This window comes from Hypanus sabinus, chromosome 3, assembly GCF_030144855.1.
Source record: "Hypanus sabinus isolate sHypSab1 chromosome 3, sHypSab1.hap1, whole genome shotgun sequence".
Lineage (NCBI taxonomy): Eukaryota > Metazoa > Chordata > Chondrichthyes > Myliobatiformes > Dasyatidae > Hypanus > Hypanus sabinus.
Window position 1 is genome coordinate 45,118,869 of NC_082708.1, and position 144,179 is coordinate 45,263,047.

Here is a 144,179-nt window from a genome sequence, read left to right on the forward strand (position 1 = left end):
ATCACGGAAACAGGCCGTCTCGGCCCTTCTGGTCCATGCTGAATGCTTACTCTCACCTAGTCCCACTGACCTGCACTCAGCCCATAACCCTCCATTCCTTTCCTGTCCATATACCTATCCAATTTTTTTTTAAATGACAATATTGATTGAGATTCCCTTGTAATCCATTTTAACCTTCCTCACTGGCGAGAACACCTCCTAATTTTCTGTCTTTAATTGTTCAAGGATGTCTCCTTCAAGATCAGCAGAAGCCATGAGGCAGCATGATCTTTAAAATGATGCTTGTATTTTTCAAGTTTAACCTTTCTATAATTGAAATTCTCAGACAAATGAAATGAGAAAGTATTTGAACAAAGGCCAGTGTTACCTGTCCCTTCTCTAATCAAATCAATAGCCTCTTTCATAGTATTTAGGATAGTTCTGAAAATCTGGCTCCTTTTCTACTTGATATGTAGTTAGAAGAGAATTGTAGGTCTGTCTGGTTTCTCCTCATTGTGTAACAACCCTGATCTTTCAGCCCTCACCCGAGGAAAGAGCTGTTCCGTAGACACACCCAAAAAATCTGGGAGGTGCTTCTGCAATGCGATGGATGATGAGGCAGAAGCATGTCTCACAATAAATTTTCAAGGCCATCTAACAGTTTGGGGCCTGTGTCTCCTTGTCTCCTGAAGCACTGGTGTCTTTTTCATAGCAGTCAGTGAAAGCCTTTCTGCAACTAGCCTACTCTGCCTTCTTAATCATTCTTCACTGTGGAAGACACTAACAGTATGGAGGAAGTTCCTGGTGTCAGGGGTAATGAAGTGCCTGAAGTCACCATAACTAGAGAGAAGGATCTTGGGAAACTGAAAGGTCTGAAGAGAGTTAGGTCACCTGGTGTACACCCCAGGGTTCTGAAAGGGCTGGCTGAAGAGATTATGGAGGCATTAGTAATGATCTTTCAAGAATCACTAAATTCTGGAATGGTTCTGGAAGACTGGAAAATTGCAAATGTCACGCCACTCTTCAAGAAGGGAATGAGTCCAAAGAAAGGAAATAATAGGCCAATTAGTCTGATTTCAGTGGTTAGGAAGATGTTGGAGTCAAATATTAAGGATGAGGTCTCAGGATACTTGGGGGCACATGATAAAATAGGATTCCTCAATGGAAAATCTTGCATGACAAATCTGTTGGAATTCTTTGAAGAAATAACAAGCAGGATAGACAGAATTGGTTGATGTTGTGTACTTGGATTTTCAGAAGGCCTTTGACAAGGTGTCACACATGTGGCTGCTTAACAAGCTCTGAGCCCATGGTATACAGGCAAAATTCTAGCTTGGATACAGTAGTGGCTGATTGACAAGGGGCAAAGAGAGGGAATAAATGGAGTCTTTTCTGACTGTCGGTTACTAGTGGTGGTCCTTAGCGGTCTGTGTTTTGGATCAATTCTTTTTTACCTTATATGTCAATGGTTTGGATAATGGATTTGATGGCTCTGTTGAAAAGTTGGCAGACAATATGAAGACAGGTGGGGGGGGCAGGAAGTTTTGAAGTAGGGAGGCTACAGAAGGATTTAAAACAGATTAAGAGAATAAGCAAAGAAATGGCAGATGGAATAAAGTGTCAGGAAATGTACGGTCATGCACTTTGGTAGAAGAAATGAAGGGGTTAACTATTTTCTAAATAGAGAGAAAATACAAGGAACTGAGGTGCAAAAGGACTTAGGAGTCCTTATGCAGGATTCCCTAAAAGTTAACTTGTGGGTTGAGTCTGTGGTAAGAAAGCCAAATGCAATGTTAGTCTTCATTTCAAGAGGACTAAAATATAAAAGCAAGGATGTAATGTTGAAACTTTATAAAGCACTGATGAGGCCTCACTTGGAGCATTGTGAGAAGGTTTGGGCCCCTTATCTTAGAAGGGAGGTTCATGAAAATGATTCCAGGATTGAATGGTTTGACAAATGAAGAATGTTTGATGGCTCTGGGCCTGCATTCACTACAATTCAGAAGCATGAGAGGTGACTTCCTATCAAATCGTGAAAGGCCTTGATATAAGGATGTGGAGAAGACATTTCCCATGGTGGGAGAGTCTAAGATCCAAAGATACATCCTTAGAATAGAGGGGTATCCTTTTAGAATGGAAATGAGGAAGAATTTCTTTCACCAGAAAGTGGCATCTGTGGAATTCTTTGCCACAGGCAACTGTGGAAACCAAGTCTCTATGTATATTGAAATCAGAAGTTGATAGATTCTTGGTTGGTCAGAGGATGAAGAGATAAAGAGAGAAGGCAGGAGATTGGGGCTGAGAGGAAAAAATGGATTAGTTAAATGTCGAAACAGATTTGATGGGCCAAATGGCCTAATTCTGCCCCTACATCTTGTGGTCTTATGGTCTTAAAATAAAGGCTGAAGTGAATTTGCATAATGTTTGCTGTATTAAGATGCATGTACATCAAAACCTTGAAGCATGCAATGAAATGTGTTGTTTGTATCAGCGACCAATATAGTCCAATGATGTGCAATGGGGCAGCCCGCAAGTATTGCCATGCTTCCAGCACCAAGGTAGCATGCCTACAACTTACTAACCCTAACTTGTACATCTTCGGAATGTGGGAGGAAACCCACATGGTCATAGAAAGAACATGCAAACTCCTTACAGACTGTCGTTTGAATTGAACCCCAGTAGCTGGCACTGCAAACCGTTATGCTACTCCAGTACTCATACATGTAGGCAGTAATCTTGATACCTTTAACAAAGGGGTCAGAAACCAGGAGGCATAGATTCAAAGTAGTTTTTTGAAGCTTAGCAGGGAGATGGGGGGAAAATGTTTCACCCAGCAGGTAGTGACAGGAATCGGAAACTCACTGCCCTTAAGACACCTCCAACAGTGGTTTACTCAGCTTTTTGTGTTGTAAGTTTTGATTGATTGTTTAGGGCCAGAACATGAAACTCTAGGACTGTATACATAGAATTTGAAACTTATGAATTCCTGTACACTTTACACCAGCAAAGGTCAAATACAATATGCTACCTCACTCTCATGACCAGTGAGTTAATTGCCACATTTGCTAAGCACTGAGCCTCAAAAGCCACTTAACTCAGTAAGTTCAGGTGGCTCCCACCACCACAGTCCACCACAGAAAATCAACAATAAGAATTTCTATAATACTGTATGTAATTTCCTTCTGTAAACGCCATGGATACATCAATAGTAACCCTCAATAAGTTATGGAAACTTCAATCCATGCCATTTTTGCTGAAGAACTGCTAATTTTCAGAAGTTATCTGAAGTTATTATCAATTTAATCTACAGTGAAATTCTAAATGAGTCTTCTTTTTCACTTTACCTCTTTAGTGATTGATTTCCCACCTGAAGCAGCAAGAGTTGACTGAGTTCATATTGCGTGTTCTTGCTCTCTTATTATTGCCGGGAAAAACCTGAATTACACAAAATTAATAAATTATGAACAATCCAAAGCAGTTCAACATCAACTTCTGAATTTGCTTGTCCTCAAAATTGCAATGCAAACACATCTTTAACTCTACTTGCATCTCAACAAACTTGGATCTTTGAGCAACACACAGTAAATGCTGCAGGAAATCAGTAGGTCAGACAGTATACATGGAAGTAAATAACGGCATCATATAAGGAAATAAATGCCATCTATAAATTTGCAGATGATGCAACCAATGTTGGCTGAATCTCAGATGGTGATGAGAGGGCGTACGGGAGTGGGATATACCAGCTAATTGAGTGGTGTTGCAGCAATAACTTTGTACTCAACATCAGTAAGACCAAAGAATTGATTATGAACTTCAGAAGAGCAAGTCAAGGGAACGTACACCAGTCCTCATAGAGGGATCAGAAGTGGAGAGAGTGGGCAATTTCAAATTCCTGGGTGTCAATACCTCGGAGGACCAAACCTAGAGCCAACATATTGAACAAGCTATGAAGAAGACAAGACAGCAGCTAAATTTCTTTAGAAGTTTGAGGAGATTTGGTATGTCAGAAAAAACACAAAGTTCTACAGATGTACCATGGAGAGCATTCTAACTGTCTGGTATTGGGGGGTTACAGCACAGGATCCAGGTAAGCTGCAGAGAATTGCAAAGTTAGCCAGCTCCATCATGGACACTAGCCTCCATAGTATCCAGGTCACTTTCAAGGAGTGGTGCATCAGAAAGGCGGCATCCATCATTAAGGACCCCCATCACACAGTACTTGCCTTCTTCTCATTGCTACAAATAGGAAAGAGATACAGATGTCTGAAAGGACACACTCAACGATTCAGGAACAGCTTCTTCCCTTCTACTATGATATTTCTGAAAGGATATTGAATCCATGAACATTACTGCACTTCTTTATTTCCTATTATTTTGCTATTATTACTATTTTTGCTATTATTGCTATTATATCCTATTATACTTATTTGATGTAACTATCATATTTACTTTAGTTCACAGTTTTCTTTTTTTCTCTCTTATCATATATTGCTGCTGCAAAGTTAACAAACCACAACATATGCTAGTGATATTAAACCTGATTCTAATAAACAGTCGACATTTCAGGGTGTGACCCTTCATCAGGACCTTTTGAAATCATTTGAGGTTTATACGAAATAGTCACAATTGTTTCCAGTGAAATGTGCAATATGTATCCAGTGAGTGCATTGCATGCAAAAATCCAGAAGATGGCACATGTTAATGATCTATTTTGACGTTCAGCTTCAGTTCCCACATCCCAATCAGTTACTTTAAACACATTACCCGAGCACTGTATATACTTCTAACAAACATGAGATTAAATATTGTTTATATTTTTCACTTTCACAGAGAAAATGTTCCTTAATCATAAGAACCTTCATATTAGGGCCACCCACTTTGTTGTGTTAAGTTATTCTAATTGACATTTGGCAAAGTAAAACAGACAGATGACCATTTCTAAATGACACAGGTGTTCTGGTAATATTCACATGGTCTGACAAAATCTGGTCAATTCTTTTGTGATTTTCTTAACAATGGTTGTACTTATGCAATCTTTTGCAGCTTCACTTCATTAATCTATGACAGTAAACTGGATGTTTGTGTGGTAAAGATTTTGCACTCAGTAGCCACTTTATTGGGTACCTCCTGTACCTAATAAGTGTACGTTTACGGTCTTCTGCTGCTATAGCCTAACCACTTCAAGGTTCAATGTGTTGTACATTCAGAGATGCTCTTCTGCACACCACTGTTAAATGTGTGGTTGTTTGAGTTACAGTTGCCTTCCTGTCAATTTGAATCAGTCTGGTCACTCTCTTCTGAACTCCCTCATTAACAGAATCCGTGGCAGTGCTTCCAGTTGCTGACTGTTCTGTTGATCTTAAATTGACCTCACCCAAAACTTGTCATTTCCATCACATTCCTCGATCCTTTCTCCCTCACAGAAGCCTTTCATGATCTCATCAAAGTGTCTCTCAGCTTTGGCACTCGCCACTTTATCATGCCTTCATTGTTAGTTTCACCTTGGAAATCCATGATGCTCTTTACTTGCACCCATTTGAGATTAGTGCCATATTTTTGATAGCAAAAGAAAATCTGGACAGTGTGTCTATTTTTTCCTTTTTGTGGTTTAAATTTATGTGTGGAGTTAGAGATCAGTATGTTCCCCATCTGATGACATAGATGTTCCTTTAAGATATTCCTTTAATACACCTCCAAGAATTGTATCTGTATCAGAAGCTGACATCTATAACAACACCAGACTCCTCTTAACTAACTGTCTACAATGTCTATATCTCGGTTCTATTCTAACACAGATACCACAGCTACTTTAGATTCAATAAGTGCAGAACCCTCAGATTTTAGGTCAACTCAAGTTAGCAATATTAGGATAGCAGACATCTTTGAAGGTTTGCCAGTGTTATCCAGTGAGAAAACTTCTTAAATAAGTGCCATCAACCACTCATTATAGTGTCTTTATCAAATTCTCCCTGGTTAATAGCATAATTTGAAATTTCTTCTCAAGCAACTTCTTTTCCTTCCTCACTCTTCCCAACCCAACAGTTTCAATGTAATTGCCTGATTCAAAGCATCTCACCATTTCCCATGGTGGCAGAAACTTGCCTGAGACTTTCTGTTCAGCTAATGCCTGCTGATCTTCAAGAAGTTCTGGGGCTGCCTTGTGGAACTTGCAATGTCTCCTGGTGATATGATTTAGCTTCTTTGAGATAATTTTCACATGGATACTTCTGTTCTTCCAAAGACCTTACTTTTGGCCGTATTTCCTGAATCTTCAGGACATTAGTCAGTGAGGTGCTGCTTTACAAATTCACAATCTCTTTTCTTTCCTCAGGTAGTTTTATTGTGGCCATCACTGAACATCTGCAATTGTTACTAAGAGTCCCACCTATGACCCCTGTCCACAAATGGCAATGAGCTGTAGACTACTTGGAGCCTCTCATCCCATTTGTTTAAGTGTGATTTGTGCCCCAGTGCATTATGGATTACCTCATCACCCCAAAACCATGGTCCTTGAAAGATCCAGCCCAGGACATTACCAATAACAATAATAGCTAACTGGACCCAACCATCCTGCCAGATGTTCAGTGTCCATCTCACCACACAATGATGTAGGTGCCCTACATCACCCATCATCTCCCCATCACCTGGTTCCACCTATCACCTGCCAGCCTTTGCTTCTTCATCCCTCCCTCTTGCCTCTTTAAACTGACTATCCTCCCACTGCACTCTCAGTCCTGATGCAAATTCTCAACTCAAAATGTCAGCAGATGCTGACTAATACCAAAGGCTTGTCTTTTGACTCCACGTTAAAGCATCCGCAGTCTCTTGTGTCACCAGATACATAACTTCCCCATGAGTTCCATTTGCATATTTGCATTTGCAGCTTCCACTTATATGGTGGAGTGCTGCATACCAATTATCTTCCTCTCGATACTCACACAAGCAACAGCATTCCCAGGGCAGTGTTGGAGCGTTTCTTTGGTACCACAAGTACCATCAAAGCTGAACATCATTTAGTCTGGGAATAGCTTCCTTAAAGTTCTGGCTCAATAAGGTAAGAAGCATGGTACTCAGCTCCTAAGGAGCACACGTACTCAAGTACGCACACAAATATAGATACCCTCAGATCATTGATATGTTCCTTTCTCATTTGTTTTATGATCATGAGTTAACAGCACGCTTCAGCTTAAGGTCATTAATACACTCTCCCAGTCGTTAAATGATGTGTCATGTTGCTCTTCGTCCTATTGTGTTCATCTGATAAACAGCGATGTATCATTACACAGTATCCATTACATAATTATTAAATATTAAAGCATTCCCTGATATAGCATTATAGTTTATCTATCTAATACTAGCTATATATTTATGAATCTTTTAAGGTTCCACCACTAATTTTCCCATGATTTGATTATACATCATTTATTTAATGGCTACAATACATTACGATTACAGAAAATTATAATCTCATTATATGTACAAGGAATTGATAGGTTTCTTCACTGTCTAGTTAGGGATCCAATGCAGAACCTCTCTATACATTGAATTAAAATGAACAAAAGAATTGAAGAAGCTAAAATTATAACAAAATAGATTTATTGTTTCAACAATAGAAAATACTGGAAATGCTGAGCAAGTCATGCAGCGTCCGTGGAGAGAGAATAGAGATATCGTTTCATGTCAATAATTTTGCATTAGATCAAGTATCATCTATGGAAAAGTATAAATAGTCAACTTCTTGGGCCAAGGCCCTTCATCAGAACTGGAGTCCAGATTCCTTTGCATAGATGCTGCCTAATCTGCTGAGTTCCTCCAGCATTTGTAAATGTTACTCTGGAGTTCCAGCATCTGCAAAACCTCCTCTGTATATGACCTTGCATTAGAATTAGAAAATCAGCTTGTTTTATATTGAAGGAATTGGCAGGGGCAGAGAGAACAGAGTGAATCAATATTTTTGTTAAAATTCACTTTACCTTAACTAAAATCAGCTGAAGTGTTTTCAATCATATCGGTAAATTATATTGCACGGTATCACCATTCATAACAATATCAAGAAATAATATTAGTGCTGTGTTAAAAAGCTACTTTTTAAACATTGCACCAGTGCAATTGTTCATGAAAGCTTTGATATTTGTGAATATGCAAATGAATTTCAGCAGAAGCTCAATCTATAAGTTCATTTTAGAATATTTATGCAGTTTAAGCACTGTTTACATACAGATTGCTGATCACCCAAAACCTCAGTTCAGTGCTGTGTATAGAATCCTACAGGAAGAGCAGATATACATTGGAGCTAAAGTAAAATAAGTTCATCTTATTATTTTGCACAGGAATCTAGTTACAATAAAGCACAGACAACACACACAAAATGCTGGTGGAACGCATCAGGCTAGGCAGCATCTATAGGAAGAAGCAATGTCGACGTTTCAGGCCAAGACCCTTCCTCAGGACTAACTGAAAGGAAAGATAGAAGAGATCTTGGCCTGAAATGTCAACATTGCTTCTCCCTATAGATGCTGCCTGGCCTGCTGCATTTTGTGTGTGTGTTGCTTGGATTTCCAGCATCTGCAGATTTCCTCGTGTTTGCTTTACAGTAACGCACAACTGATTCTATGTTATACACTTCTTTGTTATGAAAGACTTTTAAACTGGGTTGAGTAAGGGACCTGAACCATTGAGTTCAATGAAACAAACATCCAACAATTTTAATTTAATGTTCTGTCCTTGACATCCATTCAATTTTACCTTGAAAGCATTGAGCGCCTTTTATGTTTGCCTCCAAAATTTGAGTGTCCATTCAAAGAGCTAACATGAAGGAAATCTAAAGTGAAAAATCCTTGCAAGTATCTGTTGAGCACTTCTCTATTCCGAAACTGTTGGAAGAGTCTCTGATCCACCTCACCGAATTTCCTTTCACCTGTCTCTTTAACAATTCCTTCATTCACTCCAACTATCCTAACTTGAAATAGATCCTCAGTATTGATTGCAAGAGCTGTGAAGGTGAATGGGATCAGAATGAAGTGAACTTGGTTGGGGTTAGTTGTAAAGAAGAATGGTCATTGTGAGGCTGTGATATGGTCAGTAGACAGGAACAGTGTCAGAGTGGAGAGGTAATGGGGTCAGAGTCAGTGGTACAGGAACACTGTCATGATGAGAAGGTAACAGGATTCAGGCACAGTATTAGTAGAACCAGAACAGTGTCAGGATGGAAAGGTGACAGGGGTCAGAGTTAGTAGGACAGGAACAGTGTCAGGGCAGAAAGAGGCAAACAATTTAAAACATTAAAGATGGTTATTAGGAGTTCTATGGTTCAATGGTTCCATTTAATATCAGAGAATGCATTCAGTATACAACTGAAATTCTTACTCTTTGCAGACAACAATGAAACAGAAGGAAATTCCAAAGAATGAATGACAGAAAAACATTAGAACCCCAAAGTCCCCATCCCCCAATGCACAATCAGCAGCAAAGCAACAACTCTCCCACTCCCCCTGCTTGTTCCAGCATGAAGCATCAGATCCCACCACCCGCTAAGCAAGCAATAGCAAAGCCTCCAAAGAGCCCAGTCCAACAAAAAACTACAGTCCATAACCCAGAACTTTGACATGTCACAGGCTCTTTCTCTCACTAACAAATGACGGAAAGGTGGCACCCTTCCACAGTGAAAGGGAGATCAACAGATTGCTGTCTCGACATTACAATCCGAAGCGACACTTATTTAAGTTCACTTGACTTAAGAATTGGCAGGCGCTCCCCCTCACCCCCTTTGAAAGAGGGGGAGAGAGAGGGGGAGGTGGGAGTGGGACGAGAGAGAGAGAGAAAGGGGGGCTCCAAAACCACATGTCTCTCAGGCTACTTCTGGAGACACTAGACCATTTGGCAAACTCCAGAAGTGGGAAACCACCACAGTTTGAGTGCAGCTGTAGATCGTGGATTCTGACAGGACCCCAGGCACCTTGAAAAGGAAAATAAAGCATCAAAGAGAGGAATCTAAGCTGGTTTACAGATGAGCTCAAAGAAGTCACCCTCTGGCATCATCTTAGCTCCTCCTCAATCTGCAAATTGAGGGGACGCTAGTGAAGCAGGCGGGGAAATATTGAGATGCAAAAAGAGAAATTCCCTTTCATTTAATTATAAATCTCTTGTGTCCAATTGTTGATATGTACCTCATCGCATGATCATACATCAATGCTGCAACCCCTTACCTTTGAACACTGATGTCTCATCCTGACATAATAATGATTCTGAGAGCATTCCTATGGTATATAATTATTTATCATTGAAGAAGCCTCATATAATACAATTACATCTCATTGGCATAATCCTGCAGTAAATGTATACACTTAATAACAGGGAATACAGTCCGATTTATGGGAACAAATATTGAGACCAAACTAAGGCAAATATTTACAGCAAACAACAACATAAGCAGTTATACTTGCATGTCTACAAGAAAAAGAACCTCCATGAAGATTGTTGTCAAATAAGGATGTATCACTGCCCCAACAGTTTTCCTTGTCAGAGTACAGATTTGGCAGGGGGCTGAGAATGGGATAGTTGGTCTACAAACAGAGGCAGTGAACAGTGAGACTACTAGCAAGGAGAGGCTGATGATAGGGTAAAATTGCAGTCAATGAGATGAGCTGCAATGTAAAAGGGGGATAAAATTGAAAAGGTTGATCAATACAGAACTGAAGGTGTTATACAGAATAAGGTAGATGAGCTTGTAGCGCAGCTAGAGATTGGCATGAATAATCTTGTGGGCCCTCTGAATTATGGCTAAAAGAAGAAGGATACACATTGTATCAAAAGGACAAGTAGGTAGGCAAAGGAGGTGTGGTAGATTTGTTGGTAAAAAAAATTAAATCAAACCTTAGAAAGAGGTGACGTCGGATTGGAAGATGTAGAAATGTTGTGAGTAGAGTTAAAAAATTGCAAGGGTATAAAAAAAACCCTGATAGGAGTTACATACAGATCTCCAAATAGTAACAAAGATCTGGGCTCAAAATTACAATTGGAGATAGAAAATCTCAAAAGGGCAATGTTATGGTAGTCATGGGGATTTCAATATGTAGGTAGATTGGGAAAACTTAGTTGGTTCTGAATCCATGGAGGAGAAATTTGCAGATTCCAGTGAAATGGCTTTTTAGAGCAGCTTGTGTTTGAAACACATGGAGATCAGCTATTCTGCATTGTGTGTTGATTAAGGAATTTGAATTGATTAAGGAGGTTAAGGGAAAGGAGCCCTTAGGAGGCAGTGATCATAATATGATTGAAATAATCCTGAAATTTGATAGGAGAAGCTGAAGTAAGAGGCAACAGGATTACAGTGAAGTAAAGTGAATTACAGGGGCATGAGAGAGGAACTGGCCAGAAATGATTTATGGGAACCATAGCAAGGATGATGGTAAAGCAGCAATGGCTGGAGTTTCTGGGAGCAACTCAGAAGTCACAGGATAAGTACACCCCAAAGAAGAAGTATTCTAAAGGTAGGGTAATGCAACTGTGACTGATAAGAGAAGTCAAAGCCAAAATAAAAGCCAAAGAGAGGGCATATAATAGACCAAAAATTAGTGGGAAGTTAGAGGATTGGGAAGCTTTCAAAAACCGACAGAGGGTGACTAAAAAAGTCATAAAGAAGGAAAAGATGGAATCAAAAGGTACGCCAGCCAATAATACTAAAGAGGATACAAAAAGTTTCTTCAGATATATAAAGTGTAAAGGAGACGTGAGAGTAGATATCGGACCACCGGAAAGTGATGCTTGCGAGGCAGTAATGGAGGACAAGATAATATCAGATTAACTAAATAAGCATTTTGCATCAGTCTTCACTGTGGAAGACATTAGCAGTATGCCAGAAATTCGGGATTGTCATGCGGCAGAAATGAGTGTAATTTCCATTACTGGGAGAAGGTGCTTGGGAAAGTGAAAAGTTTAAAGCTACATAAATCACCTGGATCAGATTATCTCCACCCTAGGTTCTGAAAGAGATGGTTGTATAGATTGTGGAGGCATTAGAAATGATCTATCTAGAATCAATAGATTTTGACATGGTTCTGGAGGACTGGAAATTGCAAATATCTCTCCACTCTTCAAGAAGGGAGAGAGACAGAAGAAAAGAAATTATAGACCAGTTAGTCTGACCTGACTGGTTTGGAAGATGCTAGAGTTGATTGTTAAGGATGTGGTTTCAGGATACTTGGAGACACATGATAAAATACGCCGAAGTCAGCATGGTTTTGTAAGAGAAAATTTTGCCTGACAAATCTGTTGGAATTCTTTGAAGAAATAACATGCAGGATAAACACAAAGGAGATTCAGTTGATATTGTGTACTTGGATTTTCAGAAGGCCTCCGATAAGTGCCACACATGAGGCTGCTTAGCAAGCTACGAACTCATGATATTACAGGAAAGATTCTTGCTTGGATAAGGCAGTGGCTGATTGGCAGTAGGCAAAGAGTTGGAATAAAGGAAGCCTTTTCTGGTAGGCTGCTTGCTGCTGGTGACTAATGGTGTTCCACAGGGGTCTGTGTTGGAACCAATACTTTTTTACGTTATGTATCAATGATTTAGATAATGGAATTGATGACTTTGTTGCAAAGTTTGCAGATGATATGAAGATAGGTGGAGGGGCAGGTAGTATTGAGGAAGTAGAAAGGCCACATGAGAACTTAGACAGAATAGGAGAATGGGCAAAGAAATGGCAGATGGAATACAGTATCAGGAAGTGCATGAGCATGCGCTTCAGTAGAAGGAATAAAAGCATTTGATTATTTTCTAAGTGATGAGAAAATTCAAAACTGTGAGGTGCAACAAGCTTGAGAGTCCTCATGTAGGATTCTCTAAAGGTTAATTTGCAGGTAAATGGCCTAATTCTGCTTCTATATCTTATTGTCTTATGGTCTTTTCATAACGTTGCATTTTACCTCTGATGAACTACTCGCAGGAGTATATATGTCAATGGGAAGACTGTACTCTAAGATGGAGGTTATTCAAACCTCAGTAGTTGAGCCTCAGCAGATAGTGTTTCTGTTTGTGAACACTCTGAGTTCAATTTCCATAACCTGTCATTTCATAAGAACATAAGAAATAGGAGCAAGAGTAGGCCATAGGCCCATCAAGCCTGCTCCACCATTCAGTAAGTTAATGGCTGATCTGACCATGGACTCATCTCCTTCTAACTGTCTTTTTCCCATAACCCTTAATTCCCCTACTATGCAAAAATCTATCCAACTTTGTCTTAAATATGTTTACTGAGGTAGCCGCAACTGCTTCACTGGAGAATTCCACAGATTCACAGCTCTCTGGGAAAAGTAGTTCCTCCTGACCTCCATCCTAAGTCTAATCCCCCGAATCCTGTCCCCTATTTCTAGTCTCATCTACCAGCAGAAACAACTTCCTTTCACAAAAGCAGGTGAGAGGCTGAGACACAGCGTCTGCAAGACAGAGGTTTCTCACTTGATCACCCCTGGTACCACTTCCCATCAACATGCTGTTCCCGGCAGGACCCAGGAGAGTCCCAGTCACTCCCCACATCTGAAGAGCCACATCTAAGTGAAGGAAGACATCGATGAAAAGATTCAATGCTGCTTTCAATTCAGCTTACAGACTTCGGTCAAGCAGTGAAAAGGGTATTTGAAGATTAGGTCCCCATAGCCATATGAAAGCCTATGGTCTGCAAGTTTTACAGTGGTGTAACGTGTTGAGCTTCTGCCTAACGGTGCCAGAGACCCAGGCGTTGTCCATTTGCAGCTTGCGTATTTTCGCTGCAACTCTGCTGGTTTCTTTCGGGTGTTCCAGTTTCCACCCACAGCCCAAAGAACTGTGAGTTGTTAGATTAATTGATGACCGGAAATTATTCCTAGTGTGCAGGTGATTGGTACAGCCTCAGGAGAGCTGATGAAAGTCTTGGCAGATTTAATAAAAGTGGGATTAATATAGGATTAGCATAATTGAGTGGTTGATGGTTGGCCTGGATTGAGTGGAGCAAAGTGGCTATTTCTATACTATGTGACTTGGCGATATGATAGCATGGTGGTTATTGCAGCACTTTACAGAACCACCGGTAAGATTAGTGGTCAATTTCCACCGCCTTCTGTAAGGAGTTTGTACATTTTCTGCACGATCCTATGGGTTTCCTAACAGTTTCCAAAGATGTGCAGGTTAGGGTGAGTGAGCTGTGAGCATACTATGTTGGCACCAGAAGTATGAAAATACCAGCCGGCTATCCAACACAATTTTCGCTGATTTTATTTGATGCAAACAATGCATTTCACTATATGTTTTAATGTACATGTGACAAATAAAGTTAATCTTATGATCTCTGCAACAGTGATCACAGCCTCCTCAAATGCTTTTTAACTCTGGGTTACCTCCAACAGAAGCGTGGAGTCATGGAACAATACAGCGAGGCACAATATGTCAAGTTGCGTTGAGCTAGTCCAATTTCTGCATTCGGCCCATATCCCTCCATGTACCTATCCAAGTGGTTTTTAAATGGGACTATAAGACCTGCCTCAACCACTTCCTCTGGCAGCTTATTACATATATCATGGCTACCTGTGATGGACTGGGCCACATCCGCTACTTTTTCTAGGATTTTCCAATCAAGGACATCAGTGTTTCCACACCAGGCTCTGATGCAATGAATCAATATAATCTCCACCGCACATCTATAGAAGGTTGTCAAAGTTTTAGATGTCATGCCGAACCTTTGCAAGCTCCTAAGGAAGTAAAGATGCTGCCGTGCTTTCTTCAGAACTGTATTTACATGCTGGGCCCAGGACAGGTATCCTAAAATGACAAATCCAGGGAATTTGAAGTTTCTGACCCTCTCCACCTCTGATCGTGCATTGACGACTGGTTTATCATTTTGCTCATTTTTTTTTTGCAAAATAAAAGCAAAATACTGTATATAGTGAGATAGCGTTCATGGGTTCCTTGTCCATTCAGAAATCACACACCTTCCAGTCTTTGACAATTTCATCACTAGCGAAGTATCTTCGCAAGGGTCTCTGCAATTTCTTCTCTAGCCTTCCACAAATTCCAAGCATACCCTCAGTCAGGTCATGGGGATTTATCTAACTTAATGCTCTGTAAGCCTCCCTGGCCATTTGAATGTTTGCCAAAGCATCTCCACTTATTTCTCTTATCTCTTGAGCCGCCATGATTTTCTCCTTAGCAAACACTGGAAAAAATGATTGTTAAAAATCACATCCATCTCCAGTGGCTCAAGACATAGGCAGCCCTGCTACTCTCTAGAGAGACCAACATTCTCCCTAGCCATCCTTTTACTCTTAATAGATCTGCAGAACTTGTCAGCATTTTCCTTAACCTTGCCTACTAGATCCACCTTGGACCCTCTCTTTGGCTTCCTTATTTGCCTCTTAAGTGTGTTCTTAATCTTTTTTCTAGTATCAAAGAAGGTCCCTAATCTCCTAAACTCAATGTATGCTTCCTTCTTTATCATGACCACAGTATCAATATTTCTCATCAGCCAAAGCTCCTTACCCTTGCCAAGTTTAGCCTTCACCATAGCAGGAAATTGTTCCTCTGGACTCTTAAAAGTTTTCACTTACCATTCATCTTTTCTCTTCAAACAGGCTCTCCCATACTCTAAAATGTGCCAAATTTCCCCAAAATTAGCCTAGCTCCAGTTTAGGCTCCTAAATAGTGGCCTGGTCCTTTTCCATCACAATCTTAAAACTAATGGAATTATAGTTGCTAGAGGCAATGTTCTCCCTGACAGCCTCTTCAGTTCCTTATTCTGCTTCATTCCCTAAGAGGAGGTCTTGTATTCTGCTCTACATATTGACTTTCTTGGAAACTTGCCTGTGCACATTTCACAATTTCCACCTTGCCCAAACCCTTAGCACTCAAGGCTGCCCAGTCAATATCAGCAAAGTTATAATCTCCTATAAATGTAATCATAATTTTCTTGAAACCATAAGCAATTTCTCACCACCCTCGAGGTCCTTCTTCTTATCTTCTTACCTAACTCCCTGTACTCACTCTGCAGGACCTCATCCCTTGTTTTACCTATGCCACTTATATCAGTATATACTATGACCTCTGGCAGTTCTCCCTTCCTTTTGTGAATGTTATGAGGACTTCTGCTTGATTAAACATGGTGCATGGGATCAGAATCCATGTTATCTCCCTGTTGTTTCAATTTTGTTAATAAAGGCAAACGGATAAGTACACTACCCATCTTCAAAATTTGTTACATACACTTGAAGGGGTAGACCTGGCTTCAGTTTTAAGTCTTTTCTCTTAAGACAGAAGCTCTGACACAGGAGGGTTCTCTGAGACAGTTTCTGGAGTAGCTGCCTGGATTTTCTTCGTATCTTCTGCATCTGGGAACTCAGGGTCTTTTGAAACACGGCTTGCAAGTAACTGAGGTAAAGCCAGCTCCCTGTTCCTTGACCTCAGAGAAACCAGACAGAAGTTTTAAATTCAGTAGGGTAACTCAGATAAGGGATTATTGATGGGAGCAAGTCACCCACCCTCCAGAACCCACCCCCTCCCCCTCCCAAAGTTTCAGACTAGAATTCACATCTGGAGCCTCAATAGTTTGAAAGGAATTTTAAGAAGAAATTACTTGCTCACTCAGAGGTTACAGGATCTACAATAGTTTCTCTTCTGGGGAGAAATCCAACAACCCTGACTGCTAAGACTGGCTATTTTCTCTGGAATCCCTGGTGCAAGCTTTAGCAGGGCAAGAGGTGTAAAATTTTGATTGTAGGATAATTGCCAGAATAGCAACCAGCCAGTTAGCGCAGCCATTCTAATAGTTGTTTTCATAAGTAGAGGTTTAATTTCATTAACTGAAGAAAATCAACATATATTTACACTTAAATTCTTTATCCATGTAGCCAGAAATCATCAGCAATAAATGTGCTTATTACTTAACATTTTTGTTTTTCCAGATACAGCAAATTCTACCAATAGAGGTATAATTACCAAACCCCAGATGAACTAATCTTATTTAATACAACCAGAGATGTGATACAGCATCTGGTTCATAAACTAGTACCCTGTTAATCTTGTTTGTCTGATATTGAACCTTTTAGTCCTTAACAATGATATAGTGCTAGTTTTCCCTATTTATCATCAGTACTTTTCAGAGGGAGGATCGAAAGAGGAATTTATGCAATGCACAAATGTTATTGTACATATAATTTGAATTATTTCTTCAATTATAGATGGTATGCAGCACTTGAACTAAAATTAAACATACTTTGCACAGTGAGGAATGAATTTATTTCTGCCAACTAAAGGTTTATGGTGAGAGCCCAGCCAAGTACATGGTTTAATGTTAACATTTGCCTATCCTTTTGTGATCTGTAATCCCAGTTAGTGCACTGAAACTAGTTCAGTAGAGAAGTGCAGAAATAGTTTTTTTTTCTAAGCGCAACCTACATAGCAAAACTGATTTATTGTATAGCAGAAAATAATTCATTATTAGCAAAGCATATAGAAGAAATTACTTGTTAATCTTTTAACAATCTACCTGTCAGTGGAATGCCAGTCATGCAGGGTGGAGACATTTTGGCATTGCAAATAACACAGATTGTATATTGTGACACTGACATGAGCCCTTCACAAGAAACAAATGGAATTGAAATAGTGCAATTTCTACATGAAGTAAACAACATAGCAGCTGTACTTCATCTATAGTATACAGACCAACCCTGAGTTATGAATGCCCAACTTATGGATTCCCATTACATGAAAATAAGCTCCTACAGTTTTATTATGTTCAAAAGTCCAATGTATGTCCATGAATTCATTCCTACAATTGAGACAATTCTCTCTCTCTCTCTCTCTTTCTCTCACTCTCTCTCTCTCTCTCTCTCTCTCTCACTCTCTCTCTCTCTCTCTCTCTCTCTCTCTCTCTCTCTCTCTCTCTCTCTCTCTCTCTCTCTCTCTCTCTCTCTCTCTCTCTCTCTCTCTCTCTCTCTCTCCCCCCCCCTCCTTCTTTCTCCGTCTTTGAGCTGGCACATACCAGCAGCTCAAGGACAGCTTCTACCCCATGGTTATGAGATATTGAATGGTTCCCTGGTCTGCTTATGAGATATTGAATGGTTCCCTGGTCTGCTGACCTCGCAGTTGAGTTCATTATGTTCCTGTCTACCTGCACTGCACTTTCTTTGCAGCTGTTGCACTTTTATTCTGTTCTTTTATTGTGTAACCTTGTATTACCTCAGTGCACTATGTACTGATAAGATCCATGTGAACACTATGCAAGACAAGCTTCTCGCTGTACCTCAGTACATGTGACATTTCCAAATCACCAAAGGAAAGGAAGGTTTCCATTCCAAGTACGTCCAACACGACTGACAAAATTCGAACGTCTTTGTCCCAATATGATAACAAGATCATCTTAATTCAGGAGCATTCAGGTATGATAATCACATTGGTACTGATAAAGATGTCAGCAATTCAGAGTAACAATGTTTTTCTACTTCAAACTAAATGTTGTACCTCCAGCACTGACGGGGGCAAGGGACAAACATCATTAACGGTTGCCTAATTATCATCATCGACTAAAGTATTCTCACTCTGAAAAAGGATTAAATTTGACAGAAGTACTTTCTGAGAAGCAAACAGTCTCTGCTGTTGTTTTGAAAGAAGAGATAAAAACCAACCACAGCACAGAATTCTATTTGTTCCTACTACTTGCTTCAAAAGATCCATGCGCCTGGATTCCTAATTGCCCCAGCAGCTAAGATCCAACTGCAGACAGAGGGGTTTATATCTCATTGGCAGTGGGTATTTGGCTACAGATGCAAATGGTATTTCCTACTCCAACTCTGTTTGCAGGTAGAAATGCTGTTACTATTATTGTTACCAGAATGGGTGGCTGCCGAAGGACCCAGGACACATTCTGCCATGCTAGCCAGCTATCACATGAGGAACAAGTCTAAAAAAGAGATACAAATCACAGTCATCTGTCCAGAAGAAGGGTCTCATCCCAAATCATCAACTATCTAAATATTTCCATAGATGCTGCCCGACCTGCAGAGTCCTCCAACATTTTGTGTGTGTTGCTCTGGATTTCCAGCATCTGCAGAATTACTCCTATTTACTGTCATCAGATTTGTTTGATGGAGCCATTGTGGCAGTGTATTGATACATCTAGAAAATAAGACTGATGTATTTTCGGTTGTGATGTGTTTATCTTATAAAAGCACTTCATGACAAGTAACATTAACATGAAGTAAACCAAGTAAAGGTGAATTAGGGGATTAGTGAGTCTTCACTAGGAAACTAGGGACATTTGCACAGCTAACAATGCACTACAAGCACACACTCATGCATACTACAAATGAGCCAAGGATATGAGTTATGTGTTATTCTGTGGGCCACACACGTAACCTGTGCAGGTTCCTGCTATGCTCTGCAGTCAGCTTATTCTTTCAGATGCCCAGAGACATGATGAAATGACATCAAATGGTGTGTTTAAACTCTACCTGAATACTCTCAGGATAGCTTCCTCCTCATATATTAACACTTTCATTTCCAGAATCATACTTGTGAACCTCCTCTGGACCCTCTCCAATGCCAGCACATCTTTTCTTAGATAAGGGGTCCAAAACGGCTCACAAAACTCCAAGTGCGATCTGACCAATGCTTTCTGAAGGCTCAGCATTTACATCCTTGATTTTATATTCTAGTCCTCTCAAAATAGATGGTAACATTGTATTTGCCTTCGTCACCACTGAATCAACCTGCAAATTAACTTTTAGGCCAGCACAAGGACTCCCAAGTCCCTTCGCAGCTCAGGTCTTTGAATTTTCTCTCCATTTAGAAAATAGTCTAACCTTTTATTCCTTCTACAAAAGTGTATGACTGTACACTTCAGTACACTATAATCCATCACAAGCAACACACACAAAATGCTGGAGGAACTCAGCAGGCCAGGCAGCATCTATGGAAAAAAGTACAGTTGATGTTTCGGGCCGAAATTCTTCAGCAGGACTGGAGGAGAAAAGCTAATTCCACTTACTGAACCTAATTTTCAGTTGACTTTCTAGTAATATGGATGCCTTCATTGCAATGTTCCTGGTATACCTTCAGGACGTTGCATTTATACCCTGCTAAGATAAACAAATATGAATTAGTCACGGCTGTCAAACAGATTTCAAAATTAACTCCATGCTTTGCTTTCAGTACTTTAGATCAAGTCATAAATTTGATTAACAGACATTTCTTTGATCTTTGAAAGAATTGAAACAAACTTCTAGTTTCTATAATGTGAGAAGTACTAACAGTGTTATTTTTGTCAGCAGAGTGGTTCTTGGCTCTGGGCTGCAGTATTCTTGTGGTTCCTGTTCTCATGAGATGACACTTCATCAGTGTAATTCACAGCTGAATGGAAATCAGGCCAATGGCAGAATCTATTTTAAATGGAGCAGGAATGCAGAGTGCTGCAGTGCAGAATGATCATACTGTCTCATATAGTAAGCACAAAAAGTCAACATGCTCATATACATCAATTAGCAAAGAAAACCGAACCTGGGCCCGATAGCGAGTCCACAGTTGGAGTACTGAGTCACCTTATTGATGGAAGCAGTTCAAGGCAATTTACTGAGTTGACATCTAGGATAGCGGAGGCAGCATATGGAGAAATGATCTTGAAGATCAGAAGATTGAAAGGTGATATTATTGAAGATATGAAAGATTTGATAAGGTAATAAGATTCCACTGGAAAGATCTAGAATTGGAGGGGCAAGAAGGAGACAATAGTTTCAGAATAAGAAGTCACATGTTTAAGATGGAGGTGAGCAAGAATCTTGTCTCTCAGGAGAATGTGAATCTTTGGAATTCTCTCCCTGTGATAGCTATAGAAGCAGAGTTATTTTGGATCTATTGCAGACACCGGGATTCTGGACAACAGCCAGTAAAGTGGGGTTGAAGTCAATCTGTGATCAACCACAATCTTGAATTGAAATTACTTTTTTTCTTACATCCTTCACATACATGAGGAGTAAAAATCCTTACATTACTTCACTGGCCAAATGTACAATGTGCAATCATGGTAATTTATAATAATTTACAACAAATAGAACAGTCCATGTAACATAGAAATGCACTCCAATTAGCATGAGTTAATCAGTCTGATGGCCTGGTGAAAGAAACTGTCCCAGAGTCTGTTGGTCCTGGCTTTTATGCTGCGGTACCGTTTCCTGGATGGTAGCGGCTGGAATAGATCATGGTTGGGGTGACTCAAGTCCCCAATGATCCTTCAGACCCTCTTTTCACACCCGTCTTTGTAACTGTCCTGAATCATGGGAAGTTCACAATTGCAGATGTTCTGCACTGTCTGCATCACTCTCTGCAGAGTCCTGCGATTGAGGGAGGTACAGTTCCCATACCAGGCAGTGATGCAGCCAGTCAGGATGCTCTCAATTGTGCTCCTGTAGAAAGTTCTTAGGATTTGGGAGCCCATACCAAACTTCCTCAACCGTCTGAGGTGAAAGAGGAACTGTTGTGCCTTTATGATCTTCCTGAATATCAGAGATTGTTGAAAAGATTAGCCCTATTCTAACTTCCTATCTTCTTGTAATAAGAATGGCCAGTAAATAAATTAGGTAGCAGGGTCACAAGCAAGGAGGATATACGTCCCAAGAAAACACAAATGATTGCTTTATTGGTGACTGCTGCCCAAATTTCAATTTCCATAAAGCTTCTGATAATTAGATTGAAGGCAGATCAGTGTGTATAAAGAGGCTTGTTGGATTTTCCACTGCACTCCATATGACTATATGGAATAAAAACAGGATCTGCTGAATCAGTCGCTTCAGCGTTCTCTGCCGTTCCATTCAGTAAGATTACGACTGATCCAAACCTTGACACAAACCTGCTACACCATTTCAGAAGATTATGGCTGCTCCAGCCATAAATTCAGTCCTCAATCTTGCCTTCCTTTGGCGACTTCCTTTTTACTATCTGTTCATTTCAAAAATCAACTAGAAAGACTCAATGCTTTCTGACAGACTAGAAAGAAATCATTTTATTATTGTTATGTGCAAAATAACTTATCTGTCAACAGATCTCTTTGGTATGTAATCTGAGAGTTCCACATGTGCTGTTCCATTTGGGAGTGTTGACTAAATATCATATTCTATTTCAGCAGAGGATCGGAGATAGTGTAGAACTAAAGCTAAATGGTAACTGGATTACCCCATAAGCACCTTATGACATTATTATTGGGGAGATAATGACTGGATTTTTTGTCAGAAAGTAATTAAATTTTAATGGAGTTCACTTGGTTGTTACACACTCCTTTGGAAGGCAATAAAACTGTATGCAGAGCCAGACATGAATGTTTGAGTTGTTCTTTATTTCAGTTACAGAAGTCGAACAAAAAATAGATACCTGCTCTTCCTTAAGGCACAATAATGCCTTTATTCAATATTCAAGACTCAAGATCTTGGAAACATGAATAAAGGCATTGTTGTCATAAGAATAACGGATTAGAACAGAAAACAAGTTATCTTCACATCTTTAAGGCACAATATTGCCTTTATAATACAAATGAGACAAATTTGTATAATCCATCTCCAAGGCATTTCCCTTCCTTTGCAAGATTTAAGCACAGGTAGCAAAATGACTGTACTGGATATAAAATTTCAATACAAAACTTGTTTTTGGTGTAATTAAACTAATGTATTACATAAATATGTAACTATTTAATGTAAAGTGTTAAGATTCTAATCACTGAACAAATGAAAGGAAATACAATTAGATTTTTGAGATAACATTGACTAAATCATATCTTTAAATTTCCAAAGAAGTTGCGCTACTGCCACTGATAGATCATAACTGTATTCTCTTATGTCCACGTGTAATGCTTGCAGTGATATATTGGCTTCATAAAGTTTGACCAGAGCATTTGATTTTCAGGAGCATGGTGTCCTCTCCCAAAACAATCTCTGCTTTAAAAAGCAAATTTTTCCTGTTTTGGATCTGCTTCTTTTTGTTAATGATTTGTTAAAAGCTCAAATGCACAAAATTGAAATGACAGATAATGGAGACACACAGTGCACAAGCCCATTTATCCTATGACGTTCACACGAACCATCAACCATCTTTTACCAAGGATTCCCAAACTGGGGTCTGCTGACCCCTTGCTTAATGATATTGGGCCATGTACCTGCTGCAGTAATAGATTATCAACTGACCCACCCACAGCAAGTTCTGGCCAAATTGCCCTTTCAATGGGCGGCATGGTTGTATAATGGTTGGCACAACGCTTTACAATACCAGCGACTCGGGTTCAATTCCCACCGCTGTCTGTACATTCTCCCCATGATGGCGTGAGTTTCCTCCAAGTGCTCTGGTTTCCTCCCACAGTCCAGAGATGTACCAATTACTAGGGTAGTTGGTCATTATAACTTGTTCCATGATTAGGCTAGGGTTAAATTTGGGGTTGCTGAGCAGTGTGGCTCGAAGGGCCAGAGGGGCGTACTCCACACTCTCTCTCAATGAATAAGTATATAAATAAATGTATCAGGAGTATCAAAGCAAGTGGGGTGTTGCAACAGCAATGTGATTCCACACTCCAACCTTGCAGCATAGACTCAGTACATGTCTGTTCTGTGACCCCACCAAGCATACCTTTCTAATACTTGTTCAAGCCGGTTCAAACCTGGCATCCTTATGCCAAAGAGATCTATCTGCCAAATAGACTTTCAAACCGTGATGTTAAAAGTGGTCCCCAGGAGCCCAGATATGTTTGGTTCTGTTCAGCAAACCTACTTTAAACGTTGGATCAGTCTGACATATCCAGCCTTTAGCACACAGCACAGTTTACACAGGGTAGTGCGCCTAACCATATCATTCAATTCTCACCATCTGGACTTGTTCAGTTACTGCAAACTTGTGGCCATGATGTTAGCCCACTCAAGATACGCTAGCTTGAGCCAATTTTCACTCTTGGCGGTGACTAAAACAAGGCAATGGCTGGACATTCAGTCCACTCCCAAGAATGCGACTGGCTTTGATCCCATCTTTGAATGGTTTAGTTGAGTGAAACTATTCCTAACATCCTCCTGTACGTATCAAATTTCCTTCTAAACACACTCTGGCTATCATATTTCAGAGTTTAGTATACTTATTGAAACAGCATTACCACATTAGTCCTTGGTGTAGTCAGCAACACTTCGAAGAATACAAGGATGACCAGCATTAACGGCTCTGAACTGACCTACACCTCATGCAAAGACTGACATCCTGGTTTTCCTTACCAAAGCAAAACGTAACTTCACTTACTACCCTGATTGTTATACATGAAGTCATTCCTTTAGAAAAACATTAAGTGAAGGTTGTCTTGTTCTAAAGTACTATGATGGACAGCAAAACCATAAAGACTATTTTTAGGGAGGAAGTGATGAGTTCCTGTTATTCCTTGTTATTATTATTTGTCAGTTGGACTGTCAATGGACTGATTACATTAGGGGTGAAGCTCTTTGTAATATTCAGTCAGGTTTTAATAGGATCACCTTGACACACATTTGATTTAACTGAATTTCAGAGATGGTGCTAAGACTTAAAACACCACACATAAGATCAAAGAATCAGATTTTTGGTCAACATTTTTGTCTTTTGATATCTTTCAATTTAAGCCATGAACAAATTAACTTTTGAGGTACTACAGATGCCCAGATTTAATTAGAAGTAATTCCTAAATTAGGCCACTCCTGCTGAAGGTAGATTGTACCAATCATTTTAAAATGATAGAAAGTATCTCAAATTATAATAATGGTAAATTTAAGTAATATTAAAATGGCATTAATTAAAGTAGGTTCAATCATGAAATGGAAGATATTTATTATCTGATATTGTACTACATATAAACTGTTGTTTTTAGAAGGTTCTGATAACAAATCATATACTTTCATAATTCCTGAAAAAATACTGACATTGCAATTTCATATCTCACTCTGGCATCAGACATCTGATTGACTGAAAAGAAAAAGTAAGGAGTCATAATTTTCTAATTATTCAGGTTCAAGTGTAATTATGCAGACTCACTGTATTCATTCTGCTCACCAGCAATGGGAAATAATAACAATTAGTATATTTTTTGTCAAATTTACAATCTAATTCAACAAAATGTTTAAATATATTTACAATATAATGTGAAATTCATAATGTTTGTTGAAGCCATACCAGGGTATTATTATGTATAAATATTCCTCACAGTGCTTCCTTGTGTCTGTTTGAGGAGCAGGAAAGCTGTCAAATAATATATCAAATTCAGATTCAAGTAATCAAATTGTAATTCCTTTTAACAGACTGAATGCCCTTTAGCAGAAGTGTCTTACTTATATGTGCTGTTAATAGACTCACTCACTGATGGAAACAAACAGCAAGGACTCATTTCATTGAAAAACGTAGTAACAAAGTTACAGGGATTGCTAAGTTGGTGGTTTGGAACTTGCTGGCAGCTTTAAACAGATGACTGGCATTTAGCCATCTAAAAGGCAGAAGTCCAGGACACTGGCACATGCTTTGTCAAGTGTGTAGATTCTGGGCTTTCCTAATAACTAAAGGACCACACGTGTCAACACATTCAGTTACTGATCGTCATTCCTCAGTAGTTGCACTGGGGACTCATATCGCCGATGGCATGGTCTAGCCTAGGAGCTCAGGTGTTAATGATTTCAATGGGGATTGTGGGACTCTAAACTAAAAAAAGATGAAAAGTTACTTGTCTATGTTTATTTTGTTTAATTTTAATGTTTATAAATATTAATAATTGTTTTAGGTGCTTTCATATTGGTGTATTTTAATTTTCCTTAGGGACATTCAAAATCCCTTTTGATCACTGCCAAAGTTGGGTGTGAGAACTTGCTGGCTAGCAAAGTCTTTGAAAATGTTTCAGGGGGTCTTCTTCACTCCACCTCTAAAAGTCATGTTGCCGCTACTACATAGGAAACTTCAGCCTCGGGCTTTGGTCCTCTACGAGCAGCCTGTTAAATGCAGGAATGGAAGCATCGTAAGTGTCAGTGCTGAACATCGCAATGCTTTTTATTCTCCAGTTGAAACCGAGAATGAATAAAAGAGGTAGCAGTTTCACCAGTTTTATTGGGAGCAGACAAGCATTCTCACTTTCCTTTGAAGGCACTGGTGGTACTATTAACCTTTCCCCTTGACTCCCGGTACAGTGCAGTTCAATGGAAGTTTTGACCTAGCTGTCACCAGTATTAGAACATGAACATCAAGGGCAGCAGCACTTTCCTTCTTGCTAAACCAGTGATGCTGAGGCCAATACATATAACACACTCTTTGCTAACACAGGTCAAGTTAATTCGCACTGAGCAGAAATGAAATTTGATAGCTTCTTGTTTTACAATTGAAATCAATAGAGGAATCATCAGAAGAAAGCCACTTCTTGGATTATTTGTCCCCAACAACTCATTGGAATAGAAGCAGTTTTTGGGTTGATATTTAAAACCGACATTTTGTACAAAAATAATTATCAAATTCAAGTTTAAAAAATAGTCCAGTAAAAATACTATTTAACAACTTCATTAATTTTTCTACCCAGTGCTCTTTTCAGTGAACCTCTCAACTGAGTGCATGAAACACTGCCAGCAGTTCATTTCTACAGAAAGCAGAATCCAGTGCACTATGTAAAGTTTACTCATTGAAGTAACTCCCTGTATGTATTTTGCAACATAACATTCCTGATTTAGCACATGATGATGTATTAATGACTCCTTATACTGACAGAATGAAGTAAAATAGGTTATGTGGCATCACTCTTTAATATGCTCCCAAAATAAAACATTTTTTCCCATAATTAATCATTCAAGAAAGACTTTGTGGATCATCCATTCTAAAGTGATGGATTGCAGTGAATCCGCTTAAAAGGAGCACCCTTAATGGCAAATACTTACGTTATCAAGCACGGTCAACTGTTGAGGGAATGAATCAGCTGAACAAATGTTTTCTTTTTAATATGCAAAATGGACATTAAAATGACCTCATTAAAGATTTTAAGATTATAAGTAGAATTGACAAATGAAATTTAGGCAAATGACTTATTATTGCTGAAAACTTCAAGTTTCTTTCTGAGAAGTATGAGATCTTCAAGAACTTGATGAGAGATAGAGTATGAAGGGGTAAAATTCATCAAAAGGACATTGGCCTGTTAGGACTGAATACATTACACACTTTTGTTACAAGTTGCTACCCTGAATAATCAGTGATTGTTACTGAAAGAGTGTGGCTTGTTTTGGTAACAGTTGGAGTTAGTTAAGGTTTTTTATTATATATTTTCTCACTTTTCTATTTGAAATCCATTGTAAATACCATTAGCTGGTTGTAAACTTCTCCATGAATCTGATTGTAATGCACTTGTGTACCTCTTGCACTGAATATTTGCAAGAATATTTTGCAAAGTCTAATTTTACCCAGAACGCCTGTGACAAGATGACAAAGTCGACAAGAAATAAGGTTCATTTAAAACATGTGAAGTACAACTTGAATCTACACCAAAGACACTGTAATCTGTTAAATTTACGTCCTGTTTGACAGATAACAGTGGACTATTATCTGAGAACCTTGGATTGTATTGAAAAACCTTACAAATACCAACACTGCAAACAAAAAAACAAGTTTGAAAGTTGTGGAATTCCATTCAAGCAGTGCAAAAGAATTTTCTTTGAGCCAAGGGAAATAAATTTGACTAGATCTTGACAGTATCAAGGTACTCCAAAAAGCTTTCAGCTTGATAACAGACTAAAGCCTTGTTCTCACAATGAACTGCAGTGCTGAAAAGATTTAACATGCTACATAAATGTCGATTTCTTCAGTTAAATTCCAATTATAACCTGAGTGCAAACTGATGGCAATGCCTCTTTTAAAAAGGTGCTGAAATACTTAGCAAAGTAACATCTGCAAGTGATCATACACATGAAGGGAAACTTTAATAAAAAGCATTTATCAATGGGTTTTATTCTTTGACAGAGATTTGCTTGTTATGCACTCATCTCAACCTCTTCCTCAGTGTTTTAATTATAATGGGTCAATGATAAGAATCAACACAGGCTTTCAAACACGTTTTAGAGCAGGACAGGTTTTGCTTTGTTGGAAATAGAGTATTTGTAGTGATCTCCTAATTGAGGCACCACCAACATTCTTATTACTATTTCAGTACCTTTCTCCCACTAGCATTCTTCACATAAGTGCTGTTTTAATGGTACTTAAATCAAATGCATTCATCAAAAATGCTGACGAGAATAGCAAATGACCATTATAAACCTGTGGTAATTATACTATATTCATCACTCTGCAAATACATTTACAAATACATATGATAAAGGCTTTTTGAAAATATTCTGAAACAAGCATATGTGCCTTGAATGATAAGAAAAATTGCACACTTCTCTATCTACAAGTTTTCTTTAAATTTATCACTCTGCATGCCAAAGTCCACAATGTGTAGTGGGAGCAATGAGGTGGCACCCTTCTTAATCAGCACGGGCACTTTATTTTAAACCTAACAAAAAGAGTTCTCTTTTTGTCCACTCTAATGTTGTGCAGTCTTAATCCTGTTTCTTTGTTTACAAAACTAAAGAACAAAACTACTCATAGATAGTCGTGGGGTTTTTCAATATCTAGGTAGATTGGGTGCTGGATCCCAAGAGAGAGAATTTGTCAAATGCCTTTGAGATGGCTTTTTAGAGTAGCTTGTGGTTGAGCCCACTAGGGGGAAAGCAATTCTGGATTGGGTGCTGTGCAGTAGGAGGTAGTGTTCATAATATAATAGAATTCATACTGCAGTTTAAGAGGGAGAAGAAAAAATCAGATGTATCAGTGCTGCAATGGAGTAAAGCACATTACAGAAGCATGAGAGAGGAGCTGATCAAAGTTAATTGGAAGAGGACACTGTCAGGGACGATGGCAGAACAGCAATGGCTGGAGCTTCTGTGGGCAATTCTGTGGTGCAGGAGAGATACATCCCAAAGATGAAAAAGTATTCTAAAAGGAGGATGAGGCAATGGTGGCTCACAAAATATACCCAACCAACCCTCCTGCTGAAAAAAGAAGAGTTATATCATTGTCACAAGCAAAACTGATGAAGTTCTGTGTAAGAGCAAATTAACAATTGCATGCAAGATTTGTGGTGGTAGCAGATGGGAAAAGCTCAAACTCCTGTCAGAATAATTTCTGATCATGAAGATTTTCTCTTTGCCTGGTCATCAGAAGGGCAGCACCTACAATGTAGCTTCTTTCAAAGAACACAGTCAAGGTATTGTTGACCAGGGTTTGTACCCACAACCTTTTCATTCAGGAAATCAAATGAGCTAAGCTAGTACTCATTTACTGTTGAATTTTGTCTTTACTTTTGCAATATCATCAATGAACTGCTACTCCGGAATGCAAAAAGTTTAGTTATTTGCATTCTTCTGTTTCCAATGTTACAAGGTGATTCATTCATTTGTTTGTCCGCACACGCACGTGTGTGTTTGTGTGTGAGAGGCAGAGTCTGTGTACATTATATCTCACAGGCATATCTTCCACCATCTGCATTGAAATTTTAAGAGTCAAAATCAGCATTGGGCTTATTCTGGTTTATCAGCATCATTCTGTTATATGACATTAAATTTGTTATTTTGCAGAATGAGTACAGTGCAAGATATGAAATTACTATACAAGATAAATACATTGTGGAATAATGAGATAGTGTTCATATACCATTCAAAAATCCAATCGAGATGGGGAAGAAGCTGTTTCTGAATCTTTATGTGTAGGTCTTCAGGCTCGTGTACCACACCCCTGATGGTAGGAACAAAACGAGGGCATGTCCTAGGAGCAAGGGTCCTAACTGATGAATGACACCATCCTGAGGCTTCATCTTCCATTTTGTCTGCAGCCACACGCTGAGCTATGGAGAAAAAAGAAGCCATATTCATCAGCTGTTTCTAAACCTGATTCACCTGCTTTACTGTTGGAATCACTAACGAGTCACTACTTCCATAAATACTGCCAATTGCTATGGAACTGACTGAAATTATTTATCACCAATCTGGTATAACGAGTTCAATACCATAAGACTATGAGACCACAAGATATAAAAGCATAATTAGGCCATTTGGCCCATCAAATCTGCTCTGCAATTTCATCATGGCTGATCTATTTCGCTCTCAACCCCACTCTCCTGTCAACCTCTGCCTAAATACACCAATTACTTGGCCTCTACAGCCACCTGTGGCAAAAAAATTCTACTTGTTCACCACCCTCTGGCTAAAGAAATTCCTCCTCATCTCTGTTCTAAATAGACACCCCTCTATTCTGAGAATGTGCCCTCTGATCCTAGATTCCCCTGCTATAGGAAACATCCTGTCCACATCTACTCTATCTAGGACTTCCAATATTCAATAGATTTCAATGAGATCATTCCTCTAAACTCCAGAAAGTACAGGACTAGGGCCATCAAACTCTCCACTTACATTAACTCTTTCATTTTTGGAATCTTTCCCCCCATTATAGGAAACATCTTCTCCACATCTACTCTATCTAGGCCTTTCAACATTCAATAGGATTCATTAAATTCCCGCCCCCCCCCCCCCATTCTCCTAAACTCCATCAAGTACAGGCCCAGAGCCAAAAAAAGCTGCCCATTTCATTTTTCTGAACCTCCTATGAACGCCTTCCAATGTCAGCACATCCTTTCTTAGATGGGGCTCAAAATCTGCTCACAATACTGTGAGGCCTCACCATTACTTTATAAATTCTCAGTATTATATGCTTGTTTTTATATTGTAATCCTCTCAAAATGAATGCTAACATTGCATTTGCTTTCCTCACCACTGACTCAATTGGCAAATTAACACTTAGGGAATTCTGCAAAAGGACTTCAAAGTCCCTTTGTACCTTGGATTTTTGAATTTTCAGACATTTCAAAGATAGTCTATGCTTTTGTTCTTTCTACCAAAGTGTATGACCATACACTTCCTAAAAATATATTCCATCTGCCACTTCTTTGCTCATTCTCCTACATCCTTCTGCAGCCTCTCTGCTTCCTTAACACTACCTACCCCTCCACCTCTCTTCATATCATCTGCAGATATTGTCCACAAAGCCATCAATTCTATCATCCAAATCATTGAGATACAATGTAAGAAGAAGCGGTCCCAACACCGACCCTTGTGGAATACCACTAGTCACCAGCAGCCCATCAGAAAAGGCTCCCTTTATTCCTACTCTTTGCCCCCTGCTAATAAGCCAATGCTCTGTCCATTCTGATATCGTTCCTGTAATACTATGGGCTCTTACCTTGCCAAGCAGTCTCAATTGCAGCACCTTATCAAATGTCTTCTGAAAATCCTAATTGCTATTTCTTTAAAGAATTCCAACAGATTTGTCAGGCAAGCTATTCCCTTAAGGAAACCATGCTGACTTTGGCCTATTTTATCAAGTGCTTTCGACTACCCTGAGATCTCATCCTTAACAATTGACTCCAACAGCTTCACAACCACTGAGATCAGGCTAACTGGCCTATAAGTTCCTTTCTTCTGCCTCCTTCCCTTCTTCAAGAGTGGAGTAACTTCTGCAATATTCCCATCCTCCAGAACCATGTTAGAATCTATTGATTCTCGAAGTATCATTAATAATGCCTCCACAATCTCTTCAGCTACCTCTTTCAGAACCCTGGTCCAGGTGGCTATCTACCTTCAGACTAGTCAGTTTCCCAAGCATCTGTTCCCTAGTAATAACAACTGCACTCATTTCTGCTACCTGACACTCTTAAAATTATGGCATACTGCTAGTGTCTTCAATAGTGAAGATTGATACAAGATAATTGTTCATTTACCATTTCCTTTTGGTCATTGCTACCTGTCCAGTATCATTTTCCACCAATCTGATATCTACACTCACCTCTCTTTTACTCTTGAAATATCTGAAAAACTTTAGATATCTTCTTTGATATTACTGGTTAGCTTATCTTCATATTTCATCTTTTCATTCCTTATTACCTTTTAGTTGTCATCTGTTGGTTTTAAAAAGCTTCTCAATCCTCTAACTTCCCACTATTTTTTGCTATATTATATACCTTCTCTTTGGCTTTTATGTTGGCTTTGACTTCCCATGTCAACCATGCTTGTGTCTCTCCACCTTTAGAATGCTTTTTCTTCTTTGGGATGTATCTATCCTGTGCCTTCTGAATTGCTCCCAGAAACTCCAGCCACTGTAGGAAAAACGTGATAGCAATAGAGAAAGTGCAGAAGTGGTTCGCCAGACTGTTATCTAGTTACAGAGAGATAGCATAAGCCATATGGAAGTTGTGGTAAGGCGAGGTTAAAGACAACATGCAGGCAAGGATAACTTGGGCAGTTATAGTCAAGTGAGACCTTTGACATGAGACCATCAGAGAGCTCGAGACAAGAGACCTGACAGTGTACTCAAGCTGGACAAGTCAGGCCTCAGTAGTGAGATTTTTCATCCTAAAACATAGCATCACTTTACACAAAAACAGGTGCTGGAGATATTCAAGATAGGAATAATGGAAGGTTGTGAAATTCACCCAACAACTAAGGGACAATTGCTCTACTAACTTCAAAAAGTCATCAGCTGTCAGCTTGAAGTTTTGATTGATTTTTAGCACCTTTATTGTGAATTGCGATTGATTTTGCAAGTAAGAAATTCAAACATATACAATTTACCAAATGGTCAATGTCTGGAACTGAGAAGCCTATTTGCATAAAATTAGCAGTTTCTCTTCAGACTTCAGAATCATGTGAGTGACAGGGGCCATGCTGTTCCCCTTGTGCACAGTGAAATAAATTATGTTTGTGTCATAAGAGTGTGTGTGTGTTCTACACCCAGTTATTTTAGTTATTTCTTTTCTTTTATTATTGGCAATGACAGCTGTGTTTATTCACACTTCAGTATAGGGTGACCTTGTAGAGATTTATAAAATCACAAGGGACATAGATAGTGTAGTTTGTCACAGTCATTTTCTCAGGGCAGGAAAGCCTAGAACTAGACACCATGGATTTCGCGTGAGAGGGGAGACATTTTAAGGAGATATGAGTTGTCAGGTTAAGAGAGTAGTGAATGTCTGGAATGAGCTGCTAGAGGGTGAGTGGAGGCAGACATGATCACACACTGAAAAGGCATTTAGAGGATCCCCGGATAGGGAAGGAGTAGGATAGACCTAATGTGGGCAAATGGGATTCACATAGATTGGCATCTTGATTGGAATAGGTGAGGTGGACTGAAACAGCCTGTTTCTGTACTGTATGCTTATGTGATTCAATGAATGGGGTAGATTTTCATGGCATTGATTCTGCTGAATTCTGCAACAGATAGATCACCTGATCTAGCAATTTACTGCACATTAATAAAGATTGAAATCTGCCCACAAATCTGAGCTTTACAGTGGGAACTTTCCAAAGGAGAGGCCATGTTCCCACTGTTGACATCTGAGATCTCTCCTGAAATAGCCACTGCACTGGAAAGTGTCACTGCCCATCCAGATAGAGGACAACCCCAAACCACAATGAACTGTATTAGAAAATAATCTTGCCTTCTGGCAGCAGCCAGTCAATAATACTCAAGCTCTCTGTAAGGAGTTTAACTGTATGGAGTTTGTCCCTGTGATTGTGTAAATTTCCAGCTGGTGCGCTGGTTTGCCCCTCATTCCAAATGGATACAGTTTGGATAAGTTGTGGGTATGCAATGCTGGTGCTGGAAACATGGTGTCACTTGCAAGCTGCCCCTAACACAACCTCATCAATGCAACAATGCATTTCACTGTGTTTCAAAGGTTTGATGTATATGTGACAAATAAAGCTAATATTTAAATGTTTAATCTGAGATTTTGTGCATCTGACTACACAGGGACCCATTAGGATCTTCCTGCCTCCATGAACTGTGGTAGCGTAGTGAAGTTTTATTGTAGGAGAATGAATTCATCACCAGAAAACAATTTGGCAGTTAACATTTATTGAGTAAACGAATTTGAAAGGATTGAAAGTGATGTCGCAAGAAACTATGCTTAATTAATGATCCCTAGTCAGGTAATTAATAATAAATAAATATTTAAAATGCTTGAGATGCCTATTAATATACTTGTTCCTAAAGAAAGATTAATATTTTATGTCCCTTAGAAGGGCTGCAAAAAGCACAACTGTCAGAACTTGCCAATGACTTGAGCTCAATCTGGGCTGCGGCCATTCTTGTGAGTTGAGTTCTCTTCTAGAGCAATGTTTTTAAAGCATCAGGACAGAACATGGACAGTTAATTTGCTAGTGGTAACCTGAGCTTGAAATTTCTCTCTTTTTTTGTCAATTTCAATCAAATTTTATTAATGCATTCATTGCAACCTGATGGAAATTCTTGCCTGAGCCAGTCTAGCCCCCGTCCACTGGTGAAAAGTAAAGAAGTCTCCCATAAAGACCCCATGAATCTTTATGGGATCAAACTGATCCCATGAATCAGTTTGCTCTCATTTCCATACTTATCCTCATCTTGAACAACTCTGAAGGAGTAGGTTGGAATCTTTCACAAAAGCAGTCAAATGAATATTTTCTTTGGAATAAGATTCTTTGAAATCCCTGACCGTAGAGATTTGTGAATATGTAAGTCAATGCTGAGTCTGGTGGATTTTTAAACTTTAGAGGAATGAAGGGTTTTAGGGATCTGGCAGGAAGATTGACTTGATTTGAAAGAGCAGCCATAATCTTCTGGCCTTCTGATCTACTTCTTCTGGTTGTTTTGATTCTTAATGTGTTGCAAAACATGATTCTCAGTATCAGACTGTACACGGCTTTGAGGATATAGGGATAAATGCTTAATTTCAAGAGTCAGAAATTAATAAACTGAAAATATTTGGAGTAATAAACATTGAAAGAACTTAAAACATACCAGTCTTGCACACCTTTCCCATCTAAGTATTCATTTTGCTGTGGTTGCCATGGAAATGGTGGCCTGAATTCATCTTTCAGCAATGTGGACTATGGCCAGTGTATTTGAATGGAGCATGCAATTATATTGTTAATAGCATGGTTTGTATAATTTGTGTTCATTCTCTTTGGATATAAATGTCATTCCACATGTTTAAATTTATTAATTACATTCTACAACATAATTGGTTTCAATTTCCCCTCCTAGTTTTACCTGAGGTGGATCATGACTGCCCCGGGTGAAGTGTTACCATACACCATTGGGGATGAGAGCTAGATTAAATAATTATCATTTTCCAAGCACAACTGCATCACATGACTGGACTTCCAACTGTGATCCTCCAGAGGAGCATAAAGCATGTTTCCCTCAGTGACCATATTACATGTAGATCCATCATTTAAAGTTTCAGTGGTGATGTTATGAAGTTTAACATACTCATACAAAACAGCATTCATTAGATCTTCTTAATTTTGAATTAATCTTTGTTTTGGAGGCATTGTAGAATAGCCTGGATAGATTCCAAAGAAATGATAAAACCAGCAACCATGTCAACATTAATTGTATAAAATTAGATTTATTCAACTACCTGCAAAATGTTTGTACTTGTAATATAACCGATTATTCAATTTATTAGCAAAATATTTCCCCCAGGTTTCTTTCATCTTGTAATCTCTGCTTAAATCTCCATGGAGATATTCATTTTTAAGATTGTGATGCTGGATTTAGGCAGCTGAGTTCTGTCAGTTGCTGACAGTCTGTTGAACCAGGCACTGAGGGAATGAGCAATGCCACACACACCTTATCTGTATAAACCAAAGGCTTTTATCTAATTTTCCCCCTTTATCTACTGTTGATGACAAATGACATTATTTCTTGTAAAGTATGCAAAGAATGAGCTTCTTGTATCAAGCAGCTTGCTCTAAAAAATCAGAAAAGAGAGGTAAGTTGTTAGGAATATCACTGGGATTTTTGTGGATACCACACTTTGATGTTACTGACAAGGGATTGTTATAGGTTTGGCATAATATGAAATTCAGAACTGAAAAAGTATTAAAGCATTCTATAGCTGAGGTGAAAGTAAAATACAAATGCTCATTACTTCATAACTTAGAGTAATGTGTGTTTACCTAAGGTGCACGGTGTTTTATGATTTTAGAAGCTTTGAGGCAGAACTTGAAGAATGTGAAATAAGTCATACCCATATCTCCAAAACATAGAGATTTCCCAATTTCTGATATTTGCTCTCGGGGTCTTGAAGGAGAAACCAAATATACCAGGTAAGACAATGAAAGACTCTATCATCCGTAGACAATTTTCCTGCATAGCTCAAGCAAATATTTCCAGTGAACAAACACCTGTGAAGCGCATTGGAAAGTATGACATAGGGAGAAACATCTGAGAGAATATAATTGCCAAAATAGAGAAACTAGACTGATAGATGGACAACCAGGTCTGCATATCTGCCTGAAAATTTCATGGTTACTCTAACGGATGGTTTTTAAGACATTTAGTTAAAATTTAATTTTAATCTGCACCTGTTTCAAATCCTTTTCCTTTGCTCAGTGTCTGAATACTGTGACAATAGATTTACTGAGCAAACATATGTGAAACGGAAGAGAAGGGCACCACTATGGCATCATGGCACTATTTCTAAAGTGCACATTCCAGTCTGGCATGTTGCTTTTCTAAATGGAATGCACAATATGTTGATGATGTTCATCCCTCAGAGCCCTCTGCACGCTGAACTTTGCTTTCTTTTTAATTTTCTTTAAACCTTTCATGCTTGTACTGAAAATTCAGAAGTAGCATTTCAGGTCACTGTAAGAAAGATGATTTGAAAATGTTTTAGATTCTGTATCTTAATCCAATAACTGAATGTATTTTGGTCCCCTCCTACTTTTTTTGCAGGGCTTCTAATTAATATTGCACAGCATCCAATTGCATATTCCCTCACATAAAATATACAAGTTGGTTGAATTTTTAAAGTAAGACCAATGGAACACATGAAGATCATTTTATCAAGATCTTTCTGTGGATGCCAACTAATGGTATTTTCTTCTGTAAATCCAGTTTCTGTACTTCCTGAGCAGGTCAGGCAGCAGATACAAAAATGAACTAATAGTCAATGTTTCAAGCCAACACCCTTCATCAAGACTGAAAAGGAAGAGGGAAGAGGCCAGAATAAAAAGGTGGGGAGAGAGGAAGACATTAGGTAAATGGAGGTGTGTGGGAAATGTAAAGGGCTGAGGAAGAAGGAATCTGATAGGAGAGGAGAGTGTACCATGGGAAAAATGGAAGGTGGAGCTCCACCAGGAGAAAGTGGTATGCAGGTGAGGAGAAGAGATAAGAGGCCAGAGCAGAGAATAAAAGAAGATGGAAAGAGGTGGAGAAAAAAAAAAGTGAAAAAAAGATTACTGGAAGGAAAAATCAATGTTCATGCCATCGGGTTGGAGGTAACCTAGACAGAATATGAGGTGTTGCTCCTCCACCCTGAGAATGGACTCATTGTGACAAAAGAGTAAGTCATGGACCAATATGTCATAATGGGATAGAGGATAGGAATTAAATTGTTGACCACCGGGAAATTCCACTTTTGGCAGATGAAACAGTGGTGCTCAACAAAGTGGTCCCCCAATTTACATCGGGTCTCACCAATGTAGAAGATCAGATACTCCAGATACAACAGATTTGCAGATGAAGTGGTGCTTCACCTGGAGGGACTGTTTGGGCCCCTGAATGAAGATGAGGGATGAGGTGAATGGGCAAATGTAGCATTTCTGTTACTTGCAGGGATATGTGCCAGAAGGGTTGTTAGTGGAGATGGACAAATAGACAAGGGAATAATGGAGCAATCCTTGTGGCAAGCGGAGAGTGGGGGGTGGAGGAGTAAAGGTTTGTTTGGTGGTCGGATCCCATTAAAGATGATGGAAGTTGCAGATAATTATGTGTTTGGATGTGGAGACTCATGGGGTGATAGGTCAGATCAAAAGGAACTCTATCCATGTGAAGGCACTGGGAAAATGCGGTGACCACTGATGTCAAGAAAATGAAGAAGATGCAGTTGAGGTAAGTATCAATGGGTGAGAAAGGGAAATCCTATTCTTTGAAGAAGGAGAACATCTCTGATGTCCTGTAAAGGAAAGCTTCATCCTGGGAACAGATGTGGCAGAGACGAAGAAGCTGAAAAAAGAGAATAGCATTTTTGCAGGAGACAGGTTGGGAAGAGGTATAGTCAAGATAGCCCAGGAAATTGGAAGGTTTATAAAAAAATGTCAGTAGACGGCTTATCTCCAGAGATGGAGAAAGGGGAGAGAGGTATCAGAAATGCATTTCTTTACTGCATAAGCTCTTTGCCCAATTGGCTCCAAACCCAATCTAAAATCAAAATTGCACAGATGTCCAGAATTTTTTCCTATTTTATAGAGTCATAGAAAACCATAGCACACAAACAGATCCTTTGGCCCATCTAGTCTGTGCTGAGCCATGTATATTGCCTTATCCCATCAACCTGCACTGGGACCATAGCTCTCGATACCACTTCCATCCACATACCTATCCAAGCTTCTCTTAAACATTGAAATCAAAATCACATCCGCCACTTGTGCTGGCAGCTCACTCCACGCTCTCACCACCCTCTGTGAGAAGAAATTACCCCTCATGTTCCCACAAAGAGAATCCCACATTCCCACAGAAATCGTTGGGTGAATATGTCATAACTAGGTCAAATGACAAGTAATATGCCATTGTTTTCAAATTTTCATTTGTAATGCTATGAACAGTAACATTTTAGGTCACTGGGAAGTATTAATAAGACAGTATAGCTAAGGAACAGGCCTTTTAGCCCACAATAATGTGCCAAACTATTTAAACAAATAATTAAATATCTAACTAGACCAACCCTTTCTGTATTCATAATTCCTATTTTCTGCAATATTCATGTCCCTATCTAAGAGCCTCTTAAAAATGTCTATCATACTTGTCTCTACCATCACCCCTGGCAGCACATTCCAGGCACCCACCACTCTCTGTGTAAAATAACTTCCCCTACACACCTTCCTTGATCTTATCCCTTTCTCACTTTAAATGCATGCCGTCTAGTATTCGACCTACCGACCCTGGGAAAAAGATACTGGCTATCTACTTTGCCTATATCTTTCAAAATCTTATAAACCTCTAATAGGTCTCCCGTCAGTCTCTTGAGGAAACAAATCACCTCATAGGAAACACCCTCTAATCTAGGCGGCATCCCAGTAAGCGTCTTTTGCACCCTCTTCCATGGTGTGCATCAATACTGTTAAGGATCTTGCTATTAACAGAGTACTGCCTCTTTACATTTGATCTCCTAAAGTTATTACACAATATTTATCGGAAGTACAGATTCAGATTGTTTATAGTATTTTGCACATTGAGAAGAATGTGTATTTTTGAAGACCCTTTTAATGTCAATTTTTTCGTTGTTAATGTTCATCATAACAAAATAAAACCATCATTATTTATTGTCCAATGCATTAAGCATTTTGGCCCCATTTAGACCTATAAATTAGTTAATGTGGTCAAAGTGACATCCCAAGCAGATGACACCACAGTCATGCCTCCACCATACAGTATAATAAATAGAGGTAAAACTCAGAACTCACAGAGAAACCCACATTTAATCATTTTTAGCAATTGTGCCCTTCAATTTAACAATATTTGTTTTGCTTAAATGATTTTAGACACAAAACAATGAATGGCGCCAAGTTCCTAGTGGGCTTGCTTCGTGTGTGTGCCAGCTGAGCTCTATACTGCTGCTCGTTTTTCAGGCCTGTCTGCCACACTTCTCCAAAGATTGGCTGACCTTTCTCATCCAGTTGGCCTAAATTATCACACAAAAAAACTGTAAACTCTCACAATCTTATTTTGCTGCTTTTTACATTTTCAACAATCAAAGGACCTTAGTACAGATCTACTTTACAGCCTTACAAATAATTTATCTGAGGTTTCCTTTTCAACATCAATCAGTGTTCCTGTATTAAGGACATTTCCACGCCCTGGTACAGGTTTACTTCAATAAATTACATAGGAGCTGATCAAAGGAACTGTGTTTTCTCAGCTGATTGCATTGCCACACACAATGTTCTTATCAGATATCAGCAGTATAGTGGCTGGCACAGATTTAAAGAGCTCCTCTGGTTCTGCTGTTGGAAATGCTGGTAGTGGGCGATTGCTGCACATGTCATACTTTTCTCTTCTTTCAAGCATGATAAGTTTGTAAGTTGGTCATCTAAAATGTCCTTTCAAGGCTAGATAATGGAGGTAGATTAATGCTTAGCTCATATGTATTTAAAACTCACTGTTTATACCACCAAAAAAAACACCAAAACATTTTGGTGCAGTCAACCATGGTACTAGCCTGTCACCAATAGGGGAAAAAGAAACGTATGATTTTGATGACTTCATGCACCAGGTGCTGAGCGTGGCGGGGGATGTATGGATTGATTGGGCCTTTATTGTATGCAAAAGTTGGCTGCTCAGTTTTTCTGTTATTCCCATGACATAAAATCCTTACAATAAATTGACTGGTGCATAGCAGCCTCAGCAATGCATACATTGGGCCCAATAATTATGACAAAATTGTGGCACGCATTTTCACTACAAAGGATTTTTGGCACATGTGCAAAGATAGAGAGAAAAAAAATCACAAGTCAATGTGCACATGCAATGAATTTGCACAGTTTGTACTTTCCTTTCTTTTGTTCCTGATCAATCAGGCACAACGTATGAATAATGTAGAACTGATACACTTGGCAGGGAGTGAGCTCTTGCAGGGTTCTCCAATGGCAGACAACTTGGGTACTGTGAAACACAGTGGTACAGCCTGGTAGAATATGTGTTTAACCAGTGATTCCAACACTGGGTGGCACAGAGAGCAGCTGGTTAACTCAGTCAATTATACTTGCTGCTAAAGGATGTATAAGAGGGAGGGCACTGCCATGGTGAAACTCCATGTTAGATAAAAACAGACAAGTCATCGATTAGCAATTATACAAGATTCAGCATTTCCTCTGAAACAGTAGCATTAATATTTTATCTGCAAATATGAAACTAGGTTTTGTGCTTCATTTCTTGTATTTTAGACACCTTTTATGAAAGAAAATAAAAACAAACTTTGTCTTCTTTCTCTTCAGTAAATTATGCCATAAATTGCAACAGATAAGAACAGCGCTAATAGTTTTCACTGGCAAGGAATATGAATATTTAATTCTGTACCAAGCACAGTGTGAAACAGATTGTGCTGGTGAAAATCAGCCCAGTAACCTCTTTTGGTTGAAAGCTATTTCTGGGTCTCCTCTGATTTGCTGTGGTGACCAGAATTAATCCTGCCCTATGGTATTTTTCTGAACAGATTGCTCTTTGTGTTGCTTCTAAAATAATTTCCGAAGCATGATGATACTTGTGTGTATGGAAATTCTCATAATAATTGCAGACCTAGAGCTTAATTTTCCTTCATTACCTGCCTCTACTTCAGCTCACAGGAATGGAAGATAACTGAATTCTTTTAGTAAGGGTAGCCACTGCATGGCAGTGGTACAGCATTGGTTTGTCCATAGACAAGGAGGCCCGATTGGAGACAAAGCTCTACTGCATAGATAGTGAGCGCACGCACACACACGCGCTCTCTCTCTCTCTCTCTCTCTCTCTCTCTCTCTCTCTCTCTCTCTCTCTCTCTCTCTCTCTCTGTCTCAATACATGTAGCCCATGCATGCACGCACACACACGCAGAAAAGAAATCATAAATGCATACACAGATGTACAAAATTCTCCCAAGAACCCTTCAGCCATACAGATGGTGCAGCCTGACAGCCTGGAATGCTCAGATCAAGAGCTCCTAGAGTTCTGTCGATGGACTAGTGGCTCCCAACACACTACTTCTGGTCAATGGAGTCAGAGTTGGAGCAAGTCCTCATCACCAATCAGCATACACAATAACACAGACTTTGGGGCCGTTTTGCTTCGGTGCTGCGCCCACGTTCTCTGCCCCTGCACTATCTCATAGGCTCCAACGTCGTCCGTGAATTGTTGCCTGTCAGGTAGGGTCCACACAGTTAAAATTGACCTGGAATCCAGCCAGATAAAATAGGACTGCAATTTGTACACATCTCTGACGTTTCCACATAATGTAGGTAGTGGAACTCTACAGAATAATAGCGGTTATTCTGGAGCATGGTGGTGATCTGTTCACAATGAGATTACCTAACATGGGTAATGTTACAATTATTCCAAAGCTTCCTCAGTTTCACAGACAATTTAAAAGCCTATCAAGATCCATCATCCTGATATTGTTGAGTGCAGATTAACACTGAATCCAAGAGCAGATTTCCTCTCAGTTAGTATTTCGGTTTGATCCCCAGTCGGATGCATCCGTACCATTGCAACAGTCAGGACACATGAGGCTAGAAAATCTGCTCTGAAAACCTTTGACCTGCCTCTCACCTAATACCTCATGAGCTGTAAGCTAAGCCCAGGCTTTAGTTCATGTGCTGAAACCTGTTATCCATTTTGCACAATACCCTCCTTAACCCCTCGAATTTGATGCATGTGAGTGTGGATTTTATATACCTATAAACCAGAACACATATTAAAAATTTCTGGCATGGGAGTCAGCAACTTTGCTGGAATTTTTTGTAATGGACAGGCACACCTTTGGATCTCCGCTGACCTCTGAGCCCCATCGAATTCCTATCATGCACTCCCAGTGAAAGAGGCTCAAAGCGGAAATTGTAAAATCCACACTGTATGTGATCTGTTACCTGCCAGTGGCAATTTTATTTTAAGCAGACACTTACTGAAGTTGTTGAGTACCCATTTAAACAAGGCACTGATTTAAAGTATGTCCTGTCCTTTTGCAGATTGCACTCTTAATTGGAGAGTCATTATTAGCCACGTGTGGTTACTTTGCTCATGTTTCCATTGCTTAACATAATTTTTCTTTCAACTCTAGATTTGCTTATTGCTCTAATGCTCTGATTCAGTTTATTCACAAACCTCTATTTTCCATTTCTAGTTCTTTATAAATTAAACCACTAAGGGCACTTTGTTGCTTTTTTGGAGGAGGAGGATGCGGATCTAAGGGTTCAGTGGTGGAGATATCAGGTTCACATCCAAGTGGAATGAAAACAGAACTTGCAGCATCATTGTTTAGGCGGCATCTGTGGAAGGAGAAGCAGAGTTAATGTTTCAGGTCAAAGACCTTCATTCTGAGGTGGGAAAGAGAGAAAGCAAGTTGGTTGTGAGGGAGGAATGGAAAGTACAACAGAATATCTTTGATATAATGAGGTCAGGGTTACCCTGGTGATGATAATGTTTATAGAGCCTTGTGGTTAATTAGAAAAGACAATTAGAGAAAGAGAGAACAAACAGAGTGGTCTGTTAAAGCTGGGAAATGTGTGTCCGAACTATTGCTGAAACGGAAGGTGAACACTCGAAATCCTCAGAGCCATTCTGCACTTCAATATTTCCAGCCTTTCCTGACATTCTCTTCAATTTTAAATGAATTGGTTTTCTCACTCTACCAGTTCTAGTGAAGTGTACTGAACTGAAATACTGCCTCTCTCATTTCGCAGATGGTGTCTGACCTACTTGAATATTTCTAGCATTCTCTGCATTTATCGCATTTTCCATATTTCATATACCCATATTTTCCAATCTTTCTTATGATACAGAAATAAACTATTCTGTCAATTGAATCTATGCCAGCTCTCAGAGCAATCTCATTCTCCCACTAATTTTCCCTGTACCTATTCACACTACATTCCCATTAGCACTCCCAAAGGAATTATACTGGATTTTTGGATTTTTCCATGTTTTTACATCATCCTGCCTTCTATTTAGCTCACTGATTGCCTTCTGTTTTCCACTATGATTATTAAAGAGCTTTGGCTTTGTTTCAAAAATCAACAGCTGTCTTGAACCAACCAATCAACGTGCATAAATACAGGGCAATTTGTTAGTTCAAGAAGTTTTATTATGTAAAATGAACAGTCATTTTTGCTTCACCCGGCATGATAATTACCGTAATTCTCTAGAATTCATAGAATGTGTTTGAGTCAGACATATAACATCTTTAGGTTTTGATTTTTCTGGCTGTAATTGGAGTGATGGTTGGAATGACACCACCAGTCACTTTCCTCCGGAAAGTCTGCACTCAGTCTTTTCTATAGTCCTAGGTGTTGTGTTTTTGTTTTGTTCAATAGTTGCAGATGACTGCAATAGCATGGAACCATTCTTACCATGGCCTCTTCATTGTTGCATTTTGCTCATCTCGAATGTGTTTTACACTAATGAGTTGCAGCCTTTCAAAAACTGAAGCACCATTGTATTCCGTTCCTTCCCAAGTATAATTAAGTGCTTGATGGCTCTGGACTTAGAAGAATAAAGTGGTAAACTCATTGAAACCTATTGAATATTAAAAGACCTAGATAGAGTGGACGTGGAGAGGATGTTTCTAATTATTGTAGAGAAGACCAGAGGGTGTAGCCTCAGAATACTAGGGTGTCCCTTTAGAACAGAGATCAGAAAGAATTTCTTTAGCCATGGGGTCACAAATCTGTGGAATTCATTGCCACAGGTGGCTATGGAGGCCAAGTAATTGTGTATACTTAAAGCAGAAGTTGACAGGTTCTTGATTAGTAAGGATGTGAAAGGTTACAGGGAAGAGGCCAGAGAATGGGATTGAGAGAGAAAATAAATTGGCCATCATCGAATGACGGAGCAGACCTGATGGGCCAAATGGCCTACTTCTGCTCTTGTATTTATGGTCTTATTAAAACATACCACGTTTTCCTTAAACACTTACAGGATAATCTGGTGACTGAGTAGGGTCAGAAGCAGCTGATGTGCAAATGGAAATCTGGTTCCATCACTGTCTGACTGCACTGAGGAGAGTCCTATCCAATTTAATACAGAGCTGTAGACAGGAGGACATTGAGCAACTAGAAAACAAAGTCCTCCAGGCTGTTGCTTAGAATATTCATCTTTAAGTAATAGAAATTAATTACTTAGAAGGAAATAATTTGGCTCACTGGAACTCTGCTGTGGATCCATGAAGCCTGAGCTGGTCTGTTGTCAGAGGCTTGGCTGTATGTTGAAATTAAATGTGATCAGGATGTTTGATTCCATCTCCCCTTAGGGAGTTGCAGACCCAAAGCTGCCCATCACCCACACACTCCTTCCACTGGATCTCCTCTCCACCTCTCTCCCTTTAATTCATACCCCACTGTCACCTCCAACACAATTCCATCATTTTTAGCCCTAAGTCAAGCATTTACCACCTCCCTGCTTCTGATATTATTCCTGCCCTCGTTTGCTTATTACCCCTCCTCTCCTGGATCCACCTATTGCTTGCCAAGCCTTGCTCCACCTCATCCCACCCCCTACCCTTTTATATTGGTTATCTTTCCTCTCTTTTCCATCCAGATAAAGTATCTCAACTCAAAACATTGCCTGCCCATTTCCCTCCACAGAGGATGCTTTACTTATGGCGTTCCTCCAGCACTTGTTGAGTTGTTCCCTATTCCAGCACCTGCAGTCTCTTGTGTCTCTCCTTTGAAGGACTCCTCCGCTTTCTGGACGACAAACATCCTGTCCGTGGGAAGAATTGGTGGTTCTAATATCAAGTGTTAATCACATGTGCAGGACCTAGCAGTCACTAGAGGATGGAGCCCACCCTCTCTCCACAAACTGGACCAGTTAAAGTAGCCATTAACTAGCTGCAGGTTGGTTGACGATTGATCTATAGAGTGCTGGTTGGAGTAAGCCTTTCTCCATGCCTTGTGCCAGTGTTAGTAAGTGTAGTTCTGTAGATCCAGACATTATACTTTTTGAGGCACACGAGTGAATCTGCAGTTGCTGGAAATAAATAAAAACACAAAATGCTGGCAGAACTCAGCAGGCCAGACAGCATCTATGGGAGGAGGTAGTGACGACATTTCGGGCTGAAATCCTGGGTACTTTTTGACTTTGGGTTTTGGCAACACAGTGCTGCTCCCAAATCAAGGTCCTCTAGTGATCACTTCCCTTCCACAGAATGGGAATTTGGCCAGTGTACCCAGAGCAGGAAGGATAAGTGTTTAATTGGCAGTGTTTCGACAACAATTCTAGATGTGCTTTGAACAGGACCAATGCAGTCAGATGCTTCATCTCAATAAGAAGGTCCTAACAGAGACGTGCAACAGGATGCAGCCACAATCAAAACTGTCCAGAATCCAGATCTGCAGCTGGTAGCAACACAAAGACTATTGGATTTTTCCAGACTGCAGCAAGGACTATTGGAAACAATTTGCATCCATGGTTAAATTTTGGTTATTATAGATGAATTGAATTGATTTGACTTTATTACTTGCATCCTTCACATACGTGAGGAGTAAAAATCTTTACGTCTCTGTCCAAATGTGCAATGTGCAATTTATAGTCATTTATAATAAACAGTATGTACAACAGGACAGACTATATAACATCGAAATACAGTTGTGTCAGTATGAATGACACAGTCTGACGGCCAGGTGGAAGAATTTGTCCTGGAGCCTGTTGGTCCCAGCTTTTATGCTGCAGTATTGTTTCCCAGATGGTAGCAGCTGGAATAGTGTGTTTGGGGAGATAGGGGTCCCTTTTTACACACCTGTCTTTGTAAATGTCCTGAACATCTACAGATGTTCTGGGCTGTCCCCACCACTCTCTGCATAGTCCTGTGATTGAGGGAAGTGCAATGATGCGGCCTGTCAGATGTTTCATACACCTAAACACTGGAATTCATCTCCTTCAATTCAGGGAGCATTAGGCAGTGTGAAGTCTCACCAGCTTCCCAGCAAACGGTGCAGAGTGCCATTGAAGGTATCACAGGGGAGTAGCACAAACTCAAAGGCCTTCAGTCCTGGTTGTACCAACTATCCCACAGCTTTACACTTTTTCCAGAAGCTGTCAAAATGCTTTGATTTTACATCAGTTTTTGCTGTCTTCCATATTTTGCCCACCAAGCAATTTGATCACTGGAAATAGGTTCACTTTCTTTCAAACGTGGAACTTGAATGCAGAGCAATTGTGTATATAATCCGAGATGCAAAGTGACCTGCAATCTCAGTGAGCTAACAAGATCACTCTGCACTTGTTCTGTGATACATACTATGATCGTGTGTGTGTGTCTAGGTCCTTATGTGAGTATTATTTGTGTGTGTGTGTGTGTGTGTGTGTGTGTGTGTGTGTGTGTGTGTGTGTGTGTGTGTGTGTGTGTGTGTGTGTGTGTGTGTGTGTGTGTGTGTGTGTGTGTGTGTGTATTTTCTAATTTGCCATGGACTCTATGGAGGAGAAACTGTATTTGTGAGGCTGTACCACTGCCTGCAGCTGCAGTTTGCACATTCCCAGCTCTGCCGCATCGACCATTCTCTTCCCTCCACTGACAAAGCCTGGTCCACTGAGTTGCTCCAGCAGTTTGTTTTTCACTCCCTCATTCTGGGTTCATGTCTGTTCCCACTTTCCCAGCTCCAGTCCTGAACATCTGTTGCAGCACTGTGACAGAATACAAGCCAACTTCATCAACCTTCCAAACCACACTGACGCACCCAACTGGACAAAATTCTTCTGGCGCCTCTCCTGAAGGCCTCTTCCTGTCACTGTGCTGCCGTTTGCCAGGTGGAAGCTGATTCTGTTCGCTGGAACGCACTGGCACTGCCTTTGAGCAGCTTCGGGTTGGGGAAGCCCAGCTTCAGCTTCAGACTGTACCCTCACAGCATGAGCACTGGCGATTTGGCCTGTTGCCTAGCAGCATCCCACTCTCAAGTGGCAAAAGTCAGAGCCCCCACTACAGCACTCTGAAGTGTGGGGCTTTCTGCCTGTACTGACGTTTTGGGCATCAGCCACTCAATGGCTTTCTTTCCAAGACATGAAATGACTACCACTTCTTGCTGAAAAGCTCCAAGCTCTGAAGGAGCTCACGGGCATGGTTTCGCCATATGTAAACTCCCCCTTGTTACCTTCAACAGCTTTTAGCAAAACCTGTAATGGGTCATTGTTTTTTTCCAGTTATCTCCAAATTGTGCAACCTCACACTCGAGAGAGTGAACCCCCACACCATCCTTCCCCTGCCCAGCCTCCAGCCCACCTGTACACCTCAATAAGCGGGGAGCCCGATCCGGAGCCGCCTGTGTCAGATTGAATGACAGCGTGGCGTCTTTCCGTTGGGTATTTTTAATCAGAAAGTCACAAGGGTAGGGTCAGGGTAAGGGGAGGCAGATGTAACAGCTGCATACTTACTCCATCTGCAGCTTGTAAATCAGAAGAGATTGTGGGATGTCAGGGATGTGGAATATGAGATAGGGGATTACATGTGAGCATACCATCAACTTTGGTGGTCCCAGTCCTGCCACGGCCACTGCTGTCACACCCGGAAGTGTAAAGTGTGAATATCGCACGTGCGCCTCGCTCCGTTGGCGCTGGTGGCTTCAGTTCCACCTCGAGAAAATTGCATAATAGTGACCATCATGCAACGTGTCTGGGTAATGAACTTACCGTGGTTGGATAGTCCGGGATGAGCGCAAGCTCTGGAATTTGATTGTAAGGCTTGGAGTCACGGCAAGTACAAAATGACATCTCCCAGTCCTTGTAACAAGAGATTTTAGGAAGTGGATAAAAGGGGTCCAAGCAATTAGCTGAAGACGTATGACTTTTCCCAGTTCAGTCAGCAGCCTCAGCAATGTGCATAAACTCTACGTCCTTGGACCTTGAGGTGTGGCATTGTCTGCAACTGTTTGCTTTCTCCCACTCCTATTGTAAGCTGTGCTGGCATCTCATTGAGAAACCGTTCCCCATCTCAGCTACCTCGGCCAGCATTGCGCCTCTGGAAATGTGGCCGTCCAGCCTCATCTGAATAGCAAAGGGGCAGCACGAATTCCACGTGTGGCCTGCGCCAGTGGAATGGCGCTTTAATCATGCCACCACCCAATTTAACCCACGATATTCTTGACCAAGCAGATAATGTACTTTGCATGCAATCAAAGAATAATTGATCCCAATCATTGAAAACTATTGAAATACTATTCAAATGCCGGATTTTAAGTTAATCTATGGTTAACAAACAGGTTGTTTCATGGGCTTATTTCAAAATACAGCTAGATGAAAGGGAAGCATTTCTTTTCTTGTTTTATTTTTCAAGGGGGTGATAACCGTCTTCCTTTTATTTTATAACAGTCTTGGCTCGACCTATACTGTACAGCATTTAGCAGTTTCTTGGTTTGATTAATAACTGTTCATTTTGGAAAGGATTTATAAATCTTGGCTGCATCTGCTTTGGGTTATTTTGAAGATGGGGTCTATTTAACTTTCGTCACAACAATTTTTCTGCTCATCATGCATTGGCTGGAACTCTGTCATGCATTGGTTGGAGGTTTGAAGGTACTCCATTCTACATGGAAAATATATACTAGCTCAGGACTGGGTACAAAGTGAATCATATCATGGAAGTGGTCATGCCGTGTTTTTGCACTCAGAACTCATATTACACAAGAAATATGTTATAATAGTGTGGTTTGAGAAGGGCTCAAAATTAAGCATTGAACATCTCTTCTGTAATTTGCTTCTTGTATTCTTTGTTTCTTGTCTGATTAATCAGTAATTTACAAGAAAATTACTATTTGTCAACTTGTGTGATGCATTTAACAAAGAGATTTGGGGCCAACTAACAAGATCAAGCTTCCAGCAAGTTACATTCTATGTGAAAGTTTTGGATTTAAAAGATTGATCCAACTTTTGGTCATGGAACAAGAGTTGTTCAAAATAACCTGCAATCTCAATGAGCCAACAAGGTCATTTTCCCATCCCAGACCACTCTGGACTTGTTTGGCAATATTTACTGTATGGGTGTTTAAAGTAATGTACAAAACCACTTATACCCTTGACAATGCCCTCCTACAACTGATCCTGAGGTCTGTATTTCTCTGTTATGACCTTGTACTATGCCATTTTCCTTTTCCCCTGAATTGGCAAGGCCCTTAATTCTGGAACTCTCTCTCTCTCTAGGCATTACTGTCTCTCTACTCCTTGTTCCTCCCTTAAGTAGCAGCTTAAAAAGTTATCACTTTGGCCAAACCCAGGTCCCTGTTGTGATACGTCCCATTCTCAGTCAGTGTCAGATTTTATTTCATGACCATTCTATAAGCTCCTTCAGGATGTTTTACTGTGTTGAAGGTACTGCATAAATGTAAATTGTTGTCATCCAGAGTTATATGCTTAATTTGTCTGTCTGGTTTTGATAATAATGTTGTAAATCAGGGTTTATCATAGAAGCCACATGGCTTAAATTATTGAAAATAACGATTAGCTAATTTCAAGCACAGTTGACCAGTTCAGTTTGGCCATTTCAAACTCATGAAACTCACCACCATGAAAACTTGTTAGTTCAATGTACAAAAATCCCAGCCCTTCATGAGAAAGATACCAGATGAGACCCTCTGTTGGTGGGGGTCAACCAGGGTGTTGTGGCCCAGCTGTCTATATGATACACAAGCCAGGACTGTACGATGTGGAGAGCAGGTTGGGACCCGTGCAGCAGGCTTCCCCTCTCCTCACAGCTGATGAATCCATAGGAATGGCAGAGACCGATACAGTTTGACACCAGTGGTATTGCAGGAGTTGCCTGTTAATGTTGAACTCAATGTTAGCCTGGCTTAGGGACTTGAACCCCAGGTTTTTTCCTCAGGGTTTACTCCCATAGCCTTACCCATGACTGGGACTTGCCGCAAGGTTTTCCTTCTCCTAGGTGAGTTGCCGACCGTGGCTGATGAGTCCCATCTGCCAAGATGCCAGTACCCACCTTTGTCTCTTCTCCTGTCAGTACAAATAGTTCCACCAAGCTTAGTACCTAAGCCAAATGTGAAGGCCAGGAGCTGGACTTGGTTGTCAGAGGATATTTGATATGCACACCAACGGGAGCATTTAATAGGTAGTGGGAGCTTACCCCACTACCCCACCCACCAGCTATGGCAATCTAACAGAACCAGATAGTCATAAAAACTTAACTAACTTGTTAATATTCAGATATGTGACCCTGCAATGCCATCTCTTTTCCCAAAGTTACAAACTTATTTCTGGTGCATCCTCCTACTCCACATCCCATCCGAAACATTGTGTCCATTTCCACATTTGCACTAATGACAATCTGTTCCATCTTCTCTCTGCCTTCTCTTGTCTCTATCACATCAGGCTGCTGGGTGAGCATGAAACTCCAACAATCAAGGATAGGGAAAGCCAATTCTATTACCTTTGATTCAGGTTCTGAGATCCCAGTGTACATTCCTCCTCCCTGCTATGCTTGCTCTTAATAAAGACAAATAGCATGGCTAAAAATGCTAGTACCTACTTATTTACAGCAAATGGCTTCAGCTCAACCTGAGCACATGCAATTAACTCCCCCACATCACTTCTGGTTCTGGGTGAACCACCCACATTGCACACTGGGAAGTGAAGTTCTTTATTACTTACAGAGATAATAACACACTCCCAAATGCAAAAAGGCGCAACGGAAAGTTCATAAGCTTGGTTTTATATTTGACCCTCAGGCGACTTCCCAAAGAAATTGCTCCATCAATGATGCCACATATTTTCAACATCAGAATCAGAAACAGGTTTAATATCATGAGATGCGTAGTTTTGAGGCAGTACATTGCAATATATAATTTAAAAAACTATAAATTACAATAAGAAATATACATGGAAACATAGAAAACCGACTGCACGATATTGTCCCTACCTTAGAATTAAGGCTTTACCCATAGCCCTCTATTTTTCTAAGCTCCATGTTGCCATCCAGGAAACTCTTAAAAGACCCTATCATATTCACCTCCATCACCGCCGCAAGCAGCCCATTCCACACGCTCACCACTCTCTGCGTAAAAAACTTACCCCTGACATCTCCTCTGTACCTACTCCCAAGCACCTTAAAACTGTGCCCTCTCATACCAGCCACTTCGGCCCTGGGGTAATGACTATCCACACGATCAATGCCTCTCGTCACCTTGTACACCTCTATCAGGTCACCCCTCATCCTCCGTCACTCCAAGGAGAAAAGGCCAAGCTTACTCAATCTATTTTCATAAGGCATGCTCCCCAATCCAGGCAATATAAAAACTCAAACTTAATAAGTGGTGCAAAAAGAGAGCAAAAGAAGAGGAAAAATAGTGAGGTAGTGTACATGGGTTCATTGTCCATTCAGGGATCTGATGGTAGAGGGGAAGAAGCTGTTCCTGAAACATCTTCAGGCTCCTGTACCTGCTCCTTGTTGATAGCAATTGAGGAGGACATGTCCTTTAATGATGGATGCCGCTTTTTTGGGCATAACCTTTCGTAAACGTCCTGAGCTGGAAGGCTAGTGCCTATGATGTAGCTGGCAAAGTTTACAACCTTCTGCAGCTTTTTCCAATCCAGTGTAGAGGCTCCTCCATATTAGACAGTGATGCAACCAGTTCGAATGCTCTCCACAGAACATCTGTTGAAATTTGTGAGAGTCTTTGGTGACAGACCAAGTCTCCTCAAACTCCTAATGAAATATAGCTGCTGTTGTGCCTTCTTTAGAATTGAATCAATATGTCCGGCCCAGCATAGATCTTCGGAGATGTTGACTTGAAACTGCTCTCTCTTTCCCTGCTAACCCCTCAAAAGGACTGGTGTGTGCTCCCTTGATTTCCCTTCCTGAATTCCACAATCAATTCCTTAGACTTACTGACATTGAGTGCAAGATTGTTGTTGCAACACCACTCACTAAATCCTTTATATTACACAATGCATCTAATGTTCTGGATTAGCTGTTGTATGCGATTATTCCAATCCATTCCCAGCAAAAATACTGGGAATGCTATCTTCCTGTATTCATACAATCAACCAATATTCTTCTGTCAAAGCAAGTAATAGATAATCATTTTTAAAATTACAAACCTGCTTGCATTACAATACTGCCCATGACCTTATCAGTCTCCCAGTTGCCAAAACCTCCGAAATATCTAAATTCTTCCAATTCTGGCCTCTTGCAAATTACTGATTTAAATCTTTATGCTGTGCCTTCAATTACAAGGGCATTAAGCTCTGAAATTCTCTCCCTAAGCTGTTCTGCCTCATTGAACTTTCCCTCCATTAAGGATCTCATTAGAAATTACTTACTTTTGTGACACATTTAGTCATTTTGCTTTTGTAATATACTTTGGAACATCTTATTATGGTCCAATTGGTATGGTGATACAAGATGTTCTCAATCAATGTCAATATACTTCACATGAAGGGAACACACTGGCAAGCTGTTCCACAAGGCACAACTGTTTATGTTAAAACAGGAGCTTCGAATTCACCAGTATTTTAAAAAAAAACTTCGGCCTGCTAATTGAAAACTGTTAGTTATTACTAAACTCCATTCTTATAGAATAAACACGATTGAAAGTCATGTAAGTTAATATTGGTGAATTCTCTGGACACTAATGGGTAACAAATTCTGAAAACACCCAGCGTTTCTTGAAACAATCACTTTGTTTTGCTTTTCACAGAAGCTGCCTGCTGGCTGAGCGTTTCCAGCATTTTCAGATTTCCAGCATCTACTGTTTTTGAATTCCTCTCTTATTTGAATGTGCATGTTTCAGCAAACGCAGTACATTTCTCCACTTCCAGTTACATCCCAGAATTAAGCTTTCTCACTGTATCGGTACAGGTGGCAATATTCCTGTTCCAGTATCAAAGCAGAAATTTTTTGGAAAGCAGAAATTCTGTGCTCTACCTTTCCATCCTATCAGATTCCATAACCTTCAGCCTTTAGTCAACTCCACTGTCTTAACTTCTTCTCTTCCTTCCTCCGTTTGTTTATTACCCCTCCTGATCTAGATCAACTTACCGCTTGCTTCAACCCTTCCCTTCACCTTTTTATAACCTGTTATCTCCTCTCCACCTTTCCTTTCAGATGAGGAATCGCAATTCAAATTCAAATGCTCATTCCTCTCCCCACCCTCACAGTTGCTACGTGACCCACTGAGTTCCTCTGGCAGAAGATGCCAGATCGAGCAGCATCAGCGAGTGGAATGAAGCTGTTGATGGTTCGGGTCGAAGCGATGCATCAATGGAACAGTATACAGAAGAAGAGGGGAGAGGCAAGATAGGACTATGAGGTGATTGGTGGGTAGAGGAGAGGTATAAAATACTGATAGGTAGTGCCAGGCATGCTGCTCGCCCTGCTTCTCCACTCTCAGTCTTGATGCAGGGTTTAGAACCGGAATATCAGCAGTTTCTTTCCTGCCACAAGTGTTGCTCGACATGTGGAGTTCCTGTGGTAGAGTATGTGTTGCTCCAGATTCCAGCATCTGCAGTCTCTTTCATCTCCCATAGCATCTTGGTTGGTGCTCCAGAATATGTCTGGCTCTAGGGATATAGCACAACTGACTGATCCTCCCGAAATCTCCCACAGCACATAAAAGAGTTCAGTCACATAAGGAATCAGTGCTATTGTCATCAGAAGCAAGGTGTGGATGTTGCTTCTTGACAAAAGGTAACATCTATCCAAATTGATGTAACTTCCTCCATCTTTACACACTCCATCCATCTCTATCTTTAACCCACTGTTATAGAAAAGATTAAGTGAGCTAGGCATTTTCTCTTTTGAGTGAAGGAGGATGAGAGGTGACTTGATAGAGTTGTACAAGATTGAGTGAATAGCCAGAATCTTTTTCGTTAATAGGAGGTGGCATAATCTTAACGTAATTGGAGGAAAGTATAAGGGGATGTCAGGGGTAATTTTTTTTTGCTCAGAGAGCAGTGGGTGCATGGAAAGTGCTGCCATGGGCAATGGTACACACAGCCAGGTATATTATAGTCATTTAAAGAGTGTCTTAGATAGGCACATGAGGATAGAACTTTGGACAGCTATGTCAGAGGGAAGAGTTAGATTAATCTCAGAGTAGGTTAAAAGATTGGTACAACATTGTGGGCTAAAGGGCCTATACCGTGCTTTATTGTTGTACGTTGTGTGCTTTATGTTCTATCATATCTCACAATTGACAAGCGGCTTCCAGCTGTTCACATTGAACTTGGTAATTGCCAAATTGTTCTGCCTCTCCTCCTCCAATAAAACACTCCATTATCTAATCGATCTAGAAAGATGAAAAGACTAAGTTTATACCCATTCAGTTCAGGAGAGTTTAAAAGAGTGAGTGGTAACTCATATTAAGGTGTTCATTTGAGAAACTGGGAGAACGGTAGAAGATGTATGAGAAGATGTAGCTGTGAGAGTCACAGGGCAGTTCTTGACCTGTCCTCTGGGAGAGATAGAGAAGTCAAGAAAAGGAAAGGAGGAATCAGATATGGACCAGTTGAAAGTGAGAGCAAGATGAGACCAGGTGACAGTCATCTCTGAGCTTGAAACATTCCTATTCTGAAGGCTCAGCCTCAGAATCATCATCTTTACAAAAACATTAGTCTTGGAGTTAGACAGCTGGATTAAAGAATGCTGATAGAATGTCAAATTAATCATGATTACCCATTTTCATGATCTTTTGCTAATGAATCTGATTTCATTAAATACATACAGATATGCTTACTCCCACGTTTCAAGTTAGCAATTTTATTTTTATCAAAAATGACACAGCACATTTTTGGGAATAAAGATGAATCATTAACACTCTACTTAAATTTATATATTAATTATGATATTGATCTATCAATCTAGAAATTGGATGTCAGCACCTAATATAAAAAGCTGGGAAATCAAATCCCACAAAAGACAAGAATTGTATTGATCTGCAAAGAGTGAAAAAAGATTCAGTTACTAGTAAAAAGTAATTAAATTTGTAATAAAAAAGGATAAAGCTTTCAGAACCATAAGGAACTAGCAGGTTAGTTGTGTAATTAATATTTCATTAATATTTGAGTACTATAATACTTGAGCATTATTATTTGAGTAGGCAGTTTAAATGGTTTCAGCATGGCCTAGATGGGCTGAATGGACTGTTTATGTGCTGTACTTTTTTGTGACTCTATGACTATTATAAATATATTGTTTGATAAGCATTATTTGTTGTTTATATAATTCATTACATGTTATATGTAAAAGTACATGAATGGCATATGTCATTACGCCAACAGTCCTATGCGTGTGTCTCATTGATGTAAAAATCTTGGGCTCTTTTGGCTTTTCTTTCAATTAATTTTATGCTTTGAGGTTACAAAATACAACAGTGGCAAACAGTAAGTTTAAAATGAAACTGGGACAACTATCTACCTGCTGAAGCACAATACGTTTTTTCTTCGCAAGAGGAAAGAAACGGTTGTGTTAGAAAAAAGCACAGCACATGGTTTCTTTGTAAATTAGGAGAAGATGGTCAAGTTTTAAAAAAGCGGGAAAAGGACAAAATTAACAGGTTCCTAAACAGTGAATACCAGGTGATAATAATATACAAGTAAACAACAGAAATGGCTGGCTCCATTGATAAGATAGACACATTTGATTCTACAACAGATAACTGGATGTTGTATACTGAGTGAATTGAGCAGTACTTAGAAGCAAATGCAGCAGCCATTGAAAAGCAAGTGTTAGTTTTGCTGAGTGCATTAGGTGGAAAGGCATAATGTTTGACTGCTCCAACCAAACCAGCTGAAGGTTACTGCAAAAGTAGTGCAAGAAGATTTACAACCAAAAACATTCTTGATTGCAAAACCGTTTAGGTTTCAAAAGCAAAATCAAAAAGAAAGGGTGCATGACTGAAATGAAGAGATTGCCAAATCATTTTCATTTCAATGCTGGGCTTAATGAAGCACTGAGAGATTATTTAGTTTGTGAATTTCTTACAAGAAAGCATTCAAAAGCAGCTCCTAACTGAAGCACAATTTACATTTACAAGAGCAGTTGAAATTGTTCTTTCAATGGAAACGAATGACAGAGACACAAATGAGTTGTAGTCAGGAACAAAAGTGAGTATGAGCAAAATTACAGCATCTGAACAGAAAACAACTTTGCTGAACAAATTGTGTTTCCATTAACGCAGGAGATCACATACACCAGACCAATGCGGTTTAAAGGCAAAACTTACAGAAGATGCAACTAACTAAAGTAGGACACATGCAAAGTGCATGTCAGGCAAACAAAAATAAAAGGACAGTACAGCAAAAAAGATAAATGCAAAATCGAAGTTGAAGTTTCAAAAAGATCACTAATCTGCATGCTGTTGTGAAAAATCTGATAATGATAAGAGTGACACAGTACTGGCTGGCCCTGAGAATTACAATGTGAGAACTAAGCAATATGGCTCACACTAGGAGAGAATGGGAAATTAATTAAAATGGAATTGGACACTGGCACAGCTGATTCATTTATTCCACAAACAGAGTTTGAGCAGCATTTCAAAGATACTGAACCGAAGCTCCAGATATCCAACCAAGAATTTATACTGGATTTAACTCCTTTGGTAATGACATTTGTAGCAATGAAATACACAACCAACAAGCCAAATTGGGCTCGTAGGTGGTAAAAGCAGCATTGTGGGACTGTGGTTGGCTGAGACAACTACAACTTGATTGGATATCTATCCACCATTTGCAAGCCCCATCCCCTGTAATAAAGGCAACTGAAAGCAAATTAAGAAAGGCACTAGATGACACCACAACATTTTTCAAGAATGGCAATGGTGAACTCAAACAATCAAGGAAAAGATAGTGTTAAGTGAAAAAGCCACACACAAACTTCGCAAAGCCTACCTGGTTCCCTTTACCATCCGTGATAAAGTAGCCAGTGAGCTAGATCACATGGAGGCTGAAGGAATTCTTCCCAAGTTGGGGTGGAGCCGTGGGCAGTGCCAATAGTCCTAGTAGCCTTGAATGATTGGTCTGTCAGGATCTGTGATGATTTTAAAGACACCATCAACCCAGTACTGAAAGTAGATCAATACCCTCTGTCCAGGATACAAGATGCTGCATCTTTACAAACCTTTCTGGAGGAAAACAAGAAGACTTAGTTGAGGCCTACTTACAAATGAAAATGGAAGAAGAATCTGAAGTATTTCTCACCATAAGAACACAGAAGTATTTTTATTGCTGTAGTATGTTTACTTTTGGAGTAGCATCTGCACCTGCACCCTGGCAGAAAGCTACAGACCAGGTGCTGCAAGGCTGCCCAGGCACTCGGTGTTACCTGGATGACATCATTGTTACCAGTACCTCCGGAATCTTAAGTCAGTGCTAAAAAGATTAGAATATTTGGACTCAGAGCACATTGCAAAAAATGTGAATTCTGGAAACCAAGCATCACTTATCATGGTCATAACTTTGACACACGTAGATTGCACAGTATGCTGAGAAAATTCAAGCAGTGGTGGATGCCTCAAGGACAATGGACATGTCACAGCTGTAGTCCTGTTTAGGATTTGTAAGTTATTATAATGGCTTCCTTCCAAACTTGGCTATGGTCCTCCACCCCTTGAACTCATTACTATATATCGGGAAGAAATGGCAATGGACAAAGGAAATGGTGATGTCAGGCACAGTACTCACACATTATGATCCAGATCATCCAATAGAACCTGTCGGTGATACCTTGCCTTATGGCATAGATGCAGTCATGTTGTATGCTATGAGTGATTGAAGTGAAAGCCCCATAGACTTTGCATTCCCATACCGCTGCAGAGAAAAATTACACACAGTTTGTCAAAGATGCTTTGAGTCTGGCTTGGGGAGTAAAATGTTTCAGCCAGTACCTGTTTTGGAGAGAGTTTACCCTCATTATTGATCATCAATCACTGGTGTCCATTTTCAATCCACAGATGCGCGATCCACTAACAGCAGTGGCACGAATGCAGAGATGGGCTGTGTTCCTGGAGCACAGTCGCAAGATCAAATTCAAGAGGATGACTAATCATGGAAATGCTGATGGGTTGCACTGTTTACCTTTAGAAAAGGAAATACCTGAGAAATTTCCAAAAGAAGACACTCCCCTTGACATATTCTGCCTAATGCAAATCTAAAGTCTCCTTATTGCAGCAGAGATGATCCATAGGGAAACCAGAAAAGAACCCATATAGTCTCAGGTCTATGTGGCAACACAAAATGGCTGGAATGTGTAAACAAGCAACAGAAATCCCTGAAACACATTTTTTACCAATGCCGAGATTAACACGCGCGTGTGTGTGTGTGTGTGTGTGTGTGTGTGTGTGTGTGTTTAACTTGAGATGCATTCTATATTGAGTTGGAATTGATAGCTAAGCAGGGAGGAGTGTGTATTTAATATTTCAGAAATATTTGAGTACTATTGTAAATATACTGTTTGTTTAAGCATACTTTGTTGTTTACATAATGCATTATAAATTATACGTAAAAGTATGTGAATGGCATACATGATCACAACGCCACATCACATTCTCTTCTCACTTGTAGAAAAAGTACTGCAATTTATTTCCATGTTTTTCTTTCAATTAAAGTTATGTTTTGGAGACATAAAACATAACTGTATGGCTAATTGAAGTATACAATGCTAGCATTCAATTTGCGATGACTATGTCATAAAGACCAGGATGTACTGCTGAGGCATTATAAGGCACTGATCAGACAGCATTTGGAATCTTGAGAATAATTTTGGGTTCATATCAAAGGAAGGATGGGCCTACCAGGAGTTTCACAGTAATTATTCCAGAAATGAGAGCTTTAACATATGAAAAACAGTTGTTACCTCTGGGACTGTACCTAATGATGTTCAGTTGGATGAGCAGGGATCTCACTGAAATCTATTGGATACTGAAAGGCCTGGATAGAGTGGACATGAAAAAGAGTGAATTTGATGGGAATGTGGGCAGAACAGGGAAATCACAATGAAATGGGATTGCTCTGAGAGCTGGGATATATTCAACGGGTGGAAGCATGGGTTAAGGAGACAGCAGGAGCTATTTCAACTCTGCGTACCAGTCAGAAAGAACACAATTCAATTGGCAGCTACAAATTATCACAAATCATCCATATAACTAAAATTAACTTTATGAATTTGGTGGGTGGATAAAGCGGCTCCCCAAAGCATAACAGTCTGAATGTGGTACGCACTTCAATAGTTGGAAGGGCCACAATATACAAATGCTTTCTTCACCACTCTGTCCCCCTGTGATGCGGCAAACAGTGATCTACGTACAGTACTTGCACCCCAGGCTCCTCTCTTGCACTAATTCTGTTTTACTTTCCCTGCATTTATTGCAGCTTATTAACTTACCTCGCACACATCTTTGGAATGTGGGAGGAAACCAGAGCACCTGGAGGAAGCCCGTGGGGTCACTATGAGGACAGAAGGACTGAATCTTCAGAGCTGCAAGGGAGTGCCTCCACTTGTCGCACCACTGTGATGCACTGAGCGAAGAAATAGCAGTATGGGAGGAAGTGGGCTAGGAAGAACTGAGCTACGTAAAGTACTTTATGCCCTGGACCTAGCTGATAAACTATAAAATTGCAGAAGAAGAAATATTAGGTTGAAAGCCGTACATCTTAGGGTGGGATGTTTTTGCAACTTCTGAATGTTGCTGCATGAGCTTCAAGACTCCATTACAGAGCAGAGCGAAGATTAAAGTTCCCAGATGGCAGCTGCACTGAGCAACCTGCTCTCTTCGGTTCTTCCCTGGTGCCCCTTCAAACAGGCTGTGCTCCTTCATTCATGAACCAGTGTGTGCCCGAGTTGTAAGTTGTATCTGACAAAGGGGAGTGGAGGCTTCTCAGATACTAATGCCACTGTTCCTCCATGGCCACATACATCTGGGGTGCTGCCCCATATGCAATGGTGTTTGATTCTGGAGAGAAAAGGTGTACATGGGATAGGATTACGGCAAAGTTCACTGCTTTTCAGAGAGAAGGTTTGGACAGAATATGTTGCTGTGTGGAGCGGGTGAGGGCACCAGAAGTATCTGCATTTATATTCCTGGCCAGACAGGATTCTGATGCCTACTGGGTTAACTGGTGGTTTCAGGAACAGCACCACTGTTAATATTTTTGTTTCCAGCAGCTTTGAGCTAAATTCACTCAATCTGCAGGATACAATTGGTATCAATTCTTCACTACTGCTGTTCAGCAAGCTCTCAGATCCAGAATCCTGCTCAGAATAGTGACTTAACATTCTGAAAATATAGTAGAACCCATCACAGGACAAGCCCTCGCTACCACTGAGTGCAGTACATTTACATGGAGCACTGGCACAAGAAAGCAGCATCCATCAGCAAGGACCCACCATCCAGGGCACCTCCTCTTTACACTTCTACCATCGGGAAGGAGGTACAGGAGCTTTCGGTCCCACACTACCAGCTTCAGGATCAGTTATTACTCTTCAACCATCAGGCTCCTGAACAGTTGTGGATAACTTCACTCACACGAACCTGAACTGATCCCACAACCTACAGACTCACTTTTAACTCTACAACTTGTGTTCTTAGTATTATTTTTATTTGCGTAATTTGTCTTCTTTTTCACATCGGTGGCTTGTCAGTCGTTGTTTATGTATCTGTTGCATAAATTCTATTGCATTGCCTTACTTTCCTATAAATGACTTCAATAAAATGAACTTTAAGGTAGTATATGGTAACAATAAATTTGACAAAACATTTACTTTCACTTTGAATTTGTCTTTCTCTATCCATGCTTCTCTCCTCTCTTGTGATATTTCTACCTAATTATTTAAGACAAAGAGCAAATATGTCTATACAGCCTACAAATCATCCTGCCATTGCAAGAACCCTAGAATGGAGACACAAGAGCAGACAAACTTGGATAACAGCTTGGATAATCACATAGGACTGGTTCATTATAGCCTTTACAGAAACATGGTTAAGATCATAAGACCATTAAATATAGGATCCCAACGAGTCTGCTCCACCATTTCATCATGGCTGATCCAATTTTCCTCACAGCCCCAATCTCCCACCTTCTCCCCATATCCCTTTGTGCTCAGGCCAATCAAGAATCTATCAACCTTTGGTTTAAATATACCTAAAGACTTGGCCTCCACAGCTGTCTGTGGCAAAAAATTCCACAGATTCACCATTCTCGTGCTGAAGAAATTCCTCCACATCTTTGTTCTAAAAGGATGCCCCTCTATTCTAAAGCTGTGTCCTCTGGTCTTAGACTCTTCTGCCATAGGAAACATCTCCTCCACATCCATTCTATCACAGTCTTTCACCATTCATTAGGTTTCAATGAGGTCACCCATCATTCTTCTGAATTTTGTGAATACAGGCCCAGAGCCATTAAACGCTTTTTATATGACAAGCCATTCAATCTTGGGAATCATTTTCATGAACTTCCTTGGAACCCTCTGCGGTTTCAGCACATCCTTTCTAAAATAAGGGGCCCAAAACTGTTCACAATACTCCAAGTGAGGCCTCACTAGTGCTTTATAAAGTTTCAATATTACATACTTGCTTTTATATTCTAGTCCTCTCAAAATGAATGCTAACATGCATTTGCCTTCCTCACCACAGACTCGACCTGCAAATTAACCTTCAGGGAGTCCTGCACAAGGACTCCCAAGACCTTTGCACCTCATATTTTTGAATTTTCTCACAACTTAGTAAATAATCAAACACTTGTATTCCTTTGACCAAAGTGCATGACCAGACACTTCCTGACACTGTATTCCATCTGCCATTTCCTTGTCCATTCTCCTAATCTGTCCAAGTCCTTCTGTAGTCTCTCTATTTCCTCAAAACTACCCACCCCTCCACTTACCTTCATATTGTCTGCAAACTTTGCAACGAAGTCATCAATTCCTTCAACTAAATCATTGACATATAATGTGAAAAAATTGGTCCTAACATAGATCCCTGTGGAACACCAATGGTGACCAGCAGCCAACCAGAAAAAGCTCCCTTTATTCCCACTCTTTGTCTCCTGACAATCAGCCACTGCTGTATCCATGCTAGAATTTTTCCTGGAGTACCATAGGCTCATAGCTTGATAAACAGCTTCATATGTGGCACCTTGTCGAGGCCTTCTGAAAATCCAATTACACAACATCAACCTATTTTCCTATTTTCCTGCTTGTTACTTCTTCAAAGAATTCCATCAAATTTGTCAGGCAAGATTTTCCCTTGAGGGAACCATGCTGACTACAGATTATCATGTACCTCCAAGTACCCTGAGGCCTCAATCTTAATAATTGACTGCAATATCTTCCCAACCACTGAGGCCAATAGTTTCCTTTCTTCTGTCTGTCTTTCTCTTCTAGAAGAGTGGAGTGACATTTGCAATTTTCCAGTCTTCCAGAACCATTGCAGCATCTAGTGATTCTTGAGAGAACATTATTAATGCCTTCACAATCTCTTCAGCCACCTCTTTCAGAACCCTGGGGTGTGCAGTATCTGATCCAGGTGACTTATCTATCTTCAGACCTTTCAGTTTCCCTACTCTCTAGCTATGGTAACTTCACTTCATGATCCCTGACACCTGGAATTTCCACCATTCTGCTGGTGTCTTCCACAGCGAATACTGGTGCAAAAGTCAGTTTTGTTGTCCCCCATTACATGACTGGCTTTTTATGATTCTGTGGTACAGGAGCCTGAGGTGGTATTGTACTTATTAAGGGAGTGTCAGAGATGAAACTACTGAAGGATCATTCAGTGAGGCTTTATTTGAGGAGCTGAGAAATAAGAAGATGATTACATTGTTAGGATTGTATTGTTGGCCCCAAATGGTCATTGGGAATTAGAACAAAAAATATGCAGGGTTGGTGCAGAGTTGTAAGCATAACAGGGTTCTCATCGTAGAGGATTTTTGACTATTCTAACTTCAACCAGTTAAGGGCTTCAATGGGATGGAATTTGTTAAGTGCATTCAGGAATTTTTCCTAAGGCAATATAAAGGCCCCTACTAGGGAGAATGCAAAATTCGATCTGCTTTTGAGTCATAGGGCAGGGAAATTGACTGAGGTAACAGGAGCTTTTTGGGGCTGGTGACCATCATTCTATGTGTTTTTAAATAGCCTTGGAAAGAGACAGAACTGGTCCACAAATTCAAGTTTTAAATTGGGGTGAGGGGAATTTTGACAGTATGAGACTACAGCATGCAAAGATTGATAGGAATAGGCTGATTGCAGGCAAAGGGACCACTGGCAAATGGAAGTTTTTAGAGTGAAATAGTGAGGGTTCAAGATCTGCATATTCCTCTTAGAGTGAACGTCAAGGCTGTTAGCAGCAAAGAAGCAAGGATGATAAGACCCTAGCCAAGAAAAAGCAGGAGGCATTCATCAAATATAGGCAGCTTGTTCAAGTGAATCTCAGGAGAACCATAAGGGATGCAGTAATGTACTCTAGAAGAAAAACAGGAGGGCAAAAAGAGGACATAACTTTGAGAGAGAAGATTGAGGAAAACCCAATGAGATTTTATAATTATTTTAAGAGAAAAAAGTAACAAGGGAGAGGGTAAAGGGCCCTTCAAAGTCCAAAGGGACACAACGGTGTGTAGCTGTAGGGGATAGGGAAGCTCTTTAATGGATATTTCTGCTCTGTTTCTACTGTGGAGAAAGACATGAGGACTTCAGGACTGGGAAAAGTAAAGGGGGAGATTGTGTGCATTATAGTGGAGCAGGTGCTGCACATCTTAAAAGGCACGGAGATAAAAACATTTCCAGGACCTGACTAGGTATATCCAAGAGTATCATGGGAGTGTAGAGTAGAAACTGCAGGAAATCTGGCTAAGGTATTTGCATCATTGTTAGCTATGCATTAAGTGCTTTTAGGCTGGAGGGTAGCAAATGTTGTACTTTTATTTAAGAAGGGCAGCAAAATGCAACCTGGCAACTATAAGCCAGTAAGTCAAAAATCTGTGATGGGTAATTTACTGCATAAGGACTCTCTGGGATAAGACATATGTACATCTGGAAAGACAAGGGTTATTTAGGGGTAGTTGGCATAGCTTTATGTTTGGGAGATCATGTCTTACAAATATGATTGAGTTTTTTTGGTGATTTGTACAAGATACTTGTTGAGGACAGTATGCTAGACTTGGTTTGTAAAACTTTTGACATTTCCATCTGCTAGGCTGCTCTGGAGGGTTAGATCACATGAAATCTAGGAAAAGCTGGCTAATCAGATACATAATTGGCTTGATGGTAGAAAGCAGATGGAAACGAAGGAAGGTTGTGTCTTGGACTGGAGGCTTATGACTAGTGGTGTTCCTCTGGGGTCAGTGCAGGGTCAATGATCTTGCCAAAGGAGAAGGTATTGAAAGTCTACTTGCGGAACCATCTTAGGCAGATCTATTTTGAGAAAACCAAAGAGAGGGTTGTGGTCAGCAAGGGAATCTGCTGCATTTTTCTGCTCATTTTTTGCAGTTCTATACCTCTTTCATTTTCTCCTGTTTCTGCACTGCCAATAAACTCATGTCTTGGCTTCAAGCTTACTCTTCAAATTTTGATCATGTGCTACCTTACCATACAGGGCAAAATTCTTGGAACATAACATTATCGTCATTATCCTGCCATTTGCATCCATGCACCACTTTGAGTATGAGAGCAGCATTTACCTGGATTTCTGAAATTTTCAAACAGGTGAATTTTACAGATATTCTTCCATGCCCCAAATTTTTGATTCCTATTCCAGCTCTGCGTCGTTTTGTACAAAGAAAATCTTTGAATTCCATGTCTAATATTGTCAATTTTAATTAGGAGTCTGAAGATTTTTCTATTTCTCTGTTACTAAATGATTATGCTTGGGTATTTCTACACTTGTGCAGTCACTCAAAATGAGACTAGTGTCAACTTCTTTAATAGTGTTCACAGCTTGTTCTGTATCACAATCAAGTTTGATTATTGCCAAGGTATTATTTTAAATTAATAACTATTTATCTGTCACTTTGACTCAGTTGCCCAGTTCTTTTTGAAATACTGTGCATTGTCAAATGTCAGTACAGTTATTGTTGTAATGGGTTTATTGCTTCAAATGAAATTTTGGAAATTTCCTGAGGTATCCAGGGACATGTTTAAAGGAAAGTGTTCATTAAAGTATATAATAGGCACTCCTGCAGGTAGTAACCTGGAGAGCACCAGCGGTCACCTAATTAACACCAGGAGATTGGAATCTGTCACTAAGAGGAATTGCATCTAATTTTGTAGAGTTGCATATTAACACATTACCATAGATGAGTGCCATATGAAAATCTTTTAATTCCTTGTTTACTGTTCAGTAGAAATGTGAAACGTTATAATGTGTAGAGCAAATTATTATAGCCAACATGTCAAATGTGTAAATTTAAAACTATGTCATCAAAACTCAGCAGTGTTGTATATGTTAAATAGGATAAAGATTATGAACATTTCATTATTCAAAACAAGTAATATTCATGACAGCAGTATATTACAAAAACACTCAATCATTAATATTTGGTAACATTGCAGACTGTTTTGGAGATGTCCCTTGTATTAATAACTTGTTCAAACATCTGGCTTTTACTGTACATTGTGAATGGGGAGACACATGGTCTTTATTTCTGGATTATGGGCAGACACTGAAGTAATGGGGACTGTGATTTTTTTTTGAGAACGCTAACTACTGCTATTTTTGTGCTTGGAGGCAAAATTAAATTGAATGCTAAAGGTATTTTCTGCCAAAGGAATTTCTTTCTCACAGAACAGGTTTTTCTTATTTGAGGAAACAACTTTGATGCTTATTATTATACTGCATCAATTAATTCTGCAAGGGTTCAATTTCATTGGTTTGTATTTCTGAGGAATAATGTGTCTGTGAAAGAAATGTTCTGCAAATGGTTCCCATTCTTACATTAATAAGAACTTCAATCAACTGTACAGTGTCATAAACTTTTAGTTGTTATTATGCCAATTCATTACAGTGGAGCTAGTTATTTTTTTATTTGATTAAGGAGTAATTAAATGCCAGCCCCCCATTCCTGAAAACCATATGCAGAGGTTTTGGTTAGAAACTGTAGGATAATCCTGCAGCTTAATTTCTCTGCTATATTTGAGTCCTGGCCAAAGAGTGTACAAATACACAACCCAGCTGGCGTAAGGATGCTGGTGTGAATCTGTCAACTACACAGACAGGCTGGGAATTTTCTCTTTCCAAAATCCGTGTTTTCCAATATCTGATAAAACTGAGCCCCAACTAGGTTAACAACTAATTCAGAAACTTCAAGGTACACTGTACAGATGATTTGAAAGTTGCAACTTAGAATTAAACACAATTTAAAACATTCTCATTTACATTGTGCTTTACATTGTAAACAGCAAAATAAGATGAGACAAATTCAGTTTTTGATTCGAAATCAGATTAGCATCTCAGAAAAGTAATTGGTCAGGCTTTAAGTTCAAATGGATCTGATAAAACGTGAAGTATCACAAGTCTGTCTATGGCATTGGGTTATCATTTCCTGGTGTCCTGATAAATTAGCTTCTGTGTTTAAACTCACTTTCAGCCTTCGTATTTAAGCAGACATGGGAAATATAAAATTCAATGTAAATGAGACTACCATGGAGAGACAGGGTGCTACTTTACTAGAGCAGAACCAGGTAAAGGCTAAGCCCTGTTATAGTGACAGTTGCTGGACATAATGCTGAAGGTTTAAGACTTTCTAGCAGGATGCTAAGTTTTGCTGATAGCTGGACTTTGTTGCAGGTGAAACAAAGATGGCATGGCTGCTATTCAGGGATATTTATAAATTCTTAAAATGGCTGAAAAAATTAAAAATTTTAAATTATGTGAATAATTGAATAAAATACACTGATTAAAACCATTAGTTCAGCAAGAACCAATGCAAACTTTAATGTAAAAATGGAGCCTACATAAAAGTAGCAAATAAATAAGTCAACTTACCTCTTGCCTGCTTCTCTTCAGTCCAGGTAGAGACTCCGATCACACTGGGGCCAGTTTAACTGCAGTAAGACCAGTGAGGTGAAATTAAGTGGAGACTTATGACCCAGCAGAATGTCATCTGTACCAGTATTCATCACTCAATAATTCCCAGAGACTTACTTGGAAATTTGGAACTGCCAGGCCACCAACAATCAGCATGAGTGACCCATTAGTTTCAAAAATTCACCCTAAGAAATCATGTAGAGAATGTTGCCATGCTGATAAGTAGACCTATCAGGTATGATAAACAGCTTCAGAATGCCTCCAGTAAATTACAGACTGACTTCACACAGGAGCAATGTTTAAACTCACTCACTGTTGCACAAATAAAACAAACACATCAGTGATCGGACAACATGATTTTCTTCTGTAGTATTTTTGCCAACAAGTTTTGTTCCTTAGAAGCATTTCCTAGAAGTTTCCATCAGGATGAAAATTTACATTGACCACTAATGGCCAGTAACTTAGTGAGACAGTTGTATAATTTGTACTTGCTCTTTGTGATTGTGATGTGAAGAAACCATTGCCAAATGAGAAAAACCCTCAAAGTCAACCAGGCACTGTTCCCAACAACCACACCAGTGTTTTTTGAGCTGGTCTCATGTTCTGTATTGTCACAGAATATTCACCAACTACATGGAACAAGCCAGGAGTTTAATGGACTATCATCTGTAATTGTTGGACAGAAACATAAGAGAGAGAAATGACAAAATATCAACAGATTATTTTCACTGACAAATGAACCCTTTAAACAAAGACCTACTAAAACTTCAAAACGAAGAGCCATCATTTAATCACTCAGAAATTAAGGAACATTTTCCCAAAACTTTTCTCTTACCTCCACTATTGTTTATTGATCTGACAGAGGTGACAGACATGGAAGTACAAAGCAACTGCCGGACAACAGAAAATGTTAGCAGAAAATCACCTGGTGGACTCATTAAACAGATCTAAGTCCATTCGATTAGCTTGTTCCTGATTGTTTCTACCCTACCATTATGAAGAACCTTCGTTTCATTTCAAAAACATTCCAGCCCTCTTTTGTAGGTCTCTGAAACGAATACAATATTACAGACAAGTGCAGAGAAAAGAAATTAAAGTAAGGTTTTTTTCTTAATTTCCATTTACTGAAACTCATTTAATGTGTCTGTGAATATGAGTGCTGCATCAGCCAGACAATTTCATCTTACTTTCTTTTCCCTCAAATTATCAAAGTTTGAGATCCTTTAGTTGTCACTCAGGGGAATTATCTACATCACCTACACTCAGGTAGACTGGGCTGCCTAATTTATTTGAGTCTATTATATGGGCATGGTACATTGCACGGTGAAAGTCAGTTCTGACCAGGTACACTCAGTGTTTTGGCCATTGGCACCGCGGTACTGCATTTGCTGAAGCATCCCAGATGCAAAACACTGGATAGCTGATCTGCCTATACACAGGTACAGTGTATGGCTGGGGCCAGTCTTGCTCATGTTTGCTGGTTGACATGGTCAATTATTACCCATCTGCATTGGTTGGCTGACCATCACTATGCTGCTTTGCTGTTACACTGGATGGCCAGGGCAACCTTCTTCATGGTACTCCAGATGGCCAGGTCTACAGGTTGGCAAGGGACAACCACCCGGGTACTCCAGATGGCCAGGTCTACAGGATGGCAAGGGACAACCACCCACGTACTCCAGATGGCCAGGTCTACAGGATGGCAAAGGACAACCACCCACGTACTCCAGATGGCCAGGTCTACAGGATGGCAAGGGACAACCACCCACGTACTCCAGATGGCCAGGTCTACAGGATGGCAAAGGACAACCACCCACGTACTCCAGATGGCCAGGTCTACAGGATGGCAAGGGACAACTACCCACGTACTCCAGATGGCCAGGTCTACAGGATGACAAGGGACAACCACCCACGTACTCCAGATGGCCAGGTCTACAGGATGGCAATCACCCGGGTACTCCAGATGGCCAGGTCTACAGGATGGCAAGGGACAACCACCCACGTACTCCAGATGGCCAGGTCTACAGGATGGCAAGGGACAACCACCCACGTACTCCAGATGGCCAGGTCTACAGGATGGCAAGGGACAATCACCCGGGTACTCCAGATGGCCAGGTCTACAGGATGGCAAAGGGACAACCACCCGGGTACTCCAGATGGCCAGGTCTACAGGATGGCAAGGGACAACCACCCACGTACTCCAGATGGCCAGGTCTACAAGATGGCAAGAGACAACCACCCGGGTACTCCAGATGGCCAGGTCTACAGGATGGCAAGGGACAACCACCCACGTACTCCAGATGGCCAGGTCTACAAGATGGCAAGAGACAACCACCCACGTACTCCAGATGGCCAGGTCTACAGGATGACAAGGGACAACCACCCACGTACTCCAGATGGCCAGGTCTACAGGATGGCAAAGGGACAACCACCCACGTACTCCAGATGGCCAGGTCTACAGGATGGCAAGAGACAACCACCCACGTACTCCAGATGGCCAGGTCTACAGGATGGCAAAGGACAAACACCTGGGTACTCCAGATGGCCAGGTCTACAGGATGGCAAGAGACAACCACCCACGTACTCCAGATGGCCAGGTCTACAGGATGGCAAGAGACAACCACCCGGGTACTCCAGATGGCCAGGTCTACAGGATGGCAAGGGACAACCACCCGGGTACTCCAGATGGCCAGGTCTACAGGATGGCAAGGGACAACCACCCGGGTACTCCAGATGGCCAGGTCTACAGGATGACAAGGGACAATCACCCGGGTACTCCAGATGGCCAGGTCTACAGGATGGCAAGGGACAACCACCCACGTACTCCAGATGGCCAGGTCTACAGGATGGCAAAGGACAATCACTCGGGTACTCCAGATGGCCAGGTCTACAGGATGGCAAGAGACAACCACCCACGTACTCCAGATGGCCAGGTCTACAGGATGGCAAGAGACAACCACCCGGGTACTCCAGATGGCCAGGTCTACAGGATGGCAAGGGACAACCACCCAGGTACTCCAGATGGCCAGGTCTACAGGATGACAAGGGACAATCACCCGGGTACTCCAGATGGCCAGGTCTACAGGATGGCAAGAGACAACCACCCACGTACTCCAGATGGCCAGGTCTACAGGATGGCAAGGGACAACCACCCACGTACTCCAGATGGCCAGGTCTACAGGATGGCAAAGGACAATCACTCGGGTACTCCAGATGGCCAGGTCTACAGGATGGCAAGAGACAACCACCCACGTACTCCAGATGGCCAGGTCTACAGGATGGCAAGAGACAACCACCCGGGTACTCCAGATGGCCAGGTCTACAGGATGGCAAGGGACAATCACCCGGGTACTCCAGATGGCCAGGTCTACAGGATGGCAAGAGACAACCACCCACGTACTCCAGATGGCCAGGTCTACAGGATGGCAAGGGACAACCACCCACGTACTCCAGATGGCCAGGTCTACAGGATGGCAAAGGACAATCACTCGGGTACTCCAGATGGCCAGGTCTACAGGATGGCAAGAGACAACCACCCACGTACTCCAGATGGCCAGGTCTACAGGATGGCAAAGGACAATCACCCGGGTACTCCAGATGGCCAGGTCTACAGGATGGCAAGGGACAACCACCCACGTACTCCAGATGGCCAGGTCTACAGGATGGCAAAGGACAACCACCCACGTACTCCAGATGGCCAGGTCTACAGGATGGCAAGGGACAACCACCCACGTACTCCAGATGACCAGGTCTACAGGATGGCAAGGGACAATCACCCGGGTACTCCAGATGGCCAGGTCTACAGGATGGCAAGGGACAACCACCCACGTACTCCAGATGACCAGGTCTACAGGATGACAAGGGACAATCACCCGGGTACTCCAGATGACTAGGTCTACAGGATGACAAGGGACAATCACCCGGGTACTCCAGATGGCCAGGTCTACAGGATGGCAAGGGACAACCACCCGAGTACTCCAGATGGCCAGGTCTACAGGATGGCAAAGGACAACCACCCGGGTACTCCAGATGGCCAGGTCTACAGGATGGCAAGGACAACCACCCACGTACTCCAGATGGCCAGGTCTACAGGATGGCAAGGACAACCACCCACGTACTCCAGATGGCCAGGTCTACAGGATGACAAGGGACAACCACCCACGTACTCCAGATGGCCAGGTCTACAGGTTGGCAAGGGACAATCACGGGTACTCCAGATGGCCAGGTCTACAGGATGACAAGGGACAACCACCCACGTACTCCAGATGGCCAGGTCTACAGGATGGCAAGGGACAACCACCCACGTACTCCAGATGGCCAGGTCTACAGAATGGCAAGGGACAACCACCCACGCACTCCAGATGGCCAGGTCTACAGGATGGCAAGGGACAACCACCCACGTACTCCAGATGGCCAGGTCTACAGGATGGCAAGGGACAACCACCCACGCACTCCAGATGGCCAGGTCTACAGGATGGCAAGAGACAACCACCCACGTACTCCAGATGGCCAGGTCTACAGGATGGCAAGAGACAACCACCCGGGTACTCCAGATGGCCAGGTCTACAGGATGGCAAGGGACAACCACCCACGTACTCCAGATGGCCAGGTCTACAGGATGGCAAGGGACAACCACCCGGGTACTCCAGATGGCCAGGTCTACAGGATGGCAAGGGACAACCACCCGGGTACTCCAGATGGCCGCCAGGTCTTCAGGATGGCAAGGCACAACCACCCACGTACTCCAGATGGCCAGGTCTACAGGATGACAAGGGACAACCACCCACGTACTCCAGATGGCCAGATCTACAGGATGACAAGGGACAACCACCCACGTACTCCAGATGGCCAGGTCTACAGGATGACAAGGGACAACCACCCACGTACTCCAGATGGCCAGGTCTACAGGATGGCAAGGGACAACCACCCACGCACTCCAGATGGCCAGGTCTACAGGAGGGCAAGGGACAATCACCCACGTACTCCAGATGGCCAGGTCTACAGGATGACAAGGGACAACCACCCACGTACTCCAGATGGCCAGATCTACAGGATGACAAGGGACAACCACCCACGTACTCCAGATGGCCAGGTCTACAGGATGACAAGGGACAACCACCCACGTACTCCAGATGGCCAGGTCTACAGGATGGCAAGGGACAACCACCCACGCACTCCAGATGGCCAGGTCTACAGGAGGGCAAGGGACAACCACCCACGTACTCCAGATGGCCAGGTCTACAGGATGGCAAGGGACAACCACCCACGTACTCCAGATGGCCAGGTCTACAGGATGGCAAGGGACAACCACCCACGTACTCCAGATGGCCAGGTCTACAGGATGGCAAGGGACAACCACCCACGTACTCCAGATGGCCAGGTCTACAGGATGGCAAGGGACAACCACCCACGCACTCCAGATGGCCAGGTCTACAGGATGGCAAGGGACAACCACCCACGTACTCCAGATGGCCAGGTCTACAGGATGGCAAGGGACAACCACCCACGTACTCCAGATGGCCAGGTCTACAGGATGGCAAGGGACAACCACCCACGTACTCCAGATGGACAGGTCTACTAACTCTGCCTCTGTTCATTGGTTAGTCAGAGATCCTCTTTCCTTGTAATGTTGCATAGCAACGACCATTACCACCCAGCCAGGAACAGACTGCTCTGTTGATACAATAGACTGCAGATGCTGGAATCTGGAGTAACACACACATTCCAGAGGAACTTAGTTACGCACTATCTGTGGGAGGAAATAAGTTGTTGATCTATTGGAGTAGGATGTAGAATTGTTATTTTTCTTGTATTTTCTTGTAGTTTAATGTTTTTATGCTTGCTTATCAATTTTAAATCACCTGGAAAATGATGCCTCATATGCCTAAATGTTATTCATCAACTTCAGCTTAGTGTTTAACACAATCATCTCTTAGAGGCTGGTGGGTAAACATTTATCATTGGGATTTGTCATCTCTGGATCTTGAACTTGTTGACAAAAAGATCGCAGTCTGTCCATGGCAGCAACAACATCTCAAGCTCCATCGCACTGAGCACTGGTGCCCCCCAGGATTGTATGCTCAGCCCGCTGCTGTTCACACTACTAACTCACAACTTCACTGCAAGATCCAGCTCACTGGTACCACAGTGGTCAGTCACATCAGCAACAAAGATGAGTCAGCATACAGAGAGGAGGTAAAGAGACTTTTCAAGTGGTACAAGAACAGCAACCTGAGTTTCAACATGGACAAGACAAAAGAGATGATTGTGGGCTTCAGGAAGGCACAGCTCAACTAGTCTCCATTGCACATCAATGGCTCTGCCATGGAGAGAGTGAAGAGCACAAAGTTCCCTGGTCTGCACTTAACGAAATATCTAATCTGATCTCACAACACCTCCTCACTGGTGAAGAAGGCACAGCAGCTTCAACACTTTATGAGGAGATTGAGTAATGCAAGGCTTTCTGCCCTACCCCCCATTCTAACAACTTTCTACAGGAACACCACTGAGAGTGTCCTTACTCAACGCACCATTGTGCGGATTGGAAGCTGCAGGGCCCTACAGAGGACAGTAAAAACCCGAACAGCAAGGCCCTACAGAGGACAGTAAAAACCCGAACAGCAAGGCTCTACAGAGGACAGTAAAAACCCGAACAGCAAGGCCCTACAGAGGACAGTAAAAACCCGAACAGCAAGGCCCTACAGAGGACAGTAAAAACCCGAACAGCAAGGCCCTACAGAGGACAGTAAAAACCCGAACAGCAAGGCCCTACAGAGGACAGTAAGAACCCGAACAGCAAGGCCCTACAGAGGACAGTAAGAACCCGAACAGCAAGGCCCTACAGAGGACAGTAAGAACCCGAACAGCAAGGCCCTACAGAGGACAGTAAAAACCCGAACAGCAAGGCCCTACAGAGGACAGTAAAAACCCGAACAGCAAGGCCCTACAGAGGACAGTAAAAACCCGAACAGCAAGGCCCTACAGAGGACAGTAAAATTCCGAACAGCAAAGCCCTACAGAGGACAGTAAAAACCCGAACAGCAAGGCCCTACAGAGGACAGTAAAAACCCGAACAGCAAGGCCCTACAGAGGACAATAAGAACCCGAACAGCAAGGCCCTACAGAGGACAGTAAGAACCCGAACAGCAAGGCCCTACAGAGGACAGTAAAAACCATCGAGAGGATCACTAAGATTTCCCTCTCCTCTATTCGTGACATTTACTATGAGTGTTGCAGGCAAAGGGTCCAAAGCATTGTTGAGAATCCCTACACCCATCCCACAATCTCTTTAACCCACTGCTATCAGGAAGGAGGTTGAGAAGCATTAAGACTGGGACTGCCATACATCTTCCCTCAGTCTGTGAGGCTTGTGAATGCCCTCCCATCACTGAGGGTCTCGCCACTAGGAGGAGGAGCTGTTTATTGTTTACCTGCGCAGTGCACTACATGCATTTTGAATTATATTTCATTAGCTTATTTATGGTAATATTTTGTTTTATGGGCTATGTGTGATATATGTTTTGTGGGTGCACCATTGTCTGGAGCAATTGTGTAATTTCCAGCATCTGCAGATTTTCTCATGTTTGTAACTGTTCAGTGAATTTTCCTGAATTTTAGCATAGCTGAATCTGTATTCTTCTAGAAGTTTCTCTGCAGTCTGTATCACGTCAGTGAACCTGACTGTTTCCTAGGCTCCCTCTTATCCTTTATCTGTCTAGTCTGAGCTAGCTTATAGTCCAGGACAACCACGACTCCTTTCTCCCTTTCCTGTCTTTGTTGGTTTTTTGTTCATGTAACACCTAATAAACTGCCATAATCACCTAGTTTTATTCCTCTTTCTTGCTTTCCGAAGAACCTCTGGGTCACAATATCACCCAGTCCAACAGGTCGAAACCCTGCATCAGGACTGAGACTGCAGAGACAAGATGGCTGGTATAAAGAGGAGAAGAGGAGTGGCAAGAATGGCTTCTAATATAACTGGTGGACTGAGGAGGCAGGCAGAGGAGGTGAGGAGGCGATCGGGGATGGAGCTAGAAAGCAATCGTAAGTGAGTGGTAGGCAGAAAGAGTGTGTGTGTGAGAGGATGAGAGAGAATGAGAAAGAGTGAGAGAGAGAAAGAGAGTGAGAGAGAGAGTGTGTGAGAGAATGAGAGAGAGTGAGAAAGTGAGAGAGAGTGTGTGAGAGAATGAGAGAGAGTGAGAAAGTGAGAGAGAGTGTGTGAGAGAATGAGAGAGAGTGAGAAAGTGAGAGAGAGTGTGTGAGAGAATGAGAGAGAGTGAGAGAGTAAGAGAGAGTGAGTGAAAGAGAGAGTGGTAGGTGGGGGGAAAACAAATAATCAAGGTGGGGAAGAGGAGTGTGAAGGTACAAGACAGATGTTCTCTTTGACCATCACCAATTATTATCAATGCACCAGACCAAGCATCCTATCTGGAAATATTTTGGCTTGTTATGGCAACTGTCTACCCATGACCACAAAAAAAAAACCGAAGAGAGTGTTGAACACAGCTCAGTACACACAGAAACCAACCTCCCCTCCATGGAACACACACAAAATGCTGAAGGAACTCTGCAGGCCGAGCAGCATCTATGGAAAAGAGCGAACAGTCAACGTTTTGGTCTGAGACCCTTCATCAGAGCCCTTCAAAAGTCCCCTCCACAGACCTTTGCCTTCCTTCTCATTGCCTCAGTAAAGCCGCCAACATAATCAAAGACCTTGCCCTGCCAGGTCATTCTCTCTTCTCCTCCTCCCATCAGGCAGAAGATACAAAAGCCTGAAAACATGTACAACCAGGCTCAAGAACAAGTTCTAGCCTGCTGTAATAAGACCATTGAACATTCCCAGTACAAGAAAATTGACTCTTGACCTCAGTCTACCTTGTTGTGACCTTGAACCTCATTATCTAGCTGAAGTGCACCTTCCTATATTCAAGCTTTTATTGTTTTAGCTTGTAGCACCTTAGTACATTGTTGCCATAGTGAGATCTAGAAAAGGGAAGGAGGTATCAGAAATAGTCCAGGTGAATTTGAGAACAGGGTGGAAGCTGGTGGCAAAGGTAATACAACTGAAGCAAGAAGCAGAACTAATGTAGTTACTAGTTGAGAAGTGTTGCAGAGTGGTACCAGAGGTTTGGAAAAGGAGTATTCCATGTAGCCAACAAAAAGCAGGCAGAGCTGAAGCACTTGTGGTTGCCCATGGTTACACCTTCAATTTGTAGAACATGAGGAAAATCAAAAGAGAACTTTAAACTAAAAATCAATTCAGCCAGGAGGAATTTAAGGTGGGGTGTTATATGGGAGGCAGGGCTTGAGGGTCGGCACAATATTGTGGGCCGTAGGGCCTGTAATGTGCTGTACTATTCTATGTTCTCTATGTAGGCATAGAGCATGAGCATGTAGGCGGAAGGGAACCAGTTGGATCTTTGGTGCAGAAAGAAGTGGAGGGCAGTTAGACCTTCCTGAAATGTGATGGAGGTTGTTAAAACTGGATAGCCATAGAGGAGATGAGATATTGGGGCCCAGCAATTAGAATGTATCTAAATGGTGGAGGCTAAGCAAATGTCCTAGATGTAGGAGGGAAGGGACCAGACAAGGGGAAACAGGATTAAGTCAAGATATGAGGAGATAAATTGGGTAGAGCAGGAGCAGACAGAAATAATGGGCCTCCTGTCTGTGGATCATGAATAAGACATAGAAACAGGAAATACAAGTACGAGACATTATCAGGTTAGAGGCTATGGAGTAGAGAATCCTGATGTAACAAGATCACAAGCAGAGAGGGCCATATAGAAACATCCTCGTTTTTTTTAAGAAACCATCCAATTCTATGATTTAAATTTGTGAAGGAGAATAAAGAAGATTCCTTTTTGGCATGCACTCCAACCTGACTGTTACTCCAAAATGCAGTGACACTGAACTTGGCTGTGGGCACAGAAAATGTATTTGTTTTTTGTTTATAGGTGAATGAAACATGTTCTCTACATTACAAGCCTTCAAGGATTACAATGGAAAGAAAATATTTTTTGTTATAAATTTCTACATAAAAAAACTGAAGGTGATCTATGAAATACTTTAAAGAAAATCCATGCAGTCTGGTATCTCCAGGGAGTGTGGCTTAGTTTGTTTTGTCCACAGTTACTGACACTGGCTTGGACCCAGCACTTGTTACTGGGCAGATAACATCCAGAAGAGGTCTGTCTCTAATTATGTTATTTACAAGAATAAAAAAGAATACATTGCAGAAGTTTAAAGGCAAGTGTTTCCATTTGTCACATACTGTTAAATTTGTTTTGGCAGCTTTGTTCCTTAACAGCAAACTTTGAGAGCAATTTTCCCCTTTTTGGTCTATTCTCATTGCTGATTAGCAGAAGAAAGATCATTGGAGACCCACACTAATGTGATTTTCAAGTGATCTCACTGAAAACAGGCATAAGAATAGGAAATAGGAGCAGGAGTAGGCCATCTGGCCCATCAAGACTGCTCCACCATTCAATAAGGTCATGGCTGATCTGGCCATGGACTCATCTCCACCTACCTGCCTTTTCCCCATTAATTGTTAATTCCCCTACTATGCAAAAATCTATCCAATCTATATTTATTGAGGTAGCCTCCACTGCTTCATTAGGCAGAGAATTCCACAGATTCACCACTCTCTGGGAAAAGCAGTTCCTCCTCATCTCCATCCTAAATCTACACCCCCGAATTTTGAGACTATGTCCCCTAGTTCTAGTCTCACCTACCAGTGGAAACAACTTTCCTACCTCTATTTTATCTATCCCTTTCATAATTTTCTCTAAGATCTCTTTTCATTCTTCTGAATTCCAGCGAGTACAGACCCAGCTGACTCAAATCTCTCCTCATAGTCTAACCCCCTCATCTCTGGAATCAACCTGGTGAACCTCCTCTGCATCACCTCCAAAGCCAGAATATCAACCTGGTTAAGAATACAATGGCATCCCCAAAAGTATTAGAGTGAGGTAATGTATTATTTAAAAGGTTATCGGTCCTTTTAAAAATAAGAATAAGATCAGAAGAATGAGGGGTGACCACAAGGAAATGGTGAAAGGCCTCAATAGAGTGGATGTGCAGAGGATGAATTCTATGATGGGAGAGTCTAGGACCAGACGACACAGCCTCAGAATAGAGGAGCATCCTTTTAGAACAGAGCTGAGGTGGAATTTCTTTAGCCAGAGAGTGGTGAATCTGTGGAATTTGTTATCACAGACAACTGTGGAGGCCAAGACTTTACATATATTTAAGCCAAAGGATGATGGGTTCTTGATTAGTCAGGGCATAAAATAATAATGTGAGAAGGAACAAGTTTGGAGCTGAGAGCCGTGATCAGCCATGATGAGATGGCAGAGCAGACTTGATGAGTCAAAGGGTATAACCATGCTCCTATATCTTATAGTTTTACAGTCCAAAATCAAAAGAAGAAATTGAAATTAAATTTGTGGTACCATATGCATGAAATTAGCATAGTACTGATCCTCATGAGAAACCAGAACCTCCCCATCTTCCTGCAGGTGGAAGTGTTCTATAAGCCTCCATAGAAATTGGACCAAACCAAAATGGAGAGATACGGAAGGTATATATGAAGGGAACTGTAATTGATTTGTTTATGTGTAAAGAGGTAATATTAACAAGGGACCTTGTGGTTAAGAATCCATTAGGAAGTAGAATTCCAGGTACAGTTTGAAGACCAACTCCAACATCTTCACCTTAAGTAAGATATGAAGATAGAGATGTTACAGTGAACTGAGAGAGGGATGGGGCTGGGGATATACAGAGGCAGAAATGCATCTGTTTGGAAAGAAGGATTCTGTGAGAAAGATGAACCATTTGTAGACAAAAAAGGTCAAGCATAATGCCAAATTTTAAATGAGAACAATAAAATAGAAAGGACTAATGTAAAAGTTCCCAACCCAGGGTCATGGATCCCTTGATTAATTATAGTGATCCATGGCAAAAAAAAAGTTTGGGAACCCCTGGTCTAATGGTTGTCTAAAGTTCTGGGAATTTTTCAGAAACCACAAGCAAATGTATAAAAAGATAATAATGGGGGGATTCTTGGTCATGATAGAAAACATCCAAGTAATATTGAAACAAACATTAAGAGCTTCTAGAGATGAATAATAAGGAGCATAAGTTATGTGAACGTGGCAGGGTGAGATTAGGGAGCAGGATATAATGAAATGGTGGGTGAAAACAGATGGAAGGGCATGTTACGACAAGGACATCATGACTCTGCTACAGGATATAGATAAATTGAGTGGGTGGGTGAAAATTAGCAAATGAAGCTTAGTGAGAGAAAAGATGAGGTTATGCACTTCCATAGGAGGAATCAAAAGTCAGACCATCGTCTTATTGGACAGTAATTGCAAATGAGTAAAATACAGAAAGAATTAGGTGTTCTTGTGCATGAATCACAATAAGTTCAACAATTAGGTAAGAGGGGAAATAGCATTTCAGCATTTATTGTAAGGATATTGCCATTTAAGTATAGGGATTTGCTATTACAGTTGTATAGGGTGAAGTTTAGTGAGGCCACACTTGCAGTATTATGCACAGTTTTGGTCCCTTTTCTTAAGACACTGTAGCACTGCATGACATTCAAAAGAAATTCACTGGGGTCGATTCTCGGAACGAGAGGATTGTCACACCTACACAAGGCTAAAGAAGTTGTATCTGTAGTCTTTGGATTTTTGAAGAATTACTCTCAGGCCATGACAGGTTAGATGTTGAGATGTTTACACCAGTGGAGAGTCTCAAAAGTGAGGACAAAGGTTGATCTTTAAAAAATGAGATACATGGAAACATCTTACAAAGGATGATCAATCTTTGAAATTCTCTCTCCTGGAGGTTTTTAGGCTAGGAAGAGACATTGTCAATAACGTAGATAGAAAACATATATTTTAAAGAGATGTTAATAGATTAATCAAATTGGCAAATAGGTGCCAAAAAAAGTTCAATGTTCAAGTGAAAGGGCATCAACTTTAGAACATAGAATGGTACAGCATAGTCAGGAATTGTGGCCCACAATGTTGTGCTGACCTTTTAACCTACTTGAAGATTCATCTAAACCTTTTCGCCCATATACGACTTGGTTTTCCTTTCATCCACATGCCTATCTAAAAGTGTCTTACTTATCTCTTATGTATCTGCCGCTACCACCACCCCAATCGTGCATTTCATGCACCCGCCACTCTCTGTACAAAAAATCTACCTCTAATATCCCCCTTATACTTTCTTCCAATCACTTTACAATATTGTCCCCTCCCATTAACCAGTTCCAACCTGGAAAAAGGTGCTGGGTGTCCACTTTATCTATGCCTCTTAACATTTTATACCTTCTATCAAACCACCTATCAGCTCCCTTTGCATCAAACAGAAAATCCCTAAAAAGACACTCATTCTAATACAGGTTGTATTATGGTAGATCCCCTCTGCACTCTCTCGAAAGCTTCCACATCCTTCCTATGATCAGGCGTACAGAACTGAGCACAATACTCCAAGTGCGGTCTAACTAGAGTTTGACAGAGCTGCGATATTACCTCACTGCTCTTGAACTTAATCCCCTGACTAACCCGCCATTACAACTTCTTACCCATCCTATCAACTTGCCTGGCTACTTTGAAGGCTTTATGGACATGGATCCCAAGATCCCTCTACTCCTCCACATTGCTAAGAATCCCACCATTTGTTTTGTATTCTGCCTTCAAGCTTAAACTTTCAAAGTGTAGCAGTTTACACTTTTCTGGATCAAACGTCATCTGCCATTTCTCAACCCAGCTCTATATCCAATCAAAGTCCCTTTATATCCTAAGGTAACCTTCTATACTGTTCACAACATCACTGATCTATGTGTCATCAGCATATTTACTAACCCACTCTTCCATTTCCTTGTCCCAAGTCATTCATAAAAATCACAAAGATCTCAAGGGGTTCCAGAACAGATCCCTGCAGAACCCTATTGATCACCAACTTCCAGACAGAATACACTCCATCTATCATCACCATCTGCATTTTGTGAGCAATCCAATTCTGAATCTATGTAGCCACATTTCCCTGGATCCCATGCCTCCAGACTTTCTAAATGAGCCCATCATGAGGAACCTTGTCAAACTTCTTACTAAAATCCACTTATACCATATCTGCGGCTCTACCTTCATCAATTGTTTTGTCACTTCCTCAAAGGACTCAATCAGGCTCATGAGGCACAGCCTGCCTATCACATAGCCATGCTGACTAATCCTAATCTGATTATGCTTCTCCAAACATTTGTCAATCCCCTCTCTAAGAATCCTCTCCAATAGTCCAATAACTGGCTTGTCACTGACATAAAACCCATTGGTCTACAATTCCCAAGATTACCCCTGTTCCCTTTCTTGATTAAAGAAATAACAGTTGCCATTCTCCAATCTTATGATACTATTCCTGTGGTCAGTGAGAATGCAAAAATCATGGCCAATCTCTTCTCTCACTTCTTGTAGTAACCCGGGGAATATATCTTAATGTTTTTCAAATGTTTCAGCATATGCTCTTTCTAATGTTGTCATGTTCTAGCATATCAGTTTGTTTTACATTGTCCTCACATTTGTCAAGTTCCTTCTCACTGGTGAATACTGAATCAAAGTGTTCGTTAAGGACCTTCTCTCCCTCTTCCAACTCCAGGCACATGTTTCCACTTTGTATCCTTGATGAGTTCTGCCCTCACTCTAGTCATTCAGACATGTGCAAACTGCCTTGTTTTTTTTTACTTCATCTCACCAAGGCCTTTCCATGTGCCCTTCCAGCTCTCATGTGACATTTCATAAACTCCTTCTTGCCTACCTTATAACTCTCTGGTCTGATTATTGCTTCCTAAACCTATTTCTTTCCCTTCCGTAGATGATCCTTCACCAACTATCGTTTCCCTGCCTCAGTGGGACAAACCTATCCAGAACCCAATGCAAGTGTTCCTTAATCAACCTCCACATTTCAATTGTGCATTTCCCTGAGTAGTCTTTTCCTAATTTCTGTCCTCAAGCTCCTGCCAAATAGCACATAATTCAGCCTTCCCTAATTAAATACTTCCCCATGCCATCTTGTTTGGGGAAGGTATGGGCTGTACAAAAGGGACAGCTTACACCTGAGCTGGAGGTGACTGGGATGGAAGTCCCCAGAACTGCTGAAGCTTTGTGCTGGTGATGATGGCCGGGATATTTCTGGATCGGCAGCAGAGAATGTGTGGTGTCCCAGCTGCACTGTGCAAGCAGTCAGAGAGGACCAGTCTGTCTCATGCAAACCTCTGGGACAGAGTAGCCAACTCCGTAAAACATTAGGTATGAATACAGGAGTTTGTTGAAACCAGGCTCACTAAGAGTGGCACAATGAACAAGGTACCTGGTAGCCTTCTTTGTGTCACTCAGCACCTGATGTACCAGTGCTCAGCAGTTTGTTGTCAGGATGGAAGCACAACTGGCTGTGAGGGAAATGAAAACTAGAAGGGGACAGTGAAATAGATGCTCAGACCAAAATTACCTCCCTGCACAAACTCTTCCTCAGTACTTCATATCTTCCTTGTCTCCCATTGGACGAGTCCACCAGATGTAGGTGGAACTGCTTGTGAATGGGCCTTGCCTTAACTGTGGTAAGAATGCACTCAGTAAGTCTCCTCCCACCCCTGAGGGAGTTCAGACAGAGCAGGAAGACTGAAGTACACGCCCAAACTAGGCAGGCTATCAAACAAGTAGTCAGTCAGTCTGCCTTGTATGCCACCATTTGCAAATTCCTGCAAACATCTCCAGCAGAGCCCTGCAGTAATCCCAAGGCACAGAAGTCAAGGGTGGTCATAGCAACCGCTACTAAAGTACAGGCACCAAGTCTAGCGGCCACCGAGCTGAAAATGGCAGATAGCATTTGATTATTGACTACAAAAGGAGAAAATCAGCGGTCTGTGAGCCACTCCCCATCAGGGGTTTGGAGGTGGAGAGGGTCAGTAATTTAATTCTTTATTGGTCATTTCAGAGGATCTGTCCTAGGAACAGCATGCAAGTGCCATTACTAAGAAGCTATGGCAGTGCCTCTACTTTCTTAGAAGATCATGCATATTCAGCATGTCATCCAAAACTTTGCAAAGCTTCCATAGATGTGCAGTGGTGACATCATGGCCTGGTATGGAAACACCAGTGCCCAAGATCTAGTGCATTATGGTCACTAGATGCACTAGATGTATCTAGTGATCATAATGTCATTAGTTACAAGGTAATTATGGAAACTTTTAGGTCTGGTCCTCAGGTTGAGATTCTAAATTGGAGAAAGGCCAATTTTGATGATATCAGAGAGGATCTGACAAGTGTAGGTTGGGAAAGGCCGTTTTCTGGCAAAGGTGTACTTGATAAGTGAAAGGTTTTCAAAAGTAAAATTTTGAAAATACAAAGCTTGACTGTGCCTGTCAGAATAAAAGGCGAGGGTAGCAAGTTGGGGAAATCCTGGTTTTTGGGAAATAGTGAGGCCCTGGTTAAGTAAAAATAGGAGGCGCATAGCAGGTATAGGCAGGTAGGAACAAACGAGATACTTGAGAAGTATAAGAAATACAAGAGAACACTTAAGAAAGAAATCAGGGGAGCTAAAAAAAGACATGAGGTTGCTTCAGCAGACAAGGTGAAGGAGAATCTTAAAGGATTCTACAGATCTGTCAAGAAGAAAGGATTGCATGGAAAATGAGAATGATAAACTATGTGTGGAGACAAAAGAGATGGGGAAGACCTTAAATGGATTTTTGCATTTGTATTTATTCAGGAGATGGAAACAGAGTCTACAGAAGTGAAGTAAAACAGCAGCAAGGTCATGCACCCTGTACAGATTACAGCAAAGGAGCTGTGTGCTGCTTTGAGGCAATTCAGAGCGGACAGATTCCCAGAGCCTGACAACATTTTCCTTGGACCCTGTGGAAGGCAAGTACAGAAATTACAGGGGCTCTAGCAGAGATATTTAAATCATCTTTAGCAACAAGTGAAGTACCGGAGGATTGGAGGATAGCTAAAGTTGTTCCACTGTTTAAGAAAGGCTCAAAAAATTAATTAGGAAATTATAGGCTGGTGAGCTTGATATCAGTTGTGGGAAAGTTAGTGGAAGACAATCTAAGGACCAGATATATACATATTTGGATGCACAAGGACGATTAGGGATGGTCAGCATGGCTTTGTTTTTGGAGAGTCATGTCTAATCAATCTTATAAAGTCTTTTGAGAAAGGTATCAGGATAATTGATGTGGCAAGGCATTTGTCCGCATGGACTCTAGTAAGGCATTTGACAAGTTCCTGCAAGGGAAGATGGTCAAGAAGGTTCAGTTGCTCAGCATTCAGGATGAGGTAGTGAATTGGATTAAACATTGGCTTTGTGGGAGAAGCCAGAGAGTGGCAGTAGATGGTTTCCTCTCTGACTGGAGGCCTGTGACTAGTGGTGTGCTGCAGGGATCAGTGCTGGGTCTGCTGTTTCTTGTCATCTATATCAATCGTCTGGTTGATAACGGGATCAGCAAATTTGTGGATGACATCATGATTGGGCTTGTAGTGGACAGTGAAGAAGACTATCAAAACTTCCAGCAGGGTCTGGACCAAATGGAAAAATGGGCTGAAAAATGGCAAATGGAATTTAAAACAGAGGAGTGTGAGGTGTTGCACTTTGGGAAGGTAAACCAGACCAGGTCTTACACAGTGAACGTTAGGACCCTGAGGAGTGTGGTTGAACAAAGGGATCTAAGAATACAGATCCATCATTCATTGAAAGAGGCATCACAGATTGATAGGGTTGTAAAGAAAGCTTTTGGCATATTGGCTTCATAGATCAAGTATTGAATACAGGACTTGGGATGTTATGTTGAAGTTGTTTAAGATGTTGATGAGGCTTAATTTGTAGTATTGTGCGTAATTTTGGTCTCCTACATAAAGGAAAGATGTAATTAAGATTGAAAAAGTACAGAGAAAATTTAACGTATTGAAGACCTGAGTTATAGGGAAAGGTTGTGTAGTTTAAGATTTTATTCCTTGAAACATAAAAGGTTGAGGGGAGATTTGATAGAAGTATACAAAATTATGAGATGTATAAATAAGGCATGCAAGCAGGCTTTTCCTCTAGGCTACAACTAGAGGTCATCGGTTAAGATGAAATGTTTATGGGGAACATGGGGGGAAACTTCTTCACTCAGTGAATGGTGAGAGTGTGGAATGAGCTGCCAGCACAAGCAGTGGATGTGATTTTGATTTCAACATTTAAGAGAAGTTTGGATAGGTAAGTGGGTAGTAGGGGCATGGAAGGCAATGTCGATGGAACTAGGCAATTTAAATGGCTTGGTGTGGATCAGATGGACACAGGGGCTGCAGTTTTCCATGACTGGAATGAGTGGAAAAAGCTTACAAAAAAGTGATGGATACAACCCACTCTATTACAGAAAAAGCGCTCCCCAGCATTGAGCACATCTACAAGAAACTTTGCCAAAAGAAGATGGCGTCCACCAGCAAGGACTCCCACCATCCAGGCCAAGCTCTCTTGTCACTGCTTCTGTCAGGAAGAAGGGACAGGAGCCTTTGGTACCACGGCACCAGGTTTAACCAGTGTGGATAACTCCAGTCACCTCAACAGTGAACTGATCACTGAACACAACCTACAGGCTCACTTCCAAGGACTCTAGAACTCATGTTCTCAGTATTATTTATTATTATTTTGTATGTTCACAGTTTGTCCTCTTTTGCATATTGGTTGGTTGTCAGTTTATATGTGTAGTTTTTCACTGATTTCATTGGACTTATTTGTTCTACCGTGAATGTCTGCAAGAAAATGAACCTAGGGTGGCATATGGTGACATATGTGTACTTTGATAATAACTTTATTTGAACTTAGTTCTCTGATGCAACATATTGATGCTTGGCTGATTCTAGGTTTCCTGGGATTTAATTATCTGCCTTCTAGGTGTGTGCAGAGTAACACTTCCAGTCGCACTTCTCAAGTGAACCTGCTTGTGCAACATCAGGGCAGCAGCCTGCTAGTCAATGCTAATCTTGGCTTCCTCTGTGGGTCTTCTTCCAGTTTCACAAGTGTGCCAGCAACCCGAAATCCTCACTGACTGTTTTACAGAAAACTGCAAAGTGCACCACACCTGCAAAGTTTGATAATATTTGACTCTTGCTTGTTTAAGTTAAGTTTCCAGCAGAGTTCATGATGGATTTGTTGTTGCTTACTTAATATATTAAGAAAATGTAATAGTTTGAAGCAAAAACATGCTGTTTCTATGTACTAAATGATGGATAGCTCACAGCAGAGTTGACTTACATTATTTTTGAACTTGATTTACACATTGTTCTGGAAATAATCAATATTTTCTATTAACTAAAATAAACAGAGCTTTTGGATGACAAATATTTGCTTGACCAGCAGACAACATGGCTCACATGTCACTTAATCGTACAAATTGTTTAGACTTAATCCAATTAAATAAGAACTAAACATTGTAGATCAAGGCAAATAAGGTCAAAATAACTAATGAATAACTAATAACTGAGCATGGACATACCAGAAAGGCACATTATCAAAAGTATTAAAGTATTGATGCAAATCTCTGTCTCCAGCTGGATCAGTGTTTCATAGGTGTTCAACATTTTCCTCAAGTTGTGTTTCTTGATATGTCAGTATATTTATAAAGCAGTGGGTCCCACTTTTTAATTGCACCTCAGATACTGTTCCTCATGCATGTCATCAATAAAATTGAGTGCAACAACACACCAATACCTCTTAATGCTACCCCAACCCCGGTAACCACTAAGTAAAATCCGATTTGCAAATTTTCCTCCAAATCACGCCGTGTCCAGAGCTTAAAATATTCTGCTATTGCTTCACCTTCACTTGGTCAAGAAACTGGAGATCCCTCCACAACAGCACCATGGAAGTATCATCACTATTCAGACTGCACAGGTTCGAGCAAGTGAATCACTAACCCCCTCCTGAAGACATTTAAGGATGGAAAGAAATGCAGGACTCTGCAGAGAATCCTTTATCCTGTAATTAACAAACAAATAACCAATGTTCAAAAGTTTACTTAAGAGCATGAAATGAAGGCAGGAATGCTTGCCCCAACATACAGTGGAATTAAGACTGACCATCTATCTCAGCACTACATTCCAGCACTAACCTGATTTCCATTGATAACTAAAAATCCATCACTCCCAGTTATATAAAGTATCTTAAAGTGACCATGAATGCACATAGTTAAGGCAAAGTATAGTACGTAATTTTGTTAAGGATTTCTAGGAGGTAAAATGTTGTCAGATATTAAGTAGCTGCATTTCACTAGAGGGAGCACTTCTACATAATTTAACAACCTGCAGTGTCCACGCGTTTTAAAATCATGCTACTGAAGTTTGAGAAGTGTTGAAGTAGAACTGTATTGAAAAGGTTAAATTGATACAAATGAACTGATGAGAGAACACTTTTATGCTACTGCAAACAGCAGTTGGCATGATTGTACCGCAGTCTATTGAAGTGATGCCAACACAACAGATCAGAGTACAAACCTTAACTTTTATACAAGTACATCACAAAAGAAAGATTTAATACTTTACTGTATAGGGATCACTTAAGCAAATTATTGCTAAAAAATAAATGGTCCTTCAATCTGATAATTAGGCAAGTTCTTCAGACTATCCAAATTCTGCGAACTGGGGCCATGATAACAACTATTAGCTCGAAGACTGAACTTGGCCTACGTCTCCATCTACCTGCAAAATTAAAACCAGACCAATATGATGACAGCCTGATTGTTTCCCAACTGTGATTTTTTAACATATTTTCTAGGGGTCTTAATGTGTTAAAACAAAGTATACAAATAATTTATATTACTGATATTTTAACTGAGTTTCACAATCTTCACCAGGAAGTCCATACATTGGACAGTATGCACAGCATGAATAATTTTTCAGTTTCTTTTTTCTGCATTACGTAACAATGAATCAGTAGGAACAAAGCAAAGTACACTTCAATTTTCCATTCTCTGTACCTTCCCCAACCCTTGACCAGAGTCCATAAGCTTAAGTTAAGTAGATCTCTGCCAAGTTAATAAAGTATTTCACTGACTGGAAACCAGGTATCATGAAAGATGCAACGTAAGTGCAAGATGTGAAATTAGCTAGCATTACATTCAACATGTTGGGTTCAAGTGTACTATCTGCAACTTAATGATAGTTCTGCTCTGTTTTTAAGCATGATTTTTAAGCAAATCATTTAAATGCTGACATTAATATCGCTGCAGATCTTCACTGTGGAATACACTTCTAAAAGACAAGTGACAAAGGCTAATCTAAATAAACTGGAACTTGCAACTTGATTTGCTTGCTCGATGTTAAGGGTCTAATCTGGGAATGAAATGTTCTTTCTTTAGAATCATAGGGTCATAGCACAGAAACGGACCCACCACCACAGCCATGCTGACCTTCCTGCCCATTTACAATAATCCCGTTTGCCCGCATTAGGACCATATCCTCTCTGTCTAAATGCCTCTTAAATGTAGTCATTGTACCTCTGCCTTTGACAGGACATTCCAATATGCATTTCAATATGCTGAATCTACAAATGGATTTATTTTACCCCCAAGAACTATTGATTGGGCAGTTAAATTTAATGGCCCTTTTAGATTATTAGATTTCACACATCTTCTACCTGGTTAGATAAGGCACAAGGAGAGTGTAATAAAAAAAGATTATATTAAATATGCTTTTAGAAACTAGGTGATCATAAAAGCTTGTATTATATCACTTTATTGTGTGGTTTAATAGCCTGCTAGTTCATCCAAACAATGACTTTGACTATAATTTTAAAGCAATCTTCTTCGGCATTTGACCATACAACTACATTAAACAATTTTGCAGTAACGTAAATCCTTAGTGAGCTGAAGCTAATCATGCAGGAGGTAGTAATTGTTTTAGCAGCAATATTCTGGATAACAGTTCAAACTGCATTTAAGTAATAGATTATACTAGTTTCAAAGTTGATAAATAGGGGAATTTTAAATTATTTTAGAAGGGATTTACTACATAGTGTGAAATAATAATTTTGCAGAATTCCATTCTAATCATGGTAGAAATCAGATTGCTTTATTACTGACAATTACCACTGATGCAATTGCAAGGCAATTCTTTCAGTGTCTTCATGCACCAGCATTGCAGCTATCCTGGAAAATTCTTGTCACAAAATCTCTGGCACGGACACTGCGCGTTGATTAAAATCAAACCCCAGAAGTATTGCTGACAAGAAATCTTGTGAGTATGGCCACATAGCAGAAGCATTATGGAAATCAGCACAGAACAAAATCCAAGTAAATAAGTAACGATCTTTTGGGTTGATAAAATGGTGCAGAACTGAGGCAGCATAAACAATTTAACTATTTCCTATCCTTTTGCTGTATTAATAAGTTTTTTAGCCTGTCTTATTGCTTTGGCAATGAAGGCAGTGTATTATTCTGTGACACACCCTCCAGGACTGTTTAGTTTAGTAGTAACAAAGACTTCACGGTATTTTCTTTTAAGATTTGTTTTTGATTCTGGCTCTATCCATCTATTCTCTCCCACACTTAAAATATTGTCATGTGTCAATGGTCTATGTTTGTCATGAAATGTTACTGTTTCTAGGAAAGGTTGCATCAAATTTTGACCAGACAGACAGTATTGCAGTGAACTGCAACACCATTAAAAATAGTTTTCTTTTGAATGTCTGTGGTTGAACTAAATCATCATTCTGAACGAAAACAATAGCTTTGGTTCCAAAGGCTCAACCTCCCAAAGATGTCAGCTTTGTACTTGCTGAATTCATACTTTAAATGCAATTTTCAGATTCAAGAAACAAAATATAATTTATGGCATGTTTATCTTGTATATAGTCACAATATTTGGAAAACATTTTTGAAGCAGGCTTTTTAAAACTTAGCTATTATACAAAGAAATAAAACTGACAGTAACAAGAAAAATAGCATTATAATTTATACCAACAAACAATGTTGTAATGAATACCAGTGAAAATTTCTTGCTCTCATCCTTCACCAGGGAACACTGTCAGAGGTCAGACTACAAGCAGGACAGACAATTAAAGTGACAGGCAACTGGATGCTCAACGTCACCTGTATAACTGAAGAGCCATTGCACAAAATGGTCCCCTAATCTGCATTAGTTTCTTCAATGAAGAAGATATCACAACATGTAGTTCTTACAGATTCAGATTTACTTATCTGATCTACTTCACAACACACACGTAAGAAGTTTAATTTGCATTAACAACCAGCACACCCAAGGATGTGCTGCAGACAGCCCACAAGTGTCACCACACATCCCGATGCTGACGTACAATGTTCCACAGAACATTACAAGCAGCAACAACAACAGCAAAGCAAGCATCATTCCCATTCCTCCCACCCAATTGCACGCCCAGGCAGGTGTAGCAGTGATTCACTGGGAAGAAGTGGAAATGACTTGTTCATACACCTGTAATAGTTCCTGTTCATTCTCTGTGTTCATTCAATTCTATTGTATCTGCTCTGACAACAAGACTTTCTTCCATTTTTGGCCTCCTCTTCATTGAAGAAACCAAATACGGATTGGGAGGTCGGGCAGCATCTATGGAAAGGAACAAACGGTCAACGTTTCCTTTCCATAGATACCGCCTGGCCTGCTGAATTCCTCCAGAATTTTGTGTGTGTTGTCTAAGGTTTCCATCTTCTTCAGATTTTCTCATGTTTGTGGAGGGTTGTCAGAGGTTAAAGCAGCACATTTGTAAGATGCAGAACTGGGATGACAAGTGGCAGATGGAGTTCAACCCAGATAAGTTGCTTTGGCAAGTAAGATGAAAATAAATCCAAAGGGTTTCTACAGTTATATTAATAGCAAAAGGACAGTGAGGGATAAAATTGGTCCCTTAGAGAATCAGAGTGGAGTGGAGCCGAAAGAGATGGGGGAGATTTTGAACAATTCCTTTTCTTTGGTATTCACTAAGGAGAAGGATATTGAATTGTGTAAAGTAAGGGAAACAAGTAGGGAAGTTATGGAAACTATGATGATTAAAGAGGAGGAAGTACTGGCACTTTTAAGGAATATAAAAGTGGATAAATCTCCAGATCCTGACAAGATTTCCCTAGATCTTGAGGGAAGTTGGTGTAGAAAGAGCAGGGGCTCTGACAGAAATATTTCAAATGTTATTAGAAATGGGGATGGTGCTGGAGGATTGGTGTATTGCTCATGCAGTTCCATTGTTTAAAAAGGGTTCTAGGAATAAACCTAGCAATTATAGGCCTGTCAGTTTGACATCCGTGGTGGGTAAATTAATGGAAAGTATTCTTAGAGATGGTGTATAGATAGACAGGGTCTGATTAGGAATAGTTAGCATGGATTTGTGTGTGAAAGATCATGTTTGACAAATCATAAAGAATTTTTTGAAGAGGTTACTAGGAAGGTTGACGAGGGTAAAGCAGTGGATGTTGTATATATATGAACTTCAGTAAGGCCTTTGACAAGGTTCCACATGGAAGGTTAGTTAGGAAGGTTCAATCATTAGGTATTAATATTGAAGTAGTAAAATGGATTCAACAGTGGCTGGATGGGAGATGCCAGAGAGTAGTGGTGGATAACTGTTTCTCAAGTTGGAGGCCGGTGACTAGTGGTGTGCCTCAGGGATCTGTACTGGGTCCAATGTTGTTTGTCACATACATTAATAATCTGGATGATGGGGTGGTAAATTGGATTAGTAAGTATGGAGACAATACTAAGATAGGTGGTGTTGTAATGAAGTAGGTTTTCAAAGTTTGCAGAGAGATTTAGGCCAGTTAGAAGAGTGGGCTGAATGATGGCAGATGGAGTTTAATGCTGATAAATGTGAGGTGCTACATTTTGGTAGGAATAATCCAAATAGGACATACATGGTAAATGGTAGGGCATTGAAGAATGCAGTAGAACAGAGTGATCTAGGAATAATGGTGCATAGTTCCCTGAAGGTGGAATCTAATGTGGATAGGATAGTGAAGAGAGCTTTTGATATGTTGGCCTTTATAAATCAGAGCATTGAGTATAGGAGTTGGATGTTAAAATTGTACAAGGCATTGGTAAGGCCGAATTTGGGGTATTGTGTACAGTTCTGGTCACCGAATTGTAGGAAAGATATCAACAAAATAGAGAGAGTACAGAGAAGATTTACTAGAATGTTACCTGGGTTTTAGCACCTAAGTTACAGGGAAAGGCTGAATAAGTAAGGTCTTTATTCTTTGGAGCGTAGAAGGTTGAGGGGGGACTTGATAGAGGTATTTAAAATTATGAGGGGGATAGATAGAGTTGATGTGGATAGGCTTTTTCCATTGAGAGTAGGGGAGGCTCAAACAAGAGGACATGATTTGAGAGTTAGGGGGCAAAATTTTAAGGGTAACACGAGGGGGAATTTCTTTACTCAGAGTGTGGTAGCTGTGTGGAACGTGCTTCCAGTAGAAGTGGTAGAGGCAGGTTCGGTACTGTCATTTAAAGTAAAATTGGATAGGTATATGGACAGGAAAGGAATGGAGGGTTATGGGCTGAGTGTGGGCCAGTGGGACTAGGTGAGTGTAAGCGTCAGCACAGACTAGAAGGGCTGAGATGGCCTGTTTCGATACTGTAGTTGCATATATGGTTATATGGTTAAGTGTAAAGTGTTTCATTTTGGTCGGCCAAATTTGAAGACAGAATATAGTATTAATGGTAATAGTCTTGGTAGTGAGGACGATCAGAGAAATCTTCAGGTCTGTGTCGATAGGATGCTTAAAGCTGCTGTGCAGGTTGACAGTGTTGTTCATAAGGCATATGGTATGTTGGCATTCATCAATTGTGGGATTGAGTTCAAGAGCTGTGAGGGAATGTTACAACTACATAAGACTACATACAACTACAGTGGTCAGACCCCACTGTGTTCAGTTCTGGTCACCTCACTTCAAGAAGGATATGGGTACTATAGAGAGAGTGCAGAGGATACTTACAAGGGTGTTGCCTGGTTGGGGAGCGTGCCTTATGAGAATAGGTTGAGTGAACTCGGCCTTTTCTCCTTGGAGCAACAGAGGATGAGGGGTAATCTGAAAGAGGTGTATTGTATAAGATGATGACAGGCATTGATCGTGTGGATAGCCAGAGGCTTTTTCCCAGGGCTGAAGTAGTTTTAAGGTGCATGGAAGTAGGTACAGAGGGGATGTCAGAGGTAAATTTTTCACACAGAGAGTGGTGAGTGCGTGGATTGCACTGCCAGCAACGGTGATGGAGGCGGATACAATAGGGTCTTTTAAGAGATTCTTAGAAAAATAGAGGGCTATGCGGTAGGGAGATTCTAGGCAGTTTCTAGAGTAGTTTAAATTGTCAGCACGACATTGTGGGCCAAAGGGCCTGTAATGTGCTGTAATATGCCCTTTGTTCTATGTTTGTGACAGACTGGGAGATTATGTTATCGAGCATGTACAGTTTGTTTGCAGGAGTGGCCCTGAGTTTTCTTTTTATACCAAACTAGCCAATTATGCCTGCTATTCCATCCTTCCTTTTTTTGTCTTTTGTAAACCTTGCTCCAGTAGGTCAGGCTATGCATCATCACCAGACTTTAGCACATTAACAATTCAGTACACAGACATCATTTTGCCCTTTTGCAACCATTACCAGATAAACCCGTAACAGAGCTCAAAACATAGCTTATGCAGGTCAAAGATGACCTGGGACTCGGGCCGGCTGATGTTTACAGCATTCACTGTGAATGCTGAGCAGTGTTTATCGGTGTACAGTGGAAATCCGCATCAAGGAGCATAGGAGGTGTAGTTGTCTGGGTTACCCAGAGAAATCGGTGGTAGCGGAACATTGCATATGCAATGATCACAGGATTGACTCGACTGTGCCACGTTAATGGCTTTTGGGGTCGCCTGGTGAAGGAAGCCATTGAAATAGAACTACAGAATAAGAACTTCAACAAAGTTGAAGGTCTCGCTCTCAGTAGGAATTGGAATATGATTTTTTAAAAAGCTGGGACAAGAAAACCTGTTGGTTGCGGACTAACCAATCAGAAGGGACGGATGACAGGAGTTGAGTTTATACATCACTGGTTTAGACATGCCTAGGCATCATCAAAACATTGGTTAAAATTAACACCTGGACCCAGCTGGAAGTCCACGAAGAGTTTATACTTCATACACATCAGGAAGCATTAGATTCTTTTTTGACATTACCTTTGTTCCGCCCGTTGTCCTCCCCACCTTCTCTGAAATCTTGACTGACTTGTTTTCTCCCTTACTCAGTTCTGAAGAAGGGTCTTCAATCTGAAACATTAACCATTTCTCCGTCTACTTATGCTGCCCGATCTACTGTTTTCCAGCGTTATCTACGCAGGAATGGGTTTAGCTTTAAAAATTATCAGCATCATATGGTGTGAAGTCTGATACTTTATTTCATTGGCTGGCACTGTTACTTATCTGCTGATAAAGAATGTTTTGTTGGTGATTTTATCCTTGTTGTTTGCCCTAGTGAACAGCTCAAGAGAATCTACAGACACCACAATCAATTAATCATTCGCAAAATGATGGGTGGTGTCATCAACAATAAAGTTATGTGGCACCTACTCAGGAATCATCTGCTCACTGATTACAGAATCCGGGTTTTGCCAAGGCTACTTGGTGCCAGACTTCATTGCAAACTTCATTCAAGCATTCCAGAGGTGAGACCAAAGAGAAAGCCTGAAGCCAGCGGTATCAGGGTGAAAACACACATGAGTAGTCAAAGTAAATGAGAATGATTGAAGAAGACCAATTATCTCATCTCCAGCATATCACTGCAGAAACGTAACAGGGCAGTGTCCTCGGAAAATGAAGCAAACTTTGCCCAAATGCTGCATGATGTAGGCTGATGTTCAAACTGAGATTGGCACTATTTAAGTCTCAGCCAATGATCATCTCCAAAAGAGAAGATCTATGCATCACTAATGCCCAGGATCAACCTTGGGGTCAACATTGACCATAAGCTCTAGCAGACCGGTCATGTACATTGTTTATTATACTTTCAGATGAGTTTCATGGCTAAAGATTCTGCTGCATCTTTGATCACATGATTAGATCAACATTCTGTTTTTAATATTTTGTAGCACAAATGATGAATTTGCAAGAACAAAGCCCTTCTGGCATTACCCCTGTAAGCAAAAACCATAGAAATCTCCCTGTCTAAAAGCTGCCAGTGACTAGTGGTGTGTTGTAGGGATCAGGGTTGGTCTGTTGTTGTTTGTCATGTGTATCAACAACTTGTATGAAAATGTGGTAAATTGGGTCAGCAAATTTATGGATGAGGGTATAGTGGACAGTGAGGAAAGCTTCAAAGCTTGCTACAGCATCTGGACCATCTGGAAAACTAGATTGAAAACTGGCAGATGTGATTTAATGCAGACAAGTGTGAGGTGTGAGGTGTGAGGCACTTTGGGAGGGCACTCCAGGACAGGACTTATATGGTGAGAGGCTGGGTGTACTGTATTCAGTGACTCACCAACACCCCTTCCACCATCTATAAGACACAAATCGCCAGCAAGATGCATGGAGCTGTAGTGAAAATACCTTTGTAAGCTTGTGGTGTACATTTTACTGTGATGGAGATAGAGATGTCAAATATTTTCTCCACTTACCTGGACGAGTACAGCTTCAAACAATACTGTAAAAATTTGATAGCATCCAGGTCAAAACCATCTGCTTAACTGACATCCCTACCACACCTTGATCCACTCCATCTGTCAATGGCAAATTTGATACTAAGCTTTCGTGAATGATATTTACCAAGCCAGTAACTCAACCATTTCAAGGAGGCAACATACATCACTCAGGACCTTCACATCTGGGACATGCTCACTTCTCATTTCTACCACCAGAGAGGAGGTACAAGAGCCTGAAGACACACACTCAATGATTTGGGAACAGATTCCTCCCCTCCACCATCAGAATTATGAATGGTCTGTGAATCCATGACCATCACCTTGTTATTCCCTTTTTTCAACTACTTAGTTAATTTGTAATTTGGAGTAATTGTTGTGTCTTTATACTGTACTTCTGTCACAAAACAGCACATTTCCTGTCCTACAAGTCTGTAATAATAAACCCGATTTTGATTCTGAGGAAGGCCAACAGGTAACAATATCTCCTGCAAGTCTGATTTGGAAAAATATTAGTGCTAGGGGTGATTCCTTTAGGAGATTCTAGATCAGGAAAGACAAATGAAAACAACACACACAAAATGCTGGAGGAACTAGGCAGGCCAGGCAGCATCTATGAAAAAGAGTGAATGGTCAATGTTTCAGATTGACACCCTTCATCAGCACTCCAGACAAATGTAATGTTAGCATTTATGAGTAGAATATAAAAGCATGGATGAAATACCCAAACTTTGTAAGACATTGGTTAGACCATGCTTGGAGTATTCTGAGCAGTTTTGGACCCTGTATCTAAGAAAGGATGTGCTGGCATTGGTAGGGCCCAGAGGAAGCTTATGAGAATGAACCCAGGAATGAAAAGCTTAAAGTATGAGGAATATTTGATGGCTCTGGGTCTGTACTAAGCCTACTGAATATTGAAAGGCCTAGATAGAAGATGTTTCCGGTACTGTGAGAGTCAATAACCAAAGGAATTCAAGCACAGAACAGAAGGATGTCCCTTTAGAACAAAGATGAGGAGGAATTTCTTAAGCCAGAGTGTTGTGAATCTGTGGAATTCATTGCACAACGGACATTTAAAATGGAGGTTGATAGGTTCTTGATTAGCCAAGGTGTCAAAGGTTATGGGCAGAGGGCAGGAGAATAGGATTGAGAGGGAAAATAAATCAGTCATGATTGAATGACAGAGCGGAAATTGAGCTGAATGGCCTAAATCTTCTCCTATATCTTATGGCCTTACGTTCTTACTAATGATCTTTCATTGTTGCTGGATAAAAATCTTGGAATTGCAACTATACTGTGGGAGCATCTTCAACATATGAAGTGATAGTTACAAATAGGTGATAAGGTATTGCCCACATCTCACAAATGTAAGGTAAAGGTAGCATATTATTATAGATGCTCTTAAATCAGGTAATAAAAAGTCCTTGTCCGCTATCTTCAAAAAAGAAACTAATGTAAATTTTAATGTACACCACCCAAAACTCAAGCAGACCCAGTAGACCAAGATATCACCTTAGCCGGAAGAGGAGGAGAAGGAGACAACTCCAAATAAGGTTGAAATGCAAATCAATGAAATTTCCTCTACCCGGCATCTTGTGAGCAAATGTACAGTCACTGCAGAACAACACTGGGGACCTAAGGGCAAGATTTCTGTTTCAGATAGAAATGATGAATTGCTACATCCTATTTTTCACAGAGACGTGGCTCACACTGAACATTCAGGGTTTGCTGAACAGACCCAAGGACTTCTCAATTTGCAGAAAGGAGCAAACTGCTGATTTGGAGAAGGCAAAAGGAGAGAGCACCATTTCTCTGTGGTGTTCGGATATGGTAGACTTGGTCTTCTTGCACTCTTGGTCCCCTGACCTGGAACATCTAACAAATAAGTGCCGAGCATTTTACTTACCATGAGAATTCTCCTCTGAGATCCTGACCATAGCTTACATACCAGTAAAAAACAATGTTAACCATTCACTCAAGATATTGAATGCTGCCATTACCATCAAGGATCTGCCCACGAACACACATCTCAAGCCATAGACAGGGACTTCAATCAGGTTTGTTAGAAGAAATCTCTGCCCAATTATCATCAGCATATAACCTGCAGCACCAGGGATCCTACCATACTTGATCACTGCTATACTACGATTAGTTATGCCTACCATTCCATACCATTCCATTTTGGAAATCTGACCTCTTGGCTGTCATTCTCCTGCAAACAGGCAGAGGCTAAAGAGAAAAGCTCCAGGGATAAGGACAACAAAGAGATGGCCATGGGAGGCAGAGAGATTGCTTTGAGTCACTGGACTGGGCCATGTTCGAAGACTCATTAGAGGTTCTGAATGCAAATACCACAGCCATCACAGACTTTATTAACACAGTTGTGGATGAGTGTGTCCCCACAAAATCATTCAGTATCTTCCCCAACCATAAGTCCGGGATAATCCATTAGATTCACAATCTGCTAACAGCCGGACCAGTGGCATTCAGGTCTGGTGACTAATAGGATACAAGAGATCTGGGTGCAATCCCCAGAAAGCCATTCCACATGCAGTTCTGGACTAAACTTGAATCACTAAAGGTTACTCAACTGCCATGAGCTTGACTGCCACCACCTCTTGCAAAGTGGAACCAAGTGACATAAGTGACAACAAGGCTTCATTCCCAGATGAGGTCAATGCCTTCCTCTTTGCTCGCCTTGACCATCAAACTATGGAGGAACCCTCATGAACTTCCACAGTCCCTGATGACTCTGTGATTTCAGTCTGTGCGGTCAATGTGAGAGCATCCTTCAGGATGGTAACCATCCAGCTATCTTGTTGAGCATTGAAATACATTGCTCTGATTTACAGTTTTGTTTCCACCTAAGAGTGGAAGTTAAAGTCTTTCTCTGCACTATTAGTATGGCATTGATTAAAGAAGATGGCATTAATGTATTTGATTCCAAATTCACCCTTTAGTTCAAAGACAGTTAGAAATGAAATACAAATACTAACATTGCTAGGGATGTCTATGGCCCATTAACAAATTAAACTTCAGGTTTTCTTAACTCTACTTCTCACAATCTCAAAATAGCACCACCACAAGTGGAATGATTGGTTATGTGTCTTATATTTTGGTTGCATGCTGTTTTGATCATCAGATCCAATATGGTGATCTTGTATGTTTTTGGATACCAGGGGCATTCTGGGGATTTGAAAAACTTGCTGGCTTTAGAGCAGGTGATTAAATACACCTGGCCCGTAAAATTATTTGACAAGTAGCAGCGCCATGACACCAGCTTTATCAGATGTCAAGTTTTTGAAAACCCCTGAATATCACTGATATTCAAAAATATACAAAATTCATTAAGAAAATGTAAATAAAAGAAAATAAATTTAATCACTTAAAAATAATTAAGTACAATTTTACTATTTAGAAATTTCAAAGTAAAGACGATTAATTGGAAAAGTGCGTCACATTTTCTTTTCTGCTCCCCCTCGCACCCAGGCCATTTAAATGAAATGGTATATCTGGTCCTGATTCAGCTGGCAGATCTCCCAGCCTAAGTGCTGAGCAACTCTACAAGATCATGTTTTGCTTTTGGACTCTATGAGGAGTCTAGTCATGGAGCACAGGTGTGAAAGTGCCAGTAAGATCCAGTTAGCAAGTGAGAATTTCAAACTTGCGAACCCTAAATGAAAATAACTGCCAGCAATTCACCACAGAATTGCCAGCATTTGCCTACAAGTTCTGTCCATGTACACAAGATATTTTCTTTGGTACAGATTGGTAAGCATGAAGGGGCCATAAATCTTCATTTTTATTTTACTTGAAGTTTTCCTGCCATTTTCCCCCCACACACTGCAACAATATCCCACCCCTCCCCCTACCACTGCTCCTCAAATGTGACCGTGCATCTGTGCATGTTAACTTGCAGAAAAGAGAAGCATAATTGCAGGATTTGTACGTACAAGTTTTTTGCAGCATCATTGCTATCCTAAATATTTGTACTGATGAAAATGAATACAGAAAGCTGAGCCAATGAAGTAAATAAACGCCTCGCCAAAGAAAAAAACAAACAATATAACATTGTAGAAGTTTAGTCCTGCAGATAAATCTTTTCCCAACACATAATTTAACAACCTGAGACTGAGCTGGTTTAAACTAGCCAGTAAAATGTCAATGACCCTTTAGGGGTCTTAATGAAATTGAGTTAGACATTCTCAATTATTTTCCTTGCCAAAACATTAATTTTGTTATAAATTGACACTAATTAAGCAATCACGGATTAGAAAGGATGCCTGTGGAAACCGTGGGAACTGAAGTGTCATTGTGGTGGAGTAAGGGATACTGGTTTGAGATTCAGTTGGAAACGTTAATGGGTCATTGAGGGAGGAGGAATGACATTATTATATCCAATAAAGGTAGCTTTTACTTACAGAGCTTGACACTGTTACAAGTAAAAGAATGAAAATGTTTCCAATCTAACAGTGCAAGTTCTTGTGATATTAATTATGCAAATTATAATATTCAGTTTGAATGTGAGTAAAATATGGAGAAAACATGCAGATTTTTTTGGTGAGATAATTTAAAAAGCTAAGGCAAATTAGATTGTTACAATCACTCTGAAACTATGGAAGGTACACATTATAAAAATGATAAGAACAACACACAGCTCTGAAAGTGGTGGCAGAAGAAATTTCATCCTGTGAAACATTTTTAAACAGTAAATCTTGTAAATATAATATGCAAATTCCTCCTGGAAAACCATGACAAAATGTTTCAGCTACATAATTCTCAATTATTCTAGTACAAAAGCATTATATCGGCCATGACGTAGTTTTCAGTAAAGCTTTCCATCTGTGATTAATCTTTAATTGTGGTGTTAAAGTTGCTCGTGTTTGTTGATTTTAGAAGTTGCTTCAGATTGAAAGAGTACCATTGTCAAGTTCAGTGCTGTAATCACTCAGACTTATTTTAGACTGAAATTTCAGGCTGAAATTTAGATGACACTTCAGCATTATAAAGGATTTGACTATTTTTCTACTCCGTGAGACTCTATCATGAAAATGCTTCCAGTCATTGTACTGGCAACGCAACTGGTGGACCCCCTTCCATAGTGTTGTGTTGCAAAATAGTTTATACGGCTCATTGAAGTTGAAAGACTGGAACTGAACTTAAGTTGCCATTCTACTGATTATGTAAATAAATAAGCTCTAAAATGAATTAATAAAAGGCTGGAACAACCTGTCTCTGCTACTCCCTACATTATAAAAAGAACTAATTTTCTGCTTTCCAATGCAGAGTTCCAATTCCAGCTAAAGTTTAAATTCCAAACCTGTCAATTCATAAGATAAAAAAGGAAATAGTTCAACAATGGGAGAAGTACAGCCTTCAAAATGCTTTTAATGTGGAGAGGAATATTTTTCTGAAAGTGAACAAAGCGTATGGAATAAGAGTTGTAGAAGAAGACTAAACATGAGATAAATTTTCAAAAAAAAAACATTGTCTTTAGAAAGAAACCGGACGGCTTTAGAAAAGAATTCCTAGTGCACAAGAAAACTTCATAGAAGGCTACATTCAAAAGAGAGTGCCGACCAGAGTACAAAACTTAAAGTGCGTTGTTGAGGTGCAATGGCCCTAAGCTAAGGGCTAATGTTTGACAGTGAAATTAAAGTTTAATTTTATGCAATGGGTATCTGGAATTTGATGCCACAAATGATGTGGTTCCATCCTCTTCTTTGGTTGGAATTTTATTATTTTCCTTACCATAATGTTAAACTAACAGGACTGTAATTTTCTGCAAATTCTTCTTCCTTCATAATTATAAGCCATTATATTAATTACTTACTGGTTTTTTAGCACTACACATTTTGCTGACAAACTATCAAACACATGTTGCAATGCCTCCACTGTCAGCACCTTAGATCACTTTAAGGTTTACAGATACAGTCTAGCCAGATTAGTTGCATGTTTAGTTTATAACTGCCCCCTTTTCTTTTAAATATGGAATTTTCTGACATGGAAGCTGTTGAAGCAAATATTACAGTACAGAGTATTTCTATTTCCTCGATGATCTTAGCAAAAGTGAAATTCGGATTAGACAAGGTGTGAGTGAGTGAGAAGAAACTTATGGAAGGACATGTGTAATTTAGATGACTGGCAATGATAGCACAAGTAACCTCAGTCTCAACAAATAATAGCATAGGAAAAATACTTGGCAGCACAGATTTGATTGGAAGAGAATGTGAGTAAGTGGAAAAAGTAAAGTGGTGGCAATGGACATACTTGTGGAGCCTGGAAAAAGACTTTTAACTAATTATGGGAAGTTCAAAAGGACTTAAGTTGTTTATTATACTTTCAGATGAGTTTCATGGCTGGAGATTCTGCCGCATCTTTGATCACATGATTAGATCAACATTCTGTTTTTAATATTTTGTAGCACAAATGATGAACTTGCAAGAACAAAGCCCTTCTGGCATTAACCCTGTAAGCAAAAACCATAGAAATCTCCCTCTCTAAAAGCTGCCAGTGACTAGTGGTGTGTTGTAGGGATCAGGGTTGGTCTGTTGTTGTTTGTCATCTGTATCAACAACTTGTATGAAAATGTGGTAAATTGGGTCAGCAAATTTATGGATGAGGGCACAGTGGACAGTGAGGAAAGCTTCAAAGCTTGCTACAGCATCTGGACCATCTGGAAAACTAGATTGAAAACTGGCAGGTGTGATTGAATGCAGACAAGTGTGAGGTGTTGCACTTTGGGAAACACTCCAGGACAGGAGTTACATGCTGAGTGGCAGAGCACCAGAGTGTGCAGGAGAACAGAGGGATCTGGGAATACAGATCCATAATTCCTTGAAAGTGGTGTCACAAGTAGATAGGTTTGTAAACGCAGTTTTTGGCACATTAGCCTTCATAAATCAAAGTATTGAGTACAGGAGTCGGGATGTCATATTGAATTTATATAAAATGTTGCTGAGGCCTAATTTGGAGTATTGTGTGCAGTTATGATCACATATCTACAGGAATAATATCAATAAGATTGAAATAATGCAGAGAAAATTTACAAGGATGTTGCTGGGAGTTAAGGACCTGCATTATAGGGAAAGGTTGAAAAGGTTAGGACTTTATTTCCTAGAGCACAGGAGAATGAGGTGAGACTTGATGGAGATACAACCATTGTTGGTAGAATCTCAGGTGGTGATAAGAGGGTGTACAAGAGTGAGATATGCCAACTAGTGGAGTGGTGTCGCAGCACTCAACGTCAGTAAGATGGAAGAGCTGATTGTGGACTTCAGAAAGGGTAAAACGAAGGAAAACATACCAATCCTCATAGTGGGATCAGAAGTGGTGAATGAGCAGCTTCAAGTTCCTTGGTGTCAAGATCTCTGAAGATCTAACCTGGTCCCAGCATATCGATGTAGTTATAAAGAAGGTAAGACAGTGGCTATACTTAATTAGGAGTTTGAAGAGATTTGGCACGTCAACAAATATAAACTTCTATGATTGTACAATAGAGAACATTCTGACAGATTGTATCACTGTCTGGTATGGTGGGGGGTGGGGGGGGGACTACTGCACAGGACTGAAAGAAGCTGTAGAGAGTTGTAAATCTAGTCAGCTCCATTTTGGGCACTAGCCTACAAAGTACCCAGGACATCTTCAGGGAGTGGTGTCTCAGGAAGGCAGTGTCCATTATTAAGGACCTCCAGCACCCAGGGCATGTCCTTTTCTCACTGTTACCATCAGGGAGGAAGTGCAGAAGCCTGAAGGCACACACTCAGTGATTCAAGCACAGCTTCTTCCCCTCTGCCATCTGATTCCTAAATATACAGAGTTGCTGTATTTTTGCACTTTTTTAATCTATACAATATTCATATACTGTAATTGATTTACTTGTTTATTTAATATCTTTCTCTCTCTTCTAGATTATGTATTGCATTGAACTGCTGCTGCTATGTTAACAAATTTCACATCACAAGCCGGTGATTTTGATTCTGAGTTATGCAAGGGGTCTGGCAGGCTATGCTCCAGGTGCAAATCAATGGGACCAGGCAGATTAATAGTTTGTCACAGACTAGGTGAGTCACTGGGCTTCATTCATTGCTGTAGTGTTCTATGATTCTTTGCAGAGGAATCTGGACATCCTAGTGCATGATTTTCACAAGGTGATCATGCCTGTACTGCAATTAGGAATTGAATGGAACATTATTGTTTAATAGTAGAAGAATTGAATATAACATTGGAAAAATCATATTTCAGTTATACTGGGTATTGATGAAACTATGTAGAATGTAGTATTTACAAAAGGAGGTATAGAATCTTTCAGAATAGGAGAAAACCATTCAGCCACCATATCCATGCCATGGACAGCCACCCATCTTCCATATTAATCCTACCTGGACACCCTGAATGAAGATTAAAATTGTTGTTCTCCCTCATTCCGCGACTGACTGCCCTGGGCTTTTCTTGTAGTCTTTTGGAAGAACTGCCTCTTGATGCTTTGTCAAATAAACAGGTGGCTGGTCTTGGCCAGAGATTTGACATTGCAGGTTTGCCTGACTGTTGTCCCAGACTCCATATTCTTCTCTGCTAACTCATTCCACATAGATATAGAAAAAGTAATTGAAATCCATTCATAGTAATTCAGAATTTTACTGGATTGATTCATGAAATGGATGGGTTGCCCTATGAGGGAACATTGGACAGCACAGGTTATTATTTACTGGGGTTTAGTGGTGATTACAGCCCAGTATATCAGAAGAAAATCCCTCCCCACCATTGAACACATCTACAAAGAGCACTCCCACAAGAATGAAGCATCCATCATCAAGGACCCCATCATCCAGGAATGCCTGCAAGAAAACAAATCTCAGGTTAGTATTTGGTGACAAATATATACCTGGATGGTAAATTTACTTTGAATTTTGAAGTTTAGATGAGTGCATAGAAACATAGAAAACCTACAGCACAATACAGGCCCTTCGGCCCACAAAGTTGTGACGAACATATCCATACCTTAGAAATTACTAGGCTTACCCATAGCTCTCTATTTTCCTAAGCTCCATTTACCTATCCAAAAATCTCTTAAAAGACCCTATCGTATCCGTTGCCAGCAGCCTGTTCCATGCACTTACCACTCTCTCAGTGCAAGGTGACTTAGTTGAAGCAAACAATATAAAATCTTGTGAGATCTTGGCAGTGGACGCAGAGAGGATTTTTCCTTTTGAAGGAACATCTGAAATAGGTAATAATTTTTTTTTAAAAACTAAGAGTCTGCCACATAGTTTTTTTCCTTTTTGGGGATTGTGAGTCATTGAAATACTCTTGGCAGTGGATGTGGTGTCTTGAATATCTTAATCCGTTTCCTTGGTATATTGAAGCTACTGTGAGAGCCGATTCTATATTAGGGCCTTGAGCCTGTTAACATTAATAGACAAAAACACGAATTCTTATTATAATGACTGGAGATTCCGCTGCAGTCTCACAGAGTGTCACCATTGCACTGAAAGGTAGCAAAACTTTTAAAGAGTGAACAGGTTGCCCAAGTCATAATTTGACAAAAATTCCAAACAGAAGCAAATAAGTCCAATGGGCAAGATCTCTAAGGCAAGAATCTTCCTTTATAAGTAATGTCCAAACCTAGTATTTGAACAGAAGACAGGAGGAAGCAGCCAGCAGATAGCAGCTTTTCCTCTTACTCCCCCTAAAGCATGGGCTTTGAATTTCCTACTGCAGCTCCTCAAGCACATTATCCAACTCCTGTCAGATGGGTGTGTCTCAACACGTGACACATGTTGCAGTGAATTAGTGTTATGAACCGCTGTTTGTTTCTATGACACTAAGTTTGCTAGCTGGCTCCTGCAACAAGCCAACAAAAACAAAACAAGGAGCATTTGTTACTACAAAGAAGCTCTTTGAAATATGTTTCCTTGACAAAATTCTATACACAGTGATGGTGTGATTGAGTGCCTGGCCACAACTTCATTTTTCTGTAGGGCAACTTGAAAAGAAGCTTTATGTCCAAAGTTCAAAGTTGTTCAGCCACTCTCTGCCTCCAATACCATGGAGTCAATAAAAACAATTCTGCAGAAAGGAACAAACTGTTCACAAGAGTCTCAATAGTCTGGATAGCCCCTTCACACTCACATATAATGCTGGCCTTCAATATTCAATGTGTGCAGGTGCACAAATTTATAATTCTGAAATGGTTTGTTGTGACTCCCATTTACTTGTCATAGGAAGATGGGGTAGTAGATCTATAGACTATATAGGCAAGGCAGACTCCTGATCTCATTGATAACCCATGTCCTCAACTAATCAATGATATGGGTCATTAAACTCACTCCTTTTTGGATGCAATAACAATGGCTGTGACCTATGGGATAAGACTAAGAAGATTATGGAAGAAATTCCCAAGTTTCCATGTAGGATTAGAAGAAATCCTACATTTTTATGTCTCTTAGGTTCTAGCTGTGTCATTGATAAATGCAAACCCAGGAAAGTTGTGGTGGCATTTTTGGGAAGTAGGTTGTAAGGAGAGAGTGCACAAAAGGACAGAGATACATTAAGTGATAGATGGAAAGTGAGAAAGGGAAATTTACAGTTATACAGTTTAGAACAAAGAAATGAAAATCAGATTTTTTTTTTATCATTTTAGGGATTTGGGTGTTGTTTGCAAGAACATTATTTATTGCCCTTCCCCAATGAACTTTAGGAAGATGTTTGGAGCTGCCTTCTGGAAACACTGCAGGTTTGTGGTGAATGCAATAACAGAATACTATTGTTGAGGATGTCCAAGTATTAGGAATGAAGGAACAAAGCTATAATTCCAAGTCCTACACAAATTGAAGTCAAACCTAACATGATGGTGCACTCATCTGCCTACTCTCCTAATCTTCATAGACCATGGTGGGTTTGAAGGTGACTGTCTGGTAGCCAAAGTATTTATGTGACTGGTCCAGTTGAGTTTCTGGTCAACAGTGAATATCAAACAAGTATCAACAGGCAGGTTATTGAAGGGTAAGTGCCACTTGGTAGCCACTGTCAATGATAAATTCTGACACTTTGTTGGCAATTGAAAGAAGAATGACCATGAGGTAAATATATTGGACTTGTCCTGGTTTTCTGTGAAAAGAGTACAGCTGAGGATTTTTTTAGCCTTTCCCTTAATATCAGTACATCAAAACAGCAGGTAATTGAATTCAGGAAGTGGGGCAGTGTACATGCTCCTGTTTACATCAGATGCACTGAGGTCGAGAGGGTTGAGAGCTTTAGGTTTTAGAAATGAACATTACCAGTAGCCTGTTCTGGTCCAATCACTGGACACCAGAGCCAACCAAGCTCACTAGCACATCCACTTCCTGAGGTAGGTGAGAAATTTGGCATGTCCCCTTGGACCTTCTCCAAATTTAATTGATGAACTATAGAAAGCATCTTATCTGGATGTACCATAGTTTGGTATAGCAACTGTTCTGCCCAAGATCACAAGAAACTACAGAGAGTTATGGACACAGCTCAGCACAACACAAAACCAGCCTCACCTCTATGGATTCTGTCTTGGTAATAAACCCAACATAATCAAAGACCCCACCTTCCCCACTTCTGCCCTTCACCCCTTGGGAAGAAGATACTAAGCCTGAAAGTATGTACCACCATGCTTAAGGACAACTGCAATCCTAATGTTATCAGACAATTGAATAGTTCCCTAGTACAATAAAATGGACTCTTAATCTTACAATCTACCTCATTGTGACCTTGCACTATCTGCCTGCACTGCATTTTCTCTGTAACAGTAACACTTCATTCTGCCCTGCATTATTGATTTACCATGTTCTACCTCAGTTGCTCCCAAAATCTTCTGGATTTCTGCCACCCTTGGCTTCCAGACCACATCTTCCTTTCTGGCAATTACACAAATCAAATTTTTTGGTAGCTTTTAAGGTGCACATTGAAAGAAACTAGGAACTGCAAATTCATAGCAGTAATAAATAATTGTAAAAATATATTCAAATATATTAAAAGCTACCAATAAAATTACTTATTTATTTGAGTCAAATAATTTTCATCAATAATTACATTAGTAGTCCAACTATTCACCACTTCATTGCTTCTTCTCCTTTCATTGAGATGGATAGGCTTGGCGCAGTGATATCAACTACTCAACATTAGACTGAAGGTCACTTAGATGTAGTTTCAGATCCCCACATTCAGAAATTTGCAGCCTGTCTTGTCACTTTGAAAGAAGTTGGGTGACTGCACTGAAACCGCACTCCACTAAACATGACGTTGGAAAGACAATAAAGAGAATCTTGACCATTTCCCACAGTGCAGGATAGCGTTCAGAGATTTCTTTCTGCAACCGAAAGTTTGATCTGATTTTTTGAACCTTGGATTCAGCTCAAAGTCACTTTGTAGCGAGATCAGTTCTTCTTCCCTCCATCCTGTTAATTCCTCATTACAGCTATTCAGGAATTGATTTATTACCCAATCTGGAATTTGGAACAAGAGAAGATCCTGAAATCTCTCTGACATGGCCTTATGCAGCTCACCTAGGTGGGCAAAGTATACTTGAAGATCATCATCTGATATTCTTTCTCTTCCAACTCAGAGAAGCTTGAAATGGAAAAAGTTGCAAATGGCCAATTTGATAGTGCTAACTTGGACAGAAATGTGGAGACAACTGTTTTGACTTTGATAAGATCCACATCATTTCCTTGCAATTGAAGATTGATTTCTTTAAACTTTTTGAATAATTCTGACAAACAAGCAATGTTATGCCTAATAAACTTGAATTGATTACTGAAGAAAGCATTCAATTCTTCAAAGAATTTTATCACAGTTTCGAAAAGTACATCAAAGCATCTCAAGCAATTTCCTTTTGAGTGTAACAGTAAGTGTTCAAACCGTCGATTATTTTCTTTCCAAAGCTCTTGAAATAGTCTAGGATTGAGGGCATGGGACTTGATATTACTTACTGCTGTGATAAAAGTATTTAATGATTTGTGCAGCAAATAGGATTTTTGGCAACAAAATGTTGTCTGTGAATTGCACAGTGAATAGTAAATGTTAGGTACAGCTTTTTTCAAGAAAGTAATAACCCCACACTGGCATCCTGGCATTGATCATGCCCCATCTGTTGCTCAAGCAAGAATGTGCTTCATGAAATATTGCTCAACAGCCCAAAATACTGAAATCCCCTTCATATCTGTTTCTAGTCCTCTCGCAAATAATAACTCTTGAACCATACTTTCATCGTTCATGAAGCAAATATAACTAAGAAATGTTACGTCTGTAGCCCCCTCCTTTGTGAGAATTGCATGATCACTGTTGGGTTGGGCCAAGGGGCCCAGGAAATGTCTCATGCAGAACGTCTCATTTCCCCGGCGATGTAAAGCTATGGGACATGGCCATTGTCTCCGGAAGGCGAAGTGTGGATTGGAGACTATGCTACGTGAACGCCCTCAGGCAAAGTGGGCTGGTTGAGGGAGAGATTGCATCACCCCCAACCTCATTGACATCTATGACTCTGCGAGTCAGGATAAAAGAGGATCTGTAGAAACAGCCCCTCAGACGCACCAGAAGAAACGTTAAGCAACCACATAATAGCAGGAAGTCATCTGAAGGAGGCCACGTGCATTCAGTTCCATTGCTGGAACTGGTGGCTGGAACCACGGAAAACGGCTTTTAGCTAACAATGGGGAAACCCACTCCCCTGACTCAACGGATTGGCATCATAAAAGACCTGGGCAAGTTTAAACCGCCTCACTCTTAAACCTAAAAGCGCTGCAGCTTGAACGAACTAACAGTGACTGTTATATTTCCATTGGACAATACATTATCCCCTAGACAACGATAGAGCTATTTCTTATTGGTTATTATTATACCCGCGCTTTAGATTTAGTACTGACGACATATATTATCTGTATGTTTGCATTAATATTATTTTTGTGCCCCTTTATCAATAAATACTTTTAAAAATAGTACCATCAGACTTCAACGGACCTCTCTATCTTTGCTGGTAAGTGACCCAGTTACGGGGTTTCGTAACAGAAGCAAAGATTCATTACTTGGCAAAGTTGACTCATCCAAATGCAGAGAAAATTCTGTTGAGCTAAATATGTTGCACAATGAGTCTTCTACATTCTCAGACGTTTCATCAAATCAGTTTTGAACCGAGTTGTCACTGAGCAGAATCACGTAATTATTTAATCTGGTGATTTATGCAAAACCGTACTCAAAACCTTCTTAACTGCTGGAAGAACCAGTTCTTCTCCAATTATATTGGGCTTTCCAGATTTAGCAATGAGCAATCGAATGTTCTATGATGGATTCAAATCATCGCTGTGTTGTTGTGAGGTGCTGACAAGCATGTTTTAAGTGTTTTTCATTTCACAAAGTGACTGAATATTAGCCAAGTTCTTGTTTGCTTTATTAGAGTACATTCTCTTCAAATATACCTGGATGGTTCTATTGCTGATGGTGGTTGCTTGTTGCTAATATAAATCCATATTTCAGATACTCTGCACTATACTGTCCTTTTCATTTGGTCTATTACTGCCATTTTCACTATGGATTATCGACCATGGTCAAATGCCTATTGTTCAATTCCAACCTCGAGCACCGTGATTAATAAAGGTTAAGGTTATGGTATCTTCATCACTCAGGCAAAGCCTGACTCTCTGCTTGAAGGACATCACAAAACCAATGTCAGGATGTTGTACATTGCCTATAGCTCAGTGTTTAACACCATCATTCGTACAGTTCTCATTCAAAAAGCTACAAAACCTGGGACTCTGTACCTGCCTCTGCAACTGGGTCATCGACTTCCTAACTAGGAGACCACAATCCATGTAGATTGGTAATAACATCTCCACCTCACTGATAATCAACACTGGCTCACCTCAGGGATGCATGCTTAGTCAACTGCTCTACTCTCTTTATACCTATGACTGTGTGACTAGACAAAGCTCAAATGCCATCTATAAATTTGCTGATGGGACAACCATTGTTGGCAGAATCTCAAGTGATGACAAGAAGGTGTACAGAGAGCAAGATACGCCAACTAGTGGAGTGGTGTCACAGCAACAACCTTGCTCTCAACATCATTAAGACCAAAGAGCTGATTGTGGACTTCAGAAAGGGTAAGACAAGGGAACACAAACCAATCCTCATAGAGGGATCAGAAGTGAAGAGAGTGAGTAATTTCAAGTTTCCAAGTGTCAAGATCTCTGAAGAGACACTGGCTATATTTCATCAAGAGTTTAAGGAAATTTGCTTTGACACCTAAAACATGTGTGCATGTGTGTGTGTGTGTGTGTGATGGTTCTACTGCACGGCATCAGTGTAAGCTACAGAGAGTTGTAAAATAAGTCAACTCTATCAGGGTACTGGCCTTCATAGTATCCAAGAGAACTTCAAAGCACAGTGCCTCAGAAAAGCAGCTTCTATCATCAAGGATCCCCACCTACAAGACATGCCCTCTTCTCGTTGTTATCATCAGGAAGGAGGTACGGAAGCCTGAAGACACATATTTAGTGATTCAGGAATAGTTTCTTTCCTTCTGCCAGCCTATTTCTAAACGGACATTGAACCGATGAACACTACCTCAATACTTTTTTTAAATTTCTGTTTTGCTCGACTTATCTTAACTATTTAATATGCATATATATTACTGTAATTCAATTTTTTTCATATTTATCATAAATTGCATTGCACTGCTCCCACAAAGCAAAAAAAAATCATAGAAACATGGAAACATAGAAAACCTACAGCACAATACAGGCCCTTTGGCCCACAAAGCTGTGCCAAACATGACATATGCCAGTGACATTAAACCTGATTCTCACTCTGAAAAGTGGGGCAGTAATAGCTCAGGTGGACCCTGAGCTAGAGAAATGTGGTCAGAACCATTTGGAAGGGCAGATTCTGAATTCTACCACCATACCCTTATTCACAGGAAATACATCGCTGTGTGATTGAAGTATGGGAATCGTACTAACTAAAAGTGTCCTACAGTAATGATTGGCAATAGTACATGGGCTGGATTTCTTCAGTCCAGATTTCTCATGATATGCCAGACACAGAAGTGTCACATTGCTTTTCAAAAGGTATAATGTGCTTTGAGCAAAGTCTAAGAGAATGGTGGGTTGGCAGGGGATGAGGTGATTACATAATCATTATAATCAATTGTGAAGCATTGAGGATCAAATGCTTATAATAAAGTAATTAATTTCTTAAATTAAGCCTGTAATCCCTTAGCTGCCCCCTTCGCTACCAAGTACCTCCATGCCACCCACTTTATCTTTATCACACCCTCAGAATCTTCCACCAGGGAGGTGATATCACCCACTTTGGGAACCACTCTCTGCCTCAATGCACTGTTCGATTGAATAGCATACAAGGCGAGGTTTTTACTGTACCTCAGTGTAAGTGACAATAATAAACCAATTTATCCTGCTTTATCTAATCCAATTAACATAATCTTCTGATTCCTGCTTTCCCCTTAAACAATTTACTGTTAATAGATTTAACTACTCCACGTGGAAGCAGGTTAGAACAATTTTTCTTCTTAAGACCTCTTAAAATGTGACGAGAATGTTGGTTATATAATGCTCTTTAAACATGTTTTGAACAACAGTGCCAATATGTATAGCAAGTAATTAAAATTTTGTAGTTTGCCAGAGGTATTTCTTTGGGGCAGCAGTAAACATAGCGCATGTTAACTCGCAGCCTTCATACTTGTGAATCTGTCTAGTATGGGGTATGGTGCAATAATCTAACTTTGTAGCTTCCATGATGTCAGCCATCTGCTCTGGTATATTATTGGTGCTGTGCATCTTTGTGAATGGGACCCTGGCAAACATTACAGCCTCTTTAAACCTCTCTCATGCAGTGGGACCTCCACTTTGCCATCTGTTACAGAATCACAGATTCTCAGGAAGGTCACAGCTTGGAAGGAAGTCTTTTAACCCATCAAGACTGTGCTAGTTCTGTACAATTGCACTCCCATTCCTCTTTCCCACAATATTTTCCTTTCAAATGCATATTCAATTCCCTTTTGAACATTACCATTGGGAAGCTTTTAAAAATTAGCAGAAGGCAATTTAAAAAACTATGAGGAGAAGAACGATGAAATATGATGGTACGTTAGCCAAAAATATCAAAGAGAATGCCAATTTTTTTACAGATATACAGTTAGTTTGTTCATTATGTGCCATATCATATGACATCATTGGCCTTTCCATGATTATGATTGTTCTCGGCAGACTTTTCTACAGATGTGGTTCGCCATTCCTTCCGGGCAGCTTCTTTACAGGATGGGTGACCCCAGCCATTATCAATACTCTTCAGTGATTGTCTGCCTGGCATCAGTGGTTACATAACCAGGGCTTATGATATGCACTAGCTACTCATATGGCAATCCCCCTCCAGCTCCCATGGCTTCATGTGACCCTGATCAGTAGGGAGCAGGCTAAGCAGGTGCTACACCTAGCCAAGGGTGACCTGCAGGCTAGCGGAGGGAAGGAACACTTTACACCTCCTTTGGTAGAGATGTATCTCCATCCCGAAGCAAGTGTGTATACTGGACCACTGGGAAATGGCACTGGAGAGGCAGTCAGGGGGGAGCAAAGAAATAGTGGATGAACTTAGTGAGTATTTTGCATCAGTCCTTACTGTGGAAGACACTATCAGTAAGCCAGATATTCGAGAATGTCAGGAGGCAGAAGTGAGTGTGTTGGCTATTTCTAAAGACAAGGTGCTTGGAAAACTGAAAGGTCCAAAGGTAAATAAGTTGCCTGGACCAAATGAACTACACCCCAGGGTTCTGAAAGAGGTAGCTGAAGATATGAGGAAGGCATTAGAAATGATCTTTCAAGATCACTAGATTCTGGAATGGTTCCAGAGGTCTGAAAATTGCAAATGTCTCTCCACATTTTAAGAAGGGAGGCAGACAGATGAAAGGAAAGTATAGGCCAGTTGACCTGACTGCAGTGGTTGGAATGATGTTGGTGTCAATTACTAATGGTGAAGTTTCAGGGTACTTGGAGGCACAAGATAAAGTAGGCCAAAGTCAGCATGGTTTCCTTAAGGGCACATCTTCCTGACAAATCCATTGGAATTCTTGAAGAAAATTTCAGATAGGATAGACAAAGGAGAGTCAGTGGATGCTGCTTACCTGGATTTTCAGAAGGCCTTTTACAAGGTACTGCACAGAAGGTCATTTAACAAATATAAGCCCATGCTATTACAGGAAAGATATTAGCATGAATAGAAGATGGGCTGATTGACAGGGGGTAAAATGTCAGAATAAAGGGGACCTATTCTGATTGATTGCTGATGACAAATGATGCTCTGCAGTGGTCAGCATTGGAACCATTTTGTTTCACATTACATGCTGACAATTTGGATGACTGAATTGATGGCTTTGTAGCCAAGTTTGAAGATGAGGTGGAGGGGCAGGTAGTGTTGATGAAGCAGGGAATCTACAGAAGGACTTGGACAAATTGGGAGAATGGGCAAAGAGGTGGCAGATGGAATACAGTGTAAGGAAGTGTATGGTCATGCACTTTGGTTAAAGAATAAAAGTGTAGACTATTTTCTAAAGAGGGAAAAAAATTCAAAACTCAGAGGTGCAAAACCTTCCCTAAAGGTTAAATTGCAGGTTGAGTCGGTGGTATAGAAGGCAAATGCAATGTTTGCATTCATTTTGAGAGGACTAGAATATAAGAGCAAGGATATAATGCTGAGGCTTTATAAAGCATTGATCAGACTGCACTTGGAGTATTGAGAGCAGTTTTGGCCTACTTTTCAAGAAAATGTGCTGACTTTGGAAAGGGTTCAGAGGAGGTTCAGGAGAATGATTCCAGGAATTAAAGGGTTATTGAATGGGTTATTTGATGATTGTGGGCCTGTACTCACTGAAGTTTAGAAGAATGAGTGGGGATCTCATTGAAACCTGTTGAATATTGAAAGGCCTAGACAGTACATGTGGAGAGGATGTTTCCTGTAGTGGGTGAGTCTAAGGCTACATCCACACTACACCGGATAAATCCGTAACCAAAGCTTTTTCTCTTCGTTTTTACCCTCCGACCACACTAAAACGGCATTTTCATCCCCCGAAACCAGAGCTTTTCAGAAACACTTTCCAGGGTGACTATTTTTTAAAATGCTGCTCGGGAAGATCAGTGTGGACGGGGTAACCGGACACTTCTGAAAACGCTATCAGACAGCAGCGCACCGTTTCATTGTTTTCTTGAACGCAACCTAACAATTTCAGAACTGACGGCAACGAGGCTGACGCCAGAAGAGTTAGAAATGTACTCACCAAATACTTTGACCCATAACTTACTGAATAAATAAGTATACTGTACTCACTTTGCCCTGTTTTCTGTCCTTGCTCGTATGAAGGTGGTTTACCTATTTATGCAAGTACTTCTCTGACAATAGCTGTGTAACAGCCTAATGTAACATTGTATGGAAATACAAGGTAACACTGATGCAGACATGTTTTATACATTTAACAAGGTGCTTTATTAATGCAACAGAGTTAGTCAGTTTTTCAATGTTTGTCGTCAGCCGGGTCAATCTGTCCATGAACTCCCTGTCGATTGCTTCTGTACACTCCAGTATTTGTTTTTTTTTTAGTTTTAGGTTCTCCTGCATGAGAGCCAACAGCTGTCCGTCGTTTTAAGTTTTTCTACTCTGTAACTACACAAATGCGCACTTTCACACCGAGATTCGACACCAAACAGGTCACTTGTTTTTGGTAGATGTGTCCTGCGCATGCGCAGTAGGATGAGATTTGCTGAAATCTCTGTTTCAATGTAGACAGAGATACTTTTTAAAACGCATAGTGTGGACACCTATCGTTTTTACGCGAAACCGGCGTTTTCAAAATTATCTGGTCTAGTGTGGATGTGGCCTAAGGCCATAGGGCACAGCCTCAAAATAGAGGGACATACATTTAGAACAGAGATGAAGAGGAATTTCTTCAGCCAGAAAGTGCTGAATCTATGGAATTCATTGCCACGGATGGCTGTGCAGGCCAAGTCATTGATTATTTTTAAGGCAGAAGTCGATAGGTTCTTGGTTAGTGAGGGAGTCAAAGGTTACAGGGAGGAGACTAGAGAATGGTTTACTTGAGAGATACTAAATTAGCCATGGCGGCGCAAACTCGATAGACCAAGTGACCCAGTTCTGCTCCCAGTTTTATCAAGTGAATCTTCCTCTACAACTTTCTTGGCACTGATGCCCAGATTCTAAACATTTGATGCCCAAAAAAGAATACTTATCACTCAGTCCATAGAACCAAAAGTAATAATCAATCTAGCTTCAATCTATTTTATCAGTTTTCACCTTTTGACATTTATTTCTGACCACTCTTTCTGGACCTTTCAAGATTTTTAAATAACTACATCAGCTCTCTTCATAACCTCCTCACTTCAAAGTAGAATAACTCTGGCTTCCCAAGCCTATCCATATAACTAAGTAGAAATATTCTCACGCACCTTCCCGATACATCTTCCTTCAAGTGTGCTTCTCAGATCTTGACACAGTACTCTAGTTCTGGCCAAAACAGTACATTGGATGGTGCAATGGCTTGTAGACCTGCTGCTTCACTGTTCCAGTAACCGGTTTCAACCCTGACCTCCAGTGCTGGCTACACAGAGTTTGGTACAGTCTCCATGTGATAATGTGCCATTCGCTCTCCATCCACATCCAAAGGTATGCAGTTTGATTATAGAACTGGTCGGTCCAATTTATTCCCAGTGTGTCGAAAGTGATTGAGTTACTTTGGGAGGGGGGGCATTGAAGGGAACATGGGAAGAATAAAATGGGGTTTATTTTGCATTTGTATGAATGTCAGAAGGGGATGATCCAAAAGTGTGAGGAGTAAATAAGGGGATTAAGATTCAGATTCTGATTAGTTTATTATCACGTATAGCAGGGAGCAATGAAATTCCTGGTAATGCCAGGTACTAATTAAAACAAAGTACAGCACAATGATGCAATGTCAGTGCTCAAATGACAATAACAGAATAACTGAGAGAAGTACAATTAAGAGTCCAGCAGCACCAGCAAAGGGGATATGAACAAGTCTGTGGTGCTGAGAACTCAATTCATTATTTGTGTCATGGTCAGTACCAAATGACAACACCTGAGCTCAGCTGGGTTAACCGACTTCGAGCAGTGGCCTTGGGGCCCACATGAGGAGGAGGCTACTAAACAAATGAGCTATAGTAGATCAAAAACACCTGTAAAAGGAAATGAAAATTGCAGTTGATGCACAACATATATCTCATAAACTCATATCTTATCCATATAAAATCAAGATCCAAACTGTTCCTGTAGAATTTGGCTGCTTCATAAGAGAAGCAAATATACCATGTGAGTATTTTGGTTCTTAAAATGATTTGCTTCAGGTAGCAATTCAGGATGTATATAGGCTACATTTCTGGAACCTGCCAATCCTTCACATGACTAACTAAATGAAATATATTTGATCATTTTCATAATTCAAGCTATTTCAATGTGTTTTTCACCAAATCAATCAAGAACCTTACTATTTATTATGCATCCATTATAAGACTTCCTTAAGTCTTCTTTCAGCAAACTCAAAATAGTCATTTTGCTGAATTGTGTTAAACAATGGATACCAAGAAGAATGGTACTGAGGTTATTGTTTTAAGCAAGAAACATTAATTCCAATTCTTCCTTTGATGTAAATGAACTTGAGGTTCCAGTTAAAGGATATGCATTCACATCACGGAAAACAAAAACAGCCACTCACTGTGATTAGTCACCAGTAGTGGGGAAAGCAGGGCTGTGCCTACATATTTCAAAGAAAATCCAAGTACAGAGCAACATCTTTTAAAATATGCAGCAAAATATCAATAAAATGTTTTACAAATCCCGGTTGCATTTATTTCTTGGCTGTTGGTTGATTAGAGGATTTATTATGCCATAATCTCACCTGGAGTGATTGCTCAGACTGGCATCTCATCAGCTGGCAATAGTGACCCAGTTGTAATCATTCCCTGTGCAGGGAATATGCAGGTGTTTGACTATTCAGAATGGCAAGTACCATTCAATTGAGGGTTTACTCATGATATGCATAATTCAGATAAACAATATCAGCCCTACATCATGAGCTGTAAAATAAATATTCCCTTAAAAATAAATAATCAATGGCTACTTTCCATCAAAATGCAAAGCATCTGAATAAATTGCATTGAATCCTATTGACCTACATTGAGTTGGCAGAAGATCATATTTGATTATAATCACCTCCGCAGTTATCTTCCTGCATTTGAAGTCCTAATTCCAATTGCTAATTTGATGTAGCCTTTGAAGCTATAGTGCTGATTGCAATCTGACAGTGAAAATGATCTTTACAGTCATGCACTACTCCAGTGCCGTCCTTGAGTAAATGATGATTCAGGATATTTTATTCAGTGCTCTGCAATTATCTGAAGTGTGAGCTATTTAAAAATTATTGTGATATATTAATTAACATTTAAAGTTCAAAGTAAACTTTATTAGCAAAGTACATATATATCACCCGTCCTGTCTCATTCCCTAATAGGAGATCTAGTTTCGGACTTTCTCTGGTTAGGACTTCAAGGTACTGATTAAGGAAACTTTCTCAAACGCATTTGACACTTTCCCATCCAGCCTTTTTACAGTTTTGGAGTCTCAGTCAAACGTGAAAAGTTAAAATCATTTACTATTGGTTTCCGGCGACATCATTGTCGAGAATGGCAGCTTAAGTCACTAGCTCCTCCGGAAAAAATGCGTATTAAGCCCCGTTAACCTGTCAAATATAATATTTTTCAAAAAATATTTGAACTGAAAAGAGGGGCAAGAATGGGGAGAAGAAATGGAAATAAGAAAAGCGACAGTGCGGAGCCTGCGGCCAAGAGGAATGCAGCGAGCGTCTCTCCTACCCGACCGTGTGCTAGCGAGGCGGACGCCGGGCCTCATTCAGACGAAGCGGCGAATATCTTCGAAATCCTGAAAGAGATAAGGGAGTTCCGGAAAGAAATAGAGCAGCAGCTCCGTGATATTAAGGCAGAGCTCGCCAGCGTTAATCAAAAAATAGTGGTGGCAGAGACTCGCAATGAGAAGGTGGAAGATCGCGTTCAAAATGTGGAACGGATACTGAGCAAGACAATAAAAATATTAAATCACCAAGAAGGTAAACTGCTTGACCTGGAGGGAAGATCACGGCGGAAAAATATCAGAATCTACAACGTTCCCGGAGGAGCGGAGGGCTCGTCAATGATGGAGTTTGTCGGAGAGTTACTGCAGGATGTGCTAGAGCTTCCCCCGGCTATGAAGCTGGAAGTCGAAAGAGCCCACCGCACGTTAGTCCCAAAACCTACCCAGGATAGAAAGCCACGCTCAATAATAATTAAATTCCTTTGGTACAGCACCAAGGCGGAGATTCTACGAAGGGCCTGGGGTAAGAAAAGAGTGTTTTTAGAGGATAAATTAATATATTTCGACCTAGATTACCCCCCCCCCCCGTGGTCCTCCAGAAACGCAAAGAATACTCCAAAGTAAAGCAAGTATTAAAGCAAAATAAGATTAGATTTCAAACTCCGTACCCTGCTAAACTTCAAGTGTTTTATGAGAACGGGACGCAGTTGTACTAGACAGTGGAAGAGGTGACTACAGACATGAAGGCCAGAGAGTTGCCCGTCAGCATGACCAAAATGAAGGAAAGCCTGGCTGAGGAATTGTCCTGCTCGGCTTGGGAAATAGTGCAAGAAACAAGAAGGCAGGAGACGGGAGGAAGCCAAGAGAAACATATCAGGAAGAGACCGGGAGTTTCCCAAAGACAGTCCTCATCCCCTTCAGAAGAGCCATAAGGTTTAGCTAACTTTAGAAATGTTGAGAAGCTAAACAGAAGCAAAATTACACAGTGATATACCTATCTCGAGAAATACTTATAATGTGGATTTTATATTACTTAGCTGTTATTCTTTACTGGCTCACTTACTCCTTTATCCCCACCAAAATGAGAATATATATATGTGTGTGTGTGTGCATATATGTGTATGTGTGTAATGTGTGTGTGTGTGTGTGTGTGTGTGTGTGTGTATGTATGTGTATGTGTATGTATGTGTAAATATATGTATGATGCATATATATATTTGTGTGTGTGTATATATATATATATATATATATATATATATATATATATATATGTGTGTGTGTGTGTGTGTGTGTGTGTGTGTATATATATATAGGAGGAGTACACAGGGAAATCTTTTCTGTGAAATGGATTTGTTCACTGACTTTTATGAATACTGCACTGGGGGCCCTCAGCTTACAAGTAGGAGGGGTTATCCCCCACAGCGAGACATTTCCTCTAGCTCAACGCAGGGTCATTTACTAGAGACCTCAGCCTTGGAATCACACGTTCATTGCCATTTTTGTTATTATTCGAGTTTCTTGGTTCTTATTTGTTCAGGGAGTAGATCGATTAAGTTTTATTCTAATTTCAATGATACATTGATAGATAAATACAGATGGCTAAGGACAAGGTAAAATTCATTTATTTTAATGTAAATGGGGTATTAAATCCAATCAAATGTAAGAGAATTTTATCCAAAATGAAAAAAGAACAACCCATGTAGTATATTTACAGGAAACTCATTTAAGTGATAATGAGCATAAAAAACTAAAGAGAATGGGCTTCACTAATCTGTTTTTCTCCTCATATAAATCAGGACATAGGAGAGGAGTTGCTGTTCTTATCTCAAGTAAGCTAAATTTTGAAAAAATATTCCAGATGGGAGATAAAGAAGGCAGATATGTTCTGGTAAGGGGGAATATAGATGGCAATTCAGTTATTCTATTGAATATATACGCACCCCTGGGAAGTGATATTGGTTGCTTTCAGAAACTTACTGATATTATGGTAACGGAAACAGCAGGTCTCCTGATATGTGGGGGAGACTTAAATTTACAATTACAACCAAACTTAGACTCTTCCAATAGAAAAACCTATGAAACAAAATCTTTACATAAGAAAGTTAATACACTTTTTGAGGATGTTGGTTTAATTGATATATAGAGGGACCTTTTCCCTGACAGAGGGATTACACTCATTATTCTGCTCCACATTCTGTATATACAAGAATAGAAGATTTCATAACATTTGGAAAAGACAAAGACAAAATAAACACCTGTGGAATTGTGACACTAGATGTAAGTGACCATGCAACTATATATTTATCTGTTGATTTTGACCTACAACCAGAGAATACTATTTGGAAACTAAATTCAAGTCTACTCAATGATCTGTACTTTAAGGAACAAATTAAAAAAGAAATTGGTCTCTACTTAGAATTTAATGATAATGGAGAGGTTTCACCTCCCAATTTATGGGATACTCTGAAGGCAGTCTTAAGAGGGGAAATTATAGCGATATCTTCATATAAAAAAAATCAGGAATAAAACATTAGAGGAATTACAAAATAGGCTGAAGGAACTAGAGAAAAAACACAAATTGAATCTGGCACAGGATACGTTAGGGGAAATTAAAAGAATTAGGAATGAAATAAATAATTTGGCTACACAAGAAATCAGGAAAAACTTAATGTTTCTGAAACAGAGACATTATGAAAGTGGATCAAAATCTATGAAAATACTGGCATGGAAACTGAAAAAAATGATAGCAAAAATACAATTCATAGAACAAAAATGATAAAAAAAATAAGCTAAGTGAAATTCAAGAAGCTTTTGAAGTGTTTTACAAAATGCTATATTCCAAAGTTCCAGTGGGAAGCATAACCCAAGTTGACATCTTCTTGAATTCTCTAGAGTTACCCACTTTCAGCGAAGAATAAAATAAAAGGATGACTGCTAACATAACTGAAGTTGAATTAAAAGCTGCAATTAGTAGGCTTAAATTAAGCAAGTCACCAGGATCAGATGGGTATACGGCAGAGTGGTACAAAGAATTTAAAAATGAGTTAATTCCTGTTTTACTCCCCACACTGAACTGGGCTCTAAAAAAGGCACAAATGCCACCCAGTTGGAAAGAAGCAATAATCTCAGCTATACCAAAAGAAGGCAAGGATAAAATGGAATGCGGGTCAATATCCGTTACCAATATCCGTTCTTAATGTAGATTATAGGTTATTTACCTCCATCATGGCCAAACGATTAGAGGAGTTTCTACCCATACTGACACGTAATGATCAGACAGGTTTTATATGACAACACCAGACTCAAGACAATATACGAAGGATACTTCACATTATGGATCATATACAAAAAAATAAAATCAAAGCAATAGTGATAAGCGTGGACGCTGAAAAAGCATTTGATTTGGTTAATTGGAATTTTCTTTACAGAGTTTTACATAGATTTGGTTTCCAAGACACAATTATTAAAATTATACAGACACTATATGACAATCCTACTGCTAGGATTAAAATCAATGGATATTTATCAAATAGTCTTACCCTAGAAAGGGGCACGAGACATGGTTCTGCATGGTCACCGCTACTCTTCGCGTTATATCTGGAACCACTAGCTCAATACATCAGACAAAATGAAGATATCAGGGGAATTACTATTAAAGGGACAGAGCATAAATTGGCTTGTTATGCAGATGACATTTTGATCTATCTAGGGCAACCAACATACTCTTTACCTAAATTGATGCAATCCTTTGAACAATATGGTCAATTATCAGGATACAAGATCAACATAGATAAAACCCAATTACTTTCATATTACTATAGCCCACCAAGAGAAATTGAAAGTCAATACCCCTGGGCATGGCACACAGAGTCTTTCAAATATTTAGGCATCATTATGCCAAAAGATTTGGCAAAATTATCAAAATATAATTATCAGCCTCTATATAAAAAAATTAAGGAAGATGTGGCAAGATGGAACCTGATTCCTTTTTTCAGTCTCAGTTCAAGGATTGAGTCTATTAAAATGAATATACTGTCCAGACTGTAATATCTCTTTCAGACCCTACCGATAGAGATTAATCAAAATCAATTCAATGAATGGAACAAGATGCTATCAAGGTATATTTGGCAGGGTAAAAGGCCTAGAGTCCATCTCAAAACTTTGAAATTAGCAGAGGAAAAGGGGGGATGGGGCCTACCTTCTCTTAGAGATTATTATTTTGCAACACAGTTGAGAGCTGTGATATGTTGGTGCAACCCATCATATACGCTCAATGGAAAAACATTGAGGAGCGGGTACTTCCCATCCCCATACAAGCAATTTTGGCTGATAACAACCTGCAAAGGTACATAAATACTATTGATAACCCATGGGTGAAATTGACTCTTAAAATATGGAAAACTACTATAAAAGAATATAATCTAGAGGTAGATATTGCAATTCTTAAATGGTGTGCATAATACTCTGATTTTAGACCAAATAAATTGGATGCTAGATTTAAGGACTGGACAGCTAAAGGAATAACAGTTCTTTGCAACATAATGAAAGAAGGAACACTGTTCAGTTTTGAAATGCTTAAAGAGAAACACTTATTAGAAAAACAAGATTTTTTCAGTATTTACAGGTGCAACAATATGTTAATAAGACATTTAAAAATGTAACCAAGGCAAATACATGCTCGATAGAGCTCTTTAGAAAAGCATATAATTCAGATAATGGTAGTAGAATCATTTCAAACATGTATAAGGGGTTGTCAAATCTTAAAACACATTCGACTTCATACATTAAAACAAAATGGGAGAAGGAAGGAGGGATAATTATATCCGAGGAAGAATGGACAACAATATGGAGGTATCAATGGAAGTGTACCAGTTCACAGAAATGGAGGGCGTTTGGATGGAAAAACTTGATAAGATATTTTATTACACCCTCTCAAAAATCCCATTATGATAGTAACCTCCTTGTTTGCTGGAGAAATTGTGGAAATCAAACTGCAAATCATTATCTTATTTTTTGGGACTGCCCTGTTATCAAAAACTATTGGAGGGGGATACACAATGCCCTACAAGACATCTTTGAATGTGAAATACCCTTAGAGAGTAAGACCATATATTTTGGGTATATACCTCAAGAACGGTTGAAAATAGATAAATATTTAATGAATATACTGTTGGTGGCTGGTAAAAAGACTCTTACTAGGAAATGGTTATCACAGGAGAACCCAACTTTAAATACATGGATGGAAATTACAATGGACATTTACAAAATGGAGAAGATAACAGCATCTGTTAATCATAAGCTGGAACAATTTGATACATACTGGGAAAAATGACTTAACTACATAATGCTTCATAGGCCTGATTTTATTCTCACAAATCAATGAATCTGTTGTAAAAAAAAAGATCACTCCCTACTTGTACATAGTTCTTTCCTTTTGCTTGTTTTTTTCTTTCCACTCTTTTCTATAAGTGTATACCCCAGATAAATACTTTGTGGAGATTTTGTGATATATATGATTATATGATATATATATACAATATCTGAAATACATCTTATGGAAATGTTGGTTTGATGAACTTCAATAAAAAAATAAATTACAAAAAAAATCATTTACTATCACAACCTTATGTTTCTTGCAACAGACTGCAATCTCTCTACAAATTTGTTCCCCTAAATCTCACAGACTTTTGAGTGGTCTACAATATAATCCCATTAACATGATCATATCTTTCTTATTCCTCAGTTCTACCTGTAAGCCTCACTACACAAGCTGAACACTGACTGGCATCTTCCCTGATGAGTAATGCTGCCTCTCCACCTTCAATCTCTCTATCTCTATCATGCTTAAAACAAGGGAACCCCAGAATTCTGAGCTGCCAGTCCTGCCCCCTTGCAATCAAGTCTCACTAATGGCTACAATGTCATAATTCCACATGTTGATCCATGCCCTGAGCTCATCTGCCTTTCTTACAATATTCCTTGCATTTAAGAACATCTCAGTACATAGGTCTCACCATGCTTTCTTTCCTTGAGTTTGTATGGAGGCTTAACAACATTTTTATCCACAACCACTCCTCTATCTGTTCTGGTACTCTGGTTCCCATCCTGTTGCAACTCTAGCTTAAACGTCCACCAACACCCCCCACCCCCCACCATGTGTACAGATCCCACCTTCCCTGGAAGAGCCAAAACTCTGAACCCTCCCTCCTACACCAACTCCTTAGCCACATGTTAAACTATAGGATATTCCTATTTCTGGCTTCACTAGCATGTGGCACGTGCAGCAACCCTGAGATCGCAACTGTGAGGCCTGTCCTTTAACTTAGCACCTAACTTCATGAAATCACTTTGCAGGACCTAATCACCCATCCTACCCATGCCATTGGTGCTGATGTGAACCATGACCTCTGGCTGCTCACCCTCCCAATTAAGAATGCCGTGGACTCGATCCGAGATATCCCTGACCGTGGCACCCGGGAAGCAACAAACCATCTGGAAATCTTATTCTCATCCACAGAACCTCCATTCTGTTCTCCTAATTAAAGAATCCCCTATCAACACAACTTCCCTCTGAGCCAGAGCCAGACTCAGTGCTAGAGACCTGACCCCTGTGGCTTTCCTCTGCAAGGTCACCTTCCCACAACAGTATCCAAAGCAGCATACCTGTTGTTGAGGGGAATAGCCACAGTGGTACTCTGCATTGGAGGCCCATCCACGTTTCCCCCTCCTGATGGTCACCCAATTGCCTGTGTCCTGTACCTTGAGTGTAACTATCCCTGTATATCAACTCCTCAGCCTCATAAATGATCCAGAGTTCATCCAGTTCCAGCTCCAACTCCTTAACACAGTCTGTTAGAAGCTGCAGCTGGATGCATTTTTTGCAGGTGTAGTTGTCAAAGAGACTGTCTCCCTGTCTTCCTACATCCCACGAGGGGAGAATACCAGTACCCTCTCTGGCACTTACACTGTCCTAAATGTGCAATAAGAAAGAAGGAAAAGAATTTTTTTCAGAAAGGTTCAAAGGTTGATTTATTATTAAAATATACCACTCTGAAATTCTTCTTCTCCAGGTAGCCATGAAACCAAGAAAGAAAAGAAAAGCAGCACGATCATCAGCCTCCAAATCCCCCCCTCCCCACACATTAAAACGAACAAAGCGGAACAGGCCCATTAACCCCCCAAATCCATGGTCCCCACACAAAACAGCAATTAAAATGAAACAGCACATCAACCCCCAGATCCCCTCCCTGCACAAAAAGAATCTATCTATGGCCTAAACCTTTAACCACCAAAGCCCCACCAAGCCAAAGCATCAGCTCCCCTCTTCTACATTAGCCCACGCACACAATGACCGCTCCACTTACACCCAACTTCTCTCGATCGGTTCTTGCCAAGTGCCTAGTTATGCGCAATCCAATGTCTCCTTCGGCACTGAGGCACACAGAATTGCTGACCGCCCCCATTCACTTCTTTTAAACTCTCTCTCCCTCTACGCAACTCACAGAGCAGCTGCAAACACACATAAACTGGACTCGCTGGTTTATAATAAAACTAAGCTTTCCAACGGGCTCCCGACAGGTTTGTAACAAGAAGAGAATTGAGCTGGTGTTGTTGGTGCACAGGCTGCTGAATGGAAGGAGGGAGCGGGATGAAGGAGTTTTCAAAGCTAGCCCAGTCTGCTAGGCTACAAACGGTCAATATTTTGTAGCTTTTTAGATCTAATTTATAATTCCAGCAATATTCCAAACATGTGTTAATAATAAAAGTTTTCTGCAGTTACCTCATATAATACATCCTCCATGTGCTTTTGAGTTAAAAAAATTTGAGAACAGGGAGAAAAAGTCAGGAGAAACAATAAAATATAGGACTGATAGAGCAAAGCTGAACATTCCTGGTATCATTGGCAGCTTAAAAACTCACCACAACTTCTAATTAGCTGCTACAACGGCTGTGGTTCTAGGAATGTATTCAAAAACCAATCATAAGAAAAACTGTAGATTTGGAAATCTGGAATAAGAAGAGTTAATGTGGTAATTTTAACCCCAAAAATAATTGTATGGCAAATCATAAACACAAGAAAGCCTGAAGATGCTGGAAATCCAAAGCAATACACACAAAATGCTGGCAGAACTCAGCAGGCCAGGCAGCATCTATGGAAATGAATAACTAATCACCATTTCAGACCAAGACCCTTCTTCAGAACTGAGAATGATGGGGGAAGATACCAGAATAAAAAAGGTGGGGTGAGGAGAAGGAGGCTAGCTGGAAGGTAATAGATGAAGCCAGGTGGGTGGGAAAGGTCAACGGCTGAAAAAGAAAGAGGCTGATAGGAGAGGAGAGTAGACAATTGGCGAAAAAGAGGAGGAGGAGATCCAGGATGTAGTCATAGGCAGTTGAGTAGAAGTAAAAGGCCAGATTGGCAAATAGAGGAAGGGTGGGGTCAGAATTCATTTACCGGTAGGAGAAATCGATATTCATGCCATTAGGTTGGATGGTACCCAGATAGAATATAAGGAGTTGCTTCTCCACCCTAAGGGTGGCCTCATCTTGGCACAAGAGGAAGCCATGGCCTGACCCATGGAAACGGGGATAGAAATTGGAATTAAAATGTTTTGTCACCAGGAAGTCCCGCTTACGGCGGAGGGACTGAAGGTGCTGGATGAAGTTCTCCCAATTTATGACGGGACTCGCCAATGTTCAAAGGTCCAAATTAATGTCAGAGAAATGCTTATAATATAATCCTCAAATGCTTTTTCTTCACAAACATCCGCAAAAACAGAGAAGTGCCCCAAAGAATGAACAATAGAAAAACGATAGAATCCCAAAGTCCACCCCAGCTCCGCTCCCTCCCGTGGCAGCAAGCAACAATCCCCTTCTCCCCCATCGGCAAAAAGAAGCAGGCATGAGCACCGTCTCCGAGCACTCACGCATGAGCAAGGCAATAGCAAAGACACAGACTTGCAGTTGTGTTTCACCCGGCATTCAACATACTGGAGATTCTCTCTCTCTCCCTAATAAGTGAGAAAGAGTTGCCTCCATTTTCCCAGCGAGCGGGGAGACATTACAAACAACTTGCTGGTTTACAATGTCAAAAGTCCATTCCGTCGCTTTTTTCGGGTCTTCGGGCCCACAGCGGTAGAGTTTCCGACTCCCCCAATGACAAACGGGTCTCCTGCTGTGACTCCACGGCAAAGGTTAGGCCGGCCTCCACCCCTGAGAGGGATACTTTCGGAGGATGAGGAACTGGATGTGTGGTTATATGCTGCCTTTTGCTAACTCCCCATTTATTGAGGAAGAGACTTCCAGCTCTTCTCCCACTGAGTCAGGTGAGATGTGGGGGTGGTCGATGCTATCTGTGGACAGCCTGGGTTGCAGTGGGACCCTACAAGGGATGAAGCAGGGCTTGGCCACGGGACCGAGGAGTCTGACTGGCATATGAGTACAGGTGACAGGTCGGGTGTATGGAGGTCTGAGAGAATTCAGAGACCACCGGTTAGGCCGGCCATGTAGCACCAGGGGAACAGAGTGTGACCACTACTGTGTTGGGGAGTTATGTCACTGCCTTCTACACCTTGATTGGACTTTGTGTTTTGCAGGAAGGGTTGGTGAATTATCTCAACATCACGAGGACATGACTGAATTTGGTGGTGTAGAGTGTAATACGCTAATGTTTCACTGCTAAGGTAATGGTTTCTCTGTAGCAGCAATGTTTGGGTTATGACTAGAGATAACAGAGCTTTGGAATGTGGGCTATCCAATGAGAGGGATGTTGTTCTTTCTTGTGGGTCTGGGAGCAGGGATTTTGCAGTCTTTGATGGGGTCAGATAAGGAGAGAAGGCGCGAATGGGGAGAGTTGGTAGACTACCGGACAGAGTGGACATGGAGCAAGGATCTGAGGGTTGGCTACACTCAGAGGTTGTCAACAGGGAGCCAGTGGACTGAACCGTGAGCTCCAATGTTGTTTCATGAGAATGGGCCCTTTTCTTATTTTTGTTTCTTTACTAACCATATAGTCAAATTAAGAATTATAAAGCTCAATCACTTAATTGCATATTGTGTACTGTTTGTTATTTCATGGTACTGATTTGTAACAGGGGCATTTCACAGCAGTCACCCAAACAAGGTTTCCTAAGTTTGGCCGTGCCGAGGGCTGTCTTCCCCTAGATTAAGCCACTAGCCAAACTGAGAGTTACAGGGAAAAATAAAGAACTTAAAGATGAAAAGAGAGTTGTTTCCAAAGTTGCAAGCAAAGGAGTCAGCATGTACGTCATCTTAACTTCACTCCACCTCCCCGTTAGAGAAAACCACATCAGAAGCACCAGACCCAATTGACAAAACCAGCAGACTCACAAGCGAAGTGTGGAAGGACTGCCATGTGCCCTAAATCAAGGTGATAGAGGAGGTGAATGGGTCACTTAGACTGCTTGCATGGATAAGTGTCGGGAGGAAGATTAGTGGAAAGGGATGAATGGACAAGGGAATCGCAGAGGGAGTGATCCCTATGGACAGCAAGGGGAAGGAAAGCATGTCTCATAGTAGGGTTCCTTTGGAAATAGCAGAAGCTGTGAGAGATAATGTGTTGGATGCACATGGTGGGTGAAGACAAGAAGAACTCTTAATGCGGCTAGAAGATGGGTGAGCATGGATGTACGGGAAATGCAGCAGATATGGATGAGGGCAGCATCAATAGTGGAGAGAGGGAAAGCCTGTTCTTTAAAGAAGGAGGACATTTTGGATGTCCTGGAATGGAGATCCGTGTCCTGGGATCAAATGCAGCAGAGGCAAAGTAAGTGAGAAAAGGGAATAGCATTTTTACAGGAGACGGGGTAGGAAGAGGTACATTTGAGGTAACCATGGGAATCAGTGGGTTTATAAAAGATGTTGGTTAAAGAGATGGAGACAAAGAGATCAAGAAAGGGGAGGGAGGTGTCAGAGATAGAGCAGTTGAATTTAAGAGCAAGGTGAAAGTTAAAGGCGAAGTTGATAAAATTGATGAGCTTAACATGGATGCAAGAAGCAGTGACAATGTAGTTGGAGGAAAAGTTGCAAGAATTAATGGGGAAGGCTTTGAACATGGACTATCCTACGGAGCCAACAAAGAGGCAAGCATACCAGGGGCCCATGTGAGTGCCCATAGAGAAAGTGGGAGGAACTGGAGGAAAAATTGTTCAGGGTGAGGACCATCTCTGTCAGACAGAGGAGGGCAGTGGTGGAGAGGGAGTGGATTGGATCTTTTGTCAAGAAAGAAGCGGAGAGCTTTGAGGCCTTCTTGATGGGGGATAGAAGTGTACATATAGGGACTGAGCCTCCACTGTGGTCAGGGCCAGGGAACTGAAAGCTACTGGGGAGTTCTAGAGCATGAGAAATGTCACAGATGTAACTGGGAAGGAACTGAACCAAGCGGGATAGAATAGAATTGAGATATGAAGGCATGAGTTCAGTGGGCCAGGAGTAGGCAGAGACAATAAGCCTACTCAGACTGTCTAGTATGTGGACATTGGGTAGTAAGTCAAAGCAACCAGTGCAGGATAAGGGAACTATGAGCTTGGTAGCAATGGATGGGAGTTCTCCAAAGTGGATAAGGTCAATGATGGTATAGGAGATAGTTTTCTGATAGTCTAGAGTGGGGTCGTCCTCAAGGTCTGAGGAGTTATCTAAGAGTTGTCACCAGGCCTCAGCAAGGAAGTGGTCAGTGCACCACACTACAACCACACCCCCTTTGTCTGCAGGTTTGATGGTAAGGTTGGGATTGGTGCAGGCAGTGGTGGGATGTCTGTTCAGATGGGATAAGGTTCAGGGAAGAGAGAGGAGTGCTGAAGTTGAGGTGGTCACTGTCTCACCGGCAATTCAAGATGAAAAGATCCAGAGCATGCAGAGAACCCAAGGTGGGTGTCCAAGAGGAGGAAAAGGGTTGAAGTGTGGGCTATCATATCCTTGCCAAAGAAACGGGCTCGGAGGCAGAGGTAGTGGAAGAAGAGATCAACGTTGTGATGGGCGCGGTACTCACTGAGGTGTGGGTGAAGAGGGACAAAAGTGAGGCCATTGCTGAGGACAGAGATGGGAAGCTCAGAGGGAATGGTGAAGACATGGCAAGGATTAGAGGTGGGATCAGAGGGGGAAGAAAGCTGGTGATGTCAGAGGGGAGAAGAGGACTGGAACATCCCATAGAAGGTGGGGTGGGAGGAAGGTGAAGGCTCCGAGGACCCAAGACCTGACAGTTGTGTCTGAAAGATACGAGGGTTGCAGGGTGGTAGTGGGGGAAGGGGAGACTGAGTGGCAGCACATCGAGTTTGGCTGAGATGTGAACATTTTTTAAATCTCTAATCTGAACACAAACCACCTCCAAGCTGCATATTTCCCAGGTTTAGCAGAGGGAGCACAATAGGTCATCTTCTGGGTTGAGTGCTGAAATGATACTTACCTCAAATACAACTTTTTTAAAATATGTAACACCCACCAACTCAGTTTCTGAGATCTCAGAAAAATTATAATGCAATGATGAAGGGCCTTGACCCCAAACATTGAGTATATATTCCCTTCTATAGATGCTGCCTGACTTGCTGAGCTTGTCAAGCATTGTGTGCCTGCTGCTCAAGATTTCCAGCATCTGTGGAATCCCTTGTGCATATTAATGCTTTGTGGCTAATCTTTAAGTCAAAGTTCAAAGTTCAAAGTAAATTTATTATATAGGTACATCGATGACACCATAAACAACCCTGAGACTCATTTTCTTGTGGGAATACTCAATAAATCCATAGCAGAATCATAATCATAATATCAATTAAAGACAGCACCAACTGGGCATTCAGCCAGTGTACAAAAGACAACAAACTGCAAATAAAAAGAGAAAGAAAAAATAATAATAAATAAATAAACAATAAATATCGAAAACATGAGATGAAGAGTCCTTGAAAGCGAGTCCATAGGTTGTGGGAACAATTCAGTGTTGGAGCAACTGAAGTTGAGTGAAGCTATCCCCTTTGGTCAGAGAGCCTGACGATTGAGGGGTAATAACTGTTCCGGTACCTTCTTCCTGATGGCAGGATCATTGTGCTGGTTCCCTGATGTTGGATTCCTGCAACAATACACCATGTAGATGTGCTCAATTGTGAGGAGGGCTTTACCCTTGATGGAGTGGGCCGTATCCACAACTTCTGAACGATTTTCCATACCAGGCTGTGATGCAGCCAGTCAGTATACTCTCAATCACATATCTATAGAAGGTTGTCAAAGTTTTAGACGTCATGCCAAATCTCGCAACCTCCGAAGGAAGGAGAGGCGCTGCCGTGCTTTCTTCATGATTGCTCTTATGTGTGGGCCCCAGGACAGGTCCTCCGAACTGATACACCGAGGAATATAACACTCTCCTCTGATGAGGACTGGCTCATGGACCTCTGGTTTCCTCCTCCTGAAGCCAATAATCAGTCATAATCTGATTCTTTGTTGGTGGCTTGCTCTAACTTTTTATTCAAGGATTTTCAGAATAAATTAAGGATAAATAGTCAAGGCAGGATGAATGTAAAAATGAGACGTAGTGATCTGACCATTCCTGTAAAACAGGAACATTGAAGGTGGAGTGTCTTCAACATAGTTGTTTTGGTCAATGCATGGACCATGCTAAGTTAGCAATGGAGGTGCGACATAGGCACAGCCTACCTTTGTTATGTTCTGTAACTCCAAAACATAAAACTAATCAAAGGGAACCACGGAGCCAGGAACACTTGTCTTATTTTCATTTTTACTTTAAGTAAGGTGCACACTTAAGAGATCATGGAATGATGACTTACGGTAATCACGTAATTTTACACATAACATGCAATGCATTATGTGAACTACAATGAAAGCTTAATTAAACAATATGTTTACAACATTTCTCGGGTATTATAAAACAGTATATACACAATACCCCTTCCTGCTTAGCTATAAACTCCAACGCAATAGAAAATGCATCTCAGCTATATCCACAGTATACTACACAATACAACGATTAAACAGACATCCACAACATAGTAAGTTGCCCCACTCCAGCCAAAAGATTTAATCATCGTGGAGGATTTCTTATTCTTGTGTGACGATGGGCAGGGTGGGGGGGTGGGGGGGTTCACGCTGCTTGTCTTGTGGCTGTGAAACAATCTGAGATTCTGGGGCCTCTCTGTGGTGTGGTTCTGACAGCTCTGGACCTAACAGCTCTTTCTTCCGGACCTGTTGGCATCCGGAACAGTGGCTGGCAGGCTTCACTAGACAATGTGAATCGTAAAGTGTGTCTGATATCACCACGCTCTTTATCTTTTGGAAAGCTACCTCTCACTGTCTTGTCCATGGCTACTTCATCCCAATCTTTGTAAAGAGTTCAAGGGCTGGAGCACAACAGCCATTTATAGCCATTAGGAGCCATTAGTAGTTGACAAACCTTAAAAAGGACCGCAACTGTGACATTTACTTTGCCTTTAGGCATTCTCCACTGCTTGAATTTTCTCAGCACACTATGTAGTCCATGTGTGTCAATGGTGTGACCCAGGTAAGTGACACTTGGTTTAAAGAATGCAAACCCTTTGTGAGTGTATACGACGAGAAACGCTTTGGACTCTTCTTGCTTCTCCATCTGTAGGTAGGCCTCAGCTGAGTCCACTTTGCTGAAGTGATTTCCTCCAGAAAGGTTTGCAAAGATATCCTCTATTCTGGCCAGAGGGCATTGACCTAGTTTCAGTACTGGGTTGGTGGTGACCTTAAAAATCACCACAGATCCTGACAGACCCATTCTTCGTTATTCAGTCTACTAGCATTGTATGTGGGCTCCACTCAACCTGGTAAAGAATTTTTTCGGCCTCCACACAGTTTAGTTCACTGGCTACTTAATCACAGATTGTGTAAGGAACCAGACGTTTTTTGGAAAAATTTGGTGCAGCATTTTCATTTAACACTATTTGACCCTTCATATGTTTGAGTTTTCCAATGCCATTCCTGAACACTGTGGCATAATCAAATACCTTTCCCAATTCACTTTCAGTTGACTCTTTTGCAGGGGATGTGGTATGCAAGTAATGGATGGATCTCCAAACAAGCTGTCTCAGCCTTTCACAACCCCAAATGCTGACCCTCCTGAATTTACCAAGCCCAATTTGTCTTGTTGGTTGTTGTATTTCATTGATACAAATGTCATTCCCACAGGAATTAACTTTTCTCCAGTATACGTTGTTATTTGGATATCTGCAGGCTTTAGTTCAGAATCTTTGAAATACCATTCAAACTCATTTTGTGGAATGACTGAAACAGCTGAGCCAGGGACCAATTCCATTTTAATTAATTTGCCGTTCACTTCTGGTGTAAGCCATATCATTTGTCTCATTAGTTCTTACATTTTAAATCTCAAGGCTACCCAGTCCTGTGTCACTCTCATCATTATCAGATTTTTTCATCAACAGCATGCAAATCAGTCCTGTTTTTGGAACTGCAACTTGACTTTTTATCTTTAATATTTCCCTGTTCAATCCATTTATTTTTGTCTGTCTGACATGCTCTTTGTATGTGTCCTGTTTTGTTACATTTTCTTCAAATTTTGCATTCCACTCTGCATTGGTCTGGTGTATGTGAGCCCCTGTCACAAAGGTAACACAATTTGTTTGACTATTTAGACATTGCAATTTTGTTCATAAAACAAGAGAGTAACTGCAGATGCTGGAAATCCGTGCAACACACACAAAATGCTGGAGAAACTCAGCAGGCCAGGCAGCATCTATGGGAAAGAGTGCAGTCAACATTTTGGGCCGAACCTAGCGAAGGGTCTCGGCCCGAAATGTCAACTGTACTTTTTCCCATGGATGCTGTGTGGCCTGCTGAGTTCCTCCAGCATTTTGTGTGTGTTGCTGTAATTTTGTTCAAGCTCACTTTCATTCCTGACTGCAACTTTTTCTGATTTCTGCTTCTTTTTAGAAAAAGATAGAAAACACAGAAAACCTACGGCACAATACAGGCCCTTTGGCCCACATAGTTGTGCCAAACATGTCCCTACCCTAGAAATTACTCGGCTTACCCATAGCCCTCTATTTTTCTAAACTCCATGTACCTATCCAAAAGTCCCTTAAAAGACCCTATCGTATCCACCTCCCCCACCATTGCCGGCAGCCCATTCCATGCACTCACCACTCTCTGAGTAAAAAACTTACCCTTGACATCTCCTCTGTACCTTCTCCCCAGCACCTTAAACCTGTGTCCTCTTGTGGCAACCATTTCAGCCCTGGGAAAAAGCCTCTGACTATCCACATGATCAATGCCTCTCATCGTCTTCTACACTTCTATCAGGTCACCTCTCATCCTCTGTCGCTCCAAGGAGAAAAGGCCAAGTTCACTCAACCTATTCTCATAAGGCATGCTCCCCAATCCAGGCAACATCCTCGTAAATCTCCTCTGCACCCTTTCTATGGTTTCCACATCCCTCCTCTAGTGAGGTGACCAAAACTGAGCACAGTACTCCAAATGGGGTCTGATTAGGGTCCTATATACCTGGAACATTATCTCTCAGTTCCTAAATTCAATTCCACTATTGATGAAGGCCAATACACTGCACACCTTCTTAACCACTGAATCAACCTGTGCAGCTGCTTTGAGCATCCTACGGACTTGGACCCCAAGATCCCTCTGATCCTCCTCACTGCCAAGAGTCTTACCATTAATATTATATTCTGCCATCATATTTGACCTACCAAAATGAACCACTTCACACTTATCTGGGTTGAATTCCATCTGCCACTTCTCAGCCCAGTTTTGCATCCTATCAATGTCCCACTGTAACCTCTGACAGCCCTCCACACTATCCACAACACCTCCAACCTTAGTGTCATCAGCAAACTTACTAACACGTCCCTCCACTTCCTCATCCATGTCATTTATAAAAATCACGAAGAGTAAGGATCTCAGAACAAATCCTGAGGCACTCCACTGGTGACAGACCTCCATGCAGAACATGACCCATCTACAACCACTCTTTGCTTTCTGTGGGCAAGCCAGTTCTCGATCCACAAAGCAATGTCCCCTTGGATCCCATGCCTCCTTTTTTAATTTATGATTATTATCACCTGGTACTTATTGCTTATGAACCCATAAATTTGTAGTTTTCTCTTTTTAACTTGAATGCATTTTTTGTCTCAAAGGTCGTTTTGTATTTTTTTTACTCAATTGTCTGTCACTGCACTTTTTTTTAATGAACATCTCGTTGTGCTTCAACAGGTAGGTAGTCGTCTCAGGTTCATTTAAAACTTCTTCATCACCACTGTTATAGTTTGCAACTCCAAAGCATAACAACTAATTAATTCGTATACTTTACTTTCATTTTTACTCTAGCGAGGTGTGCTCATATAATGTGATGATGTCTGCCATTCACATACTTTTAGATATAAGCTGTAATTAATTATTTATTATAAATTAAGAAGAATACTTATTCAAACAATATATTTACAATATTCCTGAAATAGTAAATATACAACATCATCTTCAAGACAATTGAACGAACATTAAAGTTTCCAATTTCAGATAACACTTCCCTCCCGTGCAATTCCACCCTTTCCCACCTTCCATACTTCCTTTTCCCGATTCATTTCCAACCCTCCTATTTTTCTCCCCTTGTCAATACATCCTTTCTCTTTCTCTCCAGGTTTGAAAATGATTCAGATGAATGGGAATTCTGATCTCAGGTAGGGTCTGCTGATGTAAAATTACAGATAGTTGAAGGGTTGAGAAATTGGCTAATCTCCACCATTCAATTCCGCGTGGAATTTCTGTCACAATGCAGAAGTGTAGGCTCATCCTAATCCGGATTAATGATGGGGCTGCATAAATCTAGGAATGCTCCTACTTGTAAGAACCTGTATGTCAGTAGTAGTTTCCTTTGGAACTATGGACCACAACTGATGCAATTCAGTCCATGAATAATGAAACTAACTCTGTGGGTTGAAGTCAGGTGTAGTCCAAATTGGCTGGAGAAAAGGTTCACTTCCCAGAACGGCATTGAGATTTTTTTTTAATATGTCATGGTCATGTTGTCTGATGGTTCTGCTGCTGGTTGGCAAATTATAGCCTTGTGGAATTTGTTGATAGGAGTGAGAGCAGGTTTGGTTGTGGTTCATCTGATAATAACCAGCATGTGTTCACGCCCAGGCTTCAATTGTTCTCTATTACAAGTCAATTTTGTTGTTTATCTACACTCAGTGGGTACTTTATAAGGAACACGTGTACATCTGCTCATTATTGCAAATACCTAATCAGCCAACTCAATGTGTTAAGGCATGCATACCTGGTCAATAGGTTCAGCTGTTGTCCAGGCCAAACTTCAGAATGTTGAAGAAATGTGATCGGTGACTTTAACTGTGGAGTGATTGCTGGTGTCTTACAAGGTAGTTTGAGTATCTCTAAAGCTGCCGATCTCCTGGGATTTGTGTGCACAACTCTCTCCAGAGTTTGGAGAAAGTGGTGTGAAAAACAAAAGAAAACATCCAGTGAATGGCAGTTCTGAAGGTAAAAATATATTGTCAATGAGAGAGACCAGAGGTGAAAAGTCAGTCTGGTCCAATCTGGCAGGAAGGAAACAGTAACTCAAATAATCTCATGTTACTGAGTGAGGTGTGCAGAAAAGTGAATGGACTTAGCATCCAGCCTTGTATTGGATGGGCTACAGCAGCAGATGACCACACTGGGTCCACCCCTATACCTAATGAAGTGGCCACTGAGTGTATATTGCCTTTGACACGAGAACAGTTTACAATGGAAGAGAAAAACATGCTTAGAGTTTGGGTTGTTTTTTTGAGTTATAAGTTTATAGTGATATTAATGTTCGAGAAGGGCACTCAGTGTCAGCATTAAACAATCCAATGTCAGTGAAGGCAGATTTGAAAATCTTTCTGCCCATCTGTCTGTCTATATAACATCCTGTTTCAAAAGACGTCAGTGCCTTCCTTCAAGTCTATGGCCTGTGCTAAGAGCCACACATTCACTCTCAATAGTCTGCTGTGTCCAGACTAACAAAGATAACACAGTGATGAAACATCTTTCAAATAACTGGGCAAACTGAAAATTAATTGTTGGATATGCTCTGGAAGAAAGAGATAGTGATCAGCATATTAATCACCTTTTGTCTAAACAGTTCTCTTTTAAGCTTCTAGGAAAATGTCACTTCCAAAACCAAAATATTACGATTTAATCTTTTTACAGACTTCTTTATGCAAACTTAGACACAAGGGATCTGGAAATGTATCTTGCAAATGAGATCAGTCAAAAGTGAAAATCAAAACCCTACAACATTAGAGTTATACAAGGAAATCTGCAGATGCTGGAAATTCAAGCAACACACACAAAATGCAGCAGGCCAGGCAGCATCTATAGGGAGAAACACTGTCGAAGTTTCAGGCCAAGACCCTTCATCAGGACTAACTGAAAGGAAAGATAGTAAGAGATTTGAAAGTAGTGGGGGGAGGGGGAAATGCAAAATGATAGGAGAAGACCGGAGGGGGTGGGATGAAGCAGAGAGCCGGAAAGGTGATTGGCAAAAGGGATACAGAGCTGGAGAGGGGAAAGGATCATGGGACAGGAGGCCTAGGGAGAACGAAAGGGAAAGGAGAGCACCAGAAGGAGATGGAGAACAGGCAGAGTGATGGGCAGAAAGAGAGAGAAAAAAAAGGAGGGGGGAGAAAAGCTAAATATGTCAGGGATGGGTAAGAAGGGGAGGAGGGGCATTCACGGAAGTTAGAGAAGTCAATGTTCATGCCATCAGGTTGGAAGCTGCCCAGCTGGTATATAAGGTGTTGTTCCTCCAACCTGAGTGTGGCTTCATCTTGACAATAGAGGAGGCCATGGATAGACATATCAGAATGGGAATGGGACGTGGAATTAAAATGTGTGGCCACTGGGAGATCCTGCTTTCTCTGGCCGACAGAGCGCAGGTGTTCAGCGAAACAGTCTCCCAGTCTGCGTCGGGTCTCACCAATATATAAAAGGCCACACCGGGAGCACCGGACGCAGTATACCACACCAGCCAACTCACAGGTGAAATGTAGCCTCACCTGGAAGGACTGTCTGGGGCCCTGAATGGTGGTGAGGGAGGAAGTGTAAGGGCAGGTGTAGCACTTGTTCCGCTTACAAGGATAAGTGCCAGGAGGGAGATCGTTGGGAAGGGATGAATGGACAAGGGGGTTGCGTAGGGAGCGATCCCTGCGGAAAGCAGGAAGAGGTGGGGAGGGAAAGATGTGTTTACACTTGAAAATGCTTAGGCTTAGAAAATGTGCATTAGACTTATGCCACATTTGTTTGTTGACTACATTGGGACAACAGTGGAACATCATGAATGGCTGTTTTTAACCACTTACCATAATTTCATTAGGGATTTTGTCACTGTCTCACTAGAAAACCCTCCCGGAGACTTCTGCAAAAAATACTCAAACATTATTCTTTTCTAACTGGCTTTCAGTTTGCTGAAGCCAATTCATTTCTGTTTGTTTTATTACTGCCTCCAACTGTGGTGGTCTCCAATGAATCGCGTTAAAATCTACTGGTTATTGTTTGTCTTTTTCTTAAACTGAAGGGAAATTGCTTCACTTGACCACTGTTATACCACCATCAACAATGCTTACCGTGCCACCACACATCCATTCTTTGGAAAGTCCGATCACCTGGCTGTATTTCTACTCCTGACATATAGGCCAAGACTAAATACTGCAGTACCAGTGCTGAGGACCAAGAAGGATTGGTCAAGGGAAGCAGAGGAACACTTACAAGACTGTTTGAGTTGGTCTACTGGTTAAGATTCAGGAACTCATCTTAGAATCTGATTGAACACATTATGGTTGTGACCAACTTCATCAAGACCTATGTCGATTAGTGTGTGCCTTCGAGAACAAAACATACGTATCCAAACCAAAAGCTGTAGATGAACTAGGAGATTCATAGACTGCTGAGGGCTAGATCTGAGGCAGTCAAGATTGGTGATCCAGAACTGGACAAGAAATCCAGGTACAACCTACAGAAAGCTACCTATAGAGTGAAAAATCATTTCTGATTGAGGTTAGAGTCAGAATTGGATAATTGTCAGCTCTGGCAGGAGTAATAGGCTATTACTTTCTACAAGGCAAAGCCTAGCATCGTGAACAACCGTGATGCTTCACTCCCAGATGAGCTTGGTGCCTTTTATGTACACCTTGAAAGGGAGAATAAAACCACATTTGGGTGAGTCCCTGCAGAATCTGGTGACTCTGCAATCTCTGTCGCAGAAGCTAATATACAATAGAAACATAGAAACATAGAAAATAGGTGCAGGAGTAGGCCATTCGGCCCTTTGAGCCTGCACCGCCATTCAGTATGATCATGGCTGATCATCCAACTCAGAACCCTGTACCTGCTTTCTCTCCATACCCCCTGATCCCTTTAGTCACAAGGGCTACATCTAACTTCCTCTTAAATATAGCCAATGAACCGGCCTCAACTGTTTCCTGTGGCAGAGAATTCCACAGATTCACCTCTCTCTGTGTGAAGAAGTTCCTCCTCATCTCAGTCCCAAAAGGCTTCCCTTTTATCCTTAAACTGTGACCCCTCGTTCTGGACTTCCCCAACATCGGAAACAATCCTCCTGCATCTAGCCTGTCCAATCCCTTTAGAATTTTATATGTTTCAATAAGATCCCCCCTCAATCTTCTAAATTCCAGTGAGTATAAGCCTAGTCGATCCAGTCTTTCTTCATATGAAAGTCCTGCCATCCCAGGAATCAATCTGGTGAACCTCCTCTGTACTCTCTCTATGGCAAGAATGTCTTTCCTCAGATTAGGGGACCAAAACTGCACACAATATTCTAAGTGCAGTCTCACCAAGGCCTTGTACAACTGCAGTAGAACCTCCCTGCTCCTTTTGCTATGAATGCCAACATACCATTTGCCTTTTTCACTGCCTGCTGTACCTGCATGCCCACCTTCAATGACTGGGGTACAATGTACTGTGTATGTTAATCAAAATGGCTTCTTTGTTTTGTTAAGAGTAGGAATGCTTCTTTGTATGATAAGTGCTTTCTCTCGCAGTTGTTTAGCTTTAGACTTGCTGATATCGGGATTGTATTCATTTGTTAACCAATGGGGAATGTTATTTTGTCTTGTGGGTCTGGGAGCTTGGGGGTTTTCGCGGTCTTTTCAGGGGAGTAGGGAAGTAGACGCCGAGGAAGGTGGACGTGGGCTGCACTGCTCGGTCAACCACCAGGGTAGTCCCAGGTACGAGGACGTGGAGGTCGAAGGAAAGTGACGAGGGGTCGAATGGTTCGATGGTTGAGCTCCAACGATGTGCACTAAACTGACTGAACTTCGATGAGTTGGCGCCTTTTACTTTATTTTCTTTTCCTTCATATATACTCTTCATATATACTTCATATACTTCATATATACTCTTCATATATACTTCATAGTACTCTTTTAGTTTTAGTAAGATCTTTAAAGTGTATTCCATAACGGTATCTGGTGTGAGTTTGATATTGTGTGTGTGCGCACAACATAAACTTGATTCCCACGGCACCTGCGTGTACGGGAGGTGGGGTTGGTGAGTGGCTGGATCCCCTTTTCCCCTAGACATATACCAGCCTGTTGGGTAGGTGTTGCACTAATATGAGAACATCTTTCAAGAGGGTGAACCCTCGCAAGGCGTCACCCTTTGGTAGCTAGTGGGAACCTCAGACTGCAGCAGCGAGTGATTGAAGATGCCCTTGAACACTCCCACCAGTTGGTGGCACAGCTTTCCAGACCCCTAAAGAGGAAAACTAATCATGGAAATGCTGATGGATTGTCCCATTTACCCTTGGAGAAGGAGATACCTGAAACATTTACAAAAGAGGACACTTCTCTTGATGTACAATGCAACTTGGAAGTCTCCCTGTTACAGCAGAGATGATCCATAGGGAAACCAGAATAAGCCCCAGACTGTCTCAGGTCTACATGGCAACCCAAAATTGCTAGAGTATGCAGCCAAAATTCCAAATCCCCCCCATTTTTACCAATGCCGGGATGAACTTTCCCTTGACAGGGGTCACCTACTGAGAGTTGTTGTAACATCCAAGCTGAGAGTATAAGTGCTGGAGGAGCCACATTCCGGTCACCTAGGTGCAGTCAAAATAAAAGCATTGGCTCAAGCTTTGTCTGATGGCCTGGATTAGATCAGCAGATTGAGCAGTGTTCAGGATGCTAACACGTCCAGAAGAAAGGAGTCCAGAACTGTCAGAACTATTCCCTGCAGTCCCAAAGTCAACTCCGACAACCTCAACGGAATAAGCCCCAGAACCTGAGATTATTTCACAGCCACAAGTCTCACCTGCCAAAAGATCTTTATTGGATCAGTAATTAGCCTGTAAGGGACAATTTAAAATTTACTGTGTTATGAGAGAGAGGGAGGGGGAGAGAGAGTGAGAGAGAGAGAGAGAGAGGGATAGATAGATGTATAGATATACACTGTGACTGATAATGACTAGAGAGCAATATGTTACACATTTGAGTTGAGGTGCGTTCTATATTGAGTTAGAAAGTTAGAATTTACAGCTAAGCATAGAGGAGTGTAGTGTATTTAATATTTGAGTAATGTTGTAAATAGATTGCCTGATTAAGCATTCTTTGTTTACATAATTCACTACGGGTTAGATGTAAGAAGTACATGAATGGCATATGTTGTGACACCAATCACACCATTTGCGAGCTCTGCACTAGAGAAAAAGAAAGTAAAACTAAGTAGACTTGTTTCCCGGCTCCCATGTTTTTCTTTAGATTAGTTTCCGGAGTTACATAACATAACACATAATGATTTCTGTACTATGATGCCTCTGGAGTTACATAACTTAACACATAATGATTTCTGTACTATGATGCCAATCTGCTATTGGAAATTTATTTTAGATTGCGTGTCAGTGCTGATGACTATAATTTACTGCTAAACTGCAAAATAACAATATTTTACTAAACAGAACTCAGAGACCCAGTGCTGGATAATGCAGCTTGATTTTAACAAGGTTATAAAATTCCATAAATGAGTAGGGAAGTGCTTCCGTCAGATAATTCAAGTCAGATTGTCACATGAAGCATGATTAATAAAAAGTGAACTGATTATGCCCAATAATGTATGTAAACAAAAGAATTGAATGCTGAGTTCTGTTCCTCTCATGTCAAAGCAATATTTGAACAAGTATTGCATCAGGCAGCTGAAGCAAAATTGAATGCCAATGAGAGTGATACCTTCCTCAAACTGGAGTCAATCCTAATCCCAGACACCGTTCACCATAACTCTAGAAGTTCTGTCAGAGTTTTACTTCATCCTGGTCAGAATACTTTGTGATCAACCTTTCATCCTTAGGATCAAGATAGGAATAGATTATGAGGGTTCTAAAGTTCTAAACATTTGGATGTAAGACAACAGAAGCTGGATAGCATGCAGACTTCAAATGAAAAACAGCAGCTTGAGTATTTACCAAGTAATGGACGTTTTGTGCAAGCTGCCTGGGCAAAGATTCTCCTTATCATTTCTGAAAACATTCACCTGTTCTGGCTTGATGCTGACTTACAGAAAACGAGTTCAAGATTTTATTCAATTGCTCTGTAAAATGTAATTTTTCTCACATCTCCCTTATAGTTTTATCCTATAATTTAAACTTTGTGTCTTCTGAATTTTGAACCATCTGCCAGGAATGGTTCCAGGAATAGGCTTCCTGCATTGACCCTGATCATACTAATCAGATTTGGCCAGTCCTCAAACCAATTCCCTTTCAGCCTGCTTTACTCTGGAAAGAAAATTCC

At 40.8% G+C, this 144,179-nt stretch overlaps 2 long non-coding RNA genes across 4 annotated transcripts; one reads left to right on the plus strand and one right to left on the minus strand.

Moving 5' to 3' along the window:
* Positions 1 to 22,575: 22,575 nt before the first annotated feature.
* Positions 22,576 to 95,221, minus strand: LOC132391264 (uncharacterized). 3 transcript variants are annotated; one of them, XR_009511149.1, is made up of 6 exons: positions 95,006 to 95,221; positions 67,735 to 67,793; positions 57,653 to 57,885; positions 32,055 to 32,189; positions 29,696 to 29,885; positions 22,576 to 25,962 (listed from the first exon to the last, which is right to left on the minus strand). It is a non-coding gene; the product is annotated as an uncharacterized LOC132391264 (long non-coding RNA). The 3 variants fall into 3 exon arrangements; XR_009511150.1 differs by lacking the exon at positions 22,576 to 25,962 and adding an exon at positions 58,445 to 58,837 and having other exon boundaries at positions 28,451 to 29,885; XR_009511148.1 differs by lacking the exon at positions 22,576 to 25,962 and having other exon boundaries at positions 28,451 to 29,885.
* Positions 73,767 to 84,702, plus strand: LOC132390752 (uncharacterized). The gene is made up of 3 exons (XR_009510999.1): positions 73,767 to 75,258; positions 75,629 to 75,782; positions 84,556 to 84,702. It is a non-coding gene; the product is annotated as an uncharacterized LOC132390752 (long non-coding RNA).
* Positions 95,222 to 144,179: the final 48,958 nt, after the last annotated feature.